Genomic DNA, 144,179 nt, shown 5'->3' with positions numbered 1-144,179 from the left:
GAAATAAAAGAACATGAGTAAATGCACTTACCCTATTTCCCTAAAATGGTCATTACCTTATTCACCTAAATGTTTTAGGTGACAATAGCAATACCAAATACAATACTGCTCAAACCACTTGTTCAACATCTAAGTACCAATCAAACAAGTTTCATATGAAAAGGCATCCATGAAATACTGAAGGTTTGAACCTAAATGGCAATGGTATTGATACCAAACACAAGTTTAACCAATTGGATTATTTATGAACATTTTAACAAATTTAATGCTTAATTATTTAGCCAATTTAGAAATGTCATTTATTATATAAATAGAAAAGTATTGCAATAATATTCGGAATTAAACATTCAAATAATTCAAATGATCTTGGGTAGTACTAGGACTACTGAATTGTTCTCTGAAAAAACACTAAAAATACTTTTAGAAAAATGTGGACGATAAATCAAATTGTTTGGCTAAATAAAGTGGATGCTTATTTTTTAGTGAAAATTATAAATATGCCAACACAATTGATACTGAGAACCCCACTTTACGTAGACATGATTGCGAAATCTATTCTTTCTTTAGGCTCAGTTTGGAAGGACCGAAGGAGTACATATACAAATATATAGAGTACTGCAAAACCTTGTATTTTATATGTATTTGTATCTGTACTCTTTTCAAACTGAGCCTTAAGGCTGTATTTCGTTGCAGTAGTACAAATGCATGGGAATGCAAATGTAAAGAATGCAAGTTCAGGTTTAATTTTGTTGTGGGTTTTACTTCATTTTGTTCCTGGTCATATCTTACTTTATTTGTATTGCAATCAAACAGAGTAAGGTAAAATTAAAACAAGAATAAATCAGAAATTGCATCCAAATTGAGCCTTAGGCTGCATTTGGAAACGGTGTAAATAAGTGTGAATACAAATATATAGAATGTAAAATGGTTCATATAAATTTCAAAATTGGGTTATTTTTGCACTGCCAAATTTACCTTCTTACCAAACAGACTTTTAGCTGTAATGGATGCAATTTCCAATAAAGCATATGCTTTTTTTTTATCAAAAGTCCAGTTGAATGCAAATTTGCTTTCTTTTTTATTGATGTATTTTTACATCTTATTATCAATGTAAATATGCATTGGTCTATCATTTGTCAATGCATAAATGTAGTATTGCCAAACACAGGCAAAAGTGAACCAGAGTACAAATTTACCCTGAACCAGGAATTACACTCCATTTGCATCGTTTCCAAGGATAGCCTTAAGTGAAAACTTATGGGGTGAATGTATGAAAGTATAATGATGTGAACCCCACTTTACATGAGAGAAAATGAAGGTAGAAGGAGAACTCGGCTTCAGTTAGTGCAAGGCCCGTTCGAACAGCCTTTATGGCCTTGCATTGAGAATATTTCCCCATGAAATAAAGTACATAGATACGGAGATATTTTCAATGCAAGGCCATAAAGGCTATTTGAACAATATTTGAATGGGTCTTGCACTGACTGAAGCCAATCTCAAAGAAGGAAGGCTGATTATTTGAGAGGAAATGAAAGTAGAAAGAAGGTAATGGAAATTTTGTATCAGTTTTGCAATGCAAGATCAACACTACCAATGAGTATAAATAAGACAAGTGAAAATTTAAAATCAATTGGAGAACAAATCAAAGTTAAAAACAAACACATGCAATACTTGGCTATGAAGTTCCCCACGGACTTCGGAGTTGGGGTAGTGTGAGGCAACTAGCTCGAGTCTCGCAAGTGCTATGTTGCGGCTCTCAAAGGGAAAGCCAAGCCGGTAGACGACCTCGAGCTAGAGCGACCTGTGGAGTACTTCGAGGAGCGAGATACGCCAACCGAAGGGACGATCCACATCCTGACCTCAACAGAAGATCCAACCAGGACCCTCCAGATCGGAGCAGCGATCGAGGAGCCTCTCCGCTCTCGGTTGGTAAGTTTTTTACTTAAAAATTTAGATGTGTTTGCATGGTTCGCGACAGAGATGCCCGGTATAGATGCTAAGATAATAACTCACAAGTTGAACACTGATCCTTTAGTCAGGGCAATTAGATAGAAAAAACGCAACCTCACCCCAGAGCGCTGAAGGATAGTCGATGAGGAGGTCGGGAAACAACTCGCAACCGATTTCATCAGGGAGGTCCATTACCCGAACTGGGTGACTAACCTCGTTCTGGTAAAAAAGGCCAATGGTAAATGGCGCATGTGCGTTGATTACACCAACCTGAATCGAGCTTGCCCGAATGATTGTTTCTCACTCCCTAAAATCGACTGTCTAGTGGACGCGACCTCAGGGCACGAGTTGCTAAGTTTTCTAGACGCATACTCGGGCTATAACTAGATCAAGTTGGACCCCACCGACGAGGAAAAAACCACATTCATAACTGAGCTAGGATTGTATTGTTACAAGGTCATGCCATTCAGGCTAAAAAATGCCGGGGCAACCTTTCAAAGACTTGTCAACAAACTTTTTGAGCCGTTGATCGGCGATAAGGTTGAGTGCTATGTAGACGACATGGTCGTCAAAACCCAGTTTTTGAACTGTTTAATAAGTGACTTGCAGTGTGTTTTTGAAATTCTACGCAAATATAGTATGAAGTTGAACCCTAACAAGTGTGTCTTTGGTGTCACCTCGGGTAAATTCCTGGGTTACATAGTTAATCGACGTGCCATCGAAGCAAACCCCGAAAAGATCAAAGCTATCCTGGATATGAAGCCACCTCGCAAGTTGAAAGAGGTTCAAAGGTTGAATGGCCGCATGGCTGCCCTAAGCCGTTTCATGTCCAAACCAGCAGATCGCTGCCTGCCTTTTTTCAAGGCAATCAAGAAAAGTAAAGACTTTGAATGGACTAAAGAGTGCCAGCTCGCCTTCGACGAGCTGAAGAAGTACCTAGTTAGTATCCCGGTTCTGACCTGACCCGAGGAGGGTGATGTTTAAAAGTTGTACCTCTTCGCGAGCGATGAGGTGGTCAGTTCAGTCCAACGACCTATCTACTATGTGAGTAAAGTTTTGCAAGACGTAGAAACCAGGTACCCAGAGATCGAGAAATTGGCGTACGCACTGGTCACAACAGCTCGGAAGCTTCGCCCGTATTTCCAAGCTCACACAATCGTAGTCCTCACGAACAAACCTCTGAGGCAAGTCTTACTCAAGCCCGAGGTATCTAGTAGACTGACAAAGTGGGCCATCGAACTTAGCGAGTACGATCTCCAGTACGAACCTCAGACAGCGATTAAGGCCCAAGCCTTAGCCGACTTCGTAGCAGAATGCACCTTCAGCACCGCAGCCTCCAAACTGATAGAGCTTGAACAAAAGAGGAGGCTTCGACCAGTGCGAAACTGGCCCCGGTTAGAGCATGGCCAACTTGGGCCAAGGAGCCTTGGATCCTCCATGTAGATGGCTCATCCAATCAACAAGGAAGCGGAGCCGACGCTATTCTGCACGGGCCAAGCAGGGTGAAACTGGAGTATGCACTTCGGTTCGAGTTTGTGGCATCCAATAACAAAGCAGAGTATGAAGCACTACTAGCCAGGCTCACACTGGCGAAAGAGGTACAAGCGAAACACATCATCATCTATAGTGATTCCCAACTCGTGGTCAACCAGGTCATCGGCGATTACGAAGCTCGCGACCCCACCATGGTTGCTTATTTAGCCAAGGTCAGGGAAGTTCTACGCAACTTCTAGTCATACTTCATCACGCAGATTCCAAGGTCTGAAAACGCTGAGGCCGATGCCCGGTCCCGGTTAGCCAGCACGAACAACAACACCATGAGGACCGTATACATAGAGAAGCTACATCGGCCCAGCATTCTTAGGGGGCAGAAGAGGTCGCTCCTGTTGAACAAACAGAGCCAAGCTGGATTGACCCACTCACGAGCTACCTACTTCACGGAACCTGACCTGCAGAATGCAACGCGACCAGAAGGGTAGAGCGACAGGCAGCCAAGTACGTCATGATAGACGGACGATTGTACCGAAGATCCTACACGCTCCCCTACTTGCGCTACTTGTGACCTTCAGAGACTGAGCTCATTCTCCACGACACTCATGAAGGCTTGTGTGGTGGACACTTGGGGGGCAGGGCTCTCGTCCAGAAAGCACTACGACAAGGATATTACTAAACCACGATGAAGGCAAATGCACTCGAGCTCATCAAGAAATGCAATAAATGCCAGAGACATGCCAACATTCATTACCAACCTGCTGCCGACTTGAAGTACCTCACCAGCCCGTGACCCTTCGCACAGTGGGGAATCGACATTTTTGGACCATTCCCGCCAACGACAGAACAGAGAAAATTCTTAGTGGTATCAGTGGATTACTTTACAAAGTGGGTAGAGGTGGAACCCCTAGCAACAATCACGACTCGAACTGTACAAAATTTCTTTTGGAATTCGGACTGTCTTGAGTGCTCATCTCTGACAACGGTAAGCAGTTCGAAGATATTAAATTCTAGAACTGGTGTGCCAAGATGGGGATACAATAGAACTTCACTTCGGTAACACACCCTCAGGTGAACGGGCAGACGGAAGTCACGAACAAAGCCATACTCCGTGGACTGAAAGCTCGCTTAGCCCGAGATAAGGGGCTATGGGTAGACGAGCTGCCCAACGTACTATGGGCTTACCGAACCATCGTCAAGACCACCACTAGTGAAACCCCCTTCAACCTCACCTGTGGCACGGAAGCAGTAATCCCAGCCGAGATCGAGGTACCTACATTATGTTTGGAAGCATACCATGAAGAAGAGAACGGCGACGAGCTCCGTACCAACCTTGACCTGGTGGAAGAAGTACGGGACCTCGCATATATCCGCACCGTAGCCTACCAGCAAAAAGTAGCTCGGTATTATAACGCCCGGGTCAGGAAGCGGCACTTCCGTGTCGAGGACCTGGTCCTTTGGAAAGTTATGGTACTTGAGCCCGATGTAGGTAAGCTCGGACCAAACTAGGAAGGTCCCTAACAAGTTAAGTGGGTACTTGGAGAAGGTACGTATGAGCTCGAAACCCTAGAAGGAAAGCCAGTACCTCGAGCATGGAACATCAACAATCTAAGGTGATACTACTTGTGATTGCCAAACTGAGGAGCAAACTGCAAAGACACCCCTAGAAGACCAAAGGCCAAGCTAACAATTGACCTCGGCACCAGCACAAGACCTAGCTGCCTCTTCGACATGGGCAAAGTTTAGGAGTGGATTATGAGTCGCTCCCAAAGCCTAAGGGCCACAGCAAGACCCAGTTGCCTCTTCAGCATGGGCAAATTTCAGGAGTGGACTATGAGTCGTTCCCAAAACCTAAGGGCCACAACAAGACCCAGTAGCCTCTTCGGCATGGGCAAAGTTTAGGAGTTGACTATGAGTCGCTCCTAAAGCCTAAGGACCAAAATGCCGAACTGGCGGGGACCTCGGCACCACATAAGACCTGGTTACCTCACTGTTATAAGCAAGTTGCTTCAAATACCTGAGGCATAGACAGCTCGGGCATAAGCCCTATGATATCTAGCCCATTACGGCACATAAAAGCAGATCGGACCCATAAGGGACAACCGGCATCCAGATAAATAGCTTGTGCACGGACAGGATGGGTATATGCCCCGCGATGTCGCTCACCTCGGCGTACGTTACGTAGAGTTACCCCTACTAAGCCTTCGCAAACAGTTCGGGGTAACAAACACTTGGAAAATTTTCTATTACGATTATCCTTACTCATTGTCTAGCTTGGTAACTCGATAATTTGGGTAATCTACACATTTGTTGCCTAGATCGGAAACTATCTATACTTGGAATATCTTTTACATGAAGGATTACTCAAAAATTGGTATTTCATTCACAAAAGATGCAGGTACATAGATTTTGCTCTAACCCGAGCTCGACGGCTTCGAGGTATACATTTGATACAAGAAAAGAAAGCTCAAAGTTCATGGTTGTCAACAGGATCGGTCTCCATATGATCTTCTGCAACCTCCTGGTTCGAAGGGCACTCCTCGACCTCGTCGTCACTCCCTTCCTCTGACGAGTTGGGCTCTGCGTTTGCTGCCTCGACATCCTCGGGAGTAAGTTTTGATGTGGAAATGGCTTTGAGGTCGAGGTCGGGGAACTTCTTCCTCATCACGTACTTACACAATTCGAAGCCAGAGCGGTAGGAGCTCGAACCATACTCAACTTGGAAATCGTGGAACTCCGAAGATTGCTTGAAGTGCTCACGACCTGGCTTCGTGCCTCTTCCACAGCAGTCTCAAAGATCCGAGTTCGCTCTTGAACCATTGCCTTGAGGTCTTCAACTTCTCGTCGAAGCCTTGTTCTCTCCTCGATCAACGCCGAGTTCTCCTCAGTCAACACGAAGATCTTCTCCCACTGTTTCCTCTTCTCCTCGGTCAGCACAGAGATCTACTCCTACTGTTTCTCCTTCTCCTCGGTTAATGACAAAATTAGCTCCTTCTAGCCTTGAGCCACCTTCTTGGCCCGGAGCACCTCACCCCGAGCTTTATCAAGCTCGCAATGCAGTTTTTGTGCCTCCTCCTTGGCTCCCTGAAACTCCCTCAAACGGATTTGCAACTGGCACATCAGCGCGTGAATGGAGTTCACCTGGCAAGGAAAGAACCGAGGTAAGAACAGTTTTTGAAAAGATCACAAAGAAACAAAAGTATAAGGTAAAAGCACCTACCACCATGCAGAGACCGGCAACCCGACCCCCAAGCCGAGCCGTAGGCATCTCGGCCCACTCCACGACCTCCTCGAAGAAGATGGCCTCCTTGCTCTTACGAATCCTGAACTTGTAAGTCAGGATACTTCTATTTGGAGGCTCGCCTCGGGATCTGGAAGTGCTTGCCGACTCGGGATACTGAGCAACTTCTGGCTCAGGTGTTGGGTGCTCCCTGGTTCGTCTTGCCGAGCACTCCCCTCTTCTTCCAAATTCACCATGGGAGGGAGAGGGCAGACCTCCTCCCGGGGGAACTCGGCGGAAATCGACGAGGCTTCTTCACCTTCCTCTTCTTCCCCTTCTGCACACTGTTGAAAAGGTTCCTAGCATCGACCTCCGGCATGATGACTGCAAAGAATAGAAGGTTAGCCACGAACTAATTAGAACCTTAATAAGTAAAATACCAAGGCGACCTACCAGGACTCAAGTCGGCCTGCACGAGCTTATCTTCAGCAAGGTAGTCATTACAGTGGAAACCAAGCTCTGCCCAAGACTGGAGCGCCTCCCTTGTCTTTAGGTCCAACCTAACACCGGAGTCCTGAATGGTAGCTCTCCATTGAGTAGGGAACAACCACCTCGCGGGATTACGAACCACGAAGTAACTCCGTTTCCAGGCCGGGATCCTATTGGGCAGTTCGTGCAAAAGCTTATAGCCCGAGCGATGAGATTGATAGTAGGTCCGCCTATGCTCGAGGAAGACACAAGAAGAGTTCTTCTTGATAGACAAGATGGAAAAAAAAATGTCGAGGTCGAGGGGTAGACAGTACTCGTAAAAAAGAGAAATAGTTCCTACTACATTTCGGATAGAATTCGGGTGTAACTGATTTATGGTGATGTTAAAAAACTTTAGGACCTCTATAATCAAGGGATGCAAAGGCAAACGAAGACCAGCCACGAGCTGTTCTTCAAAAATTACGATCTCGTTATGATTGTGTTCCCAAGGGAAGTTACCTACGGGGAGACTATAGGAGAGCTCGCCCGGGAGGTTGTACCGATGAACTAAGGCCGGAAGCCTGTCCACAGTCATGATGGAAGGGCCAAAGTGATCTGGCACCCGAACTTGATAAGAAGTGGATACCAGGTTGCCCGAAGCCTCCCGTGCATCCTGGGGTGACCGCGCCTCGGGAAGGTCCCGGACTGCCCTTGGACTCGAAATAGCCTCTTCTCGGCTATCGACCCGGGCCGAGGTACCCTCCTCGGCCTCATCTAAGACGCTATCAAAGCTAACGGAAGACATTGACAACCAAACTAAAAGGAATAGCTAAGAAACTGAACTGAACTGAAAAGAAGCTAAGGAAGACTCACCAAAGAAGTGCGATCGGACTGGAATTGGCGAACTAGAAAACCGAGCTAAAGAAGCTAAGTACGACCTCAGATCGAAGGCTAGTAAGCTTGTGGTGAAGAAAATGAGCCTCAGATTCCCCTATTTATAGCCACTGTACTGGAGAAACAACGGTCGAGATCAAAGCAATCTAACGGCTCCTAAGAAAACCAGCTGCACGACCCTCAAGGTCGAAAATAGTTTAGCCCATTTTTTGGCGTCCGCGAAGTTTATAGATCGCATGGTGTCCGCACGTGAACCACACGCGACCTATCTGACAAAGCGGCCTAACGAGTCAAATCCACTTATCACATCGTAAACTCCTCAAACCAGGTCAAGACCCCTAGCTCGAGGAGTGGGGGGAAATTGATGAAAGGGAACTTGGCCCGACCTCGTAACAGGGAGACACGTGGACGTGACTCTGCATAAGCGACAACTTAACATGATCAAATCAGCACGTGAACGTGACTTGACACAAGTGACAGCTCAGCATGGTCAGTTCGCTACAAAGCGACCTCGGGTACCCTGATACCCCGAACTAAGGATACCCGAACAAAGATCATCTTAGTACCAGATCGTGACCAGGATAACGATATCAAGCCCGCTACAGATCGAACCCGAACAAATGAACCACCTCAGTCAAGACCGCCTCAAGACAAGCATACCTCGGCGCAAGGTCACACCAGGACCACCTCGGTCCCAAGGCACTTCGGCACTCATATCAAGTCAGATCTAAAGAGCACAATCTCAAGCAGCATGCCACCAGACAGCTCGCCTCCCGTTCAGACCGATCACTGCGTGACAACCCCGAGGATCTCACCACCGTGTTCCGCGTCTTACGGGATCATACCTCGCAATGGCTATATTAGCTCACCCACTCCTCGGTTCAGACCGGAGAGGGTAATCTTACCGGTTGGTGGCATTTTACCCACCTAACACACAAGCGGATCCCATCACAACGAGGACCCAGGAACTGCTCCACCAACCCACGAGGACCCCAGTATACAAGGACTTCACCCCCCAAGGACGAAGGTATGCTTTTCGTGTGTGTAATCTTTGCTCTCTAGCTCTCTAACTCACTGTTATCATCTTCAAGCTCTCTACTACTGAGTGCTAACTTAGCCATTAGAGTGTCCCCGTAGGGTAAGCCACCCTGGGATCTCTGACTCCTCTCTTGTAGGTTACCCATTTCTCGTCGTTGTTAGCAGCCAGATCATCTTCAACAGGGAGCAGCCGGATTACACTGCATCAAATATGTTTGGTCGATAAAAATGCAAAGTTGATTTAGCTTTGCAATGATAATTTGGGACTCTTGTCAAATATTTTTTGTTGTGATGGATACAAAGATGAATGAATTCTAAGGTTGAAATCCTCTTTTTTTAATACCACTTCGTTTTCATTTTGAATGCAAATATGTCTTGAAATTTTTTATTTGTTGTCGTCTTCAATACACAAATGCATTCTTTTCAAAACATCTGCAAAACTGAACCAGAATGCATATAACCAGCATTTCAGTGCATATTTGCACTCTGGTTCAGCTCTGCTAATATTTGGTAATAGTGCATTTATATCTTGAAAACGAAAGCAAATAAAGAATTTCCTGACATGTTTGCATTCAAGATTTGTACTCGAAATTGATCAATGTTAAAAAGGTCAACCCTTCAATCTCCGGATTAATACTTATACCTATCACATCTAAAAATCGTTTGGCAAGACTATGACGCACTCTACATATTTGTAGTTACACACTTCCCAAACAGAGCCCAAAGAAACAAAAAGCAAAACATAGATCATTAGATAAAGTTGATCTCTCTTTATTTTGAAACTGGGTGTGTTCCCAATCTTCATCTCTTAATCGGTTTCCATTTGGGAAAACTTCCTTCTACACAATATTGCTAATAGAACCAACAAAAAAAAAAACTGAACAGCTCACTGAATTACAAATTTACTAGATTGTCGATTAGATCATTCAACCCATAAACTAACCAAGGCAACCCAAAAAGCTTACTGAATTACTGGTTCACCGATTCAACCATCTAACTAGTTCAAAGTTTGAAACATTGATTTAATGCTGAGTACATACATACATGTGCATTCTCTGGATCCAATAGGTGCAATAGAGTTAGAATTTCCTTATTCAGAGTTTGGATTTGCTTCTTACACCAACCTTACAGAATTTACAGCTATGTTTTACTTGTACATCGGGAACATCTCTCGTATTTATATATTATTATTCATGATGAAATATTTTCAATATATAATAGAATGTGACTGTGAGGTTGGTGTGAACAACGCTCTGTGATTTAAATGACCAAAGGCACAAGGAGAGCCTTGAATCCAAGATTTTTTTTCTTAAATTGCATCCAAACAAAATCTTCCTCATGGGGCCCAACCCAAAATGAACAGAAGAAAGCTTCACTCTCATATGTAGGGCCCAATCCAAGAATCTTCTTCATGGGGCCCAATCCAAGACAAAGTTGAAATTGTATTTTTACAAGTCCCACTCTTATCTGTAGGGCAAAGAATCCCAAGAGTTGCACAGACTGGTTCTTTGCACATGGCCATATTGCATTTCAGAGTCCTTCACTTGGTGTAAAAATCTCAGGCCGTCAAGTGTGAGAACTGACAACAAGGGTTCGAGTCTGAGAGTAGCAATTTTGAGAAAGAGGGGAAAAAAAGTTTTGGCTCAGTTTGGAAAGAACAAAGTGCAAAACCTTGTATTTTATACCATTTTAAAATATATTTGCACTATACATATTTGTATTCGTACTCCTTCCAAACTGAAGCATATGTCTCATCTGTATATTTTTTGAAGCAAATTCATCACTTCAGACTTGATTGCAAAATCTATCCTTTCATTGCAGATACAGTCCTGTTTGTTTGCAGTGCAAACTTATGGACAAATGTATGAAAGTATAATTGTGGGACCCACTTTACATGAGAGAAAATGAAAATAGAAGGAAGGTTGTTTGTTTAGGAGTAAAATGGAAAGCAAAATAATGTGATTTCTTGTTTCCTTCATCTATCCAAAAAAAAGTGCTGGTCTCCACTTTATATGAGAGAAAATGAAGGTAAAAGGCAATGTAAATTTTGTATCAGTTCAGAAGTGCAAGATTTGCACCGGCAACGAGTACAAATAGGAGAATAAGACAAGAAGTGAAAATTTGTAATTATTTAGAGTGCAAATTATAGTTAAAAAACAAACACATGCAAATCTAAATCAAACATCCAATTTAGGTTTGCACCGCAAAACAATCAGAGCTTATAATTTTGTAAATAAATGGAAACACCCGGAAACCCAACTGATGATGACTCAATTGCTAGGATCGGGTCAAATCTCTTGTTGTGTTTACGGCAAGGTTCAAAATATCGATACAGGACGATACGCCGGTAGGGCGTATCAGCCTGTATCGGTACTGTTTTCTATGCTTTTTTCTACTTTTTCAAAATTGGTTCAGAGGGGCCGGTTTAAGGCCGATCTACCCTCTGAACCACTCATTGATCCAAAACACCTCTTATAGGAGTGTATCAAGAAATCTCCGATACAATATATATCGGTCAATACGTAATAAAATTTTGATCCTTGATTACGGGGATGGGGATGGGTTACCCCATTATGGCCTTAAGCAAAGGAGAAAAAGAAAGAAACACCCCAAAAAACATTTGCACACATTTCATCTCAATGGCCCAATCTCACCAAGTTCATTCAGTAATGTTCCATTAAAAAACCATATAAATTATTTGAATACAAACTATTTGTTTAACAACTATTGTATATTTATCGACAAAAATGTAATATTCTATTCACTAATAAACTAAACGAAAATATCAAAAGATTATTTTATTATTTATCTTAATTAATATCTTACATTATTTTAAGGGTAAATTTCTTAAATTACTCTTATGATTTATTTAATTGACTAGATGTACCATTATTGTTATACCAAAAGATTATTTTGTTATTTCTCTTAAGCAATATCTTGCATTATTTTAAGGGTAAATTTTTTAAACAAACCCTTATGGTTTAGTTAATTGGCTAGGTGTACCTACTCTTTGAAAATTGAATAACACTATCCTTATTGTTTTTGACAATTGATTAATACTTCCCTTACTGTTAACACCAATTTTACCCTTTATTCTTTTTTAAATTATCAAAATAAAACTTGATGATGCACAATCCGGCCGGTTTTAGCTGTCAGCGATTTTGCCTCTGAACCGAGTAGCAGAGAACCTGAAACGGAGGAGATGATGAAGTTTCGGGGAGAACCCGGTGTAAAGGCTCCGAAGCTTAAGTTAGAATCCTTCAAAGGCAAGATAAACCACATAGCGCAAAGTTTGCATACCTCCTCTTTGGGGGTGGAGAGCCTTTTATAACCACCTCGCGCACACACTCCTAGACTTCTGTCAGGTCGGGAATGAGTGTTTCCGTGCTTCTGCCAGTTCGGGCGTCATCGCCTCTGCTGGGGCAGAACCGTCACTGCTCCTTTTGTCGGAGCTGTCTTTATAACTGGAGGCAGTGGTGACAAGTGACGGTGGCAGGTGGCCGTTTGGAATGCGGCCGTCAAGCGTCAGATCCCAAGTCAATCAGGTGCGCCACCCCTGGATACGGACTCCTTCGGTGTCAGGTACGGCGCGGTTCCTCTAGTTCAATGCTCTGGAAGCGAAGTGCCTGGAGCGGTGCGTGAAGCGAAGTCTTGAGTTCGGATAAGGGGGGCCCCGAACTGTCATAAGACGGGCCAGTTCGGGTCTCTACTTTGTGTGACTCGGGGTCGAAGAGGGAGTTCGGGCCCCTCGCAGGGAGTTCGACCAAGTAGGGAGTTTGGGCACCCTGCAGGGAGTTCGACGACCAAGTAGGGAGATCGGGCACCTTGCAGGGAGTTTGACCACTAAGTAGGGAGTTCGGGCACCTTGTAGGGAGTTCGACCACTAAGTAGGGAGTCCAGGCACCTTGCAGGGAGTTCGACCACTAAGTAGGGAGTTCGGGCCCCTTGCTAGGGAGTTCGGGCCTACTGGTCCCTTCCCTTTGGCGTTTGTACCCTCGGTACGCTGTTTTAAGTGCCGAGCTACTTGCCCTTTTTTGCCACGTGCCGTGACTTGTGAGGTCGGACCAAATCTTCCTTCATCAAAACTTAAAAAAGAGAAAAGAAACATTGATTCATCAAAACCCTAACCTTTCAAACCCAACGAAACCTCAAAATAAACAAACCTCAAAGGTGATTGAAATAGAAAAGGGAACGAGAGAGATTGAAACGCTGCTCTTCCATTTCTCTTCTCCCTCTATATCTCTTTCCATGTTATCCCCATCCGGATACCATTTCTGCCACTGCAACTTTGCAGCGGCAGACCCAGACAAAACCGACAGAGATTGAACCCTTGATGTCACTTCCCCTCCATTTCCGTTCTCATCCTCTCCCCTCACCGCATCTCTTGGGTTTCCAGATGAAATCTCCATATAAAAAGGAAAGCCCAAAACAATTTATAGAGCAACAGAGTGGCTGAAACAATGAGAGCAAAATCACAACATGCCAGACTCGATTTAAAGTTACTGCATCCTGGGTTTGGGCTCCATCCAAACCCAGCCCCAGCATCAAAGACGAAGATGTCAGCGACGGAAACTGTGTCAGACTTCCAAATCGGCTTCTGCAGAATTAATCAGAACTGTGGCAACACTCTTCATATAATGCTTGGCAACAAATCTCCTCCATTAACTGCTCCTTTTCTTGCATCTCTTAAAAATGAAATGAACTGAAAACTGTGGACATCCTACGGTCAGAAAAGAAACCTCCTTCATAAAAACCAATGCCAGACTGTCAGCTCTAGGATTTATTCGTTCTCATCTCTTTTGTCGTCTCTGCTTTTTTTCTAGTTTTTTAATCAAAAGCCCTCATAATAAATGTTTGTCTCGTGATTTCTTCCATTTTTTCCTCATTACAGAAGACATCTCACTGTAGAGAACCGCTCTACTGTTGGAAACCCATCCAAAATGTTACCGGATTCCGGCTCTCTTGGTCGCTGGATACTGACGGGTATGATTCTCTTCGTTGCAGTGCCATTAACGTGACTTGTTCTCAGTGCGGTGATCAATCCGGACGGATTTTCTACGTCTTTTCTTGTTCGATTATGCGATTGGTCTGATATCAATTCCACGATTGATACCTAATTTGTTCTCTCCTATTATTTCTGATTTCCGATCCAATGTCGTCCACATGGGCATTCTGCAATCAGAGCTGATGATCAAACTGTAACTGTACAAACTTTTGTAGTGTAAGATGTTTCATTGACAACATCCAATGGTAGTGGTTACGGGGGGGTTGAGCTTTAAGTGGCCGTTCGGCGTGCCTTGACGACTTTGTTAGAGGTTTGAGAGGAACTTCGGATAGCTTACGAAGAACACGCTGAAATCCCTCCTCCTTTCGGCATGAGTTGATTCTCATGTCCTGTTATTTGTGCCTTAACCTAACAAGAAAAAAGGAGAGAGAGAGAAAGAGGGGAGGGAGGTGAAGGGTAAAATTGGGTTTTAAAAAATATGTATTTCAAGTGACACTGAATTTTGACGGAATATTAAGGACCTTAGTGGAAATGGTAGAGTCAATCAATTGTTTGAAATAAAAGGGGTAGTATTAGTCAATTTTCAAACAGTAAGGATACATTTAGTCAATTAACTAAACAATAAGGGTAGTTTAAACCACCCAATATTTAATTAGCGGAGGAATCACATTAAGCCCCCCAAACTTTGTTTTGTAACAAAGACCCCCTAAAAATTTTTAATTCCAGAACTTTTTGCCCTTATCATTAAACTTTTTTTAATGAAAAACAAGAGTGACAACCTAATGAAGAAGGGCTCCATCCCAACTATCAATTATACAAATGAACCTAAGATCCCAAGGGATAACGGAGGAAAAGTCAAAACTACTTAGAAGACCTAACCTATCTAATATAGCCAATCTGCTGCTTGATTATCCTCTCTCCAAGTATAAGAAAACTCATGAACGATCGTCGATCACTTCCAGGGGTAGGGGGCAATGGAGTGGTTTTGGACTAGACCCTGTCTAATTTAAAATCAATTTGGATGGATTGGATGGACCAATAAGACATTGGATTGGACTAATTCAATCCAAAATATTTATTAAATTGAATTGGACCTAGTCCGTCTGTAATAAATTATATTGAATTGGGTTGGATTAAACCAATATCTGATCCATTGATAATAATAATAATATAAGAATATAGGTATCAATGGACCGGATTTGGATTAAAACCTATCTATATTAAAACGAATTTGAACAGATTGAATGGTCCATACATTGAATTGGACTGGTCCAAAATATTAACCGCGATTGGATTGGACCTAGTCCATTTATAATGAACTCATATTGGACTGAATCAGATTGGACAAAATCCATTGACATCCCTAACTAGAACACAACCTGCATGATCTCTGATTATACAACCAAACGAGCATCGCCCATTGCTATCCCTTGGCTCCATTTGTGAATTCAGGCTAAGATACTTTGTCAAAGCCCGTGCCACTTCCTCCACTAATTTTCCCGGATTGAAATTTGAAAGTTTTGTCTTGGTATACCTTATTAACCCAGAAACAGTTGTTGGTGATGGTGAGGTGAATTTTCATATCCTCCGCTCTACGCCACCAACCAAAGAGAGATTCTATTAAACATTTTTATAAAATCACAAAGTATCCTAAAGTCATATTCTGAGATCATCTTTCCTTTCAACTTAAATTTTCTAAAATTTTATTTCTCATGTGTTTCAACTTTCTTTCAACAAAGTTTGCTTCATTCATGCCTGATCATTTCAATTTGTGTTTTCAACCTAAATATTGGAAAGACATAGTATCGGTTCTATTTTTTTTGAAAAGAGAAGTGTATTACACAAATCCGCAAAACAAATAAGAAGAAGGGAAGGGAGAAGGGAGTTGATACAAAAGTTTAGGGAAGGGGTAGAAGAAGAAAGAGCTTCATGAAGAAGCCAATCTACCACCTGGTTAGCTTCTCTGAAAAAATGTTGGTACTGAAGATCTCCTACGAACAAAACTCTCCTCCTCAAGCAGTAAGAGATGACACCTTTCAAATTCCAAGGAACTTCGGCCTTATTGTTGAGGCATGAGATGACTAATACTGAATCACCCTCGATTATAATAGGATACTCCCTGTAGTTTGTCGCTTGAATATGGGCTTCCCATGCAGCCCATGCTTTCACTTGGTTGATGGTACAAGTGCCAAGTTTATATGCTTTAACCGCTAGCACCCAATCAAGATGATCACGAACCATATTAGCCACAAAACATTTTTCATCACTGTTACAAGAGGCATCAAAATCTATCTTAATAGTGCCAAATTTTGGAGCACTCCAAATAATTGGTTTCCACACTTTGTCAATTTGGGCATTGTCTTTATCTTTGCTCCCATTAAGAAACTCCAAAAACATATCAAGAGCCCATTCCAAAACAATTGGAATGGGAGTTGAAACATTATTGAAAGTTTTCGAGTTCTTTTGATAACTTTCACCCATAGGTTGTCCTCCTCATTTAAGATTCTCCACCCTAACTAGTTGAGGTAGAGGTGACCAGTCGGTTCAAAGCACGCCTCGGGTAAATTTTTATTAATACCACTTGACTGGTCACCTCTACTCTCATATTGGTTGGTTGATTGGCCATAAGTTTTTCCATTATTTAACCCTTGAATCTTAAAATGAGCAATTAAGTAATTTTACTCAAGGTTCAGAGTTTCAACACATATCATACTGTATTGGCGGATACATATCATATTAGAGGCTTCCTATGTATCATATTAGGGGCTTCCTGATACATTCCTACAATGGGTGTTTTAGGTCAAACCATGGTTCAGGGGGTAGACAGACCTTAAACTGACCCTTTTGAACTAGACTGAAAAAAAAAACTACAAAAATGGAGAAGCAAGCCTCGATACAACCTGATATGCCCCTATCGACGTATCGACCTATATCAATATTTTGAACATTGATTTTACTTTCATAATCAAACCTCGTTAAGTCAAGGGCAAATTGTTGAAATTGAGAAGTTTGGGTTGTCTGGGGGCAAATATGGGATTGTTTTTGTCACAAGAAAAAAAAAAGTTCAAGGAGCTAAGGGTTACCCTTTCTAAGTACAGGGCAACTAACTATGATTTACCCAAAACCAACCAAGCCAAGTTCACCTGAACCTGAGCTCGTGATGCTGCCACATAGGCTGTTTTATGGGAAAACAACACTAATTTTGTTGGTACCAGTGCTGTAGAACCGTTTTCAACATTGGTCATATTATCTAACATCCAAGATGATGCCACATCATTGCACCACTGGCAGCAATGAGTTATTTTCTTAGAAAACATCAAATTTGACGTTGCTTCATACAACACTTTCCTGATTTCCAAGGCATGGTCTGAAACAACGTTTTTTATGAAAAAATGGTACCAAATAAGAGGTCATTTTCTAAAGGAAAAATTTTGGCTGCCCACTAATAGGGCTGTTAATGGTCAGGTTGGGTCGGTTTACTGGCGTTTTTCCAACCGACCCGACCTGGTCGGTTTGAATTGGTTTGGGTCGGTTTTGTGAATGATTCTCTCGATGTGAACGGTAAAGGATTCAAGTCTAAGAAAGCAAAGGTTGGATGCCTGGAAATTAAAAATGATTTGATAGAATAAAACTGATATTTTATATATAATATGTATATTTTTGAAATAAAGCTGAAATATATATATATAATATCTAGGTCGGTTCGGGTCGGTTTGGTTTTGATTTTCACACATGAAAACCGAAACCGAATCGAACCATCGATTTCTGTTTTTTGTAACCCAAAACCGATCGATAATGAAGAAAAATCGGCCAATTCAGATTAGATCGAACCGGGTTGGTCGATTTGGTCGATTTGAGTCTTGCCACTAATGATAGGAATTCCTATTGCCTGTCAACCTCCTTGTGACATCTGTCCTCTTTCTTAAAACATTTAAAAGTTAAATTACATTTAGCATTGATCGTGGTCTCGGTAACGTCAACATGGAATCCGTTAACCATTAAGTCCTCCCACTCAATCTAATATCCTATATCTAAAAATATTTACTTTTTATTCCATTCCTAATAATGAAAAAAAAAGGAAAAAACCTACAAACCTAACCAAATCAGAAAACTTTACTGTCCTTTCTTCTATCCTTTCTCTCTCTCATCTTACATCCTTGTTCGGGCCCATACACCTCATGGAGAAATACAAAAATAAATCAGTAAAAGAATTCTATGGGTGATCAGTGAGTTCTTTCTCCCGTTTTCTATTCATTCATATTAGAGTTTTTTGGTATTTGCATATACAAGGATGACAATTTTTTTCATTCACGACAGAGACCCGATTTCTCCCACCCCATGGGACCAAGGATGGAACTGCTTTGGTGGAACAAAGACGGAGACGTGAATTAATAATGATCCTAATCAGAGTTGGGGTTGGGGATGGAAATTGAGGTCTCCACCCAATCTGATCCAATTATATATAATAAATATTATTTATATTATTAGTATATATCAAAATATATTTAAAACATTATTTTTATTTTAAAAAAAATTATTTAATTTAAATAAATTATTTTTAAAAAATATATTATTAACTAAAAAAATTTTAGGAATTCACGTCACAACTTTTGTCCCCCACAAGGATCGGGGACGGGAACGGAAATGGGGAATACCAAACCCACCCCGAACCCGCCCCATTACCATTCCTATTTGCAATTAGTATTCATGTAATCAGAATATTACAATACTAATTCTGTTTATGACTTTATGTTATAGTTCCGTACTCCCCCTCTCGGTTTTCTCTGTCATGGATTATCACTAAATGGTAGAACTACTTTTCTGATTTTCTCTGTCATGAGTCTCACCACTCTGTCAGTAATTACACGTGGCTTTTGTTATTACTTATTAATTAATTAATTAAACATAAACAACTGATGTTGATTGTGGATGAGTTATAGAATTAGCAATTTATGATTAATTTTAATGATATAAAGTGGTTTTGGGCCTCATGATCTTTTTTTTTTTTTTGTTATGCTTGAATTGTTAGCACATAACGTAGGGAAAAAAATGGTTAATTCTGTTGACAAAGTGCTAGTGGTTAATTGGATTTGGGATTTATTCTACCCCGTTTTTATTTATTCATTTAATTTTTTTTTTTAAATCAAAGGGCGTCAAACTTTAGGACTGAATTTGAATATCATCAAGCTTTTAGGTTTTGATTTTACTAAAAATTAAAACCTAGTAATTTTGGGTTTTAATGAGCTTTATAATTTTTTCCTTTCTTTTATTATTAAGAATGAAACAAAAAGTAAATATTTTTAGATTTGTGATATTAAGTGGAAGGAAGTTAAAGGTTAACCGAATTCACGTTAACGTTGTGAAGACCACGCTCATGGTTAAATACTATGTATCTGGGAGGCTTCAACTTTTAGAGATTTTTAGACTACACTCCCCTTTAGAATTTTGATTTGAAATGTAGATTTACAACAATTCAAATTTATAAACAGCTTCACATTTAATATCCGTACCCACTCGTGAATTGGCATCAATTTTGAGCTGACATCTATTACAGTTGAACTAGGATTTCTGAGGTGGACTGAACGATAAAAAGCCCTAACTTTTAAGAAAGATGACAGGAGTTATAAGGAGGTTGATAGATGGGAATTCCTATCACCCGTGGGCAACCAAAGTTTTTTCACTGCTTTTTCTGATGTGATGACTATATGGTGTTGTTTTCTCAGAAAACGACATCAATGCCAAGCATCCACTTAGTATGTGTTTGGTATAGCTTTCATTTATTCACTAAATGTTTGTATTTAATTCGTTTGCAAAACTAAGAAAAGAAATAATGAAATTGTTTATTGACAATTAGGCACTACTAGGTGCCATTAGCAAAACAGTGAATAAATTTATATTCATTGCAGGAAGCGTTAAAATGAAACTTCACCAAATAATAGGCATGCATATAAATCAAGGCCTGTTTTAGCAAGTTTTTATGCATACAGATCAACATGATGGGCTAATGCTGAAATGACGTCTATGTGGTAACGTTTATTGAATAAACACCCACGGTTCCACACACCCTCTTAGTATATATTTGATATCGATGCTGCAGATACAACACCGTTTTGTGAAAACGGTGCTGCTGATGTGTGGGTTGGAAGCACCGTTTTCTTAGAAAGCGGTTTCTTTTTTATGTTTGGAAAGTTGTTGCCAGGTAGGACATTTCTTGAAGCAACAACAACGTTTTTTGTTTGGTACCAATGCTCTAGAAAACATTTTCAACACTAATACCTATTATCCAATGCCATGTCATGTCGCTATCACTGCCACCTCATGTCCCTATTGGCAGCAACAAGCTACAGCTCCAGGAAATATCAAATTTGGCGTTGCTCCAAGCCATGCCTTCCTGGTTTCTAAGGCATGGCTTGGAGTACCGTTTTTTTATAGAAAAACAGTTCCAAACAAACATGCGTTTCCTAGAGCACTATTTTTTTCAATGTGGCGTTGATGTGTCACCGTTTTCTAGGGCGACGACATCGATGCCAAATAGACACTTAAGTATATGTTTGGCATCGCAGATAAGCATCGTTTTTTGCTACTGATGTGTGGATTGGAAGAACTGTTTTCTTAGAAAGCGACGTCTTTTTTTTTTTTGAAATCGTTGTTGAGAGAGGTAAAACTTTTCCTCGAACAAGAACAATTATTCCTATTTGATACCAATACTCATATCACTGCCACCTCACATCATTATCGACAACAACGAACTGCTCCAAACCATGTCTTCCCGATTTCTAAGAGGTGGCTTTAGAGAACTGTTTTTTAAACAAACCTCAATTCAAGCTGGGATGATGTCTTCAGTGTTCAGTTCAGGTAGAAGCCATTCGCTTGCTTGATCATCATTCATCAATGGTCAGAGGGTGCATTTCCCGCTTGCTTCCCTCTTCTCGTTGATCCGCCCGCTTTATACCATGATAACCATAACGACCAGGAATCTGTATGAGCTCACCAGAGCTTGCAAAACAGTTGCACAGCTCAAACAAGTTCTGGCCCAAATTATCCAAGACGGCATCGCCAACCACCCACTGTCTCTTTCTTCAATCCTCTCCTTCTCCGCAACCTCATCCCAACCCGACTTATGTTTCGCCTCTTTAATCTTCGCTTGCATAGAGAAACCTAATTCTTTCATTTACAACTCCATGATAAGAGGATTCACCAATGCCGGAGACCATGCTCGTGCTCTCCACTTTTACCTACAAATGAACCGCGTGGAACACCTGCCTGATAAATTCACTTTTCCGTTCGTTCTCAAAGCCTGCGCTGTTTTAGAGGCTGTTGAGCTTGGCAGATCCGTTCATGGGAAGGTTCTCCGTATGGGTTTTTCCTTGGACCTTTTTATTCGGAGTAGCTTGGTTAGGATGTATTCTGATTTCGACGAGATTGAAGCAGCTCGTGTGTTGTTCGATGAAATTGTTGAGCGGGATTTGGTCATGTGGAATTCCATGATTGGTGGGTACATGAAATGTGGGCTATTAGAGCGGGCCTTTGAATTGTTCGAGAGTATGCCCTGCAAGAATGTCGCTACCTATAATGCGATGATGGGAGGGTACGCCAAGTTCGGCTGCATTGAAAAGATTTCCAAGTTGTTCAATGAGATGCCAAACAAGGATCTCATCTCATGGAACACTGTAATTGGGGCTCATGCAAGATTTGGATCTGTAGATACTACACTAAAGCTTTTCAGCGATACGCCTGAACGAAACTTGACTACGTGGAGCACAATCATATCTGGGTTTGCACAGGGTGGTCGATTCGGGGATGCGCTTGAGGTTTTTAGACACATGCTGGACGATGGAGTGAAACCGAACCAAGCAGTATTGGTTAGCGTCCTCACCTGTTGTGCTCACCTTGGAGCTCTTGAACAAGGCAGGTGGATTCATGGTTATATCCAGAAAAATGGGATTGAAGTGGATGATATACTGGGTGCATCTCTCATTGATATGTACTCAAAATGTGGTTTTCTTCAAGGTTCCATGTCTGTGTTCGACAAAATGGAGAAGAAAGGTGTTTGCTCTTGGACCTCCATGATCTATGGGTATGCCATACATGGACACCCCTTTCAATCACTGGACTTATTTGGTGAAATGAAGAGCCTGGGATTCCGACCAAATGCTATTACCTTTGTGGCTACCTTAGCTGCTTGCTCTCATGCTGGGTTGGTTGATAGGGGACGAGATGTTTTCAGTGAGATGCATCGAGTTCATGGCATTATACCCACGATCGAGCACTATACTTGCATGGTCGATCTTCTCAGTCGCGCAGGTCTGTTAGATGAAGCTCAGGACCTTATCAAGTCCATGCCAATGAAGCCTGATATATTTGTCTGGGGGGCTTTTACTGGTGGGATAAGGATTCATGGAGGAGGGTCTGGGTTAGTAAGTCAAGATGTTAGTGAGGGTCTTGCAAGGTTGGTACCTCGGGATAGTGGAGCTTATGTTCTCATGTCAAATATGTATGCTCTGAACAACCAGTGGGATGATGTTACAAGAATTAGAAGGAAAATGGAGGAAGTGGGAGTGAAGAAGAACCCTGGATGTAGCACAATTGAGGTGGATCAAGTGGTCCATGAATTTTTAGCTGGTGGAAGATTACATCCTCAATCAGAGAAAATATATGGCATCTTAGATCAAATATACAGAGAAATTAAGATTCAAGCCTCCATAGACTAAATAAATTTCTCAAATACTACAGAGTTCCTGACAAAAAGGAAACAAGGAAAAATGCTCATGTGTTTCTAATTTGGAAAGTCTGTCAAAATTCTTTTGGCCATCCCTGAAGAATATCATACGACAGAAAATTCTCGTGCCATGGAAGACTAGAGCAAGAGGGGAACAGATGATTGAAACTGTTTGATTTCTTGCATATTTGAATTCGTTTGGATGGCCTGGAAAATTTTGACTCAAGCGACACAAGAACCACCAACATGCATCAATTTCAGAGGAGATTTCCAAGTAGGGTCCCACCAACAATGGATCTCATTACCAAAAATGAAGTCAGTATCACCTAAAGGAACCCATTTCTGTCAAGCACTTGCTGATTTTGTTCTCAATCAAGCCATTAAACCTTCACACAAGACCTTCTTCCCATTAAACCCTCCCAATCCTTTACCTACCTTTAAGAAATCCACACCTGTATCATAAAAACTGGTTACCATATCAAGAATCTCAATTGCTAACTACATCAGTAGCATCTTGTTCCTTATTCAATGATCCCCATTATGCATATCTTATCTTCCAGGAAGTTCCATACCCAATGTCTTCTACTGACATCAGATATTAGTTTGTTCTCTTGAAATGGATTGACAGTTAAATCCCTTTTCTTATTCAAAGCAATGTTTGAATTCAGATGCAAGCCTAACAATTTCACACTTCTGAGTGCGTGTGCAGCTATAAACGCCAAGAAGGAAAACAGTTTTATTCTCTTCTCTTTCAACATAGACGACACTAGAATATTTACATTGACACAGCTCTATATTTCTCTGTTGTAACAAGCATGCAGTGTTATTGTTCCTGCCAAATTTTATGAAAAGTTGCATATTTTCAAAGTTTGTCTGCTCAGAATTCTCTTGTTTCTAGATATACAAATTGTGACCAACTGATGGTGGCTCAGTTTGTAAGTTCTCTGGGTGTTTGTAGCAGTGACTTGAGATCAAATCCTGTAGCCACCAGGGCTCGGGGGTTATGGGTATGGGGGACAGGCTACCCCCCTTTGTGTAACCCCAAGAAGAAAAAAAAAAAGGATGTACAAATTGTGGCCTGATGGAGGACGCTGAAACATTATTTTTATCACATAACTTTCTATGATGATGGGTTAAGGAAGAACATGGTGATGTCGAGATAGCTTGTAGATCAGTTGAGGAAATTTTTGAAAGAATTGTATTAGAATTCCATGACTTTGGTTTCTTCATTGAATAGGCTTGATTGGTTTGCTCTATCTACATTCTCTGAGATGTGGATTTTGGGTGTACCTAGATGAATTAGCAACAGCTGCTGTGCCTTCTGTAAGGTAAGCAAGGCAGTTCATGGATTTCAACTTTCAAACCACTGATAGAACACATCCTCAAACTAGTCAAAATCTTGAGTATCGGATTGCTTAAATAGAGAGGTCCAAGGTTATGGAGATGACCACCATTAAATTAGCCCCGAGGCTTTTAATTTGGAGAAGGAAGGTGGACTAAGGACATAGGGTATTTATCTGCAGGGGTAAGGCTGTGTACATCTGTCCTTCCCCAGACCCTGCATTGGTAGGAGCCTTCTTTACTGGGATGCCCTTTTATTTTATTATTTATTTATCTATTTTTCTTTTTTGAGGTTCAGAAGTCATTTTCTATTGGATTTTTAATATACTAATATGTACTCTTTGTGTGTTAAAAATGGTGATGAATGTAATTCAAATTAGTTAAGCGTTAAGTACCATCCTGGATTCATGCGCAGAATTGACTCATCAGTGGAGATAAAGTAGTTGTTTGTGACTGAAGGAAAGCCAAATAAACAAGAGATCTGGTGTCCAGGAATGTTAAACTAGCACATGATTGATTTGTCTACTTCATGCATGTGATGCACATACTATTGCTTTGGGACTGTTACTGTAAACAGCCTATAAGAGTACAGAATTCACATCCACACACGCCATGCTTAATAAGAAAATGCTGTACACTTAATTTGGTAGATCTGTTTCATTCAACAACTGACTGTCACTAGCGATTAAGAAAAGGTCTGTGAATTTCTCACCCAACCAAAGCTTATGGATGCAATTCACATAGTTTGGTCAAGCTGAAAGTCTTTTTTTTTTTTTTTCTGCAGCTGGGCAATCGGTTAGGTTGTGGATGGAGACACCTTTTCAGATCTGATTCAATTGTGCCAACTTTACCAACCTGGCAATCTGGTTGGAGTTCTAAAAGCTTTACTTAAGGTATAATTCTTTATTAGCTTCTATTTAATGTTAAGTTCCAATACTGTATTATATGGAATATACTTCTCTAGGGATAAATTAAGCTTCATACAAACTCTCGTGACATAAGCCAGGAACCCTTCATATTTCAACAAACAATTCTTTAATCACTTGTGGTATACCTGTGTGCGATCTTCCTTATTCGTTGAATACCCAAATACCCAATGACATCTTGCTTGACCTACATGTATAAAAGCTATATAAAATATACTAAACCACATTAAGCAACAGTTTTAGAATGTATTGCCCAATGTTTTCAACCCATTGTTGATCTGATTGGTTGGATAGATGAGCTGGTCATAATTCTGGTTCTGGTCAACTTGTAACCCATCAGTTTACAGAAAACCATTGATTTGGCCAAAAACCCATTGATACAAATGGTTGAACCATTGACCCATTTGACCCATCCACCCGGAAGGAAAAAGGGGTTCAGCCTCTTGGGTCAGGACAGTAGACTTCTAGTGATAAAAAAAACTTAAAATTAAATTGTTAAAAATATGTTATTTTTAAATTAGGTCAATTGGAAATTCTGTTTTTAACCTTTTCATGCGTGTACGTTTGTCAGTGCGTGATTGTTAATTGGTCCCTTGTACTCTCTTATTTTTGACATTGAGTATGGGCAGGGATGGAGTAGACCCCGGTTCTACGGCCCTGCTGTTTCCATTATAATTGTTCTGGGAAGCAAAATAAGACGTTGCAGGTCGATTTCCAGGACCACATACTTCGTACAAAAGCCCTCCCCATCGGAAATCTGAACTTGGAATTCATAAGTGCCCGTTTGGGAGGGCTTTTAACTTTTATGCAGCTGCTTCTGGCTGTGGCTTTGTAAGGTGGGCCTGAAAGCACGGGAACACCTAGAAGCTATGTTTGGTACCTGGCAAGCCCAAATATGCTTTAAATCATCCGATAAATCGATATTTCAAGGACCTATTTCCTTTTTGCAGTTAAAACTAGGTTCATCGAAAAGTTGGTTTATCAACCAAATTAAGGCTGCATTTGGTATTCCTTATTTCAAGGACCTATTTCCTTTTTGCAGTTAAAAACTCGGTGTTCACATAGGCATTTTAACTGCAAAAAAGGAGGTAAGTTCTTAAAATAAGGAATGCCAAATGCAGCCTTAAAACATACTCGGACTTTCAGGGATTTTCACCAAACAGGGCTTCTAAGATTTCTACGTGGGTCCCACCTTACAAAAACAAGAAGCCATGAAAGCCCTCCCAACTCCCAAGTATTTTAGGGGGAGAGAGAGAGATATTATATGATCAAATGGCTGGATCTTAGTTTGGAATTTGGATCCGCATCAAAATTACACTACAAAAGCAAAATATCAAAGGCTAAAATGGGCATCCCAAAATAAGCATGGTTCTAATCTGCTTAACACACAAGAGGTGGCAAGTCAATGGACCCCAGACCGCACTACACGTCTAGTGGCTCATATCCAATTCAATACCTTTCAAAGTGGCACTTTCGGTTCAAGGGTCAATTTGTTTTGACGAGAATATGGTCTAGCTAGGTCACTGTAACCCCAACTTGGTTTTCAAAACTCTCTAGCCAGATTTACTTTGTCTGCCCCAAGGATACCACATAATGAGATCATGGGCACCATGTAATAGGCCAACCATCTAATCCTAGTTTTACTGAAACCTTTTTATTGAATTCTTTTACATATAACATCACCATCATCACTATCATTTAAGCCTTGTCCTAACTATATGAGATCATGATCATGGGTTTAGTGTCATATCCATTGTTCAGTAATATATTCTTACTAGTTAGATACAATTCTCTATAGCTAAATATAAATGGAGTGATTAGGGCATATCCCATATGAGCTATGTCTATTCCCTTTTCCCTAGTGAAAAATACAAAAAGCCACTGTTTGTTATCATGGTAGTAAAAAAACATAGGGATGTTTTGTCTTTTAATTAGGGGTGTACCCCTGATTCAGTTTGTTTCAAGTGAAAATTTCATTTGCATTAGAGTAAATGCCTAAGAGTGCAAAAGAGTAGAATGTAAGTTCAGGTTTATTTTTTGCTTCAGATTTAACTGTCTTATTTGTTTGTTAGGAGTAAAATAGGAAGAAAAATAAAGAGAACGGGGGTACGAAGAGCCGAAGAGGGTTATTGTTTGAGTGAGGTAGGATGCAAAATTATGTGGTCCTTGCTTTACATGAGAGAAAACCGAGTAGTAGGAATGTGGTGCAAATTTTGCATCAGTTTTTTAAATGTATAATCTGTATTGCCGATAAGTGCAAATAAAACAAAAAGTACAAATTTTACATCAGATAGAAGTACAAATCATAATAACAAAGGAACAGGGGAAAAACTGAACCAGGGGCAAATTTTGTATGATATGCCCAAATCACTCCCAATAAATAACAAAAGTATGCACTCATATATTAATTTTTATTTGTATATAAACAAATGTCTTTTGTCTTTTCACTTGGCTGTGCCCCGTTTAACAATAATGGGATATGCCCATATCCATGGTACAATTTCAGTGACAGCCTAAAGGGGGGTCCACCTATTTGACACATCAGAAACTATCTTTTGTTCATATTGTAAGTTTAGCACTTGTCACGTGGCCAAAAGACCTGAAGTTAAATCTCTTATATTTTATTGCATCTGTAATTTTGTATTAATAGATGGATGGATGGATGGGCAAACATGGATCTCTGATATTTGATTGATTCAAAACATGGCGAACATGAGAATCCTCTATTTGGTCAATGGTCTATATATTGGTTATATTATTCCTCCATATGCCTGAGACAGGAGAAGTAGTCTAAGCAAGACCAAGTGTCCACTTCCAAAACCTTTATTTTTTTCATCTTGAAAATTCCATCCAACAATTTTCTCGTAGAATCTAAGAGCACACTCTAGTATTCTTATTTAGTCTTCAGGTGTAGAATGAGAAATCTCCATTTTATCTACCAGATCTTTTATTCAACTAGTAAGTACGCATGTGCTTTGCACGCGACAATTCTATATGATGATAATGATAGTAATAATATATCCAAAATTTTTTTATAAACTTTTATGTATTTCTTGTTTTTATATTTTATATATTTTTTATTATTAATCGGACGTAGATTGCAAAATCCAAATCTGATTACATAAGCACTTCATCCAAATATGTGATAATCGGATTGAGTTGTCAAGTTTCAAATATCACTGACAAACCTACCTGCTTGATAGGGATGCAAACGGATTGGATCATATTCGAATTAGGGTATATTCGAATATGATCCAATATTATTAACAATAGATCCGATTGCATCTCATAAACATCAATTTGAATATGAATCCGATGAGAAAGTCAAATATTTGGATCTGATCCATTCCAATATAATTTAAAAATAATAAAATATTAAAATATAACAACTTAACTAAAGAAAAACAAAAAATACAAGTATCTTTTCAATTATTTTCATCACATATATACATCTTTTATAAAAATAAAGAAATAATATAAAAAATTTATAAAAATGCAATACAAATAATATATTTATAAATAAATAAATAACATATATATATATATATCAGATTGGATAGGCAGTGATCCGAATTTGACTTAGTTTATAATCGGATCCTATTATCCAACCCAAAGATCTAGATTGGGGATATCTGGATTCGACAAAAAGGATCAGATTGGTCTGATCCACTTGCACCCCTACTGCTTGGCTAGATTCTTCATTTTGTAATGTTTTTTTTTGTGTATCTTTTTTTTTTTTGTTTGTTTATCAAAAAATTATAAGATTTAATTAGAGTGAATTAAAATGGTGAAAAGTAGTAGTTTAATTTACAATTTAAATCTCACAGTTAAATAGGGACTAAATTCAAAAATGAATATTTTAGTCAAAAGAAAACTCCACAATCTTATTCATGTTTTTAATAGTAGTGTAAATATAGAATTATAGATGTATTCAACTTTTACTATAGTTTTTTCTTTCTTGGTATTTTTGTGTGCAAAACTAATTCCGATATTTTGCACTTACTTTTTGTTTAATATGATAAATATATGATATTATACATGTGTATGAATGCTTTTTTTCAAAATGTATGTATTTTTTATTTTTTTTATTTTTTTATTTTTTATTATTTATTTATGATATTAAAGTTTAATACATTTAATCCAAAATTTGAACTATTTATTATTAATTTTTATATTTCATTTTGGCCAGTTCTATATTATGTATTTCATTTTCATTATCAATAAAAATAAATCGATTACATAAATGTATTTAATTTTCTACATCTTTTGTAATTTTCTATATTTATTTCTATTTTAAAAATTTTATTACCTAACTATGACTTCGTAGATTGATCAATTTCATTTGTATAGTTGAATTGCTTAACCACCACTTGGATAAATAATGGTTTTTTTTAGTCAATTTTAAAATATATGGATTTATACTGTTAAAAATATTGACGTATATCTAATTAATAGCATTTATTAGTGAAAAATAACTTAAAAATATAGGATTTAATTAAGTGAGGTGAAAAGTAATAATTGAAGTTACATTTTCATTCCTTACAAATAAAAATGGATTAAATACACAAATATGGGCATTTTAGTAGCCATTAAAGCTGACATTAAAACTATAATAAAATAACTTTTATACCCTTTCTCAAACAAAGAAATAAAGAGTAATTTTAGTCAAAAAAACTTTCACACTACATTCATACTTTTATATATAGTATAGATTCTACACTATTTTGTATTTTTGACTAGTGCTTATGCTTAATTACCAGTTCCTATGATGTAATATGTTTAAGAAATAAATTAGGTAAAGAAATTTTATTTAAGCATAGAAAAAAAGGATTAGTTATATAAAGACCAATGGTGTTTCTTTTCTTTTCTGTTTTTTTGTGAAAATAAAGCAGCAACTTTCCAACATAATCCATTCAAAATTCAATACTATCATGTTCTATGAGATTTCCATGTAACAATATAATTTAAATAAAGCAGTCAACAGCTTTTTGATAAATAAATAAATAAATAAAGCACCAATACGAAACTGAATTCAAACCTGCTACCCACAAGACACTAGAGCCACACATTGGGAACATCTCCCTGTGAAATCAAGGGTTGTATAGTGCAATGGTAAAATCTCGGGAAGATGGGTTCAAGTTTGATAGCAGCCACTTTGTGGTAAAAGTGCTGGAGGTTAGGTGTGTATTCAGTCAACCCCTCAGCTGCCTTTAAATTAAGTTTTGAAAGTCAAGATAATAATCCTATGTCATATAAATTAAAAAATCTATATAATTTATGGGATTATGAAATGTAAGTTCCTTGCCATGAATGGTTTAATATTAGAGTCAATTCAAGCCTTCAGTCTAAAGGGGGATGCTCTAGATTGGTCACATAACCTAACATGCATTTGGACTTTTCCATGTGTATAACACCATGGATTTATTATATATGAAATTATAAATAAAATAATAAACAAGAAAAATGCTTTGGGAAGTTAAAACTGGTGAACAATTAGCATGGATCTCGATTGCATTGCTATAAGCAAGCTCCCTAGTTAATTTGTTCAAATTCCAAATGATCATATATATATATATATAATCTGATCTGAAATACCTATGGAATTCGGACATAATCCGATCGATATTTCTTTAAATGAAGAAAATTTAAATTAAAAAAAAAAGTTTGTTATTTATAATAAATTCATATAAATATGAAATGTTGAATTTATTATCATGAATTTTATATAATTAAATAGAATTATATTATACTAGTGGGAAACCTGTGCAAATGCAGAGGAAGAGATAGAAAATGGTAGAATTAACAAGTGAAATAAACTTCAATATTTAATTATAATGCTTGGAAATTTAACATAGTTCCCAAGTGAAAAGATAATTAAATAAAATAGATGTTTAAACAAAATAAAAAATAAAAGAAACTAAATAATATACTTGTATGTTGTCTGTGAGGAGACATCAAGCATGAAGCATAGAAATATACTAAGAACTCCAAATTTTACAATAAGATTCCAATATGAACCATGTGCTGTGAAGAGAAAGAAAAGTTGCATAAAGATTAGTTAAAAGAGTAACTCTAGCACTCAAGTCAGAGTGAGAAGCTGACTAAAAAGCTCTTCTCCTCACTTGTGCTGTTCATTTGTTAGGTATCACCTGGGTGGGTGATTAATTAAGCAAGTCTGCCCATGTAGTGTTCTATCAAGATCATCCATCCTCCATCCTCTGTCTCGAATATATATATATATATGGACCAACAAATCTGGAATAGATAATTGTTAACATCTATATACTTGAGTCAAATTTTTTATTACTTTGTGGTGGGTGAGCTCAATTGAATAGAATTTCTCACCCTGAATGTATGATAAAGGCAGAGTAGCTATACAACTGTGAAGGCTAGATAGATAGAAAGTACAAACCTTGCTTCTCATTGATAATCTGAAATATAAACCCGTTAATTATTTTTTTTAGATATGGATAGTTGAAATACCAAATAAACTCCCTAAGGAATATGAATTTTTCTTTTTTGATAAGCAAAAGAATATTGTGATAGGCTATGTAGTGATTATTCTATTCTTCTCTATGTGGAATGTTGAAGTAATTGGACTCATGTACAAATCAAAATCTCAACATAATTTAATCCCACAGAAAATCAGTAGCATTGGGAGCATCCTTACCCATCCTTTCATCTGCAGCCATACCTTCAACTACTGATATGCATGCACCAACTGCAGCAAACTGTCAAATGAGCAACTGCAACAGAACCAGTTGCACCCAAAGCCAATGCTCTAATAGCACCAACAACAACACCTGTGCCTACTCTAGTGTAGAAAGCTCTGCATTCTCCACAACCAAATAACTTCAAACATGCACTTGGTAAGTAAGTTAGTTTATAATGTATAAATTAATAAATTGGGAAACATAACAAAAGTCAAATTAAACATGTGAACATTGATCCATAAGCCATCCTTTTTTAACATTTGTTATAAATGCTTGGTCAGAAATACATATAATTAATTTTTATATGTATAAATATACCTTTGAGACTTGCCTACAGGGATAAATCCATGTCATCAACCGTTGTAGACTTGTAGGTCCATTTGAGAGATGGAATTCTTCATACACCAGCGGTTCATGTATTGGAAAAAAACAAAGAAAAAGAAAGTAGTAATTTCTAGTAATAGTAGGGTGGTTTGCATATCCATGGAAAGGGTGGGTATGGTAGGTAGATACGTACCTGTAAGTTTTCTTGACACTTTCCATGAGAATACTAAGGGTCCGTTTGGTTTATAGTCAGAATCAGAATCAAAATCAAAATCGTTTGGAATTGGAATTGTCAATTCCCATAGTTTGTTTGGTTCATATAAGAATGGGAATTGGAATTAGGTGCAATGAGATTTCATTCCCAAAAAAGGGGAAGAGAATGGCCATTTCACTAGAATAGAAATGGGATTCCAATTCCACCCAACCAAATAGTTGGAATAAGATTGACCCATTTTGCTTCCAATTTTAAATCTCTATTCCTATGAACCAAACAGGCCCTAAGTTTTTCTGATGTATTCGATAAGATAGAAGTTATTGAATATGAGAATCTGTTTGATAGTGAACTGGGTATAGTCCAAAAGGCAATGTAGAGCCAATTTAATAGTGGTACTCCTAAGACATTGAAGGACATCTTTACATTGAATAGGATGATGTTTAAGACCAATTTGTTTAGAGCTCTCACGATATCTTAATGTTTAGTTAAGATACCCTTTTGTTTACCTATTATCTTAAAAGTAATACCAAGTTTTTTTGACAACTGAGTATCTGTACCCTTCCGTTATCCTTACACATATGACACCATGTGAGTTATAATTTTTTTTAAACCCAATATTACCCCGTCGATGTTTCCATCATCGCTGCAACTGCCGCCGACGATGGTGCTGCCTTTCACAATCTCAAATTCAAGAGAATGGTGGAAGTGATTCCAAACTCTACTCCCAACGACATGGCAACGCTCGTCCAACTCCACTCCCAGAACGATGCGCATGGCAACCTCTGAGCCAACTAGACCACCGGCGACATGCCAACGCCTCTCGTCACAAAACTCAGGAGTCAGGACACTGAGCTGGCTCGGTCCTTAACCAACGACGGCGATAAACCCCTCCACCTCTGGCCCTCTCTCTCTCTCCCCTTCGTTTTCTCTCGTTCACATCCCTTTGTTTCATTAAAGCCGCTGCAAGCAGTGGATTTAAACTCAGTACCAAGGAAAGCGAACCAACGATAAAAAACATGCAGAGCCCAAAACGAACACCGTATTAAAATCCCATTCCTAAAAGCTCAAACCTAAACACATCACATTTGGAAAAGCCTAGTTCCTCCAGCTTTCGTCTGCCAGCACCCCTCGAGTAGCAAGATCCACCATCTCCATACCTGCGATCATGGCCATAGCCACCACCGCCACCGTTGCGGAATCCTCTGTCCCGGTGCCCCCACCACTGCTTCCTCTGGACTGCGCCTGGTTGACGGTGATGTTTTGGCTGTAGAGAATCTGTCCGTTCATCCCTTCAATAGCATCCCTCATGGACTTCTCATCACAGATGGTGATGAACCCAAACCCTCTAAATCTACCGGTCTCGTGATCACTGATGATCTTTGATTCCAAAATTTCACTGTAGGGATTGAAAGCCCTCTCGAGAGATTGATCGTCGATGGCCCATACGAGATCATTAATGAAGTATCCAATCATAATTTATATTTTCAGCTACTAATATCCCACTTGACAAGTCTACCCCACATCCCCCATGAGAGAAGCTCCTCTGGAATTGATCAAGCCCCTTCTCTAGAGGACCCAAAAACAATCCACGACCAAGTGGCACAGACATGAAGCCTCTCTTGATTGGACCAAGCTCCATCTCTTCTACAATATCTCCCTCTCTCATCTACCTCCCATTATTCACCAGCTATTCTTGGGGTTCGTCACTCAAGTGTTACTCGAACGGCTTCATCTGAAGAACTCGATTTCCTGTTTGATTTCTCAGGTTCATAACTATGACACTACTGTAGATTACGAGCGAAGGCATGTGCTGAAATGGAACTCGCTTTATCGGAGAATCTCGTTGATGGAGAACCCCGAGTTAGGTTCTTCCACTGGTTTGGACCAATGCGAGGAAGGAAGGAAGCTTTCGAATTTCTTCACGAGTCCAGATGGCACCTTCCGAGTCCAGAAGGCTCGATGCCGGAGTCGTCTTCCCGTTTTTTGATAAAACTGTTAAACTGCGTTGTGTTGGACGAATTTTGGAGAGAGAGTCCTCATCATTCTCAGTTTTTCTCTTAACACAAGGGCAAAAGGGACATTTTCATATTGCGATGGAAATTGTCAGTGAAAATGGTTTAAGAAAATATGTAAACACTAAAGATAGAGTTAATTAATTAGCTAGTTTAAGAAATTTTCTCTAAAGCATATTATTAAAAAATAAAAAAATAATAAAAAAAGGAAAAATAAAACAAGAAAAATAGAAGAAAGAAAAAAAAAATCTAATGAAGGTATAGAAACAGGAAAAAGGGACAGGCTCCCACATTCCCGAGCTCAAAGTGTTCTCCCTTGGACATGGTTTTTAAAATCGAACTAGATCGGACAGTTGGACCAGAAAAACTGGGAATTGGTCACCTGATTGGTTCTGTTTTTCTTTAAAACCGTTTTTTCCCTAAAATCGTTGATTTTGGTCAACAAACCGCTGAACCGGCTAGTTAACCATTCGAATCTTTTGAACCGTTTGAACGGTTTTGACTGTTTTCCAATTTTTTTTATTTTTTTTTTTTTGTCAGAACGGACCGGCCATTTGGATCAGTAACTGGACCCCTGACCGGTTTGGTCACCAATTCGTTTTTTAAAAACCATGCCCTTCGATTCTCTCCCTCATCCATGCCAACTTGAAATCTCTCCATCCTTCACAAAATCAGCTTCACTTCAATCTCTTTAATCTCCCCTAGCTTCGATGACATCACTTTGAACATGACTTCTACTCTTTAGGTATTGTTTAATTTCACTTAAAATAAGTATTTATTCAAATAAGTGTTTAAAATAAGTAGTGGAACCACAAAATAAGTGAAAAATAAACACTTATTTATGTTTAACAAATAAATCAGGAATAAGTGTTTATTTCAAAATTAAGTACTTAAAAATAAACAACATTTGGATTGCTTACATAAATGCTTATTGAATAAGTGCTCTTTCAAACTAAAAAATTCAAAATATCCAAATTACCCCCATAAATGGAGAAAACCCTGTCTTCTCCATTCACGTAGGTCAAGCAACGGCAGGTTCAAAGAGAGGGGGCGATTAGAGACTTCTCAAACAGCTAAAAACAACGAGTGGGTGGCTCGTTTTTGAGTTTCTTTGGTTTCTCTTGCATCCAAACTCCCTTTTTCTCTGTATTTTTGAATTTTTTTAACGCTTGACCTTGTTCTCTACATTTTTCCAGATTTGGTTTTTTTGAACAAAAAACTCATTGGAAAACCACCAGCGGCAAGAGGTACGACTTCCTAATCGCAACTCTTGGGTCATTTTAGCGTTACTACTTTTTTTGTACATTTTAGTGAAAACCAAAATTGTTTTGGATTTTCTAGGATATTAACTGAATAATGATGCATTGTTAGATGTTTTGGGGTATATAATGATCTGTATGAATAACAATTTGTTGGATTTTGTTGAATATTACACCAATTATATGTAATTATTGATATTTTTTGTTATTTTTTTGCATATTCCAATTTTTGTTTTGATTTTTTGAAATATTAATGTGAATAATTGGTGATATCTTTTGCATAATGCATTGAGTAATGTACATTTGTTAAATAGTCTTGTGGTGCTTTTCCATATTTTTTGCTTCTTGCATAATGCATATTTTTTATTTTTGAACTAATATGCAATTTCTGATTTTTATGCTATTTATCACATAAAAATAGTTAATAGTGTGTTGATGTTAACAATAATCATCATCATCATAATAGTGCCATGTGTGGGCCCATGTGGCATTCCACATGCGCTACATGTGGATCCATAGCTGTCTTGTAGTAGTGATGTGGCAAGTTCCTTTGAAATAAACAATATAATATGCAAAAACCACTATTTATATGGGTTTGGAAAATAGGAGGATAAAAATGTCATTTCCACAAAATTAAGTATTTATTGGAGAAGTATCTCGCCAAACATTTTCACCCCAATAAGTACTTAAAATAAATATAAGTGGTTTGGGAAAGGGGTCTCCAAACAACAATAAGTACTATTTCTCAAACCACTTAATCACCAAACTATTAGTTTCTTTTCAAACAATATGGCGGAGTCCGCGTGGAAGATGAATCGCTTCTATTGCAAATGTAACATGTTCCATGACGAAAAGGAAGTAAAACCTCATTGTGTCAATAAAACAAAATGGAGAGAGCATCATTGAGATCGACTATGCATCCAAAAGAAAAAAGAAAGCATTAAAGTTTTTCTCAAACAAATCTATAATGGAAACTAATGGTTCATTGATTGCCATAAAAGATGAGATGAGAAAGGATGGGGTGAGAAAGATTAGGATGGAAAGAGAATATATTTTTTTCTCAAATTTGCATTCCATGTTTGTTTCCCAAGAAAGAATAGGCTCAAGATTCATGCTTCGTATGTTTTCTAAGAAAATTTATCAGTTTTGCAATGTGACGTTTTCAATTGCTTGACATTATTCATACCAACACATGCAATAATATGATATATTTATTGATATGACGTGTGTTTTGTCACATGGCAATGTGGCATACAAGTAAAATGGTACATATTCCATCCATTGCCAGGTGGCAATAAAATTTGACAAAATGACAATTATTGGAAAATGGGACAAACAATCTTTTCTTCATTTTAGACAATCTGATATAATCATGGCTACTAGGCTGACCATGAGGAAATTGATGATCAACCATGAGGAAATTGATGATCAACCATTTCGGCCGAATTTGTCCTTCTGAAGATTCCTTGTTCACATCATTTTCTTGCGTGAAAGAATATGCCTCTTCGAGTTTAGGCTAATGTATGTTGATGAAGGGTGATTTGGTTCGACCTAGCAAGAAGGGGATACGTGGGTATGATCTAATCAAGGGATGACAGTTCAGCCTACTAAGCCTATTTTGCAACATTTAGAGCTCGGGTATTCAGCCACCTCGGCCCAAAACCCACTTCGGTGTAGAGGCACCTTGGCATCCAATCCAGTTCGAGAGTAAACAATCAAAGTACTAGCTCGGAGCTAATGACCCGAATCGCCACATAACCGACTCCAAAGGTCTCTCCAACAAATCCCAAGTTACTCGAGATCACGATGAGCTAACAAATCCAGACTTTTCCGAGATCATGATGAAAACTCATCCCGGCTCCGCTAGAGTTGGAGGTGAAATGATAAGCCTTATCTACATACTGCTCATTCAAAAGCGGAACGAACCTTATCTCCATACCCCGGAGATCCCGGAGCTCTTTCGTGAGACCCACGACTACTCCAGTATATAAAGACAGAAACCTCAAGGCAAAGGTACGCATGATTACTCTATTCTCTAGCACTCAAGCTCTTAAGCATTCAGCTCGCATTTACAACATACTTACTGACTTAAGCATCGGAGCGATCTCGTCGGATTAACTACCCCGGGCTCTCTAATAAACTGTTTTACAGATCGATCCAGCTCGTCGTCCACCTAGAGTCCAAATCACCTTCCAAATAAGAATAATCAGATCGCACAGCATCATGTGCTATGCAGTGTGGAAATTCTACTATGGTAGATGCAAAATTGATTATAGCTTCCTCGTACGTGTTGTATGAGCACGGCTTTTGAAGACAACATAGTATTTGCCCATTAAAAGCTATAGTTAGCATAACATGGACATTAAAACATGCCAAACATTTTATCAACTCATATTAAAATGGCTTGGGAAAACTTGTCCAACAATCATCCATTCACTTATTCATTCAATCATCAATGCATGTGAATCAAAATGGCCATAGATATATACATTAAAACATGCAACATTCACAAGAAATGGCCGAAGTTATCTTGTTATTTATTACATAAGTTAGCAATAAAATGGCCATAGATAGATTAATACTTATCAAAAACAATGGAGAAGTACGGACAGGCCTAATGCAGAATTCTGAATTTTGCTGCAATTCTATAAACATTCAAAAATTTAAAAACCCATACCTATGCATCCATATCCACTGTGAATTAGCATCAATTCCAAGCTAGAACCTACCCCAATTCTACTTAGGGCCTATGAATTCGGACCCTGGGCTGAACAGTCATTCTCCCCAAAAACAACCATCACCAAATATTTATAAAAAAAAAACAGCACCAAACGAGATATGATACATTGTTAGTTATCAGAAATAATCATCCTAGAAATTGGGTCGTGTATACCATGTTATTTATCAATAACAATCATTATAGATGCCTTGTTATTTATCACAAAAATTGTCTTTAAAAACACTAATATTCAGAGCAAACTATCATGACCCATAATCTATCGAAGACAATCTGTTATTCATAATAAAAAAAAAGAAGGAAAGAAATCAACCCAAAGGAAAGAAACAATGTTTAAAAGAAAAAGACCGCATATACCACGTTATTTGTCACAAAATTAGTCCTATTTATTAAAAGAATCATTGCTATTTACCCAGTTACCCATCACAAAAAATGGCTGAATAATACAAACTATTTAACAAAGCAATAACCAATGATAGGTCCCAAAAAAAAATGATATAGATAAATAGATCTTACAATTGAATAGCATGCCTCTGGAAAAAATTGAATAAAACTAAACAAATATCTTAACCTTATGGTAGATCTGTAGATTAAACATGCGTTCATTGTTTTCTATAAGAAAATAGTTGGGATCTCTTACCTTGGCCCGATTTAGCAAGAAGATTTGAACCCTACAAGTACAAAATTGTGGAAAAAAAATTGTTGAATCTACAAGATACAAGTGTATATCTATAAAAAAATCAAGTTAAACTGTCGGAAATAATGGCTTTTGGTCAACGAACAGCCATTTCTTTCCACCGACACAAGGAGACCGATGATTTCAAAAATGGTATGAAAATAGTTATCGGTTATTGGGGGTCATGGTTATTGATGAGGGCGGATTTGGCCCTCCAATGACATTGTGACACCTGGCACATCATGCCAAATAAGTGCAGCCTCTTGACAGCTAGACAACTCGAGCTTGCCATCATGCAGATCGCCACAGGCAGTTCGCCACAGGCAGCTCACCCTCTTATAGCCTGGCAACTTAGATAGCTCGCCACCATGCAGTAGGCAGCTCACCACCATGCAACACACAGGCAGCTCACCATCTTGTAGCCTGGCACCTCAGGACAAATAGGTGACACCCGGGACCACTTTGGCAACAACTTGCCTTTGCTAAGTTGATGGTGTCCCACTAGGCATAGCCTGGCACAGGCACGAGCTGGCAGCCTGGCCCTAGCGCAACCTGGCCTTGGCACGAGCTGGCAGCCTGACCCTGGCACGAGCTGGCAGCCAGGCCTTCGCGCGACCTGGCCCTGGCACGAGCTGGCAGCCTGGCCCTGGCGCGACCTGGCTCTGGCACGAGCTGGCAGCCTGGCCCTGGCACGAGCTGGCGGCCTGGCCCAGGCGCGACCTCGCGGCCTGACCCAGGCACCGACCTGGTAGCCTGACACAGGCGCTAACCTGACAACCTCGAGGAACACACCTCTGTACCCCGCATTTTATGGGATTGTGACTTCTAACGGCTATATTTGCTCACCCACTCCCCGAGTCAGGCAGAAATGGGCAACCTTACCAGTTGGTGGCTTTATCCCCACTTAACACGAAAGCAGGTCCCATCACAGCGGGAATCTAGGAACTGCTCCACCTAACCCATGAGGACTCCAGTATATATAGACCTCACCCCCCAGAGGCAAAAGGGGGGTGGAAAAAGGATGGGTAACCTCTGCTCTCTAGCTCTCTCATTCTCTAATATCATTCTCAGCTCTCCACTAAGTGCTAACTTAGCCATCTGAGAGACCTCGCCGGGTAAACACCCCCGGGTTCTCTGATTTAGTTCTCGCAGGTCCCTTAGCTCCCACCACTTACAAAGATGAGCAAATCACCTCTAGGCAGCTCATCAAGGTAGCTCACCTCCAAGCAGCTCATCAAGGTAGCTCACCTCCAAGCAGCTCATCAAGGTAGCTCACCTCCAAGCAGCTCATCAAAGTAGCTCACCTCCAAGCAGCTCATCAAGGTAGCTCACCACCAGGCAGCTCATCAAGGTAGCTCACCCCCTAGCAGCTCGCCACCAGGGAACTCCACTTCAGCCTCTGAGTCACCGACCACATGGGAGCAGACGAGATGACGAGGTACTTAGCCAAAAAATTGACACATCACGAAAAAATGATACATGACCCGGAAACGGTTACATCATTTGGCGTCGTCTGTGGGAACACACTACGGAAAGTCAAGTTCTCATCCTACAAAAGCTAAGTTCTTATCTTACAAAAAGTTAAGTCCTCTTCTCCCAAAAAGCTAAGTCCTCACCTTTTTAGGAACTGAAGCTCTCGCTTTATGGTTTCCATCTTTTATGAACTCAAAGACTATACAGGGAGCTAACAGACTAAGTAGCTCTAAGGTGCCCCCCGGCGGCCTGGCACGGCCTGCGCGCACCCTGGCACATGCACCGACCTGGCGCGACCTGGCACGGGCGCCGACATGGCGGCCTGGCCCAGGCACGAACTTACAAACTGAAAAGGCACCAGCCCAAAAACAAGTAAGCAAGCTCTAGCTCTCAGATTGTGATTTCTAGCTCGCAATCTACTATGAGAGTACTAACTTAGCCATTGGAGTGACCTCACCGGGTTAGCCACCCCGGGTTCTCTAACATTTAGTTCCTTGCAGGTCTCTAAAGAACAACAAAGCTCATCAATCCAGCTCGGCACCTAGTTAGCCCAGCGCCTCACAGGCAGCTCGGTACCCAGGCAGCTCGGCACCTCACAAGTAGAGACATCGGCGCTACACTACTGTTGAAAGACCCAGTCGCCTCTACGGCATGGGCAAAGTACAGGAGTGGACTACGAGTCAATCCTCGAAGCCTAAGGGCCACACTACTGCTTAAGACCCAGTCACCTCTACGGCATGGGCAAAGTTCAAGAGTAGACTATGAGTCGCTCCCCGAAGCCTAAGGGCCACACTACTACTTAAGACCCAGTCGCCTCTACGGCATGAGCAAAGTTCAGGAGTGGACTACGAATCGCTCCCCGAAGCCTAAGGGCCACAATACTGCTGAAAGACCCATTCGCCTCTATGGCATAGGCAAAGTTCAGGAGTGGACTACGAGTCGCTCCCCGAAGCCTAAGGGCCACACTGCTGCTTAAGACCCAGTTGCCTCTACGGCATGGGCAACACTACTGCTTAAGACCCAGTTGCCTCTACGGCATGGGCAACACTACTGCTTAAGACCCAGTCGCCTCTACGGCATAGGCAACACTACTACACAAGACCCAGCCACCTCGTCGGCATGGGCAAAGTGAAGGAGAGTGGACTACAAGTCACTCTCAAAATGTAAGGGCTAAAGTACTGAACTGGCAGAAACCTTGGCGCCTCACAGGCAGCTCGCTTCCAAGCAGCTCCCAGAGCCTAAGAAACTGAATCATTGCCTATGAGCTCGTCGAATTACGGTCCAAAAGGAGAAATCTACTCCCTTCACCGAGTTACTTTCATCTCGGGAGTGGGGGGCAAATGATGAGTGCGGATTTGGCCCTCCAATGACATTGTGACACCTGGCACATCATGCCATTTAAGTGCAGCCTCTTGACAGCTAGACAGCTCGAGCTCGCCATCATGCAACTCGCCACAGGTAGCTCACCACAGGCAGTTCGCCACAAGCAGTTTGCCACAGGCAGTTCGCCATAGGCAGCTCACCCTCTTATAGCCTGGCAACTTAGACAGCTCGCCACCATGCAGGACTTACACGCAACTCACCACCATGCAGCACTTACAGGTAGCTCGCCACCATGCAACATACAGGCAGCTCGCCATCTTGTAGCCTGGCTCCTCAGGACAACTAGGTGACACCCGAGACCACTTTGGCAACAACTTGCCTTTGCTAAGTTGATGGTGTCCCACTAGGTATAGCCTGGCATAGGCACGAGCTGGCAGCCTGGCCCTATCGCGACCTGGCCCTAGCACGAGGTGGCAGCCTGGCCCTGGCGCGACCTAGCCCTGGCACAAGCTGGCAGCTTGGCCCTGGCGCGACCTAGCCCTGGCACGAGTTGGCAGCCTGGCCCTGGCGCAACCTGGCCCAGGCGCGACTTGGCGGCCTGAGACAGGTGCCAACCTGACAATTTCGAGGAACACACCTCCGTACCACGCATTTTATGGGATTTTGACTTGTAATAGCTATATTAGCTCACCCACTCCCCGAGTCAGGCAGAAATGGGCAACCTTACCAGTTTGTGGCTTTATCCTCACTTAACACGGAAGCAGGTCCCATCACAACGGGAATCCAGGAACTGCTCCACCTAATCCACGAGGACTCCAGTATATAAAGACCTCACCCCCCAGAGGCAAAAGGGGGGCGAAAAAAGGATGGGTAACCTCTGCTCTCTAGCTCTCTCATTCTCTAATATCATTCTCAGCTCTCCACTAAGTGCTAACTTAGCCATCTGAGTGACCTCGCCGAGTAAACACCCCCGGGTTCTCTGATTTAGTTCTCGTAGGTCCCTCAGCTCTCGCCGCTTACAAAGATGAGCAGATCAACTCCAGGCAACTCATCAAGGTAGCTCACCCCTAGGCAACTCGCCACCAGGGAGCTCCACTTCAGCCTCTGAGTCACCGACCACATGGGAGCAGACGAGATGATGAGTTACTTAGCCAAAAAATTGACACATCACGAGAAAATGATACATGACCCGGAAACGGTTACATCAGTTATGATCATACCTTAGCTGGAGATCGACGGGAACGATGCTGGTGACTCAACCATTGTAGACGTAGGTAGGTAGTGAGGGTCGGGTGTACAAGGTTGAGAGGAAGAACCCAATATTTCTTTCTCATAGTTTTCTTTTCTCACTAAGTCACACCATTTCAATGCGACCCCACTTCCTTGTTTTTGGAAACCTGTGTCCCATGGTTTTCCATGCCATTCATTCAAACAAACGTTGGAAAAAGAGAATCTAATGGGAATATTCCCATTTTTCCATTCCCATCATAGGAATATTCCCACTTCCTTGTTTTTGGCATTGAAGTTGATTTCTTGAAAATTAATGCCATGTCGGAGCCCCATCAACATTAGATGAATCACTACTCAAATTGATTTTTGAAATCAGCCCTTTTTAGGGATCACCTTTTTTTATGAGTTCTTGAGAATCAATACCAAACACACTCAAAGCTTATTTCTCAAAAATAGACTTACATGGTAGAAATGATACCAAATAACAAAATTTACCAAATTTTGAAAAATTGATAAGGAATAATCAACACCAATACCAAACATCACCTAAATCCAAATAATGGAAACCCAACCCATACTAAAAATGTAATTGATTAAAATTCTATTGTAATAATGAAACTTAAAGACAAACAACTTTACATAGAGAAATACAAGAAAAGGAGTTGGCAAGGAGAAAAGAGAGGAGAGAGGGTATGCTGAATTCCTGAGGTAGCCAATTGAAGGAATTATAAACGGCATAAGGGAGAGAGAGAGAGATTTGGGTGCATTTGGTTGCAGTGCAAATAAATTTATTTGCACTGATGCAAAACTATGGTGGTTCAAATGATTTTGATGCAAATTTTGATTTATTTTTGTGTTAAAATTTACCGTATTTTGCTTGAGTTCAATACAAATGAAATAAGATAAGACATGAAACAAAATAAAGAAAAACCCAAAGCAAAATTAAACCATAATTTGTATCCTTTTCATTTACATTCCCATACATTTGTACTAAGTACAAAATAAGATTGATAAGGTTAAATCTGCATGTAAGACCGAATCTAAAATAATCAGATCCACTGAAAGTTGGATATTAGTATAATAGTATTATCTTAAAATCAAGGGATAATAGCATGTAAGGGCAATTTTTGGGCCCTAATATCAAGAAAAGTAATATTTTTAAAAAATAGGGTAACTTTTGAAAAATAATATCAATAAAGGGTAGAATCACTATTCATCTTGTTCCTCTTGCAATCTATTCATCAGTGCTGCTGCCCGCCGCCGCCTCCGACAACATTGCGAGAGGTAGAGGCGACGGCAACGACGCTGGTGGTTATTTCTCTGCCCAATGCAGGCACCTCCGCCCACCAATGTCGCCATTGCCTCTATCTCCACCCACCTCCAGCAACATTACTAGAGGTGGAGGCGGAGGCGACGGCGAGCGGCAGCGCTGGTGAATAAACTATAGGAGGAAGAAGATGAACAATGATTCTGCCCTTTATTAATATTATTTTTCAAAAATTATCCTATTTTTGAAATTTGTTTAAAAATATTACTTTTACTGATATTAGGACCCAAAAGTTGCCTATATAAGCTTCATGATTTGTTATCCTATTATCCCTAAAATCAATTCAATTTAGGTTGAGTATATATAAGCTTCATGATTTGTTCTTATAAGCCTCAGAAGCACAAATCCCCGATTTAGGCTTTGTGTTTTGCAGTTTTGGGGTTCAAAACCTTAAAAAAATGTTTTGACTTTAGATTATATTGTTTTTATAAACAATTCTCATCAAACACTCAAAGTACTCCTTGACTCAATTTTCTTATTCATAGTCCAAAGTTCAAAAGCGTTCATCCAAATAAAGCGTTAGTCCCCTGAATTTCCTTCTCTTTCAACGTTGTTCCTTGTCAGACTAGGACTACACACCCAACGGTTGAACTGAAAAACCGGTGACTCATCATCATCATCAGTGAGCATTCGGTGGGTCCCAATGTTTTAACAACGATCCGTGAAAACCGTAACTCAGTGAGATTTCCAGTTTTTCATGTAGTCCGACTCTGACAACATTACTTTATTTGATAATAAAGTAACAGTATCAGAGACGGGATCTACTCCTCACATGGGGCGCCTCACAATAATCTCACAGGCACACGGTGGGATGTGCCTGTGAGGCGCCCTGTATGAGGAGCAGATCCCAATTCTACTTGACCCACCAAACTGTATCAATTATATCGGTTGTTTTTGTCCCGATTACTAATTGGGCCACTTTCGGTTCTTACTTGTTCTGAATTGATTCAGAGAGGAGATTATTTTGTTAATAATATTGAAAAGGGTTCATCTATGATATAAGAAAGATATGATATCTAAAAAATTTCTCACCAGTCAATTGGAATCATAAACATGATAATCAATCAGGTGTTATTTATCAAAATTCATGAGTGGATTTTAATTGATCAAAACTCTTTTAATACCATATCTTTCTAGCATCATAGATTTTTAATCAAAACGGTTTTGAGTCTATGTTTCATTCCAATTAAATAAAAATAATCAGTTTGAGACTAGTACTGTACTAAATCAGACCCGGTCCATTGACAGCACTAAAATAAAAATGCCCCTAACCCTAATTTTGGTTGGGGGTGGAAGGCAAGCAGAGTAGGATGTTTTGAAGAAAGGTTAGAGAATTCTGCGGCTTTGTGGCATTACTACGGTTCCTAAATGGGAAAATAACCGTACCTAATTCAGAAATAGTGCCCACGTCGCCAAGAGTTGCGCATACTTGTTTTGTTCACGCCGGACATACATAAAACGTAGTCCTGTTGGACTGCAGAGCATCGTATACGTCCTGCGTTAGAGCTCTCTCACGTACTAGTAGTCTAGTCCTATTCAATGTGTTGTTCTTTCACGTTGATTGTTGAATTTTCCCACCCACCCCCCCTTTTATAAAGCTGCTCTCTTAAACATATTCTACTGTCTTCCTTTGCTCGCCTCGATCGGATCCAATGCGATATGGCATATCCAAGTTTGATTCGTTGATATTCGGATTCAAATCGAATTTAAATTGCAAAATATTTTTTCAATCACGTTAGTTATAAATTAATCAAATTCGGATCACCCTTAATCGAATGAATGGATATCGGTATCGCTTGCACCTCTACTACATTTCTTCCCGGTTTATAAGGAATTGGTTTATCCGTTCACTGACGTTGTTATAAAAGAGATCACCGGATTTTGCTTTTCAGTCGGCGATGGCTATTTTTTGAGCGGTAATGGACGTAATATCGTGGCGAACCACATCTTCCTTGAATCCAAATGCTCCATTGTTCGTTCCATGGGCTTATCGGACGGTGAAAGATTTTTCCTACCAATGGTGAGAGCTGGTCCAGACTTCTCCTTGGTTTCGTGATTATTGGCTCCTGGAGTGCTTCCAAGAGCCTTCCCCACACTGGTACCACCGGAGACCTCCTTGGTTTTTGCTCAGTATGCACTCTTCGTTCTCAACATGGCTTCAATGAACCAGCATCTTTCTCTGTCACTAGACTCTGGTGCGGATTTCAACAACAACACTAGGGGAGTAGACGAACTTCAGCATAATGATCTCTCTGACACCATTTTCAAATCATATATACAAATCACTGGCCAATCATCACCTGATTTCTCCAAGATCCAAACATTCCTCACCTCATCCCGATGCATATGCCTCGAGAGAATCCAAACCTATGATCCTACCTGGTCCTGCATTAACGGTAGTTTCGTTGTCTTCAACCTCCTTTGTATCCAAAGTTGGGCTCACCAAACGTTCAATCTCGTCGTTGAACAAGCTGTCACTCGCCTCTTCTAGGAACTCTTCCCTTCACCCCACCCCACTCTCTTCAACTATTCTCAATCCTCAAACTAGAACTCTCTACAACTATCCTCAATCATCAAACCGGATAGTTGCAGAGAACCCACCTTTCCGAAATTCTTGGTTCGTTCTTCTTAAATTCTTTCTCATAAGTTGCTCCTCTTTGGAGTATAAAATGTTGATAGGGGTATTTTAGTAAAAATCAGATATACATTAATTCGTAAAAGGTAAAATAGGTATTTTAAAAAAATAGTCATCAATGAAACTATAAAAGAGGTTTTTATGATTGTAAAAAACTTCTGGGATGTTTTTGTATTTTACCCTTTAAAATATTATTGTCTTATTGGATCAAATCGGTTTGCATTTAAATTCGGACCAACGTCACTCGTGGATAAAAGGGCATCATTGTAAATACGTAAAAAAACTTTAAGCAAGTTTCTGTGTCAACACGAAACATTTGACTCATCCCATCTGCCTCTCGCTTTACTGCAATTAACAGGGTCACAGGGGATTCTTACCACGTGGTAGAATCTAATTAATTGACGAGTCCTTCCACACGCGCAAATCTCGCCTCTGGTTTTCAAATGACAATATTACCCTCAGATCCCTTCTTTTCTCATCCTCCCCTCCCGAGCCCCAGGCTTCGGAATTCTACTAATTTCCAAACACCTTAAAAATAAACCGGGTCGGACCCACGAAGGTAATATTCTGATTCTAGGCCTACAGAACCCTAGACCGGTCTGGCCCAATAGCTCACCATATCTGCACAACTTAGTAAATAAACCGGATTGACCCACTATGCCGTCAGTGTTGATAGCTTCAACCACCACGTGATACGTGAAACATATTGGAGGAGAGAAGAAAAAGCTTGATCGAGTCATGAGCTATGCGGTTGAACATTGACCCGAATTGGTCCGGTTCTCTAGTTACATTGAAATAATTTGAAACTAGTGAATGACCCTGTACTTCGTACAGGGAAGTTAATTATATATATATATATGAATAAACATTAATAATTTTTATTATCATTTTTTATTATTGTTTATAAACTGCCATTTTTCAAGACACTCATACAGTCTATGGGTCCACATAAATTGACCCTTATATGTCAAACCCGTAAAATTATATAGGTTACTAAATTCAACTTGAACCATTTATTACTTTAATTTAACCATTCTTATTATTATTAGTTTATTTTAGTATTTAATTTAAATTTTTTGTTATATAGTAATAATATTAACTAAATTTGTAATTATTTGAATATTTACTTAAAATATTTTTTTCCAACCGATTATAATATATTTTTTAATTCATATTTTGCATTTAATAATAAACATTAACGATTTGGCTTAACAATTTTAATGACAGTTAATAATTATTGATTTTTATTTAAGGTTTAATTATTGTATTCGGTAATTATTATGGGGTATGCTTTGAATAAACATTAATAAGAACTGATGATTGTTATTTCGTTTTTATTATTTACTTAATTAAGTACTTGATTATTATTATTATTATTATTATTATTATTATTATTATTATTATTATTATTATCATCATCATTTTTCTATAAATAATTGATTGTTATTATTATTTACTCAATGCAGTAATTTTCAGCAAGTAATTATTTGATTTAATTTGAATGATTTCATTTTTAATTATTTATAATAGACATTTAGGATAGTCTATTTATTTGATTTAAGAGACTTACCATGTTTTATCTAGACAATGACCCCATACCAAGTAAGGGGCAACTACAGTATCATTTAATTTGAAATTTATTATTTAACAATAAAAAATAAATGTCATGTTGAGCAACCCACCCAAAAAAAAGTATCAATAACTTTGAAATCATTAATCTATTTATAAAATAGTAAAATTAGATGATGTCTACAACAATATCACCAATACTACTTAATATTTAGGGACATATGAATGGATAAAAAGAATTTAAATGATATCTATTCAAAGAGGCAAAGAAGGAAGAAAATCATTCAAAGAACTGCTAAGAAAAACAATCCATGCCAAATAACATTTGCGGATGCATTCATCCTTTGAAGTAAGAGATGAAAAATATATGACTACAATCAATCATTATGTATGGTTACAATCAACTAACAATTTAATCAGGACTCCAAAGCCTATCTAACAGAGGAAACATGAAAGAAAGGAGAATAATGGGACCATCCTTAAGTATGGAAGTCACATCCAAGTTAGGTGGCAACACTTTTTTTGGTCGGTCATGGTTACAGATTTTAAGTCTAAGCTCCCCAAAATGCATGTAGACTGGTTAGAATTTATCTTTAGGAAAAAGGCAAGGAAACATGCATATAACATAATGGTATGTTTGAATTATGGGAATTAGTAGATAGAAATAGGAAATGTAGGCTGAAATTATAATTTTGGGCATATTGATGTGTCAAATTCAAGTCAATTAGAATACTCATAGATTTCTAGTTCATTCATTTAGTTGCAATTTGAATATTTTTTTATTCTATATCTTTATTGAGTAATATAGATTAATAATATACTAATAATTATGAAATCAGTAATAATAATAAGTATATTATTATTACTATTATTTACTAATAATATATTCTTATTATGTGTATTGATTTTGAAATCAGTAATATTAAATTATTATTATTATTATGAAATAATTAATTTGTTATAATTATGATTTTAGTTAATTCCTAAAATAATAATTGATTTTCTATTTCTTTTAGTTTAACAATAATGGATAGTTGAAAGTTTATAATTTAACTTTAACCAAATGAAATATTTATTGGAGAATAACAATAGTATTAATTATAATTACTTATAACAATAATAATGTAAATAAGTAACACTAATTATATATTTATAAAACAATTAATATGAATTAATATAAATATAAAATGATTTTGGGAATAGGCAGGTGAGGACGAATACCCAATACCACGTGCTCTCCCAACAGTAATGACTCTGGAAGAGAGAGAGAGATGTGGGCATTGGAAAAAGGGGAAAAAAACCAAGTGCCATGTCACTTCCTAGCTGCAACCAGTATTAGATTCGGAGCTTTTGGGTCCACTGTCTAACCACACCAACAGCTTTGGCTTTGGTTTGGACCTACATTTTACCATCTGAATTAATTTATTCCCAACAATGCCCCTACCCTTACCGATAATTTGCAATGCATCTCTTGCTATAGGTTAACTATTTCACACAACTCCGAGTTTTCTTGTTTATTCTTCTCACCTTTTAAGGAATTGGTCTATCCGTTCACTGACGTTGTTCTAAAAGAGATCATCGGATTTTGCTTTTCAGTCGGCGACGACTATTTTTTTGAACGGTAATGGACGTAATGTCATGGCGAACCACATCTTCCTTGAATCCAAATGCTCCATTGTTCGCTCCATGGGCTTATCGGACGGTGAAAGATTTTTCCTACCATTGGTGGGAATTGGTCCAAACTTCTCCTTGGTTTCATGATTATTGGCTCCTGGAGTGCTTTCAAGAGCCTTACCCACATTGGTACCACCGAAAACCTCCTTGGTTTTCGCTCAGTATGCACTCTTTGTTTTCAACATGGCTTCAATGAACCAACATCATTCTCAGTAATTAGACTCTAGTGCGGATTTCAACAACACTGGGGGAGTAGACGAACTTCAGCATAATGATCTCTCTGACACCATCTTCAAATCATATCTACAAATCACTGGCCAATCATCATCTAATCTCTCCAAGATCCAAACGTTCCTCACCTCATCCCGATGCATATGCATCGAGAGAATCCAAACCTCTGATCCTACCGGGTCTTGCATTAATGGCAGTTTCGTTGTCTTCGACCTCCTTTGTATCCAAAGTTGGGCTCACCAAACGTTCAATCTCGTCGTTGAACAAGCTGTCGCTCGCCTCTTCTAGGAACTCTTCCCTTTACCCCACTCCACTCTCTACAACTATTCTCAATCCTCAAACTAGAACTCTCTACAACTATCCTCAATCATCAAACCAGATAGTTGCAAAGAACCCACCTAACCGAAATTCTTGGTTCGTTCTTCCTAAATTCTTTCTCGTAAGTTGCTCCTCTTCGGAGTATAAAATGTTGATAGGGGTATTTTAGTGAAAATCAGATACACATTAATTCGTAAAGGGTAAAATAGGTATTTTGAAAAAAAATAGTCATCAATTTAACGTTTTCCCTCTTAATCATTAGCAGAAGGGAAGTATCTGTCAATTTTTTCAAAACTAAAAGAGAGGTTTTTGCTAAAATTAAACTATAGAGGAGGTTTTTATGATTATAAAAAACTTCAGGGGATGTTTTTGTATTTTACCCTTTAAAATATTATTGCCTTATTGGATCAAATCGGTTTGCCTTAAATTCGGACCAACGTCACTCGTGGATAAAAGGGCATCATTGTAAATACGTAAAAAAACTTTAAGCAAGTTTCTGTGTCAACACGAAACATTTGACTCATCCCATCTGCCTCTCGCTTTACTGCAATTAACAGGGTCACAGGGGATTCTTACCACGTGGTAGAATCTAATTAATTGACGAGTCCTTCCACACGCGCAAATCTCGCCTCTGGTTTTCAAATGACAATATTACCCTCAGATCCCTTCTTTTCTCATCCTCCCCTCCCGAGCCCCAAGGCTTCGGAATTCTACTAATTTCCAAACACCTCAAAAATAAACCGGGCGGACCCACGAAGGTAATATTCTGATTCTAGGCCTACAGAACCCTAGACCGGTCTGGCCCAATAGCTCACCATATCCGCACAATTTAGTAAGTAAACCGGATTGACCCACTATGCCATCAGTGTTGATAGCTTCAACCACCACGTGATACGTGAACCATATTGGAGGAGAGAAGAAAAAGCTTGATCGAGCCATGAGCTATGCGGTTGAACATTGACCCGAATTGGTCCGGTTCTCTAGTTACATTGAAATAATTTGAAACTAGTGAATGACCCCGTACTTAGTATGGAGAAGTTAGTTATATATATATATATATTATTTATTTATTTATTTATGAATAAATATTAATGATAATATATATGAATAAACATTAATAATTTTTATTATCATTTTTTATTATTGTTTATAAACTGCCATTTTTCAAGACACTCATACAGTCTATGGGTCCAAATAAATTGACCCTTACATGTCAAACCCCTAAAATTATACAGGTTACTAAATTCAACTTGAACCATTTATTACTTTAATTTAACCATTATTATTATTATTATTATTATTATTATTATTATTATTATTATTATTATTATTATTAGTTTATTTTAGTATTTAATTTAAATTTTTTGTTATATAGTAATAATATTAACTAAATTTGTAATTATTTAAATATTTACTTAAAATATTTTTTCCAATCGATTATAATTATTATATAATAGATTTGTTAATTCATATTTTGTATTTAAGAATAAACATTAATGATTTGGCTTAACAATTTTAATGACAGTTAATAAATATTGATTTTTATTTAAGGTTTAATTATTGTATTCGGTAATTATTATGGGGTATGCTTTGAATAAACATTAATGATAATTGATGATTGTTATTTCGTTTTTATTATTTACTTAATTAAGTACTTGATTATTATTATTATTATTATTATTATTATTATTATTATTATTCTATAAATAATTGGTTGTTATTATTATTTACTTAATTCAGTAATTTTCAGCAAGTAATTATTTGATTTAATTTAAATTATTTCATTTTTTAATTATTTATAATAGGCATTTAGGATAGTCTATTTATTTGATTTAAGAGACTTACCATGTTTTATCTAGACAATGACCCCATACTAAGTAAGGGGCAACTACGGTATCATTTAATTTAAAATTTATATTTAACAATAAAAAATCAATGTCATGTTGAGCAACCCACCCCCAAAAAAGTATCAATAACTTTGAAATCATTAATCTATTTATAAAATAGTAAAATTAGATGATGTTTACAACAATATCACCAATACTGCTTAATATTTAGGGACATATGAATGGATAAAAAGCATTTAAATGATATCTATTCAAAGAGGCAAAGAAGGAAGAAAACCATTCAAAGAACTGCTAAAAAAACAATCCATGCCAAACAACATTTGCAGATGCATCCATCCTTTGAAGTAAGAGATGAAAAATATATGACTACAATCAATCATTATGTATGGTTACAATCAACTGACAATTTAATCAAGATTCCAAAGCCTGTCCAACAGAGGAAACATGAAAGAAAGGAGAATAATGGGACCATCCTTAAGTATGGAAGTCACCTCCAAGTTAGGTGGCAACGCTTTTTTTGGTCGGTCATCGTTATAGATTTTATGTCTAAGCTCCCCAAAATGCACGTAGACTATCTAGAATTTATCTTTAGGAAAAAGGCAGGGAAACATGTATATAACATAATGGTATGCTTGAATTATGGGAATTGGGAGATAGAAATAGGAAATGTAGGTTGAAATTATAATTTTGGGCATATTGATGTGTCAAATTCAAGTCAATTAGAATAATCATAGATTTTTAGTTCATTCATTTAGTTGCAATTTGAATATTTTTTTATTCCATGTCTTTATTGAGTAATATAATTATGAATTTGAATGGTTTTTTTATTAATAATATACTAATAATTATGAAATCAGTAATAATATAAGTATATTATTATTACTATTATTTACTAATAATATATTCTTATTATGTGTATTGATTTTGAAATCAGTAATATTAAATTTTTATTATTATTATTATTACTATTATTATGAAATAATTAATTTGTTATAATTATGATTTTTAGTTTAACAATAATGGATAATTGAAAGTTTATAATTTAACTTTAACCAAATGAAATATTTATTGGAGAATAATAATAGTATTAATTATAATTACTTATAATAATAATAATGTAAATAAGTAACACTAATTATATATTTCTAAAATAATTAATATGAATTAATTTAAATATAAAATGATTTTATCCCGATTAATATTTATCATTGTTATAATTAATGAATTAATTATCAGTAAACAATTATAATCAGTAATTAAATTTGATCATAATTCATTATTATTAATAATAATTAATTATAAATAATAATAATAATAATAATATATAATTATATTAATTAATATAAGTATTAATTATAATTACTGATAGTTAATTATTTAATATAAATGTATGAATTATAATTTCAGATAATAATTCTAATATAACATTAACTGTTTATTTTCAAAATAATTAATATGAGTTAATATAAATATAAAATGATTATTTTTGAATTATAAATTATCATTATGAAAATCGTTATTAATTCATTCGGAATTAATAATGAGAAATATTATCATTAATTATTTAATATCAATAATTAAGTATTAGTAGTAATTATTATAAGAAATTGTTATCAGTAATTAATTATTATCAGTGAGTTATTATTATTAGTAATTAATAGCTGGAATTAATTAATTAAAAGTCATTAATTATTATTAGTACTCCTCTCTTTCAAAAAGCTGACTCATCATCATCATCGTTATCATCAATGACAATAACTTGATAAATACATAATTTGAAAAGAATAGATACATATCATTAATTTATTTATTTTTTATCTTTTGAAGAACTAAATAAGAGAAAAATAAAATGGTTAGCATTGCAAATGAAAAATTATTTGGATTTTTGCAAAAAAAAATTATTGAACATAAAAAACCAATCATTCAAAATTAAGGTCATTAATCAAAGAACATTTAAAATTATTCAGTAAATAATATTTTTAAGAAATTAAAATTATTAATTAATTATCTATCCAAATTAAAATGGGTACTTTCAGAAAATAATTTTAAGTAATTAGATTTTTCTATTTTTTTTAATAATAATCAGTATTATTAATAGATTAAATTATATTAATAATTATGAATTCAGTAATAATAATACATATATTATTATTAACTAATAATATATTCTTATTATGTGTGTATTGATTTTGAAATCAGTAATATTAAAGTATTATTATTATTACTGCTATTATTATTATTTAATTTTTATGTTTATTAAGTAATTAATTTGTTATAAATACGATTTTTAGTTAATTCATACAATAATATTTGCTTTTATAATTCTTTAAGTTTAACAATATTGAATAATAGAAAGTTTTATAATTTAACTTTCACTAAATGAAGTATTTATTGGAGAATAATAATATAATTAATTATAACTACTTTTAATAATAGTAATGTAAATAAGTAACACTAATTATATATTTATAAAATAATTAATATGATTTAATATTAATATAAAATGATTATATCCCAATTAATAATTAACATTCTGAAGTAATAACTATCTTGATTAGTATTAGTAATAATTAATTATAATTATTGATAATAATAATATAATTATATTAATGAATATAATATTATTAATTATAATTACTTATAATAATATAGTTAATTATTTCATATAAATGTATGGATTATACTTTTTGATAATAATTATAATATAAATAATTAAAATTAAATATTTATTTTCAAAATAATTAATATGAGTTAATATAAATATAAAATGATTATTTCTGAATTATTAATTACCATTATGAAAATATTTATTACTTATCATTAATTAATCATCATTTTGAATTAATAATGAGAAATATTGTGAGTAATAAATTATCAGTAATTAAGTATTAGCTGCAATTATTATAAGAAATAATTTTTTGTAATTAATTATTACCAGTGAGTAATTATTATTAGTAATTAATACCTAGAATTAGTTAATTATAAGTAGTTAATAGTAATTAATTAGTAATTAAAAATAATAATTATTATTAATTAATAGTTGTAATTAATTAATTAGAAGTAGTTAACAGTAATTATTATTAGTAATCAATAATGGAAATTAATTAATTAGTTTAGTAATTAACATTAATTATAACACAATTTCCTTTTTTTTTAGGAAATGATTGAAAGTGGGAGCTTCCCATTTGACACATATCTAATGGGCTCTGTTCTTAAACTACCACTAATCAGAATTTAACATCGGTCTTAAATCTTTAGAATGATATATATCTAAATGTAAATGAGCCACATGTATGACTAAATTTGAAACATAAAATCATTACTTTAATATATATATATATATATATATATATATATATATATATATATGACTGAGTTTGGAAAGAGTACAAATGCAAATCTATAATGTACAACCTTATATTTTGTATTATTTTGTATGTATTTAGGCTGTACATATCTGCAATTGTAGTCTTTCCAAACTGAACAGTTTTGCAAAAATTTAGAAATTATTAATTAAAATTTGACACGTGGCAAGTAAATCGGTCGAATAGGGCAAGTGGGCAACCCTTACCTTCACCTTCAGCAAGACATGCAAAGAGAAAGACATCTGGGCAGATGCCGGGTGAACATTATGGGATGGGTCTCTATTGTGGGTCCTACTTTCTAGCATTGGTCAAATCATCCAACGGCACACACCTCAATATCAGGATCAGCGGTTTGCAAAAAATATGGAGAGATTGCTTGATCCACCTTAGACTGGAATATCCTGGGGCTAATTAATAAGGCATGCTGGTTTCTATGATTCTATCAAATTACTCTATGTAGAATTTAAGTGGGATTGGGACGACCGACCTGAAAGCCATTGTTTGTCTACCCGGATATTGATTCTATGCGGGCCCTCTCCTGCCAGAATCACTTTGGACGTACGATAGGAATCTATTTTAAGAGCATTTTTGCCCCCAAAACCGTTGCCCGTACTCACACCACCCTCATCTGATGGATCTTGATTCCCTCCCGTTCGGACTCTAGATTCCTTTCGTTACATTCGAGAAAAGATCTTGTTGACCTGGGGCTCGCATTACCTTTTTATCCTACATTGCATCATCCGACGGACATAAACTTGAGACATGGATCCGTTTTTCGACAACTTATTAAGGGTAAGTCTGTCATTCTAGAGCACTTAATGGCATTTCCAGATATTTCGGCCAACAAGAGGGGTACTCAATTAATATCTACCCTATAAATAAACCGACTCCGCTTCCATCACATTCTCTCCCACTCTCTCTCCTCTCCCGTCTCTCAAAATCACAATCTCCGGTTTCTCTCTCGCTCTCGCCCCCTCTTTCCCCACTCCTTCTAAACCCCCCAACCTTACCATCTCTTTCCTCTCTACGCTGCCCCCCCCAGCGGCGCCACTCTTAAAAACCACTGCCTGTACTGTAAATCCGGCCAGGTCGTCGGATTCTGGCGAAGGGCCTGCCGATCCGATATCACCGTCACCTCTTTTCCCCTTTGTCTGTCTCTCTCTGTCTCGTTCTCGTTTCAAACGTCTTTCTAAATTTTCCCTATTTTTCTTTATCTTGGGTTCTTTTTTTCCTGGACGTTTTTAGCCCTAATTCTTAACGGTAATTACATGTCATCATACGCAATAACGCAAAACCGAGCGGTCTTTTTTTCGTCTCATTTAAGATTCTTGATTTAATTACTTTTCTTGGGGGTTTAAAATTCTGACAGGTTTGTTGCTGACGTGGCAAGCTTTCATGCTTTCGACTGAGAGATCCTCGATTACAATGTCGAACAACAACCACCCCCGTCGCGTTTTGACGCCATGGGTGTCGAGGAAGCGTAAAGAGAGGGAAGGATTTGACGCCCTTAAAGCGTCAACAACAACGACGACAACGACATCCGCAGCGCCCAAGGGCGAGCCGGCCTCGGCTAACAAGCTCCTAGCCGGATATCTGGCTCAGGAGTTTCTCACAAAGGGGACGCTGCTCGGTCAGAAGTGGGACCCGGCTCGGTTTGAGGCAGCGCCTATAATATCGACGGTTGCTATTGAATCGAGAAAACCGAATCACCATCACAGAGCAGCAGCCACCACCACCGCCGGTGAAGCTGTGGCGGAGCCGAAGCCGACAACGGCGACGAGGAAGGCAGCGAAGCATCCAAGCTACGACGACGTTGCGAGACTACTGAAGGCGGATGGGACCCATATAGCAGGGATTGTCAACCCTAAGCAGCTATCGGAGTGGCTACACATGTGAGGCAGCGGTGGCAACGTTACGGAGACACGTGGCACGGCTCCATTGGGCATATGTTTCCCACGTACGGTCCACAGCATCCCGTACTCTTCTTTTTTTTTGCGCAGAATGAGTTTCTCGATGGAGCGACTGGTTCCCGGTAAGTGACCAGAGAATGAACCACCACAACAAAGGAGAGAGAACAGGCACACAGCCACGCGCGCGCGCGCACACACACACACTCTCTCTTTCTCTGTCTATTTCTTCTTCTGTCTCTCTCTCTCTGGTTTTAGGCTTTCCTTTGGTATCTCAGATTTTCGGTTCTCTTGTAGTTTACATCCTGTAAAATTACGAGGAAAAGTAACTTGGAGCAGAGACCCACGAAATGAAAGTATGAACTGGATAGCCATTGTTGTAGGTTTTTTTTCATTTGAATGTTTGCATTTTGCATGGCCAGAATGTCTTCTAAGTCTATACTACTGTTTGCTCTCTATCTTTCTCTCAGTACGTGTCTCTCTGTACTGTGTGTGTTGATTGAAGGAGAAGGAATGAATGAGGTGATGAGAGGAGTTGCTCTGCAGAGAGGAAGTGAAGAAGTAGAAGATAATGAGTGAACCGCTGGAGGAGAACTGGAGAGGATTGTGATAAAGATGGAAATGGAGGATGTGGGATGCGACACGTGCATGGGCGTGCATGAATTTATGTGCTGTCTGCTGTGTTCATGTGAAAGCTGAGGATTGAATCTTCCTCGTAGTCCTCCATGGATTTCTCTTCCTGTTTTCTACTTCTGTTGTTCTCGTTCATTTATCTACCGAATTCCAGAATTTGATCCCGAGTGAGATAAATGGGTGGAGCTAGATAGGAAAATGGGCGGATAAGGACGCCTTGTTTGATTATTTCTTCCTCGCTCCGACCCACTTATCCTCTCCTTGTCAAAACGCTTAGAATACCAACTCATGCCATGGCTGTCAATAAAATGGCCTTTTATATATCACCCATACCATAATCCATCCAAAATAATAATAATAATAAAATAATAATAATAATAATAATAATAATAATAATAATAATAATAATAATAATAATAATAATAATAATAGAAATAATAATAATAATAATGCTTTTTTTTTTTGAAAAAAAAAAGTTTTTTTGTTTGTTTTATCTTGTTTGGAATTAGAAGAAAATACAAGGCTGTATTTGGTTTGAAAGAAAAGATAGGAAAAGGAAGGAAAACCAATACAAGGTTCTCTTCTTTTCCATACCTTTTCTTTGAAACCAAATACAGCCTAACTGGTATAGGTGAAATAATAATGGCTTGCTGAGAAAGTGCCACCGAGCTGTGGGGTTGGAGGCATAAGGAGCAGCCATGGGTACAACCGGATAGAAGATTCTCATCAACTTAGAGAGAGAGAGAGGAAAGCACACATGATAGGCGCATGGTAATGTCAGAAGAGTTTGTTTGGAGTAATTTTCAATTGCTAATTAGTTATGATAGCTTATATTTTGCCCATATTGGTTAATGTATTAGAGAGTGTTTGGTTCCGTTGGCGTGGCATTTATGGATAGTTCATTTATTTTTATTTTTTCATTTAAATATTTATTGATATTTTTCATTTTAAATGTTTCAAGTTTTTGTTGTTTGGTTGGGTTTTACTTTAAATGTTTTTTATTATTTATCTCAGATTAATACTCATTAAAGTGTCACATTAACATTTGGTTTCAAAAAACACTAGCCTTAGGGGGAAACTAAAGAATTCAATGGTTCCTCAAATGCCCCATGCACAAAAATCAAAGCATTTTAATTTTCTACCATTTATTTGATAAACAGTGAAACCAAACAATTATTTCATTTTGCTTCATCTGCAACAAACGCCAATGTCTATACGTTGCTGATGTTGCGGCGTTTTTTCAATAAACTCTCACGAAACCAAGAAATGCTGCTTGATTGGACATTATTTTGTTCTTTGGTTGGGCATTATTTTGCAGTTTCTTACTTTCCACCTCAAATTAAACACCCCATAAAATATATCACATAAATATTTTATCTCAAGAAATGTTGGGGTGAGAAATAAGAATTTAAGGTTTCTACAAATGCCTTATGCACATAAGTCCAAATGTTTATATTTTCTAGTATTTATTTGATAAACATTGAAACCAAACAATGGTTTCATGTACAATAAAGGTCAATGCCTAACACAAAAATTGCTAATCACACGACTCAAAGGAGTCGATACTTTTAGATTTTTTTTTTTTTCAAGTTTGAAGAATTAAAATAAGACATGACATCTTTAGCAAGGGTATTAACCTTCTTTATCCAAAAAAAAAAGAGGTATTAACATTCAAAAGTGGACACATGTCCCAACTCCTAATATTTCGTGCAATGGTACACACTGATATTTTGAACCTTGCTTTAAGCCCAAATCCATTCTAAAGGGGTGCCGAAAATGTCAGCATATATCTTTGAGCTAACCAGCATGCATAGGGTGACAGAGGAGAGGAGACCATCATCATCATCATCATCTATTTCTATTTTCTAAGTTTATTAAATTTCAATTTGAAAAAGAATATATATATATATATAAATATATAAATCGATTTTTAATTTTAAAAATAATTTGGGTTCATTCAAAAACTTGTATTTTTTTTCGGAAAAGACAGAAACTTGTAGAATCGTAGTTTAAGAGGGCATTCTACAACATGAATGTTTTAGTTTTCATTTGTTTTGGAATTGAGACATTAGCAAAAAAACATTACATGTTTTTGGAATTTTGGAACCAACAAAATATTGGTTTTTAAAACAAAAACAAATGTTTTTAGCATAAAAGTCATATGATTTGTGAAACATGATGTTGAATAATCAAATGAAAACATGTTTTTTAAACCAGATTCAAGAACATATTTTTGGTTTCAATATTGAAAACAGAAAATACACGTACAATTGGGAACATATTTTTTGTATTTTTATTTTAAGAAACAATCTATTTTCAAACAAGATGGTTTTGATTTATTTTAGAATTGACAATAAGAAAAATAATTCACGTTGTAGAATGCTTTCTAAATTGCTTTGAATGTTTTTTTTAATTAAATTTCAGGTAAATTCTTGGTGATTCTAATGTTAGATAAGCCTGATTATTTTATTAATTTAAAGTAATTCCTGTGTGGATTTATGAGTTGATTACGACCCTATTCATTAAGCCTTCTGCAAAGAAACACGGGCTATTCTTCCTTTCTATCAAAGAATATATATTTCAGAACAATTCTAACCTCTTTTCATTTCCACATTTTTGGTGGACATTTCCACTCTTTTGAGTTTAAAATTTCAACAACCTTATCCAAATATTAAGTACGCGGATTGTTGCATTAATTGAAAGTAATGTTTTTAAAACCGGATTAGACCGGATGGTCGAACTTGAAAAACCGGTCAGGTGACCGGCTCCATTTCACTCCAGAACCATCTTTTGGCCAAAAATTATTGATTTGATCAATGAAGTGTTGATTCAGGTGATCGAACCGTTTAAACTGTTGGCCTAGACAATGGTTTTTGGACATTTTTATTTTTTGTCAGAATGAATCATCCGTTCAATTTGAATGATTGAACCATTTGACCCAGAAACCAGACCCTTAAAGGTTTGTTGTCCGATTGAATTTTAAAAACATTGAATGAAAGCCATTAATCTAACGACGAACACTTTAGCCTTTAGGGGGGAAATATTATTATTTTATTTTAAACAAATACACCCTACAATATTCATTGTGTGCGGTGTTAAGGCAGTTACCATAACAAGCTTACCGTGGCGTTAGCATTTCTCTTAATTTCGGTACGCTGTACAGACTTCATCTAGACCCCTCATCTCCATGAAAGTGAATGTGTGATAAATATAAAGAAAACTATTTAATCCAGGCATTCCCATTCCATTACAATTCAGAGAGAGAGACCCAGAATGTGAAGGGTCTAGGAAGCTGCTACTCATAGAATGATAGAAATCAATTTGATTTTCATTTTGAGTTTCTGTTTTATCTGATCCAACAACAAAGCAACCCAAACCCAGATTGGGGAAGTGGGCTATGTGGGTGAAGCAGATAAGTTCTGAAATTGATGGACCCGGAATCAATGTATAGTAGCTACGAGTTGTACTTGAAGAGATTACATAGATGGTAACCCACAAACGCCCCACATATACATCTCAGTGTTCATTGGGAACATCCCTGAAGTTGCCGGTGGGAGATGTTTCTAATACACGATTGGGATATGCTGTGGGGCACCATTGTGGGACGCAGATGTGGTCTCTTCAATACAATTCCTAGCTTCGGTACATTCTGGCTGGGTGTGTCAATTTCAGAACTTATCTGATTCACCCATGGTTTTTAAAACCGACCCGGTGACTGAAGTGGTCAGGGGTCTGATTACCGGTTCAAACTGGGCGATCGTTCGACGAATAGTCAGCCGTTCTAACAAAAAAAATAAAAATAATTAAAAAAAATTAAAAAATTTGAAAAACGGTCAAAACCGTTTGAACGATTAACTGGCCGATTCAACGGTTTACTAACTAAAATCAATGATTTTAGGAAAAAAATAAAATTGATCAGGTGACCAATTTCCGGTTTTTTCAGTCCGGTCTGATTTTGAAAACCATGAATTCACGTGGCCCACTTCTCCAATTTGGGTTTGGGTTGGTTGGTTGTTGGATCAGATAAAACAGAGCCTCAAAATGAAAATCAAATTGAAATCCATTTCATTCGTACGTACTGGAGATCTGCCAGGCTGCCACATTCATTTAAATTCATTTCATTTTCACTTTGAGACTGTGTTTGATCTGATGACCCAACAACCAAACAACCATCCAAAACCCAGTTCTTGAAACCCTGATTGGAGAAGTGGGCCATGTGTGGGTGAACCAGATAGGGTCTGAGATTATTGCGCCAATCTTATTTCAGTAGTTGTAAAGGGACCATGGAGATCATGTCTCCAAACATCTAAACCAGAGTTTCTATCTACTAATATTTTTCATATTATTATATTAATAAAGTATCTTCAGCAGATTCCAAAGGTTGGGACAAATGAGGTGAATGTGGTCCTACTTCCCTTCGTTTGTTTGCTTCTTTAGTCACTTCGACACAACACACAAGGAAGAATTTTTTTTGTATAACAACAAGTTGACGAAAGCACATGGCAACTGAGCAAGGTATCCTCATTTGCTACGAGCAATGACAGAGAGAAGAATTCTAGCTCCATCATTTCTTCTTATTTTATTCAGGAAATTTGCTGAGGCTGGATTTTTAGTCCACCTTTCAGAAGATGCCACGCTCAACAGGTTCCTTGAAACCATCTTTCTACGATTCTACTTTATTTTGAGATCAGAATTGCATTATTCTAAGGAAAAAGTATGGATACACATTTTGAGATCAGAATTCTGAATTTCAGCCCCCTTATAAACCACATCCTGCCCGTAAATTTGGCATCAATTCACGGTCAGGATGCATTTCTCCTGTACTTTAGGGCTATAAAATTTTGATTCTCCCTTATTCTAACACGAAAGAGAACAAATTACTTGAGTTATGTGAACTGATTGGAAAACAAATTCTGTACCACTTTGACTTGACTAGACTAGGATTCAAACACAAAACCAAAATCAAAAAGAGCCAAATCACACCACCACCATCATCAGATCCACAATCATGAGCCAAATCACCATAAAAGTGAAAGAAAGAAGTTGTGGAAAGTGAGAAACCACTTTGGCACAGGCTAACCCAATTTAAGGGTCATTTACATAGACACCCCCAATACTTTCATGTATTTACTAAAGTTTAACTACAGTTAGTGTATCACTAAGACATCGCTTCAGATTAGGAATGGCAATGGGGTAGGGATCATACTCCGATCTTGACCTTGACATTTAAGTAAGTCCCCATTCCCAACACCAGTCCCTAAACTTTTGAAGGATAAGTTATATAAATAAAGACCTCCCAATATTATGGGATCAGTGACAATTATCCCCCTAAACTTTCATTTGCAACAAATAAGATCCTCTTATTCTGGGGTTAGTGATGATAATTGACCCTTGAACTTTTACTTTGCGACAAATACCCCTTAATTGTTATTTAGATGACGAAATGCATTAAAATACCAAAATACACACCTAAAACTTTCTTATTTTATTTTCCTTGCCCTTTTTTCTTAAACCCTAATTTACCAAAAAATACGTTCATTTTCTCCAAACCAAACTAGCTAAAACAACAAGAATCATTTCACTGACATAGAAAAACAAGTTTCTTCAAATTCTTGTTTCATTTTGTTGACATGAATATCTCTCTTCATCTTAAAATATAAAAATTATCCACTCCTTTCTCTAATAAATTAAAACAAATAAACAAATAAACAAACAAACAAAACCTTAAATTTATATCTATCAAAAAGAAACCTCTACTATTTCATTTAAATATTGAATTTGGCCAAAGATCTATTAGAGCAATTAAGAGGACTTCAATATTATATTTAGGAAACTGATTAAATTATAAATCATTCAAATAAATAAGAAAAGGATAATTTAGGGGTTTAAAAATTATAAATATCTGGATGAGAATCTTTTTCAAAGTTAACTAATAGAACTGGAACTCTAATAAAGGGGTATTTGTTGCAAAGTGAAAATTCAGGGGGAAATTGTCACTAAACCCATAGTATGGGGGTCTTTGTAGTTTACCCTTTTTAATTAAAAGTTTTTTCGGAAAAATATTTACTTAAAATAAAGGAAACTTTTAAAATATAAATAATATCTTAAATATATATATATATATATATATAATATAAAAACATTTAATATATATAATTGGGTTTGGGGTGGAGACTTCACCCCCCATCCCTGAGGTATCCCTATTAATCCCCATTTCCATCAAGGTAGTCTTCATCCCCAATCCGATCAAATAGGCCAGGTACCTAGTGGAAACTAGGAAATTGCCATCCCTACTCCGGATATTCTAGTTACCTATAGTTTGTAACCCATGCTGGGTTAGATGCCTGCCCCATACCCATGTGAGAAAAATTTGTTGACTACTAAAGATCTGCAATTAATGGATCCAATTAGAGTAATGTTTCTATTTTTTTTTCCATTGCCAAATATTCAAAACTAAAAAAAGAAAATATTTCCTTTCCTTTCACAAAACCTAAACCCAAGCCCTATTCTCTTTCTCTCTCTCTCCCACCCTTTCTTTCCTTTGCAATCACTTCTCTTTCATCGGACTGGAGACCATTGTTCTCCATCTTATTACATATTCTTTCATCCCTATACAACCTCCCTAGTTTTCAAAGAAAAATTGGATTTGCTCACCACCACCTCAAACCCCTTTGAGTTTGAATTCAAGTCACTTAATTAAACCTTCTTGACAAATCTCCTAAGTTTGCCTGATTTACTTCCTTTGAACTGTACTTTTGTGCCCAAGTATTGAAATAATGGCTTCCCATTGGTTCTCCATCCTAAAATTTCCAAAAAAAAAATTCTCTTATACGAGGAAAGAATATGGAATGGGGTAGAGAATAGTGGTCTTTAGTCCAAAGAAAGAGAAGGGATTACAGAGGAAAGAAAGGGTTGGAATAAAAGAGAATAGGGATTAGAGAAAGTGATCTTCAGTCTAGGGAAGAGAAGGATTGCAAAGGAAAGAAAGAGTGGGAAGGAAAGAGAGAATAGGGCTTGGGATTTTGGTTTCATGAGAAAAGTAAATGTTCTGTTTTTTTGAATATTTACCAATAAAAATAGATTTAGAACTCTAAACAGATCCATTAATTACAAATATTTAGAAAGATCTTCCAGTAACCCGGATAGCCAAAAGGCATATTGAGCTTTTGGGGTCTTGTCTTTAAAGACAATGACTGTTTGGTAAGTGGCTTGGTCTACCCAGCTTTTAAAAATGTGTTTAGAGGCTATCTATCTCTCGGAAAGACCAAAAAGTTTCATTTGAAGCTTCTAAAAATTCAGCACTTTCGGGTCTTTTCATACACAGGTCTTCTCATCTTTCTAGCTTCTAGTTATATACCAAATGGAAAAAGATTGGTTTTCAGTCTTTCAAGCTTGCTGAAGCCCAGAAGACCGCATGGAAAGATTTGCCAAACACCGATTTATTTAATCAAGTCATTGCAAACCATAAAGGGTGTTTTATTAATACAAAAACTATAGGATAGGTTTTAGTAAATGTAGGAAACTATAGGGGGTTGACCCTTTGATTAACTTACATCAACAGAACTGATTTAACTTCATAACCAGCAAACAATTTCTCCTATAGATTACAACTAAGGATTTAACAAGCATTCCATGCCCCTAACCTCAGACCAAGGTTCACATTACTTCACAATATCTCAACGTATGGATGCGTATTGTATGATATAAATAAGAGTTTGGACTTTTCAAAAATCCTCTATCATTAATCGATGTGGTACAAAAATCCACTGTCAACTTTTCGTAACCAAAAAGTACAAGGAAAGAAGAGTTTTGATGGTTTAAAACTCTTGATTGCTTATCAAGGGTAGTGGTATTTTTGAACCTTGCCTCAAACCAAAGATGTAGAATTAGATCCACATGTAACTAGATCTTTTGGAATTAGAACTAGGAATGGATTCGAGCAAAGCTAAGCTGAATAGTATGAGGCTCGAGCTCGGCTCGCCTAAGAAGTAGAAGGCTCGAGCTCAGCTTGCCTAGGAAGTATAAGGCTCGAGCTCGATCTCGGTTCGAGCTAGAACCTTGAGTTCAAGTTCGGCTCAAGTAAAAAACTCGTAAGCTCGAGCTCGGCTCGGTTCGAGCTCTACTTGAGAATATTTTTATTTTATATTTATAAATAAAAATAAAAATTATATATATAAAATATTTTTATTTGATATTTAAAAATTAAGAATTATAATATTTTTATTATATATACTATTTTCTATAATTTTATTATATATATATATTCAAGCTCAACTTATTTATTAATTGAACCTGTAAATTGGGCTCGAGCTCAGCTCGAAGCTCGGTTGAAACCGAGCCTAGCTGAGCACGAGTGTCTCTTGAAGAGCTCGACTCGTGGCCACCCCTAATTAGAACCATGAAACATGGGTTGGGTTGGTTTGTTGACCATCCAATTTCTATTTAAATGGGTCATTAACTGGTTGACGGGTTTAAATGAATATGTTAAAGTTAAACCCAAATTCAACCAAGCCAATTACCACCATAAACCGGGTTCAAGTTGGATGTCATAAATTGAAGAGTTTGGGTTGAAGAGGAAATGCACTAATGTCAAATAAATTATAATAGAGGCTGTAGTATCTGGTGTGTAGCCTTTTATCATATCCTATCCAATGATTAAAGTATCGGTATCGGGTATCGTATTGGACAACTTGGATACAGATACAGATACGCTTTGGAAACACATGAATACACTAGGGAAATACACATGAATTTCATAAATATATCAATCACACTAAATTTAAGATCAAAATGATCACAAAATAGTATATAAATACATAAAAAATGTAAATATTAAGGATATATTTGAAGAAATATATTACGATTGATGAACCGGGATGCATAATTTTATTTATAGTGCATCAATCAAGAGTCCAAGACACTAAACATATGCACCTATTATATTTTAATTATTATATCAATTATTTTTTATTTTACTATTTTAATTTTTAACATTAAGAAAAAGTCAACTAAATATTAAATTTTCAAGTGCAAATTAAAATATCAATTAATAATTTATAAAAATATAATCATAACATAAAGTATATCAAATTTGTTAAAATTTCTAAGATGCATATTGTATACAAATTCATAGTTTTTAATTACTAAAATAATTATTTCATTATTAACATTTATATTATATAAATTTTATGAAATAAAAAATAATTTTTTGAAATAAATGTAGATTAGTGGATTTGATAGATTCAATTTAATATTATATTCTTCAATATTTTGTATATAATATTTTTGTTTTTTTTGTAAATAATAAATGTGTTGTTGTTACTTATTAATGTAAATTAAAATATTAGTTAATAACTAATAAAAGTATATAAAAATTTTAAGATTTATATCATGTGCAAATTTATAAATTTTAAGTATTAAAATAATTATTCTATTATTTATATTCTATTTGTATAAATTTCTTGATATAAAAAATAATCTTTTTTATATAAATGTGGATTTGATACATTATTTATTCTATTAGTTTATAAAATACTATTTTTAAATATTATTTTTTTAATTTTTAGTTAGCGTTAAATATAAATGTGTGTTTTGTTTAAATTGCATGTGAATAGAAAACGTTAATAAAATTTATTTTATTTTACTTTATATCACAAAATGTAGCGCGACTAACTGGTTTGGAAACGCTGCAAATTCTATTGCGTGTGTGGTGACTCGGGTTTGAATCACCTCATTCACAATCTTTTATAGAAAGTTCTGAATTATGCAGCGCGTATCAGCTCCATATCGGTGTGTATCGGCTGATACAATGCGATACAAGCCAATACACATCTGTATTCATTCGATACGAATGACTGACGGTATCATTAGTAACTGATACCGATACAATACGCCCCATATCGAACTTATCATATCAATATTTAAATCCCTGATCCTATCTATGATTTTAATTACAATGAAAGCTATCCATTTGGTTGAAACACAAAAACATCTTTTAGCCTGATATTACGTCAAAACCATGAAGGGAAAAGAACTACAACCTCGAATTTTCTCTCTCACAAATCAAGCATTTGAGAATATCAAAAGATTACAACCATCAACCACCACGTACATCACATCCTCTTGTCCTTTTTTTTATAATAGCCAATAATGAAGACGGATAATAGAAGAAGAATGAGAGAGAGAGAGAGAGAGTATTAAGAAATGTTTATTAGTTTTATGCACGTGAATATACAGTATCTGATTAGCTGAACTTATCCGAATTCAATTCAATTAATGAAACAGGTCAACATCTAGATTTCAACCCAGCTTGGTGGTTCAGGCGTGAACCCATAGTTCACAAGCCATCAATTTGACACTCTAATCCAACAGATGTCATCTCGCTGGTATATCAGGCTTAGATTTTGGGCTAAACCCATTTTAACTAGTCTAATTTTCTTCATCAGACACAAGCCTTGCTCCATCAACCACTCATCTTAATCATGTACCTGCTTGATTTTTCTTGTTTTTTTTTTTTCCTTTGTCTAGGTGCACTTGTGGGTTTAGAAGGATGTTTGAAGGTAGGGTTTGACCCTAGGCGTGGCAACACATGCCTTGGACCACATTGACCATCCCATCTCACTTACAATTGCCCCATGTTTAGTGATATTTGTTTTCACAAGAATGTAGAGCTAAATCAGCTTATTTGATGCCCATAAACATATCAGGTTTCTTTCAGGCATAGGGGATTATGAAATGGTGAGTTTAATGCACACTATGTATCCACTGATAGGGGTGTCAATTGGACTTGATTTGGCCCAACCCAATGCGAGTCCGTTACAAATGGACTAGGTCCAATCCAATGAATATTTTGGACCAGTCCAATTCAATGTCTGTTAAAAATTGTTTTAATTTAGATTAATTCTAACCCAAACCTGGTCCATTGACACCTATATTCCTATCTTCTATCAATGGACCAAATATTTGTTCAATCCAACCCAATCCGATATAAATTCATTACGGATGGACCAGGTCCAATCCTATCCAATAAATACTTTGGACCATTAAGTCTGGACTGGTCCAATTCAATATGTCTTATTGGTCCATCCAAATTGATTTTGATTTGGACAAGGTCCAAACCAAAACCGGTCCATTGGCACCCCTACCCACTGCACTGCATCATTGGTTGAATGTCCTAACAAGCACCGTCTACAGAAGATACAACACAAGCATGAACTAAGAAATTAGCTTCCATTAGCCTCATAACAAACAACCTTTGTCTCTCTGTAGTCTTTAAGCAGATTATATAAGCATTACATGATACTAATAGTTTTCCAAGAATTAAATAGAATTTCCAAAGCGAAATTGGGCATCCACCTCCTATGCCTTCTTTATAGCAACAGATCTTGCCTTTAGATTCAGAAATATTGCCCTAAAGTTGGAAGCAGCAGGAAAAAAAAGTAACATGTTAGTATCCATTAATATGACATTACACAGACGAAGGAACATAAAATACTGAATGCAAGTGATGGCATTTGGCATGGGCTTGAATCCAGATGTTGGACTTTTCTCAAAACTCCATGATATAGGTAATATGAATCTCATGCTTACTAGTTTTGAAATAATCAAAACTTTTTGCAAGTTGAAGGGGTGGTAGAAGGGCTAGGGGTAGACCAAAAAGGACATGGGTCGAAGTAGTAAGAAATGATCTAGGCGCTAATAATTTAACAATGAATATGGCATTAAACAGAACGAGGTGGAATAAAAAGGATTTATGTAACCGACCCCCTATGGTTGGGATTAGGACTTGGATGATGCTAATGATGAATCAGAACTTTTTACTGATTGGAATTCTCAAATTTGAAAAATCAACACTATAATGGCCCCAACCCCATGATGCTAGTTATGTGAACTGCTACAAGTCTCACTTTTGCACATGTATATTTGAGAACTTGTAGAAATGAAGTACAAAATTTAGTTTACGATACATAGTAAGTCAATCTATAATTACTGCCCTATTTTGATCAGGTAATGGATATACTCAATTACCTCACCTAAGTAGCTTCTACCTTGAATAGAACATGCACAGGGATCCCCAGATCATCTAATGCCTTGTATCTAGCTCACTGTGCAAAAGGGGTTGGAAAACCTGGCTGTTTTGTTTGGAACACCAGACCTAGGGATACAACAAGGGGGTAGCCCATCCCCCTACCCATACCCCTTCCCCCAACCCTGGTGACTGTGGGATTTGATCCCAAGTCACTGCTACAACCAGCCACAGATCTTATCAAGTGAGCCAGTTCGCACCATCCCTTATAAATGTTGGATCTTGATTTCCTTTTATTTAATTAGGTTTCCTTCTCTCCTTTCTTCTTTGGGTTAGTTTTGGATATGATCCACTATATGCAAACTTGTTTTTTCTTCAAATGATCTACTAGAATCCATACCCCATTTATTATATTTAATTGGTGATGACTATAGGAGCTCCCCACTGAGAATACATTGAAAAATAGGGTTCACAATGATTACCTGGACTTGACTAATATCTAAAACAAGAATCAAGTCTAACTAATAGACTGTTCAGATACATGTGAAATGGATTAGCATGGCATTTGAATCCACGGCATTTGAACCCGTTGCAATATTACTGGAAACTAGGAATGGATCCATTTTAGATGATGAATTTGTGCTTATAAGTGGAAAGGAAAACCATGATGAAGTCACTTCATTTCAGTGACCTGAAAGCAGGCTCCAAGGGATTTGCTGGATTATAATATTACTAGCAATAGATGATAATATTAACTCACTTCTTTGTCATCACTTCCATTTGAATGAGATATCAAAAAACCAATGTGTTTGTATTCTAACTGCACTAATCATGATAAGGTTTTTTTTTTCTTCCTAGTTATGACATCCACTAAATGCTTGTCTGACCTTTCCCTAATCTTCTTTTCTTCATAGGATAGAGAAATCTAAAATTTCTGAAGGGAAAAATTAGTTAATATAGTGGTTTGATGCTTACAAGTATTTGTATAGTCTCGTAATGACTAACGCCCATCACAACTCAATTTAAAAGGCTTGCTAACAACAACACGGATTTTGTACACATATGGACATGCATTTGGATACACCTTGTCCATCTTGTGAACAAAAACACCAAAAAAGAAGAGAAAAGATGCCACTGAAGAGAGGGAAATACTGTGGAGAAAAAAAGATCAAAAAATGCAACAATAAAAAAAAAAAGAGGAAGAACTGAAGAATGAGTAGAGAGAAGAATATGCCTGAATCACGTCTTACTGGGCTGAGTTGATGCAAGTCTTCTGCTCACAAGTTCAAAGTTCTCTTCGAATATTATAATTCAAAGCAAGGAAAAGAGAAAAATCCCATTTGATATTCATAGGCGTTTGCATCCAATTGCATTTTATTTTAAATTTTTTTGTATTTAAATCCCCTATTATAAATTTACTTATATCCTTATATATTTGTACATGCCCACTATACTAATTTATGTATTTATCATTGAAACAGAAGGTTATTAAATTTTGCCATTCTTTTTAATTTTAAATTGTCAATTTCCCTTAATTTAGTTACATTCATGCAATGTTAAATGTTTTGACGATTAACAATCTTAAAATAAAGAAAATATTCAAAGGAACTTATTTAGTTATTTGCTTAAAAACATACACAGATAACGGATTATTAGCCTCATTCAGCATCCATGTCCAGAAATCATAAATTATTAGCCTGATTGAATCAATGAATACAAACCAGCATTTTACAAAGTTACTGCAAATAAGGAATACAATAGTTTTTATCCTGCTTAAATCCTAATGCATTCAAATATGATAGAAAAATACATTGCATGTAAAAGATATTTACACATAATAATAAAGCAGGTTTTGAGATGGATTGTGCAAGAAATAGACGTGGAAGCAAATAATTGGAAGATGCAGGAAAACAAAAAGAAAAAGCAAGAACAAAGAGGTCAAGAAAAAGGTCAAATACCAGCATGAAGCAACAAGGCTATGGAACAAGACACGGAGTTGCAAAGGCATATACTGGTAGTTCACCCAAGCTACTATAGGCCAAAACTGCGAAGTTTAGTCAAGGAGTCTTAGTGAGTTAGTTTTGCCATGCCATTCATAAATATCTTTATCATGTCATAAAATAATGGCCAAAGTTTATACCTTCCATGCAGTCAACTGGACAGGAGGATAGTCCTTCTGGACTTTTTTCTGGACTAAGCCCCATGGTCTTCCTGCATGGCAAAAAGATGTTAACAATAAGAAGCTATAACTTCTAAATAGAAGTGTAATTAGTCCAAAAAAAATTACTCCTGAGTCAGTAAAACAGAATCGCAGTCTTCAGTATTTCTTGATCATGTGCTGTTATTCAATAATTGACAATTTATGGCTGAAAGGATACATCACCTGTGCAATTTTTATCATTTTATTTTGCTTTCCCACATTGTAGTCAGACAAGGATTATATTATGTATCAGCTGACTTTCTTGTCCACTTGAAGCATACACCAATCTCCCTTGTTATTTATACTAAGGATTTCCCTTATCAACTGTCTAAGTGTCCAGGCTCCCAAACCACCTCCCACGTTGCTAGGTGATCCTTCTTGGTGTCTCCCAGTTTCCACAGGAAATCCCCTCATAACCTTCACTAATTGGTTTTCCACTTTCACTAGTACTTTGAAGGTAGATAGGAAATAAACTGGCAAATTGGCCAAAGTTGACTTCATTAAAGTTATTCTACTCCCCCCCCCAAAGAGAAGTAATTTCTCTTCCAATTTGCAAACATCTTGCTAAATCTTTCGATCACTAGGTACCAGAAGCTATCTGCATTTGGATTTCCTCCTAGCAGTAGTCCCAAATATTGTAATAGCTAGTCCCCTACTTCACACCCCAAAAGTCTAGCTAGAAAATCCAGTTCTTCTCCCTAAATTTACTCCTACCACACAACTCTTGCCCTAGTTTACTTAAAATTGAAGAGTCTCTCAATATGGTTCACTAGCCTCTTTAAATACAAAAGTTCTTCTACTTCCCCTTCACAAAACCGTATGATATCATCTGCAACCTATAGATGCATGACCACCACGTCCTCCCAACTCTCCAACCTCTGAGCAAATTATTAGCATTTACCTTAAAATCAAATCACTTAGTACATCAGCTACTAATGTAAAAAGGAAGGGGGATAGAGGATCTCCTTATCTAAGGCCCCTTTTAGCAAGAAAAACATCCCTAGCTACTCCATTCACCAATATGGAAAAATGACACGAGGAAATGCAACCCTTCACCCATCTACAACATCTTTCTCCACAGCCCTTGCAATTGAGAACTTCTAGAAGAAAGGGGGACAGAGGATCTCCTTATCTAAGGCCCCTTTTAGCAAGAAAAAAAATCCCTAGGTACTCCATTCACCAATATGGAAAAATGACATGAGGAAATGAAACCCTTCACCCATCTAAACCATCTTTCTCCACAGCCCTTGCAATTGAGAACTTCTAGAAGAAAATCTCAATCCACCATGTCATAAGCCTTTTCCTTCTTCCTTCTCCTAAACTCTACACATTCATTGGAAATGAGTATTTAATCTATTATTTGTCTCCCAAAAACAAAGGACCCTTGATTTGTAGAGATCAGTGAAGGAAGGACATTTTTTATTCTTAGGGCCATCACCTTAGAAATGATTTTATACATGCTTCCCACTAAACTTATAGGCTTGAAATCCTTTGGTTGAATTGCATCCATCTTTAGGATCAAGGTCATAAAAATCGCATTTGTTCCCGAATTAAATGTGCTAAATCTTCATAAACCTCCAATAATCTCCCAACAATCTTTATAATTCCTCCTTAGGCCCTGGGGCTTTAGATCGATCCATTGAGAAGTTTTCCTTTATACTTATGCCCCGTTCGCTTTTCGGTAAGTCACTTACTCGGGTAAATGCACTTACCTGGGCAAGTGTTTCCCAGGAAAGACTTACCCCGGTAAGTGCATTTATCCATGTTCTTTTATTTCCCATGTAAATAAGGCAATGACAATCATAGCCATAAAAATTCTATTATTAAAAGGGGCATTTTTGTCCCATCCAAGTATTGGAAACTTTCCCCTAGATGGGAAGATTAATTTACCCACCTAGGAGATGGGTATCACTTACCCGGGTAAGTGGTACCCAGGAAAATAAACTTTCACTGGTCCCCACATAAATCTGAAAAATGAACATGAGCTTCTTGGTCAATGGGAATCAAAATCCCATTCACCAACTTTCCCCTCTCTCAAAATCCAAAAACAGAGTGCCCCCTTATAGTTATGTCTCAAGGGAAACAACCAACAAAGACCCTAACATAGAGCAACCATAGATTCTCTTTGAAAGGTTTTAACTTCAAAAATAGGGATAGTAACAGTTGATTCTCTATGGACAGAAACTGCATGCCTAGACATTTAATACCTTGCTGGACGAGGACTGGAGTTCCATAAATTGTCAAAATAAGCACAAAGCATATAAAGAGACACCTGACCTGAATAGGATAAAATTGTATACTCATGATGGCTGATATTGACAAAAAAGATTAAAATTAGAAGGGAGGCAGAAATCCACTCCTGGAAGTGGTAGCTGGCTACTTCAATTGAGAGGATTCCAACAAATAACATACAGCCTATATAACGAATTGTCCATAAACATAAAATTATATATTACAGAAGTACCCAGTGATATAGAAGAAATAGATACATGTTAAAAGAACAGAAAGAGAAATGCCTGGAAAACAAAAAATGGCCTGTTTTAGCTGTCAATATGGTATTTAATTACATGACCTTGCCATGAATAAACAAAGGTGGTAAATACTAAGTTGCAACTTGGCAATACAAAAGACATGCTTAATTCAGACCACCAGAAAGCAAAACAATGTAAACAGATTATAAAACTACACGTTCTACTTAGACCCACAAATCCAAATGAGAGCAACAAACCAAACCATTTTGAAATAAAGAGTTGAATAGAATGTAGTTTCATTTGCTAATTTCACTTCTAGGAAAGTGTCCACCTGAATCTTAGTCTTGTCATGGTGAGGTGATGACTGGTTGTTTTGGCCTCCCAACTGACTAGTTAACCACAAAAGGTGTCTTCTAAATTTAAGAATTGAAGCAATCTCATATATAAGACTATAGAAACCACAAACATGTAATAAAGGACTAATATAAAACAGTTAAGAGTGACACAGATCAGTGGTCTCTGTCCTGATTTTAAATAAACAACACAAAATTGTGATGGGAATAAGATGGAATTATCAAATCAAATCATTTCTCCATCAGATGCCAGGTAGGTCTCACTTTTCCACAAATATCTCAAAAAGGATTGTATGGGAGATGATTAACAAAGTTGAAGGCCAGAAAACAAACAGAAATTTGGAAATTATTTCTCTTCCAATGCTATAAAAGAAGAGAACAAGAAACTGCAAATACAAACATTTATCAAAGCTGAAATAATCCAATAACAATAGAATACATAGTTTATCCTATATCTAGAAAGTGAATTTGGCAACTTATATGAAATAACAGATTATTCCACCTTTACCATAATTGGTGATTAGTGATTCAATACTTTTTTTTTGAAAGCCAACCCAATACACACAAAACAGAATAGAATGGCAAAACAGAACCCATGTAGCCGCCCCCATATAGTTGGGACAAAGCTCGGATGATGATGATGATGGACTTTATTTTTAGGAAAAGACTACAGACAGACAGACAAACAACAGACTAAAGACAATGACTTGCTGATTCCCAAAAGCTCAATTCATAGAATTATATACCTTCAACTATAAGACCATAGTACATCATGAAAAACATGTTGTTCCAAGGAGATGAAGTTAATTGTTCCAAAATCACCTGAAAAGGTAAAAAATATAATAATTTGAACAAATCCCGGATCAAAATAACCCAATAAGTACTGCAGAACTTAATAACCAGACCACGTTTTGGCACCATAAGAAAGGTTTTGCATCACCATGTACCTTCTTAGCAACCGTTTTGTTGCCCTTCTTTCCCTTGAAGATGATGTCCATCAGCTTGTGCAGAAAGTGCCCAAACGGTCCCGAGTATGCAAACCCATAAAGCTGCAGAACAATTAGAAGTTAAAAAACGTATAAACATATAAAGCAGAAGTTTATTAGGTAGAGAACAAAGCAGAAATTGAGATAGAGAAAAGAAAACGAGAGGATTATCATAGCATGATTTAGGACTTCCTTGCAGACATAACAATAGACAATTTCACCAAATCATCACCCGTTGATGCAGTCGTAGAAACACATAAACTCAAATAAACAAAAAAGAAACCCAAAAAAGAATTTTAGATCCATCCAGGTCCCAAAATATCAATCAGATAATAAGTAAAACAATAGCAAGCATACCATTATAAGAAGTAATCTTCTTAGTTGAAGCTTTTTGACTCCAGAAATCTTCTGGGCAATTGCATCACTACATCCAGCTAAAACGCCAGCAGTAATTGCCTAGAAACAAGTTAACAAGAAAAAGAAAAACCCAGTTCAGCTATCAAACCCAACACCATCGAATACTCGAATAAAGTGAAGTAACACAATATTACGTTTTTCCCAGGAAAGCGAAAAAAAGAAAGAAAAAGCAGGGCAATAGACTCAAATTGAAGTCTGACCTAGAAGAAGTAGAATAGTCAAATAAGGGTATTCGGATTTTGGACATACCTTGGTTCTAAGAGGATGGAGTTGCAGTTGTAGCAGATATTTTCCCCAAGATTCTTTAATGATATCAGACATGGCGGAATCAAGATTCAAGACTACTGCCTGTCACACCTCTGTCGTTCCTGGGTGTCTGTGAAAGGTGTGAACTTGGAAGCAAACAGAGAGCGGAAAGGAAGAATGACAGGTAGGGGTAGGTGGTAGGTGGTCAGGACTTAGGAGGGTCAAGACCATGCATGGCCGATGCCAATGAAGCAGAAGACCACACCAAACCAATTAGGCTATAACATAAAAAGAAATAAAAAAAAAAAAAGACTTTTTAATAGTCTAGCCTTCCCATGAAAGAGGTGCAGTCTTCCAACTTCCAATATTCATGAAGTTGCTCAGACGGAGGTAGTTTCATAGAAGCATGTGACGACAATCTGAGAATTTCCGTTGCAAAGTCTGGGCTTTGAAGTTGGGACTTTGGTGGAGGAATTGTTTTGTATTATTGACAAAAATGGGAATAATTGGAGGGAGAAAACTCCCATATCAAAATGGCCAAATTGGACATCACCATCACTTAAGTCTCAGTGTACTGTGTACTTTCTCATGTTGGCCAAAACATCAGCGCCCCACAACACTTTCCAACCAACCGTGCATTGGAAACATCTCTTTTGATGTCTCATTATCTCCCGTGACTGTCATCGGAAGATAGGGCTGCAGTCCAATGAATGCAGAATTCTCAAATTACAGCCCCCATGGTAATACTAGTAGCCTTCTTACAAACCGCATCTTGCCCATGAATTTAACATCAATTCATATACGGTCTCTGAACTGGGTTGATCAGTCATTCTTAAATGCACGATTGGGATGTGCTGTGTGGCATTATGAATCGATTGCACTAATAGATTTTAATTTGTTTGAGTTTCATCAGGTAGACGCCCCTCGACACATCAGCCAAAGTCTTTTGCCCCTTTCAAATAAATCTCCCCAACCAAGCTGACAAGCTCCTCTTCCATTCAAATCCAAACCCAACGTTCCACTGGCCTTCCTTTTGTTCTATGCAATCCCAAAGAACAAGTTTCTTCTCCTCACTCCGTACTTCCATAGTTCCAGCCATTATCACCGCTATTGCCTAGCTTATTCGAAGCATAAGGAAGCTTCAGTTGCTTCCTCACCTATTTTCCAGTTGTTCAAAATCTTTCTAAAGCATTGCTGTGGTGAAGGTCGTTCAAGACCTATCCATATCTCACCTCACCTCGTCGTAGTGTATGACGACGACTTCTCGGTATAAGACCAGTGGATGTGATGGTGGTCTGATTCTGAAATATGAGGAGAGTTGGTTCAAGTTGTAGAAGAGAAAAGGGGAAAGAAAGGGAGGGAGGGAGAAGTGGTCAGACCCCGGAGGGGCTGCCTATATACCCTCCGACGAGGGAGAGGGATTGAGCTGTTGTAGTTCATTAATTGGAGTAGGAATTCCGACAATGACATGAAAAGTAACGGATGGCTGCATAGAAGCAGAGAGGGAGAGAGAAGTCCAAAAGTTTTGAATATGCAGGTAGTCTATGTGTAATATATTGGTATGATAGTTGTCATCCTGAGTTTTTTAAGGTTTTGTGAAATTGCTAATGCTATGAGACACAAAGGCCAAGTTATTGGTTCTTAATTTTGACAGCTTGGTGTCTTTGTAAACGGTGTTCAAAGGATTACCGTCGAGCCAGAGCCCCTTGGAGTTACTGACATTTAGAAGCTTGGTGCCTTTTGATAAACAATGCCCAAAGGATTACCGTCAAACCGCAACCCCTTGGAGTTAGTGGGTCTTTTGGTAGCTTGGTGTCTTTGTAAGATATGTAAGGTCACAGAGGGGTAATGCCCTTGGGCAGGGCTGGAGTAACAACGGAGTCCTATGTAATGCCGTGGAGGAGTAATAGAGCTACTATGCTTGATGAAAGCTTTTGAAAGTAAGTATTATTGTAGAAATGAACGTATCATGGAAATTTACTGTTGAATATGTTATTTGGTGAAACATTGAAGTTTGTTATTGAAAGAAAAATGTTTAATTTGCTGAAACAGTAAGGCGAATTGATGATACTATTTGGATGTGTTTTGTTGATTTGAGAAAATGAGTGAAAGTGTAATGAAGAATAACTCCCTGCTTGAAAATAAAATTTTACTGATTTGTGCTTGAAATGGTAGGTTAAAATGATGAATTCTAAACCCCTTGTGAAGTGAAATTGAAATTGTATATTTATGAAAATGAATCTGGGCTGAATTTTTAAATTTTAAAAGCATGGTACTATGCTATGCTAAAACTTATTAGAGAGAATTTTATTTATAAAGATAAAATTTTAAAAGTTGTTCAACAAAAGATAATATAAAAAGTGCCTTAAAACCGTTTCAAAATGGGATGTTGGCTATCTAACTGTGAAAAGATGATTTATTCAATAAATATTATAAAGCCTATTTTGGGACTATCTCCTACTATGCATGATTTTCCAACAATATTGCTCATGCATATCCTGAATTCAATAAAACAACACAAGAGAAATGACAAAAAATTCATTCAGGTTACTCTCAAAGGCCAAAAAAATTATCCCAAGGTTTAGTGAATATAATATTGACATTTGCAAATAGATCTGCTTCAAAGAGAATTTGATGATTAACAAATGATTGTAACACCAAATTATGAGGAATTACCAATCAAAATCAAATTAGGAATCACCATGAATGAGGGTTTCCAAAATTGAAACCCTCAATGATGTTCTTATCATCCCATCCCAGTTAATTGTGATTTTGATACAGGTGTGTGTTCTTCTTGGTTGTATATTTTCTTATTGGATGCATCCTAGGATTATTTTTTGGGAGAATGACCGATCAGCTCAGGGTCAGAATTTGTAGGCTCAAAGTACTGTTGGGGGGTAGGTGCAAGCTCGGAATTGATGTCAATTCATGGGCGGGTGTTGGTCCATAGAATGTGGGTTATTGACCTTTTGAAGGCTTATAACTCTGCAGTGGAAATCAGAAATCTGCATTGGGCAAATCCGTACTTGTCTGTTATTTTTTTCATGTGTTTTTACTTTTAGTGAAAAAAGAATGCATGAAGTTTACCATTTGTTGTGTTAAATGTCTTGAAAGCAAATATGGGTGTATGGACACACTCGAGGTCATATTTTCAATAAAGTTTGATGTCTCCCTATTTTGATTTTATGTTCATCGAGTAGGTAGACTATGGTTTCTGTGAATCCAATTCCTTTTTTCTGCCATGTCGATTTTCAAATAAGAATGTAATATTGTATTCGACAATTACTCTAAATGGTTTGGAATCCATATACATTTACAGTAGAAGGTAGGAGGAGGTGACGCGGCACTGATGTGGCCGAAGAGATAAGGTGGTCATGTAAGCGACACGTGGCATCCGGAGCCAGCTCAACCATAACCTGAACGATAATGGTTGCAAGATTTGTCATGGAGAGCATAGAATGGCCAAAGGAGATAACTAATTAAAAACACTTTCCACTAGTTCTAGTTTGGGCCTGCTCTTAGTGCTTTGCTTGAAAATCCTAGGAAAAAAAATCTAATTTGTTAACATACGAAGGCAAGACAACATTAAACAACATAAATAAAAGATCCAATTATTAGGGAGTGATTGGAAGCCATGAAGTAAATGGCATGGTAGGGGATGTCCAATTTGGTTGACTGGTGGTGAGTTGTGAGGTTTTTATTTTCTATTCTCATTAGATGTGTGGTAAATAGTTGCCATGTAACAGGTAGTGAAAATGTTGATTGTATATAGTGGTTTAAAAATAGCCCATATTCAATTATACATTCTTAGCTTTATTTAAGAGTGTCTATGCTAATTTCCCATACATTTTAATATCATTAATCCATGATACCCTAAAATGCCTATCCTTTGGTTGGAAAATTGTTGCATATACTTTGTTAGAATATAGACATATCCTTGTTGACATGAACAGATGAGGTAGTTGTGTTTTAATTGAATTTATTGAAATGTTGATATGTTCTTCAACTAGTATGAGTACCCAATTGGCCGGTGGAAATCCTTTCCCTGGCAGTTTGAACTACAAAACGAATTATTATTATTGTAAAACAAAAATGCATCATTTGAATATCTGAAACTCCTAACCCCCATAAGATATTTTATAATTTCCCTAGTAAACTCCAAGTATGTCTTGTTTAAAAGTTTATTAAATGTAAATACTTGTATTGAAACACATGAAGGCAAATCGGTCGAATGAAAACTAAGCCAATCATAATGGAAAATGCAAATTTTTCTACTGGACAGTGTTAGACAATGTATGCCCTGAGCTCCAATTAGATTAATGTACACAAAAATTTATAAATAATTTAAGTGCATTATTGTTTCATGATCACATTTGGTATATATATTTCTGTGAATTACTCCTTAAACTAGACACTTATAGGACTCGTGTTAGTTTAAAATGTTCTTAGCCATTGGGTAGACTTAGGGAGTTTATCTTGACAAGTCTAACACTAGTTGCTACCGAATTGGTGAAACAACTTGTCTTAATTACTAGGGTTAGATCCTAAGCACAACCAATGGATGTTTAGAAGAACTACTAAACTTGGACAAATTTCCAATTATGCCCTAAACCTTTGAGATATATGGACAAAACTAGAGAGTTACACTTGACCCCAAAATTAATTATGATATTGTACTAGGTTTGGACTGAATTGTCTTTGATATGCCAACTAGTAAGATCCATCAAGGGTCAAATATTTGGGCATGTTGGGGTAGTTTAGGAAATTACTTAAGTGGATAATCATAGTGATAAGATCGACTTATTTGTCAGACGAAGTGAATATTAGGATTTACACTCTCTGATGGAAGCATAAGTTACTAGCAATAGACTTTCAATTATATTTGAAATTTGATTTGCAAAATATATTTATATGTTATATTACTATTTATGAAAAAAGGTTTGAAAAAAGTTTTAATCATGGGATTCATCCAAGTAGAAAGTGTGACATTGCATTTTACAATCAAGGAAGGACCTCTTCCCTATGAGATTTTGATGATTATGGGTCAAAAAGTTAGGTATAAGAGACTATTATAGGGCTGAATAATCAATGGGCTTCATCTTAGATAAGTCCATTCCCATCGAATCCAACGATCATTTACATGTAAATGTTGGGCCCAACTAAGCCCAAGCTGATTAGGTCAGGGATTCACTACTCTTAAGCAATGAATTCAGCCTACCCTCTTCCAGAGGTGGGATCGAATGATAATGGACTTATTGAAACCATTGTGGGTCTCATGCCATATAGTGTTTAGACCTACATGGCCTTACAATGCATAGGAAAGTGACCCATTAAAGAAAATGGACCTAAGGCCCATTACTAATACGATTAGTTAAGTAGGCAAGTTGCCATTCAATTATAATAAGATAGTTTATCCATAAGGATAAATACTAATCTAAATCTGATTTTTATTCAGCTCCTAGTAGGACTAGGAGAGTGTTCTATATAAGGGAAGAGAGGGATGAGCAAAACATTCTATCTTAAGCTCTCTCTTTCTTAATTCCCTTGCTCCTATAAAACCCTAGTTCATTTCAACCTTAGTAGGGATTGTTTTCTTTCAGTTCCTAACTATGTTTTTGGAGTAAAACATTAGCCTTAAGAAGGCTTAACTATTTAGTAAGTTACTTAAATAAAATAAAATAAACCATAATAAAAATACATGCTCAAAAGTTAATTAACCATAATAAAAATAATTTAGTAAGTTACTTAAATAAAATAAAATAAAAATAATTATTAATTATTGTTACTGATAAAAATATTTTTATTAATATAATAAAAATAATTTAATTAATAAAAGGAATAAGATTCAAACTAATATCAATTTAAAATTAATATAAAACTAGTAAAACTAATCAAACAATTATTAGTTTTATAATTAAATTTTATTAATTTAAAACCAACTTAAGTTCCACTAAAAAATAAATTTATATAGTTAATTATATTTCATAAGGAAATTAAATTTCATAAAAAATAATATAGTTAAATAAATTTAACTTTTAATAATTTTAAAATTAATATTAAATATATTTTAATTTTTTAAAATCAATTTAAATTTCATTTAGAAATAAGGAAAATTATAAAAACCTCAATGGGTTTTCTAACAATCCTATGAAACTCCCCAATGTTTTGAACTTAACAAAAACCTTCCCTATTTTTTAAAAAAGGTGCAAATACCTTTCTTTCATCAACATTCCAAATAAAAAAAAATGTTAATGTAATGCATTAATTTTACTTCACTTCAGCCTTTTTACCTTACTTTGTCCAAGAAGAGCAAGGAGAATTATTCTTTGAAAATTGTTTGGTATGCAAAATAAATTAGTGAGGGGTAAGGTTGAAACTTTAAATTATGTATGATAATGCATTAACAATGACAACGGTATTTTGGTAACTTGAATATCTTTGTTACTGAAAATTCAACAGAAATGAGGTATTTGCACTTTTTTTCCTCAAACTATAGGAGAGGCTTTTGTTAGTGTCAAAACACAAAGGTTGTTTATAGAATTGTTATAAGAGAGTTTTTTTTTATAAATTTACCTAAAAATAATACAAGAATAATAATAAACCAATAAAAATTAATAATTTTTTTCAAAGATTAATAAAAATTAGCATCAAGATACAAAAAAAAATACAAATTTATCTAGAGAATAGGAAATTGGCCATTCTCACTAAAGCACAACTTAGATTGTGAATGGATAAACTAGACATAATCCCAAAAACTAATACTTGAATTGAAATTAGATGGACACCATTTAATTGGAAATGTTATAGAGCTCCATCTTCAATTTTGCTTATAAATAAAGCATGTGCATCATACTGGTCCTCACTAGTTTATTTGTGAAAACTAAAAATAGGTAGGGAGCTTCCCATTTTGCCACACAACATGATGATATCCCATATTTTGGCTACTCATGGTGCCCTTTGATTTTGGGTTGGATTGAGGCCTTAAAGGGTCGAGCACAAGCTTGAGTTTACCTAGATAGTCGAGCCATTCAAACCGTCAACAAACCCTATCTCTAGTTTCATGTTTCCTAAAATCTATTATTTTGTCAAAAATATTTGATTTAGTCAAATCTATTTGACTTGGATGGTTGAACCGTTAACTCACTTAGCTTAGCCGCCATTGGATCACAAGTTACAATATACAATGTATCGAAAACTTCCGAAGACTATAACTCTATAATTTGTTTAGTTTGGGTAATCTTTTTCTAATTTGGGTATTTTGTTTGCAATTTATGCATTTAAAGGTGCCAAGCTCCACTATTTTGCAAAAAAAAAATGCAAGTATGGGCCTCAATTTTCAATTTTTGGCTTTTTATTATAAAAAATAAAAACATAAATTAGACCTAAGATAATAATATATACATATATTTTTGAGTAAAATGTATAAATAAAATGTCAAATAATACATATTTTTCACTATATAAATCAAAAATAAAATACATAAATAAAATAAGTCTTGGAAATCCCATATGGAGATGGTAGGAAAAATGAAAATTAATTAGAAAAAGATAAAATTAACAAACATCTTTTATTCATTGCTTTGCTATTTGTATGTAAAAGTCTTCTTTAATTTTATATTTTGGGTTAGTAATTAATTCTTGGTTTTGGAATTTGGGAAAGCTTCACAAGTTTTTTATTGAGTAAAAGACTTAAATATACCCTAAATTTTCATAAATCAACTTAACGTACCCTAAGTTTTTTAAAAAAACTTAAATATATCTTGTGACTATTTTACCCTTCATTTTTTTTCAAAATTTCAAAATATATCCTGAATTTTTTAAACCCATGTGAGTGGTTGGCATTGAGGCATACCAGACTACCCCCAAAAAAGTTCGTAGATAGAATCATCGAAGATTGTAAACCCATACAATACAGATCTCAATTCCACATTGATGAGACAACCTGAAGCCTTTAAAAATGATATATCCAACACTCCAAAATGGAAGACATATATGCATATCAAGCTTCTCAAAGTTATATATTAAAGCAAATATCATTCTCTAGGCAGAAAATCCAGGAAGTCCATCCCTCTAAACCTAGAATCCATGATGAGAACCCAACTTCATAAAAGCCATCAGCTTCAATGTGAAAAAAAAAAGTGTTTAGAATTTGAAATGTTTAAGCCAAATAAATTCTCAAAACACCATTAAGATCAAATTATGAACTTGGAGAATGGCCAATCAAATTCTAATATCTATGGATGTGAATCCTTTGAAATAAAACCAATCCTGGTCATCGTTATTTTCTCTTCTCTCCTCCCACATTCCTCCTCCTCCTCCTCCCTTTTCTTCTTCCAAAAGGGTAAAATAGGATTCTTTTTAATTTTTGGGAAAATTCCCGATAGGTACCCTGTACTTTAGGCTGAGTGTCACTTTAGTACCTGTACTTTAAATCGTGACAATCTAATACCCAAACTTTCAATTTGGGACAATTTGGTACCTACCGTTAGATTTCCGTCAATTAGAGGATAAAATGTCTAAAATACCCCTAGTGTTATTTTGACCTATTAATCCCAAACTATTAAAATAATCCATCGGTCAATACAGAAAACAAACGTCGGTGGTGTCAAGCGCCTGTGCCACCGAGAAAGTTGATTTCGACGTCAGAAAACTATTGTGCCACCGAGAATCTGAGAAGTAGTGCCATTTTTTTCATTTACAGAGAATCATCTCCCTCACGCCAGTGGCCTCAGGCGACTGTGCCATTGGGAAAGTTGATTTCGACGTCGGAAAAGTATTACGCTGCCGAGAATCTAAGAAGAAGTGTCATTTTCGGAGGACGACTCCTGTTGCCCGTCGCTGGAACATTCTTGCGCCCACTGTTTACTCAGTTGTTGCTAGAGAAGACGACTTGTTGCTAGAGCCGAAGAGACAACCAAGGTATGTTCATTTGCTATTGTTTTTTATCATTTTTTATGTGTTTTTTAACATCGACTTCTCCTTGATTTCTCTACAAGTGGGTTACTGAGATTTTAATCCCAGATTTTTTAGGGTTTTGATTTTTTTTAGTGTTTTTCAAGGTTAGATATATTTTGATTTTAACATCAACTTCTCCTTGCATTAGTTGTGAACACCTAGTTTTGATACATACGAGAATGTTGTGCATGGGGAATGTTTCCCTTTCTTTAATCGGTCATTGTTAATGGTGGTTCCCCACCTTGTCTGCCAGACATGCATTTGTCTTCATAGATAGAACCTTGTCTATCAGACATGCATCTGTCTTCATAGACAGAAAGCAAAGCGTTGTTTGGCATGTCTTTCTACGCGGTCTTTTGGCTGTTTACAAGCCGAGAAGACCAAAAATCAGTCTATTCCCGTTTGGCACACAGAAGATCTAGCCGCCAAAAGATGTGGTGCCGAAAAGATGCCCGAAGCCCATTTTGGGCTGGTTTCGGGAAGCTCCAAATGAAGCTTCTCGTGTCTTTCACGTTTTAACCTCACTTGGAAAGACCCGAAACGATGCACGAAAAGACGTGCGTCTGCCAAATGGTCTTCGGGCTGCCCAGATCTTATGTCAAAAGCTCAATGCATCTATTGACTGTTAGAGCTACGAGAAGATCTTCTCAAAAAGACTTGCCAAACAAGCCCTAAATGTACTTACTGCACATGTAAAGTGGTTCCCCACTTTGTTTACTTGTTCTTAGCTGCTCAAACCTTGACAAGTAAGACACCCAAGCCCTAACCTGTGGTTCAAATCATGGTCCAAACCATGGTTCAAACTTATGGTGCAGATCATGGTTCAACCATATGGTTTAGAAACATTGGGCTGAAGTGTGCTTGAGACAATGGTCCAAACCTATGGTTTTATAGGTTATATTGGATTTTATAGTGTATTATATCATTTATTGTATTTTTTTTGTAGATGTATACTATTTTCATCCATCAGGAGGGTAATGAGGCCAGCTCCTCAGGTCCTAGGGCAGATGAGTATGATGACATCAACATCCCATTGGATGAAGCTGATATCGTTGGTGATGAAGAATACAACAACGATCACGATGACCATTCCACACCACTAGAGGATGATGTTCTTGGGCCAGAATTGTTGAATGATTATCATCAGCCAGAAGAATTGCTTAGTCCACATGCATCGGATGACGAGAGAGGTGCACAATATGAGTCATTTATACCTGAGAGGCAAATGGGTTCACCCAACTTATTGGTGGGGATGAGATTTTCCAATCCAACTATATTTAAGAAAGCATTGGTTAACTTTGTGATCATACATGGCATACAGTATTATTATGTGAAGAATAATAAAGATAAGGTCACGACAGCTTGCAAGTAGAAGTGTGGTTGGAGGATTGATGCATCTTGGATGCAAGACCAGGAGTCTTTCCAAATTAAATCTTTCAGTGACAAGTGTGAGTGTGCACGGGCATTGAGGAATGACAAAATGCCATCGAATGGCTAGCCAATAAATACAAGAACAAATTTATGGATAGTCCTGGTTGGAAAGCCCTTGCTTTACATAATGAGACTCTTAAGAGATTTTAGAGTTGATATTAGTAAGTGATTGGTTTATAGAGCTAAGAGAAAGTCAATTTTCCAGATTGAGGGGATACATAGTGAACAGTTCAAGATGTTCGCCAATTACTGTCATGTCTTACTGAATTCAAATCCGGGTAGCATTGTGAAGATTGGTTTCAAGGAGGGGGTCCCTGGACAATTTGAGAGGATGTTTATTTGTTTCAATGCAACGAAAGTTGGCTTTTTGGAGGGTTGTCGCCCATTCATAGGGCTTGATGAATGCCACATGAAGCCACCTAACTTTGGCCATATCCTCTCGGCTATTGCTTTAGATGGGAATAACTGCATATTCCCAATTGCATTTGTTGTAGTTGAGTCTGAGTGTAGGGGAGTCGTGGACTTGGTTTTTGACTTTGTTGTTTAACGCTATTGGAGGACCAGATGATCATGGTTGGACCTTTATTTCTAATAGGCAGAAGGTATTATACTAGTGCATTTATGTATTTTACATTTTATATGTGCATATATACATTTATATTAACATTCTTACTTGGGTTATGTTGTAGGGACTTGTTGAAACTTTTGAGAGGTTGTTGCCAAGTACAGAGCACCGCTTTTGTGTGAGGCATATGTATGCCAACTTTAAGCTTCTTTTGAAGGAGAATGATCAAAGAGATTGTTTATGGGGGGCTGCTAGTGCATACACATCTGCCGAATTTGACTGGTACATGGATAAAATGAAAGAATTGAACAAAGATGCTCATGACGGGTTGAGAAGGGTGCCCCCGGCAATGTGGTCCAGGTCAACCTTTGGACTAAGAGCCCTTAGTGATGACATTTGTAATAACTTCTTGGAGTCATTCAACAAATGGATATTAGATGCTCATGACAAGCCTATTATTACATTGGTGGAGACTATCAGGAGGTATAGTTGATGTCCTTAGTCAAAAGAAGACATCAACAACTTACAAATGACAATGGACCTGTTTGCCCCAATGTTAGGAAGAAGATATAGTGGCTTGAAGAACGTGCCCGAAACTGTTTTCCTGTATATGTTGGGATATCTACATTTGAGGTGACCTATTTCGATAAGAGAGCAGTTGTAAATCTTGAGAGAAGAACTTGTTCATGCCGGCGGTGGGCACTCACAGGGATACCATGTACAGATGCAATTTCTTGGATAAAGATATAGAAGGAGTGTGTATACAATTATGCTGATCCCATTTACACCAATCAAAGATGTATCCAGGCCTATAGCAACATAATTGTCCCGATCCCGGATAAGTCTCAGTAGCCCATTGTACATCAACCAATACCTATCACCCCACCCTCCATCGGGCCACAACCAAGAAGGCCAAGGAAATTAAGGAGGAAGGGGCCCGATGAATTGATAAGTGGGCATAGTGTAACACAGAGGGGCAGACTTATGACATGCTCTAGATGTGGGCAGACGGGACACAACATTAGAAGCTGCAGGGGCCGACATCAGGGAAATTCTGAGAATAGGATTGATGATGTAGGCCCATCACAAACATCATCATCATTGAGGGCACAAAGACAACCTTGGGGCAGAACCACTAGTACGAGGGGTAGATCATTGACATGTAGAGGCGGGTCATCAAACTAGAGGGGTGGACCATCATCTCATACTGGTACATCAAGTGTTGAAATTCCTCACCAGATTAATTATCTGCAACTACCACGACCCCAAGTGCCAAATATAGGTGTTGATTTTCATTCCCAGGTTGTATGGTCTCTACTTTACTCTCATTACCATTGTATGTCAATTCAGAGACAAGAGTCTGGACATAGATATTAACTAACCTTGGTGGATGAACATTGTTGCAAGAGAGCTTTAACATGGATGGTGGTCCTCCTACACAATAATATGCATGGCTCTAAATGGTGAGATGAAATTCTAACTCGGGTCTTAACTTCTAACTTTGATTACTTTTGCTTCACATCTGCTTGTGTTTTGTTTGTTTGTAAGGATGATGTGGCTCCAATCTATATGAAAGAGAGTAAATCCACAAATCAGAAATAGGAAGAGGGAGAGGAGAGAGGGGACGCTGATCAGATTCCAGGGAGGGGAGGAGAGAGGAGAGAGAGAGGAGAGCGGAAAGAGATTTCAGGGGGAATCTGATCAGGTGATCAGATTTTAGGGAGGGGAGGAGAGAGGAAAGAGATAGAGGGAGAGAAAGAGAGGAGAGAGCTAGAGAGAGGGGGAATCTGATCATTTGATGAGATTTCAAGGAGGGGAGGAGAGAGGAGAGAGAGAGAGAGCTAGAGGGAAGGGAAGAGAGGAGAGAGGGAGAGCTAGATGGAGGGGGAATCAGATCAGCCGATCAGATTTTAGGGAGGGGAGGAGAGAGGAAAGATAGAGACGAAAAAGAGAGAGCTAGAGGGAGGGGAGAGAGAGAGAGAGGGAGGGAGGGAGGGAGAGCTAGAGGGAGGGGGAATCTGATCAGTTGATCAGATTTCAGGGAGGGAAGGAGATAGGAGAGAGAGGAAGGGAGAGCTAGAGGGAGGGGGAATCTGATTAGCTTATCAGATTTCAGGGAGGGGAGGAGAGAGGAAAGAGAGGAGAGAGAGAGCTAGAGGGAGAGAGAGCTAGAGGGAGGGGGAGAGAGGAGAGAGAGCTAGAGGGAGGGGGAATCTGATCAGGTGATCGGATTTCTAATCATAAAATTAGAAATCTAATCAGTTGATCAGATTTCAGGGAGGGAGGAGAGAGAGCTAGAGGGTGGGGGAATCTGATTAGCTTATCAGATTTCAGGGAGGGGAGGAGAGAGAAAGATAGAGGGAGTGGGAGAGAGTAGAGAGGAGAGAGGAGAGAGGAAAGAGAGAGAAGAGAGAGAGGAAGGGAGAGCTAGAGGGAGGGGGAATTTGATCAGCTGATCAGATTTCAGGGAGGAGAGGAGAGAGGAGAGAGAGTTGAGAGTTGAGAGGAAAGAGAGAGGGAGGAGGATCTGATCAGTTCATCAGATTTCTAATCAGAAACTTGATAAGCTTTTGGGGGGAGGAGAGAGGAGAGGGAGGGGGAATCTAATTAGTTGATCAGATTTCTAATCAGAAATCTGACAGGGAGGGGAGGAGAGAGTAGAGAGGAGAGGGAGAGAGAGGGAGGGAGGGACAACTTGCAATGAATGAGGGACAACTTCCAAACATAATCCTCTATTATCAATCCAGACATCTTGAATTGTATATGTTCACACAAAGTCCTAGTATGCCTATACCACATTGCCACACACCAAGTCATAGTATTCCTTAATGGATTCATGTTCGCTTTGTAGTAAAAAGAAATACTGTATGAATCAGAATATGCCAAACATAATCCTCTATTATCAATCTAGACATCCTGAATTGTATATGTTCACAATTTCCAGGTTTGGAGGTGATATGTTAGTTAAGTTCATCTTAGATTTGCATTACACCTCTCTTATGTATTGAGTGTAGGGTCATTAACTAGTACATGTATTAATAGTTGTAACCTTTAATATTTGTTGTTTTATGCTTATTTTGCATTACACCTCTCTTAAGTCATAGTTCTCTCTCTCTCTCTTTCCTCTCTCCTCTCTCCTTCCCTCCCTGAAATCTGATCAACTTCCCCCTACCTCTAGCTCTCCCTCTCCCTCTCCTCTCCCTCTCCCTCTCCCTCTCCTCTCTCTCTCCTCTCTGAAATCTGATTAGGTAATCTGATCAGCTGATCATATTCCCCCCTCCCTCTCTTTCCTCTTTCCTCTCTCCTCTCTCTCCTCTCCCTTTCTCTCTTTCCTCTCTCCTCTCTCTCCTCTCTCTCTTTCCTCCCTGAAATCTGATCAGGTGATCAGATTTTTGACTAGAAATCTAATCAGTTGATCAGATTCCCTCTCCCTTTAGCTCTCTCTCCTCTTTCTCTTTCTCTCTCTCTCCTCTCTCCTCCCCTCCCTGAAATCTGATCAGGTGATTCCCCCCTCTAGCTCTCTCTCTTTCCTCTCTCTTCTCTCTCCTCCCTCGTCCCCTCCTTGAAATCTAATCAGATTTCTGACTAGAAATCTAATAAGCTGATTAGATTCCCCCTCCCTCTAGCTCTCTTTCTCTCCTCTCTCCAGGTCTGCCTATATGAGTTAATTGAACTTAATGCTTGTATGAGTATTGAATTTAATGCTTGTATGATTTTGTTGAAATGCATTTGCTCAAATACTGACTTATTCCGTTAATGATACAGGGGATTATTGGATGGATATTGATATGCGTGGGCTTCTAACCATAAAACTACTACATAAAGGAGAATTGAACCACATTTGCAATTGTAGTTTATGGTTTTTTTGTTCTTTTGTTTTTTGAATGGTGGATGGGAGAGTAATGTTTTATAGGTTGGTGTTAATATGATAACCACAGCATTTAGACAGATTGTGGAAGAACTGTTGCTTATTTTTTGCTTCCACATTTATTGTAAATGGTGATGGGATGACTTTAAGAATACTAATGTTGAATGGGTGTGGTCCCCTTATTTGTATTGGTGCGAGAATGCTAATGTTGATCACTTTAGAATCATCTCTTGTATTAATGAAGGATTATTTGTTAAGGTAACTTGTTCCAGGGTACCTATTATTGATAGACAATTCCTCATCACTTTAACCAACAATTGGATCTCACATGCAAAGTTGGTCATCCCACTCTAATGGAGATATGCAAAAAATTGGAATACGATTATTGTTGGACACTAACCATGGAACTTCATTGTACATATAATTTGAATGCAATGGCAAATACAGTTCATTAATTACTTCTTGTACATATAACTCTATTTCTTGTACATATACATTCCAAAAAATACAACAATTAACACAATAACTAAGACCACCATGCTCTTTAACCCTTCAATAACTACTTCTTGGGAGGACTCTATAGCCTTAATATGACAGTCAAAACCAGATACTAGTTGATGAAGCTCTGCAATGCGGCTTTCCAGATGATCTTCTGACGAATTGCCTTCATTAGAAAAGTTTGTGGGAGCTGCCCATTCAAAGAAATTGCATGGTGGAGGTACGCTTCCCTGAATAAAATCAAATGCAAAGAAATCAACATCTCATAATTAATTTGAATACAAACAAATGCCCTTATATGCACACAAGGTTAATTGTGCAACTATAAAATATCCTATTCAGATTTCTACTTGTTTCCGAAACATAGGTCAGAACTAAAACATTTCGCAAAACATTGGTCAACACTGGAACAACAGTCAGAAGTCCAATAGCTCCGATTTCACAACATTGATTTTTCTTTACACTTGTAAGTGGAGAGCATGCATGAGAGTTAAAGAAGCACACCTGAGAGGTTAATGGCAGCAAAGTTGGGATACCAGGTCAAAACAAGCCAGACAATCAGTCGAGTGTTATAGATGTTCAAGAACTTCAAAATTCCATTTGACACCACAATTCCCGCCATTGAATCACCAGGTATAATGGCAGCAAAGTTGTGGTTGTACAAGGTATTGAGACTCCTAGAATTTCTACAATGAATCTAAAAGAAGATTTCGATGTAGTACTCATGTCTCTTATGAAATAAGAGAAATCTGTGCAACTTAAGTCCTTATAAGAGTTCTTTGTGCCAACCTTACCCATGCTGACAACCAGCCCAAAACCCCAACCTAACTGTTTTCTTGTGTTCCTGGGCTACCATAGATCAAACCAAGACAAGAGGCTTCTTCATTCAACCTAGGACGAAGACAACAACTTTCGTTCTTCAACCCAGAACGAAGACAACAGGGGAGAAATAGGTTTTTTCATTCAACCTAGGACGAAGACAACATCTTTCATTCTTCAACCCAGAAGAAGACAGCAGGGGAGAAATAAGAAGGGTTTTTCATAAAGGGTATTTTCGGTATTTTGAAAATTTTAACCCGGCATGTGAGTTTCTAACTGACGGAAATCTAATGTCGGGTACCAAATTGTCACAAATTAAAAGTTTGGGTACCAAATTGTCCCAAATTGAAAGTTTGGGTATTAGATTGTCACGATTTAAAGTACGGGTACTAAATTGGCACTCAAGCTAAAGTACAGGGTACCTATTGGGAATTTTCCCTTAATTTTAAATGACTTCACACATGTTTTTTCATTGGTGGAGGGTATGTTTAAGTCGAGTGAGGTCAGTCCACAAGGTATATTTAAATCTTTTTGAAAAATTCAGGATATGTTTAAGTCAATTTATGAAACCTCAAGGTATTTTTAAGTCTTTTACCCCTTTTTAGTTTTTCTACAAAGGTAAATTACTTGGACCTCTCTTCTAATTTCAATAAAAAATAGACTTCCCTTTAAGTTTACCTATTAATTATGCCCCTTGACCACAAAAATACTGGGGGTTTGTTATAAAATACAAAATTAAGATAAAATAAACATCTTGTTAAAGTGCCCTTAATAATAAAATATCATTTTGCCTCTAAAACATATATCATGAAATTGATAAAGCGACTTCAACTATAAACATTAAACGCAAACAGTTTTTATCATCTTAAATCTTAAGGTAAATTACATTGCCACAAGTAGTGTTTTCAACCTACCATTGACTCGAATTGTCGAACTATTCAAATCATCATCCAGATAAAATTCAAGTCTAGGTAATTTCCAAATTAGGAAGTTGAAAAAAAAAAAGCATTGGTTTTGTCAAAACCCATTTGACAATGACCTAGTAGCCGAGATGGTCACCTAGCATCCCTCCAATTATGGAAGTGTTTTTGTTGCCTATGAGTTGGTCACGAGATGTGCTAACAACAATATTCTTACATGCTTAGTTACACTCCCCTAATTTGCTGCAGAAGTGTTTGCCGTCATATATTTTGAGTGAAAGAGATTATTGTAGCTTTCAATCATCATAGCCATGCATAGGGGCAATCATGGGCCAGGCCAAGCCGGCCTCTTACACCTATGCTAAGGGCTATAGCCTAGGCCCAACCCTAGCCCAGGTTTGGGGCCTCAGGCCCAGCTCAATTCCGAATCTATGGCATATAATGATAAAGTTCTAATTATTTAGAAAATTTTAAATTAAATAAAATTTATAATACATTGGGCCTATGCATAAAAAACAAGGGATGGATCTTATTTAATGCAACCCCATTCTTGAGCATTGTGAGTCTCACATTGAGTGTTGTCCCAAGTACAACATTGCTTATGAATATGATTTTTTTTGGTAAAGTCTTTGTCGCTTAGATTATGAATTAAGCAGGGGCGGAGCCAGGGGGACCCAAGGGAGCCATACCCCACCTCAATGGTATGGCTCCAAGAATTTCCACTGTAATATAATTTTCTATGTAAATTTTCCCCTCCCTCCACTCTCCACTTCAATGGTTGCCTCCCCTATGGGTTCATCCATACTTCATTTAGGTTTTGGCCCACCCTTATAAAAATTTCTTGGCTCGGCCCCTGAAATAAGGACTTGTTTGAGAGAATAGCATATGTATTGGCACATGTGTTGACATGTGTCAATTCATGAATATATGCATATATAAATATAATATTAAGTATATAATACATAATATAATATAAAAAATGTTATATATGTTATATTATATTTAATAATATATACTATATTATAATACAAGCCAGGTCTGCACATAAAAACTTGGGCTCGGAACCAAATTTGCAAGCTAGTCTAGGCCAAGCCAAGAATAATCATCTCTATCCATCTTGTTTTTCTTTTTCGTTAAGACTCAGTCTGGAAGGAGTACAAATACAAATACATACAAAATAATACAAAATACATAATTTTGCACTCTACATATTTGTATTTATACTCCTAGCTCAGTCACCTGCATTGCACGTGTGTTAGTTTGGATATCAAGTATCAAATATGGCCATATGGGTGTTACTAAAAATGAGTGGATTCTAATCCAACGTTTGAAAGGAGAAATCTTATTTGCAAAGCCTTCCTTCATTGGATGCCAGACTCTGTTCATCGGCTGATATATCATCATGGTCAAGGACGTCGAGTAGAAGTATGGGAACGTATGATGACGGTTGAGTGGGTGAACTCAATGACTTATTATTTTTTTTTTCAATTAACAAACTAAAAAATTACTTTAGGCTAAATTTAGAAATGCTTAAAAGTAAATGTTTTATTTTGGGTCAAAACCACACTAATAATCACTAATTTGTGTTTAGGAAATAAGTGTGAATAAGTGATTATTCAAGAATCCCAAATTTTGGGTTTATTTTTAAGTGCTTTTTTTTTTTTTTTACCGCCATGGCCCATTACATCATTTTGAAAATATTTATACAACCCCTATTTGAATAAGTATTTTTTCACTAAATACTCATGATCACTTATTAGAATAAGCATCTCCCAATCTAAAAAACGGAATAAGAAAACCCCAAACTCTGCCTTAAAGCTACTTTGGAGAGTCTTGAAAAATACTTAAATTACCCTGATAATTTTGAAAAATAATTAAAATGCCCCAAAAGAAGCTTTTGAACGAAAGTACTTAAAATGACATGATCAAATTTGGGGAATGGCAAAAATCCATAAGAAATAGAGGAACTCTCTCTGAGATAGCATTTCCAAAGGCTTTTTAAAGAGAGTTGGAGTTGACCAAAGAGACCAATCCACATCAAACCAAAAGGGCAAAGTAGAACCCAAACATGGTATCAATATGCACACTAATGAATGAAAAGGAACAAGAGAAATATCAATTTGAATCATAGATTTGAGGGGTCACCAAAGGCCCAAAATAGAAGAATCATTGATTTGAAAGAGATTCATTTAGATAACACATACATAGCAACCTTTCTTAGAAGGTTTTTCCATGGCATCCATCTTCTTGATCTCTTTCACCACTTTTTCCATGGCATCCATCTTCATAGATTTGGTTTAATGGATCCATGGAATCTAATTTTGTTTGGTATTTGGTGATATTCATCACTAATAATTCCCCCTTTTTGCAAAATTCATCACTAATAATTTTGTTTCATAACCAAATTCATTAATTTAATTGCTTATGATTACAATCATGAATAATAATAGAGTGTAAAAATAAAGGACACAAAGATCATGTATACATAGACATGTTTGACCAATATGGGGACACAAAGACCATGGACGCAAAGTTAATAATTGCGAGAATCGAATTTGCTGATAGAACAAATCAAGTATCAACTAACATACCAACTCAGTCACCCCTCCGTTAAATCCGTGGTATAATTCAAAATATTGGAGGTAAGAAACGTTAAGGGAATGTGGCGAAAAACTAATAAAAGGGGGGTTTCCCATTATCAGGAATCATAAGGGCACTTTAAGTAATTTATGAAATCTTATCAGAAATTCAGGACAACTGCACAATAACAACCCCTTTAATTAATGGTAATCATACTTCAGCCAGATTCAGCTTCCTATCAGTTAATCAAACGACCGTAGCAGATAAAAAAAAAAAAAAAAACAACTAATTCCGGAAGTAATCAAGTAAACACTACGGCACTCGATTAAGACTTTGAAAGCTTCGACCGATTTTTTCTGAAGCAAGAAGATTCAAAGTCTTCTATCGTGAAGACCAAAGACCTGGAGGACTTCCCTTGAATTAGTCTTTATTCCACTGTTCCCTGCAGTTTCCACGAGAGCTCCTCAGGAGTCAGGACTCGGGAGTCAGGTCGTCTAGATGGCTTTTGAGGTTTTCCGCTCTTGAGCAAATCTGATGTTTGGAATATAGATTTTGAGGCAACCCTGTTGGATATTCGACGTATCTCATGGTGGGTTTCTCTTCTTTCGTCTTTTTTACGGTGTCTTGAATTATCTGCGATCTGTGTCTTGGGCTGAGAGATTTTGAGATGTATAAGCAAAAACCAGAGTGCTTTTGGGTGTTTGTGTATTGGGGGTCCCCGGATTTGGTCGCAAGCATCAAAAGCTTGATGTAAAATGCACTGCTTGTCTTCGTTTGAAGCGTTGGATGCTCGTATCTTACTGTAAAGATGATGCAAGAGGTGTATGATTCTTACCCTTTATTTCGTTTGATCTAATATTCAATGGGTTCTGCGAGTTGTGGTGTTGACCTGTTCATTGATTCTTTCTTCGTTGGCTGTGGATGGTGTAATTAGTCTTGTAGTTGGTAGTCTTTCGGGGTTTGTTTCTCTGAGCAACAAACTAATGAGTTTGGATAGGAAAAACCGCATCAAGCATGCGGCTTTCCGTCGGATATTACATGTGGTTGTAGTTGCCTTGTTGGGGGTTCTGCTGCTGTTTTTTCTCTGGAGAACAGGTTCAGTTTATCATATTACGTGGGATTCTGATGAAGTTGATGAAGGTATTGTGCAGCATACAGCCTTAGTCTCCATAGAAAAATCCGGACTCCCTAAACAGACCAAATTGTCGGTTTCATTGGAGAAAAGAAATTGGTTGCCCCCAAGAAACTTGGATCTTTTTCCAAATCTTGCAGAGGACCATATAACACTTGTGCTGTACGTTCATAACCGGCCTCAGTATCTCAAAGTAGTTGTAGAGAGCTTGTCTAAGGTAGAGGGTATTGGTGAAACTTTGTTGATAGTCAGCCACGATGGATACTTTGAAGAAATGAATAAGATAGTTAAAAGCATTCGATTCTGCCAAGTAAAGCAGATCTTTGCCCCTTACTCACCTCACTTGTTCCCCAATAGCTTTCCTGGTGTCTCTCCTGGGGACTGCCAGCAGAAAGATGATCCATCCAAGAAGCACTGCAAAGGTAATCCTGATCAGTATGGGAACCACCGATCTCCGAAGATTGTGTCGTTGAAGCATCACTGGTGGTGGATGATGAACACAGTGTGGGATGGGTTGAAAGAGACCCGGCAACATTCAGGTCATATCCTCTTTATAGAGGAAGACCACTTTATTTTTCCTAATGCATACCGGAATATTCAGCTACTTACCAAGCTGAAGGCTCAGAAGTGTTCCGATTGCTATGCTGCTAACTTGGCACCATCTGATGTGAACTCGAGGGGTGAAGGTTGGGCAAGTTTGATTGCTGAGAAGATTGGGAACATTGGTTATGCTTTTAACAGGACAGTTTGGAGGAAGATCCACTCTAGGGCAAGGGAATTTTGCTTCTTTGATGATTATAACTGGGATATAACAATGTGGGCTACTGTTTATCCCTCCTTCGGTGGTCCTGTTTATACACTAAGGGGACCTAGGGCAAGTGCAGCTCACTTTGGTAAGTGTGGCTTGCATCAAGGACAAGGGGAGCAAGGTGCTTGCATTGACAATGGCTCTGTGAACATAGCAATAGAAGAGGTTGACAGGATTACAAACGTCAATTCAGACTGGGAAGTGCATATTTACAAGCGTCAATCAGGGTATCAAGCTGGATTTAAAGGTTGGGGCGGCTGGGGAGATATGAGGGATCACCAGCTCTGTTTGGATTTTGCAAAAATGTATTACTTGGGCAGCACTCCACTACCAGGTTGAGAGTTTAACTGTCGGTGTTTTGAGTAACCAACTTCTTGTAACTGGCAGGGCATGGGCTATCCCAGAGATATTTCTATCTTGTTCCTAATACTGAATGAATGTAATGACATTCTTCTGTACTGGTTTAATGGCTTGTTTTTGTTTGTGATAAGGTCCTCTTTTGCTTTTATTACTTGGTCTTATTTATCTGAATCCTGGGGCAATTAACCTGGGGAATGTTCACCAGAGGGTGAAGGTGAGTGAAAGTGGGGAAAGGAGGGAAACAAATCTTCTACAATGCAAGGAAGTTTTTCACCATTTGGATATTTCTTGTGAACTAGAAAGAATACTTTCTGCTTTGATTGATGGCAAAATATTCCTGTACTTGCATGTTTCAATAGTTTTTATTTTTATTTTTTCTTGGTCTTATTTCTTAAGAAAACAAATACTAAATACTGAGGTTTTATTTGGTACAATAGGTTAAATGCTTGATTTGGCAGCAAGTGTTATGAGAAAAATGCAATATTTCCTTTTCTTAACCTGTTTGCTAGTACTTATGGCAGGTGGCAAGATATCTCTTAGTATGATATAAAGGCTCCATTTGTTTGTGGTGCAAATCCAAATTGCATGCAAATTTTGCATCCAGTTCAGTTGTGCATGTTTTTATCTAACACTACGATTTTCATTACTTCTGAGGATGAAACAATCTGCAACATTTAAAGGAAGCTTGCCATAGAAGGCAAATGTATTGGTTTAATCAATGTAGGTTGTGCATTTTAATGATGAGGACCTTTTATACAAGAATTGCTAGTACAGAAGACACTATAAACTAAGGCCACAGATTTAAGTTTTAGATGTTAACTTGTAGTATCTCCGTTGCTCTCGTAGTATAGGTGGATTGTTGCTTCAGTAACATGTCTGGCTATAATGATCCAAATGAGGAGTGCTTACCATTTCCAATTGAAATCTTTTAGGTGAATAGCGCAATAGTACATATTGCTTGAGATACTTGAATTTTGGATTGGTAGGGTTGGATATTTTAGAGGTTGGAGGGTAGGTAAAGAGGGCACTGTTGTAACACACTTGAAATTTGTGGATGATACTATTATCTTTTGTGAGACTGAGGACCCACAGAAGGCAAGGAACTTGAAATGAGTGGTAAAGTTGTTTGAACTTGTCTCTAAGTTGAAGATCAATTTTGAAAAGAATTGTAGTCGGGTTGAATTTGGGGGAGTTGGGTGGGGTGGCGAAGTCCTTTGTTTGTCCTACCTCTAGCTGGCCTTTGAAATACCTAGTAATGCCATTAGGAGCCAACCCAAGGGAGGGAAGGTGGAATCTTATTGTAAAAAACTATGCAAAGAAGTTGGTGGCTTGGATGTTTCTCTTGGGGGTTGCATTACTTAGAAAAATCTTCCAATTTACGTTCTACCTGTCTTTAGGATGCCACAGTGGGAGGTGTTGAAAAGTAGAGAAGATTATGAGGGATTTCTTGTGGGAGCCTGGTGAAGAAAAAAATGATCACTTGGTTAGGTGGGAATTAGTGTGCAAGAGGAAGGAGCAGGGGGTTTAGGCTTCGGTATTAGGGAAGAAAAATATAGCTTTGCTGGGTAAATGGATGTAGAGATGGCCTTTGGGAACGGAAAGGCTTTGGAAAAAAGTTGTAGAAAGTATTCATGGAGGTGCAGGTAATGGTTGGGATGCTGGTATATCTCAATAGGCTACTTTGAACACTCCATGGAAGGCTATACATAGCATTCTTCCCCAATTCTTAATCCTGATCAGGTATGATGTGTGTACTGAAAATGGGGTTTTGTTTTGGGAGGATGTTTGGATTGGTAACTTAACCCTCAAGGACCTCCTTCCTTCCTTGTATTTCATCTCTCTTTTTGAAATGAACCAATTCAGAGGTTTGTGTTTTTCTCACAATCTGCTGGTTTTTTCTAGAACTTGGGATTTATGAGATATTTGAAAAACTTTGAGCTTGACCAGGCTGCCTTGCTTCTTCAAACTCTTGATCCTGTTTGCTTGGACCCTTCTAAACTTGATGCTCGCATTTGGATCCCTAATCTATTGGGATTTTTTACTTGTGCTTCTTTTTTTCTCTGCTTTGTGCTTGATCCCTAACCTTCGACCCTTTAATAGTAAGGATATTTGGTCCAAACCCATTCCTCCTAAAGTAGGAGCTCTTTGCTGGGAAGTGTCTCTTGGAAAAATAAACACTTTGGACAACTTACAGAAAAGAAGACCTGGTCTCAGTATCTCCCCTAACTGGTGTATCCTTTGCAAAGCCAATGGAGAAAGTTGCTACCACTTACTAATCTGTTGCCCCTTGTTATAGGTCTTTGGGAGAAGCTTTTTGGCTTTTTTGGGTGTAGGTGGCCATAGAGAAGAGGTAGAGTCTTGTGGAGGTATGTGCTGGAGCTGCTTTGGTTTGGACTGTTTGGGAGGGAAAAAATCAAAATCTTCAATGATAAGAAGAGGGATGAGACTAGTGTATGGGGTTGTAATATTTTTGAGATGTTTGAAGGCTGCATCTCGCACCTCTTTGTAGGAAGCGTTCACTGTGTATCATTTTATTGATCTCTAATAAAATTCCTATTACTTATCAAAAAAAGAAAATTTCTAACCTAAATGGTTGGAAAATGAGTGTAAGTAGACTAATATGTTTTGATTATATTTTTTTCCCATGTGAAGATGCTGGCCTTGTTGGATTTAGGGGCTTGCAGTGAGCAGAGTATTGGGCATCAAGGCATCAATAAGCAAAAGGGCAGGTCAGTTTATAAGGAACCTACCAAGGCATTAATAAGAAAGCTGTTCATAAACCGAAGGTACCATAGATGAAGACTTCGATGCAGTTGAGTGGTAAGAGTAGAAAGATTAGAATTAAAAAAAGGAATTCTAGCCTCAATGGGTTAAAAATGAATGAAAGTAGATTAATATGGTTTGATCATGTGTCTATATGAACTAGTAAAAAAGACTTATCTGATTCAAGATTAAGGTTCCAAAGGATTTATGCGGTGGCCAGAGGGTATGTGGGCTCAAGTATTCAAATAGATCTAAAACTTCTAATTTAACAAAGGATACGACCTTTGATGGAAAACGGAGTTCTAGCCTCAATGGGTAAACAATGGATGGAAGTAGACTAATATGGTTTGATCATGTGTCTATATGAACTAGTAAAAAAGACTGAATTGGTTCAAGATGAAGGTTCTAAAAGATGTATGTGGTGGCCAGAGAGTATGTGGGTTCAAGTATTCAAATAGATCTAGAAATTTGTAATTTAACAAAGGATAACACCTTTGATGGAATGGACTGTTGAAGTGAGATTTGTCTGGCCAACTCCAAATAGAGGGGCGAGGTGTTGAGAGGTGTTACTTCATTGGTTCTAGTTGTTGGTTTTATTATTAATGTTACTCCATCTGCATCTCTTTTCAGTTCTTCCTAACAGCAGCTAAATCCATTGACTAGAAAAGATGGTTAGATGGGCACAGACTAATACTTTAATGCTAGATGTGTTCTGCTGATTTCCTTCTAATGGTTGGTGATATACATGATGCCATATTAATTAATAAAAAGTTTCTGTTATTGATAAAAAAAAAATGATGCCATATTGAAGTTTATCTTTTTGTCCCATTTCTTTGTCCTGATAGGTCCATTCTTTCTAGGAGTCTCAGTTTTATTTTCCTGCATTATCTTTTGTTGGCCTTTTGAGTTCTGAAACAGACTGCTTGTGTTAGTGGTTTACTTCCGTCTTTTTAGATCATTCTGGTTTCTAGTTTTGATAAAGCTCCCCTTATACCAATTTTACCAGAAGATCACTGGAAAAATTTATAAGCCCATCTGGCTACATGGACAGTTCAAAATGAGCGCCTTACCAATGTCATACATAACCTTGAATATGTAATATCATCTATTTAGTATTGTTTGCATTTATTTATACTATTGAATTTCATCTGGCTTCTTTAACAATAGCTATTCCATTATTAATATAACACAAAAAACTTAAAATTGGTGAATATCTGCCAAATCACTGAATCCTACTTTTTGGGGCTTCCTGAGTATGGAACTTTGAAACTTGTCTCAGATTCTTATACTCGTACCTGCATCCCATGCAAAATAGCCATATGGATATTGGGACTTCAGAAATCCACAGAATACAAACCAGAGCATCTGGTCATGCTTCTTGTTTGCTGAGTTGGAATTTTACTTTATTTTTATTATTTTCTTATTTTATTAGCATTCAATCAATATGTATGCTGTCTTGAACCCTCGAAGACTTCAAAACCTGAACTGAAAGCAAGGAAGAACTCGCAATTTTGTTCAATCAACACATATTGGTTATCATCTTTCATCCTTTCTTTTCTTCTCTTCCTAGGACAAAAACTGTCCTGAAATTTCTTTTATTTCTTCCATCTTTTCATGAATATGTTGATTTTCTATGTTTAAATGAATTTTATACATTTTTTTATGAAGATTATAGGCAACTACTAGTGAAAGATGGTTGCTGCTTTCTATGGAACATAGGGAATTACCCTAGGATTCATGATTTTTATTCAAAAGAAAAAAAAATCCATCGCCTAGGCAACTAGGCAACAAGGCGCCCTCCTGTTGCCTAGCCTCGCTTTGGTGTAACTATAGCTAGAATGCTAGATGTACTATACTGTGCTTTTATTTAGCCTGAGGGCACAATCATGGTCTCCACTGGCAAGGAATTCGCCCCTTCCCAGCTCTCTACACTCTGCAGATGAACCCCCCCTGTTCAGCTGGATCTGAAGCATCTTTCTTTCTTTCCTTCTTGCTCTTGCTTGCTGTCTCCTTTCCTTCCCACCCTCTCTGTCCAATTTTATTGTGAACTTGGCCTCAACTCTTCAACCCAAGCCTCAAATGGTTATATACAAGAAGCAAGTGAGTTGCAGTTCATAAATAGTGACCCTTAAACCCAATTCTTCAGACTCTATGGCGACTTTTCTTCTGATTAGAATTTATAAAGTGGCAAAGAAACTATTCTTATGGTTCAGAAAACTTGTTTGTTTTTTCCATACTGCAATGAAATTTTTAGACATGGTAATGAAAATAGGCAGAAGATGGAAATAAATACCCATTACTGGTAAAATATCAGCATTGTATTCTATGAGGGGAGTTCTATGGGATCAAGGACACCGATCAGCTTTCAGTTTTTGTCCAACTCTAACCCAGAGCAGTTAGGATATTGAGAGCCCTAATGTTGTCCTTCCTAATCTCTATTTAGCGGAATTGTTGTTAGAAGCTATGAGCTTTTTTTTTGCTAAATGAAAGAATAGATATGGCATGATATCATTGTTGATCATCCTCCCCATTGGGTTGAAGTAGAAAGCTTGGGTTATCAAATGATCTTCATAGACTGAAAATGCTCATCTTCCTCTGCATCTGATTTTCCAGGTTTCACTGGGAATTGCATCTATTTCTCACATGATTATTCCATTTTCAGGCCTGATCTTTGTTCAAGTTAAATGTGGCAATATGGGCATATTAAGTCGTATTTTCCTATGGATTCTAATTGGAAAAGTCCCCTGCTATTTGGGTTACACCAATCTTCTATGGTAGATACAGTTTTTTTATCATGTGGAGTAATACGTATGCATTTGAACAAGTTAAATCAGTTTAAGTTAAATAGGATTACATTTATTGTTTTATCTTTGTTTGTAGATACTGACCTTATCATTTTACCTTTTGTTGCACCTTCTTTTATCCATAAAGATGTTAACCTTCAAAACTTTCCTGTCTGTGGAGTGATTTTGGTGGTTTGTTATTGTTGAGTTGGTCCGGTTTGTTTTTATTTAGTTAGGAAGTTGTTGGGCTTTAGGCCCATTAGGTTATGTTTTTTTAAGTTGTGACTGTTCAGCTTTTAGTAGCCGCCCTACTAAGGGCATCCTTGTAATATCTCATCTTTTTAAGTTAAGTATAAATATAATGAGAGGGGGGCGGCTAGGGTTGATTTCGGAATCCTGGTTGACTTCCTACTCTCTTCTTCTTCTCCTTTCTTCTCTACTGCTGAAATCTTCATCTTCCCCCTCTTTCCTTCACAAGAAACTCGTCTAAATCTGCAATTAGTAATCTCTACTTGGTATCAAAGCAGGCCAAAGGTTCCTTGAAGTTGTTCTCTCATGCAGCCCTAGATCGGCTGACTGCATGGTGATTTAAGAGGTTGATCGAAGCTCTCAGGTAAGCCTAGTTTTTGGATTTTTTTGGTGGATCTATGTGCCCTGTAGCTGGTTTAGGGTTTCTCATCAAAATTAGGAAAAACTGGAGAAAGGGGAAGAGTCTTGTTTCTGTTGGACTCTTCAATTTTGACCTAGGAAGTGGCGCCCTAATTTTTTAGGGTTTCTTGGAGTTTTTTGTAAGGGGCGATTCAAGTCCTGCCTGATTTGGAGGCTTCTAGAGAGGGCGGCTGCCTCTTCTCTCTCTTCTCCCGTTCCACAAAAAAGGAATCTTTTGTGGGAAGAAAGCCTAGGACACCAGAAAGGTGTTGTTGGTTCCAAAAAGGTGTTTTGTTTGATCTTGCTGCAAATTTCAGTTATTTTCTTTACATTTTTTGAGAAGCATGGAGGGCCACAGAGTTGAAAATAAGCCCGGGAGTGAAATAGGACTAGTAGGAGGAGGTGCTAGAGACCCTTTCGGGGTTGGGACCATTACTACAGTTAGGTTGGATGGTGCAAATTACTTAGAATGGTCACAATCTGCAAAGATGGCCATTGGTGCTCGTGGGAAATTAGGGCATATCACTAGTGAAGAGGTGAAACCCGAAGCTAGCAACTCCCGGTAGGTATAGGAGAATTATATGGTGATGACTTGGTTGTGTAATTCCATGTTGCCACATATAAGTAAAAATTTTTTATGGGCAAATACAGATAAGGAAATATGGGATGGGGTTGCAGAAACCTATTCACAGAGGGAGAATGTTGCTAAGGCTTATCAATTGAGAAATCAGATTATTGCTACAAGGCAGGGAGATAGATCTGTTGCAGCCTATTTTTCAGTCCTTAAAACCCTGTGGCAGAAGATTGACCATTTAGAGACATTTGCTTGGGAAACCACTAAGGATGCAACTACCTATCAGAAACATCTAGAGAAGTATAGGGTGTTTGAATTCCTTGCTGGCCTTAATCCTGAGTATGATATTGCACGACAATACCTTCTTTCCAGGGACAATGTTACTCTCTCCCAAGCATATGCCTTTGTGTCAGGGGAGGAGTGCAGGAGAGATGTGATGATGAAAAACCTTATTTCTAATCAGTCTGCCATGGTAAGTGCTGTGAAACCTAAACAAAGTGGCAGTGACATCAAGAAGGAAGATAAAAGAGATCTGATCTGTGACTACTATAAGAAGCCTAAACATACAAGAGATACTTGCTGGAAGCTTTACCCACATCTTGTGCCGACTAGATTGAAAAATAAGAAGGGCAATGCGCACATGGCAGTTACTTGTGACATTCCGACCCCTCCTACTACATCGGCTCTGGAGTCTGTTGCAGTTGCTGCAGTAAGGACTGAACTTGAGAGGTATGGGCTACTTCTGAACCAGTAGGATACAACCAGTTCCAGTTTAGTCGCAAGCGGACAGCAAGGTACAAGTGGCACTAGTGGAGTCCACTCTACTTCCTTTGCTCACACAGGTAGTTCACACGTCACTGCAAATTATGTTTCCACTTCAGGTAAGGAGGGACTTCATTGGATTATAGATTCTGGAGCCTCAGAGCACATGACCCAGAGCTCTACTATTTTTTCAACTTATCAGCTCTGTTCTGGCAGAGATAGGGTCTCCACAGCTAATGGATCCCATGTTCCTATTGCTGGGAAGGGATCTGTCAAGATTAGTGATTCTATTTCTCTACCCTCTGTCCTTCATGTTCCCAGATTGAGCACTAATTTGTTATCTATTAGTAATTTGACTAAGAACCTGAACTGCTCAGTAATTTTTTCTCCTGGTCATTGTATTTTGCAGGATCTGGATTCAAAGAGGACGATTGGGAGTGGTCGTGAAGTGAATGGAATCTACCTCTTAGATGTACTTCCTTCTCATCAAAGTCATCATGTCAGCAGGGATAGTGAGTTAGGGTCTGTGAGTCAAATTATGCTTTGGCATAATCGTTTGGGTCATTTACCGTTTTCTTCTTTAAGTTTTTTGTTTCCAAAACTTTTTGTCGGTTAGTTTGTCAAGTCTGGAGTGTGAAGGTTGTCAACTTGGAAAGCATTGTAGACATTCATTTAAACATAGTAATAAAAGATGTTCTTCTTTTAATGTTATTCATTCGGATGTGTGGGGCCCTTACCATGTTTCTTCTATGAGAGGTTATCGCTATTTTCTCTTATTTGTGGATGATTTCTCATGATACTCTTAGATTTACCTGATGAGATCCCGTGATGAGGTACCATCCTTGGTGAGGCAATTTCATCAGATGATACTAACATAGTTTGGAACAAGAATAAAGGTGTTCAAATCTGACAATGCCAGGGAGTATTTTGAAAGACATCTTGCCTCATATCTGTTGAATATGGTGTTGTCCATTAGAGCAGTTGCCCCTACAATCCACAGCAGAATGGTATTGCAAAAAGGAAGAACAGACACATTGTTGAGACTGCAAGAAGCATGATGATCACATCTACAGTTCCAGTTCGGTTTTGGGGTGATGCAGTTCTCACAGCAGTATATCTGATTAACAGGGTGCCCTCTCGTATACTTGGATTCAGCACCCCATTCAGTCTTCTTTTTCCTCAGGGGGAGATGTTTCATATTCCTCAGGGTGTTTGGGTGTGTCTGCTTTGCATATATCCTTGGTCATCACCGCTCGAAGCTTGATCCCAAGGCAAAGAAGTGTGTCTTCCTTGGATATGTAGAGAATCAGAAATGGTACTGTTACTATGATCCAGTCTCTGGGAGCCGGTATGTTACCATGGATGTCACATTTTTTGAATCCACGTACTTCTTCTCAAAGAATCCTTCTCAGGGGGAGTGTTTTGGGGAAGTGAGTCAGTAATCTATTCCTCTCCCAGTTCCAGTCCCTGTGTCTACTCCTGTGCTTGACCACCACCCTGTGGCACCTACCTTGCCACCTCCTTTGCGTACTGCTTCTCAGCATTACTTACGACAGAAACTTCACAAGGAGGTTGATTCCACTACAGCAGAACTCGCATCACTTCTTGTCGATTCCTTGGAGACTCCAGATTCGACTGCCATGGATTCAGGTATTCCTCTTGGTTCCGCTACTGTTTCAGTTCCCATTAATCCTACTAATTTTGTTACAGATAACCTTGATTTCCCTATTGCTCTAAAAAAAGGGAAGATAAAGTGTACTGCTCACTATATTTCACAGTACTTATCCTACAGTGGACTTTCTCCTTCCTACCGTGCTTTTTTCTCCTCTCTTGATTCAGTGTCTATACCCAAGGGTGTTAGTGAGGCTCTCTCCAAACCTGAGTGGAAGACAACTATGCTGGAAGATATGACAGCTTTGATTAAAAATCAGACATGGGACATTGTGGATCTATCAGAAGGTAAGGAGACAATTGGATGCAGATGGGTTTACACAGTAAAATATAAGGCAGATGGAAGTATAGAAAGGTACAAGGCAAGACTTGTTGCAAAATGGTACACACAAACTTATGGCATTGATTACTTAGAGACCTTTGTGCCAGTTGCAAAGATGACCTTCGTTTGGATACTTCTTTCTCTTGCTGCCTTATACTCTTGGCCCTTGTTTCAACTTGATGTGAAGAATGCTTTCCTAAATGGGGATCTGCAAGAAGAAGTGTATATGGATCTTCCTGCTGGTTTTTACAATGATACTGAAAAGGGAAAGGTATGCAGGCTTAAGAAGTCACTTTATGGCTTGAAACAATCTCCCAGAGCATGGTTTGACAGATTCAGACAAGCCTTGATTGCTTTTGGCTACACTCAGACTCAATCCGATCACACCTTGTTTGTGAAGCGAAGGAGATCTTTGGTGTCAGTCCTAATTGTTTATGTGGATGATATTGTTGTCATCGGGAATGATCTGAGTGAGATTGATGGTCTAAAAAAGAGCCTACATAAAGAATTTGAAATTAAGGATCTTGGAGAACTGAGATACTTCTTAGGCATTGAAGTTGCAAAATCAAAACATGGAATTTTTATCTCACAAAGGAAGTATGTCTTGGATCTTCTTCAAGAGACAGAGAAGCTTGGAACAAAGGCAATCAGCACCCCTATTGATCAGAACCATAAAATCAATGCATCAGAAGGTGAACCAGTAAAGGACATTGGGAGATATCAGAGACTTGTGGGTCGGCTACTATACTTGTGTATGACAAGACCAGGCATCTCCTATGCAGTAAGTGTAGTAAGTCAATACATGCATGCTTCATGAGTCCAGCATTGGGAGGCAATGAGAGAGGGTAACAAATTGTGATGTTGGGCAATGAGAAAGGGAAGAAAACACACTTGGAGTTCCGGTCATGTGATTGGAGGTTCCAGAGTCAATAATCCAGGGATGGGGTGTGCATGCCAGACAAGCCATACCTAAGTGTGCAAGAGTGATTGTGTTCTGTTGAGATGTGTCTTGGACAAACCTCTCATACTCATCATGGGGAACACTTATCATCTCCTTCACGGGAACATCTATGGATGTAGGGAGCATCTAATCAGCTGAACGACTCTCTTGTCTGAAGCTACTGTCATTGGTCATGGCATGATTGGCCCAAGTTGAAGGTGGACCATGCAAATCATAGCAATAATTAATGGTATGTCCATCCATACCACAGTGTGTATATCTCCTCGGACCCGAATTACATCCTCTACCACGGACTCCCCCTGAATCTCGACCTCCAGTGCGACCACCACCATGGTTATATGTAGGTCCATTACCACCACTATGGCCACCATATACCGGTCCACTGCTATCACTACAATCAGACTGAGCTCCCCGAGCTCCACCTCTAACACCACGGCCCCTTGATACTACAAAAGCTGATCTGTCGGAAACACTAGAGTTCTTGGTAGATCCAATAGAAATCCTCCTAAGTCGAGCAAACACCTCTTCTAAGGAAGGGGGAGCTGATCCTCCTAGTATCTGAGCCCTCACTGGTTCATATTCAGACTTCATCCCCACCAAAAATCGAGTCACATCTAGTTGCTCTCTTTGTTGTTGCGAATTTTGACATCAGAGGTGAGGGGGTGATAAACATTCAACTCATTACAAATGTTTCTCATACTAGCATAGTACTCCTCAAGACTCTGATTACCCTGTTGCAAATTAAAGTATTCCTGATACAACCGATATACTCTAGTTGTTCTGTCTTGACCCGAATACAACTTCTTAGCATGGTCCCACACTTCCTTGGCAATATCAAGAAACATGAAATTCACACTAATCTTTGGTTCCATACTGTTCCATAACCATGTGATAATTTGTGCATCTTCTTGTTCCCAGTCATCATACTCATGAGAATCAGTGGAGAGTTTTTCCTCCCTTATGTGTTTCACCTTCTTCATTGCCTTAAGAAAGACTTCTATAGATTTAGCCTAAGGTATATAATTTTCTCCATTCAGTTTAATAGAGGTCATCTAAACATTTAGGTAGTCAGTAGGGACCACCACACTAGTTTTACTGTCACTGTTGTCTCCCATTGCTGAATTCTGTTATTGCTGAATTCGGCACACTGCATACTGAACCACATTGTTTTCAGCACTTATTATTGCTGAAAACTGCACTTTCCACAACAAAACCCTACCACATGACTACCTAAAAACTCACCACACTGTTTTAGGATCACTCCCCCTTCGAATCACACTGAAATTTGCATAAACCCTAACACACTACAACCTGTATTCCCACCATACAATCTAAAACAAACTTATCATCTGATTCACAACAAAAAAACTGCATAGAAACCTCTTACCTAATCACAAGAAAATCAGACCACACTAGGCACCCACTGCATCACACGAATCAGCCCTCTTCTCTTCATCGATTAGGGGAGGGCTTCTTACAAACCACAGCAACCAACCACGAACTGCATGACTGGAGGCATAGAAACCTCCAAGGGAAGAGGGTGATCACTCATTTTCATCCCTTTCCCTTATCTCCAACTGATGGCGAAGAAAACAAGAGAAAACCCTAGACTGGGTGTGCAAAGAACAAAATTCTGGGCAGTTTCGATTTGCTCAGTTTGGCTCTGATACCATATTAGAATTCGGTTTGCCCTTGAATTCTGTTAGAGTGATGACAGCAGAAATAAAAGAAAGAGGAAAAGAGAGAGAGGAGAATAGGAGAGAAAGTTCTGGTTCGAACAAGAGAGGAAAATCAGTCTCTCCCATTCGGCCAGATTTGTTTTTATATTTCTATTAATCTGGACATGACACCTTTGCCCCTACTTAAGTGAGGGACATAAGATCTAATATAACTTTACACATCAGCAACTTAAACATAAGCATAAAGACAAAAATACCCCTACATAGTCGACATTAACAGGTATGATTAAGATAGAAACAGTGAGAAATAAACCCTCTTATCTCTCCCCACAATAGCTTTCCATTATCTTATAGCTGTGCCCAAAAGAGTTGATCTCTCCCCACCCCCTGTTTGGCTAAGTTGTTGGCCATGGAGTTTGCACTTCTTTTTACCCTATGTAGTCTCACTTCCATGTCTTTTGTAAGGCACCTAAATTTCTTCTTTTCATTGTTATAGTTTGGTTCCACCAAATTCCTCTTCTCTCTATGGCCATCCCAAAACCAGCTTTGAATCTCCTTCAGTAATTAGTCTTCTAATGTTCAAGCACCTTGCCTTTTGCACTCCCTCGATCAATCCCATGATTTCAGCCCTTGTGAAACATCTAGATCAATTGGACCTGAATACAAAGCTATTATTTTTCCCTTATCATTTCTCAATGCACCAATCAGACCTGAATACAAAGCTATTATTTTCCGTGGTGCATTCGGGAACCAAAAGAAAGGGTATCTACCAGAATACTAAACACCACCTTACAGTGGAAAAAAAGGGGGGATTAATCAACACAGTGCCCTCGTTTGAAAAGACACCTTGCCTTTTGCACTCCCTCGATCAATCTCATGATTTCAGCCCTTGTGAAACATCTAGATCAATTGGACCTGAATACAAAGCTATTATTTTTCCCTTATCATTTCTCAATGCACCAATCAGACCTGAATACAAAGCTATTATTTTCCGTGGTGCATTCGGGAACCAAAAGAAAGGGTATCTACCAGAATACTAAACACCACCTTACAGTGGAAAAAAAGGGGGGATTAATCAACACAGTGCCCTCGTTTGAAAAGACCGGAACCAAGAAACTGAACAAGTTCCAAAAGAGCATACTGTTGAAGTCCATCACTAAAGCTTCCCAAATTCCAGTAAAAGTTCATCTTCACATGCACACAGAAAGCAAACTAGTTATTCCCTTGAGTCATTGTGCAAGGAAGATCCCAACTTCCAAGCATGAATCATAAACTGAGAAAGGGTGGAATCTGGCCTGGAAGCTCAAGATGAAGATATTCTTGCTTGAACTCATCAGATTGAATATCTGAGAAGATATCCTCCACTGATTTAGATTTGTGAGCAAATCTTCTTGAATTTTGTTCTATGCAGATATGGTAGATCAGACTTCAGAAGGCTAACCTGGGAATCAAAGACAGGATTTGTTTTCCCCTTGAATTTGTTAAATCCATCTTGCCTCCTCTCTATATTTTTATTCGGTATCCAGTCAAAGTGCACTTCTGGAAACCTTTCTCATATATCAGATGAAAGAAGCTATGTTGACAAAAAAGGTGGTTGAAATTTTCATTCTGGCTTTGAAAACACACAACAAGACAATAGAATACAAAGTTTGAGAACTAGTCTTATGTAGGGAGTTTTTTGAGTAAACAACCACTAAGAAATAAATCTCTGTTCCAGGAATATTGTGTTTGAAGCATACCAGATCCACCTAGTTCACCCTATTGCCATGCATTCTGCTTAACTCCCAAGCATCGTGAGATTTAAATTGTCTATTGGAGTAAATCCTCTTCACTAGACACCCTTGGAGAGGTAAGATCTTCCCAAGCTTCTATTAGGTGAGGAGATGAAGTTGGACCTGGATTTCAAACCCCATTTCTTTATGATCCAGAATATCTTTCTAGCCCATCTGACCCTGCATCAGACCTTCTAACCCAAACCTATTGATTAAGACCTTTCACAGGTTACAGTAATTAAGCCATAGCAATATAGAGTCTCCACTCCCAAAGCTACTGTTCTGCTTCTGTATTCAAAATTTTCCTCTAGGACTGGGTCTACAATTGCATTAGATTAGTATCTGGCCCCGAGACACCCTGGAATTTCAATGAAAGAACTCCGGTTATAAAAGCTGGAAGTTACCAACCAAAGTGTATGCTAAAGACAAAACACCTAGGGTGAAGAACAAAGGGCTGTTTTAAGGCTTTACTTCCCATTGAAGTTATCACATAGTTCTGTAATAGGGCCTATCTCTATCCAAAACAAAAGCCAACTATGCATTTAAAACCTACGAAGGAACAAAGGAATGTTTTAAGGCTTTGTCCTAATAGTTATTTTCATGCTCAATCATCTCATTATTTTTCACTGGCAAGCAATGCTCACAAATTTGAAACACCTAACAGATAGAATAAAAATGCTCAGAATATTACAACCACCTTAAATTATCTTTAATGACTGGACAGACTTCCAAAGAGAATTGACCAGCAAAGTTTTTCCTAATGAACCTTTGAAACAGGCATTGGTGAAAGCAATGTCAGAGAAGCAGTAGAAGCTGATTTTGTTAAGACTCAGGAAGCAGACAACAGCCCACACAGACCCAGGCCCATGATCCATCAGCTAGGACCAGTCCAGCTCGAGCAGCAGCTGAGAAATCTCCCTCTAATGGCAAGCCTGGACCACCTGTCAGATTTGTTTATGTTAGAAAGCCACGCCATTAGTTTGTTATAACAGTCCATGTGAGACATGGGCTAATGATTATAAATATTGGAACCGCCAAATAAAATATCAGTGCAGCTTGTGAGGAGGCAGAGCTGCCCTCGAAGCAGTTCCTGAGGAGATGTGAGCTAATGATTTCTCAGAACTATTCTCTCTCTCTCCCTCTCTTTTTCTTAGGAGGCAGAGCTGCTCTCAAAGTAGCTCCTGAGGAGGGCAGTAACTCATCAGATTCCTTATGGAGACTATGGTTTTGGTGTTCTGACTTCTGACTTCTTATCAGACATTTGCTCCAATTCAACTTAAGGCCTCCTGACCACCCACATTTGTCTCATTTTCTGTTGCAAAATATTCAAGTTAAAACTCATAGTTGTAAATCTAGAACTTGACTGAGACAAGTGGATTCAATTAAGTTTCCAATACAATAGTCCAATCAACTTTATAACTTCACAGGTTGTCCCCAATTGAATCTATCTAGATCCCCTTGAAACTCTGAATTCAATCCAAATTGCAGTTCAAGTTCTTTTATCTATTGATTTGTTACACTTGCTGCTGCATGATAAAGATGTTGAATATCCTGTGTCAAGTTCAAAAATGACTTGCAACTATTCTTAACTATTCCTGATGAAAATGGCTAATGCACTTTTTTTTCCAATTTTTTATTAGTTTTATGGATAAATTATAGAATCCTCACAGTTCAGTCTTCCTCATAAAAACTTAGATGGAAGCAATTGGAGAGTAGTTTTCCAAAAAGAAAAGAAATAGAAAAGGAAAAGAAAGAAAAAAGGAAAAAAATAGTTTCCCCTTTCATCCCCTAAAGGTCTCTTTCCCTGCATTTCCTTATTCAAAGGTGGTTGCTACTTCTACTGTTTGGAATTTTATCCCCTTAAAGAAATAGATCATGCATTCTAAGCCATATGAGGCCATGTTTTCAATGTCAGCACTATTTAGTGGACTTTGCTTGCAGAATAGGCCAATAGACCTACTGGGGTTTGTATATTGAATATGAATTCTTCACATTTAGGAGCCGTTACTTGGTGCTATTATAAAACCTTGGGCTGATAAGAATGAGAGTGTGAGCTTGAATCTGAATGTGGCTACTCAGATGCTAAAAATGCTTGTGGTTGGGTTTGTATACAGTCCACCCCTCTTAAGATCCATGGATTTATGACCAGCATTTGGGTAATGGTGTATCTAAGCTCATCATATTTGGTTGGAATTTATCTGTATTTTGCCTTTCTCATTTTTACTATTTATTTGCTTTTTTTATTATCTTTTTTATACTTGTGGTATTAATTTATCCAATCTTGTGTCTCAAAATAAACATGGCCACTTAGATGAGCATGGCCATATTGCCAAAGTGTGGGTTTGTATTTGAACGTAGCCACTTAGATGTTAAAAATGCCAGAGGTTAGGTCTGTATACAGTCCACCCCTCTTAAGATCCATGGGTTGATGACCAGCATTTGGGTAATGGTCTATCTAAGTTCACATATTTGGTAGGAACTTATTTGCTTATTTTTTTTATCTTGCTTATATTTCAATTGTGATTAATAATTTATTTAATCTTGTGTCTCAAAATGAACTCAATTTGATGATATTGAAAGTTGAATTTTGGTGCTTTAAAGCACTGATTCAAATTGTGTGTATGATAAATGCCAAAAAAAAAATGTATATATGACATGAATGATTACAGGAAATGGTAGCTGTCCTTTTATGTGGATTCAAAAGGTAGAGCCATTTCCCAAAACAATTTTACTTTACCATATGTTATCATTTTGAAGTTCAATCTCTTTTAAAGCACACAAGAGTGGCATTATACCAATAGATAACTTTTAGTCTACATGCTATTGAAATCCTTGATCTGATAGATAACAATTTTATATTACAATCATGAGGTTGATTTCCTAGGCCACTTTATTGTGAGAGTAAACATGAATTATACAATGGTGGTTGAATTTGAATGGTAAGTGCGTCCAGATGACTACTTTTGGAAATGCTTCTGGACCCTGTTGCCCTGTTGGAATTTTTCCATGGAGGTTTATTCTCATGGTTATTTCATTCTTTTTTTTAGATTAATTGCAATCACAGAAGCCCCACTTCATTGTATTATTAGTAACACATGACACTAGATGTTGAAAACATGGCAACAGCCTCTTTTGATGGAAGTCATGATACAAAATATAAGCACATAACAAATTCTTCGTTGGTTTGATGACCATTAAGGTTGACTTAATGTTCAGATTGATGATCCATCAATGGCCCATTTTAATGATCTTTCATTGGTTAGATTGTCGACATTCGTTTTTTATGTACCACATTGGAAAGGGCATCATCTTGGAGAAACTGCTATACTTGCATTATATGTATATCCTTTTTTATACTGTGATGCATCATTACATCCCATTCTTTGTTGGTGCTTCAGCTTGTCTTGTAAATTGACAATCATAATTGAAGTACCCTATGTTTCAACTTGTAGGGGTTACAGTTATTTTGAAACCATTTCTCTGTTCCAGCATGTAAATTATGGAGCTTTTTGATCTTCTCACATGTGATATTTGTTCCCACTATCTGTTGTTTGAAGATTGAAAAAGTTATTTAGCATTTTGTGAGGTCATTGTTATAGTGCTGACATCGTAAGCATCTTTATGGGATTCATTAACGTACACACAAAATGTGAGGATGATAGAAAGGATAACAAGTTAAGATGATTTCAATATAACCAGCAGTATGACATAAATATATAGGTCAAACACCAGGGTATGTGAACCCAATGACAATGTTGCATGTATTTTATATTTCAGAACATTAAACCTGGTGCAAATACTATTTTCACTGTTGTTCCTCTTGTTAAGCCTGAGGCTTAGTTGTTAAGGGTTGATGTGTTGTTAGACCCAACAAAAAGGTTTCGAATAGCAGTATGATACCCACAATTTTTCTTTCTTCTTTCTCTGAGTCAGTGGAATGTCTCCATCTATGCTTAATAATGCTGCCGCTAAAGAGTACTAGACAGTAATATCCTTTTCCTTGTGATCTGTAAAAAGTTGTCACATTTCAAACTTGTTGCCCACTCAAAGACGTGGTTTCTAACGAGAAGTTTCCTTTCTCACAGAGAAGAATTAATCCAGCTTGGGGAGAGAAGTTTCTAAAGACTTCACTAGTACCAGTAAACAACATATGGCCCTCCATCAGAACCGAGAGGCATAGTTCTCATTTGCCAAGGTTATTCACTAGTACCTCTATGTCATATTCTGGAAATCTTTCTGAATTTGATGAACCAAGGTGGTATTGGATGCCTGGATGTTGATATTTGCTCCCCAAGGCTTGGTGCCTGTAGCTATTATCTTAAAAAGGTTTATCTGTGATTTAAGCCAATAATGTTGGATGAACAGGGTGGTGTTGTGCAGGATGTTGACACTCAGTCACTGGAGTCAATCCCTGTTATCAGACTTTTGGCACGTCAAAACATTCTAAAGTATGTATTCCTGCATCTAACTAATGGTTTTAAATAAAAGAAAATTAATTCTTGCAAGAAAGATGAAGATCTGTCACTGCATTGGTGTTTGGATTCCAGACAAGGATTAGGCTGTGAGCCAAAATGGTCACCAAGATGCTCAGAATTTGACTGGATGGTGGAGTTATCTACTTGGTATTAAAGATCCATGCTCACGAAATGGATCAGTTCCCAAGGGGGAGAATTTTAAGGTGGAGGGGATAAGACTTGGATTTTTTCAATGGGCGTCAGGCTTAGCTCATCCTTTTTCTTTCTTTCTTTCTCTTCTTTTTTGTTTTCTGAGTAATGCGGGCTTAGCTCATCTTATCATGACTTTTATTTACATAGACAGTATTGGATGTAACATTCACACTGTAGCCCCTGAAGAAGCATTAACCTTTGTACAATGCATATATCAAGTAATTATCAAAGGGAAGAAAATATCAACATAATTTGGCAGTATTGGATGTAACATTCACACTGTAGCCCCTGAAGAAGCATTAACCTTTGTACAATGCATATATCAAGTAATTATCAAAGGGAAGAAAATATCAAGATAATTTGGCATAATGCAACAGTGTAGGTTCAGGGATTCTTCATGAAGACATGCACTGATGCACTTAACCCATTACAAATGTAAATTATTTGCCTACAAAAATTAACAATTGAAAACATTGTTGGGTTTGTTAAAGATGTTCATTAATGTCTAGTTACTCAACATATTGCAAACACAAAAAGAAAAAAAAAAAAAAGGAAACAAAACTGAAGGTAGTTGCAGAGGTATCCAAAGGCCAAAGCACCTGTTTGGGATTCAAAGGACCTATTTGAATCGAATCCGGATCTCCTATAGCTGTACATCTCCTCATAAATGGTAATATGTAAATATGGAAGATGTTTCCAATGTACAGCTATATGTCCTGTGGGTAGGTGATCCGAGCTCATTTGAATCACTTTTGTAGTGTCCTGTGGGTAGGAGATCCGAGCTCATTTGAATCACTTTTGGAAATTTGCAACAATCCTAGTATTAATTACATTCTTAAGTGTTTCATACTCAAGAGTCATAAGATCCAGAGAAGCCCAGCACTGCAATTTTTAATGTTGAGGGATGACTTTCCTGGTGGCATTTTATAATTTTGTAAATGGTGGTGGAATTTTATAATTTTTGGTGTTAAGTGAGCATGGCTTGCAAGAAATTTTAGAATAAAATTGCAAATTGTCTCAGGGGAAAAAAAGAAAGGAAAGAAAAAGAAAAATCACTTCATTTCTAGCCAGCTTTACTTGCAAACAAACATGAAAGGGGTATTTCCTTGCATGATTTGTCAGTAAACAATTTACCACTCTCTTAACAGAACGAACAATTTACAATGCATTCTATAATGTGAGTTGTTTTTGTTGTTGCTGGTTCCAAAAACAAATCAAAATCATCTAATTCGAAAACAGATTGTTTCTCAAAACAAAAACACAAGAAAACATATTTTTTGTTGTGTATATGTATTTACTATTTTCAAAACTGAAACAAAAACATGTTCTTGAATTTCTGATTTTAAAAATATGTTTTCATCTGGTTATTTAATAGCATGTGTTCCATAAATCATATAATTCTTATACTAAATTTGTTTTTGTTTAAAAAAACCATAATTTTGATGGTTCAAAAAACTTGTATTGTTTTTTGAAATACGAGAGAAACAGAAAGTTGAGGGAAAGTTCTTGAGTATTTCGCAAAATATATTAAGAACTTTCCCTCAAATTTCTGTTTCTCTCTTGTTTTCTATCAAACCAAACATAGCCTAAGGGAGTATTTTCCTATGTCTATGGTTATTGCTAAAGGTGCAACTTGGGTGGATCCAATCCGAGTCTGACCCAACCCAACTCAAGTTTTTGCAGGGGTTGGACCTAAGTTTTTGGTCTGTAGGTTGGGCTTGGGTTGAGGCCTCAGGTAGCCCGAGCCTAACCTGAATCCGTCCAATATATATATATATATATATATATATATATATATATATATATATATATATGTGTGTGTGTGTGTGTGTGTATGTATGTATATATATTTTGTATACATGTTAATATGTTAAAGTATGCACATGCACAACCCAAGTTGTGTTGGGTGAAGCTTAGGGTGGGCTTAACCTCGGGTTGGGCCAGGCTTGAATGCAAGGTTTGCAGCTTTGGGGTTGGGCTTGGGTCGACCTTCACCCTGACCCAACCTGCACAAGTAGCACCCCCTAGTTACTGCTACATAAATAAATATGTATTATTTTTTTCTGATGTGGCAGCTTTTTATTTAAAAAAAAACAATATTAAATATTATTTTTTCTCAATATGCATGAATTTGTTTTTGTTATTTATTTTTTAGAAACAAAAACAAAATCATTTATATTGGCGAACAAAACCTAATAAAGGAGACGGGAAACATTTAAAATGCATATCAAGGGAGAGCTCATCAACATGTAAGATTTTGTTTTTCCTAAATGTGTAAAGATATCATCTTGGATTACTATCACATGAAAGGACAATTTACAAAAAGGAGTTCTGTTGGCTATAATTTGAGATACAATTCTCATGTTTTGTCTACTTGTCTAGATGCCAAAATTTTTAACCAAATTAATGGAGAAGGGACACTTGTGGAAATTAAGGTGGGTCATTCTTGTGGAAGGCTTCGAACCCCTCCTACTTATATTTATCTATACCATTTATAAAAATGAGGGTGGTAACAATTTTTAGTCAAAAAGCCTGATTTTACTTTCCCTTTTTACCCTTTATGATTTTTGTTTTTTCAGTAATTTATTTAACTATCATGATTCCTGAGGCCCTATGCTAATTTTTAGTAAAAGAGCCTGATTTTATTTTCCCCTTTTACCCTTTATAATTTTTGTTTTCCAGTAATTTATTTAACTATCATGATTCATGAGGCCATACGTTGTCCATCAAACTTTTTCCAACGATAAAAAATGAGAGTGCAAATTGGTAACATGGTTGTATCTTGATTTTACTTTCCATCTTTACCCTCAATAATTTTTGTTTTCCAATGTTCTCTTTTGATCATTCAAGTATTTGATCTTATCATAAATGGCCATGAGCACTCTCTGGTGCTGACCTTGTTGCTACATACTATTTTCATGTAACTCATTTTAACCATCCATAAATTCTCATCAATTACACACATGAAATATAAGGACTGCTAAATGGTGATTGGAGATCCCATAACCAATAATCTATCGTTATTTATGTTTTTGCTGAAATCATATATCTGTCAATTATTCTATAAATTCACCAAGATATTTAGAATAAAAATTAAAAATTCATGAACCTTACTTAGGATTAACATAGTGCATGTGAAATCATCTAAACACTAAAACTTGAAAAGAATACAAAAGACACCTCTTATTGAATTAATATTAATATTAATTTAGTACTAAAAAAATGAGAATGTTGCAATTGGTTTGGTCAATTGCAAACCAATTGATCGGTTTGAACCGTTCAATGGTTTGGTCGGTTTTTATTTTTTTAAATTTTTTTATTTTTTGTCAGAATGGGTCGTCCATTCGGTTTGAACAATCGGACCGTTCGACCCAGGAACCAGACCCCTGATCGGTTCATTGTCTGATTCGGTTTTAAAAACCTTGGTAAAAAAAACCTTGATTTTATTTTTGAACTTTACCTTCAACTTTCTATTTTTTTCCATTGTATATATTGCCATTGCAAAAGAATTGTGAAAAACATAAAATGAAGAAAATAATATAAATTACAAAAAAACAAAGAAATGCATAGAAAATTTACTAAAAAAATATAGAAATTCATAGAAATTTCTATACCATACTAAAAAAAAGAGAATGTTGCAATTGGTTTGGTCAAAACATCATGATTTTACTTTCCAACTTTATCCTTAACTTTCTATTTTTTTTCCCATTATATATATGTCATTGCAAAATAATTATGAAAAATCACATAAAATGAAGAAATAATATAAATTACAAAAAACAAGAAATACATAGAAAATCATAAAAATTTAAGAAAAATAACATAAATTACAAATCTATACCATACCAAAAAATGAGAATGTTGCAATTGGTTTGATCAAAAAACCCTAATTTTACTTTCAAACTTTACCCTCAACTTTCTATTTTTTTCCGTTGTATATATTGTCATTGCACAATAATTGTGAAAAAACACAAAAAAATGAAGAAAATAATATACATTACATAAAAACAAAGAAACATAAAGAAATTTACAAAAAAAAATAAAAAAACATAAAATTGAAGAAAAAAGCATAAATTACAAAAAGAAAAAGAAAAACCGTAAATTACAGAAAAATGAAAAAAAATAAGAATTTATATCTACTACCATATATAAAAAATGAGAATGATTCAATTAGTGTGGTCGAAAGACCTTGATTTTTCATACCAATTCTACCCCTTAGCTTTTTGGTTTTTCCAACATATCCCAATTTTATATGAGGGCACCAAACCCATCAACTCGTTAATGACCCATTTTGGGTTCAACCCAACCCAACCTGCCCAACCCATTAAATTTTCACATAATACATAAATTCTAGACAAGTATAACTATAAAAAATACATAATATACAAATAAAGATAGAAATTGTAGAAAATAACATAAATTAAAGAAAAAATAAAAAATGAAAATAATTATAAAAAACATAGAAAATGAGAAAAATAATATAAATTACAAAAAACAAAGAAATACACAAAAAATTAGAAAAACATAAAAATTGATGAAAAATAACAAAAAATACAAAAAAATACAAAAAAAAAATCATTCCATGGGCCCTAAACATGTTTGTCAGTTGGGCTCACGTCTTATATGGGCATTTGGCCATTGGTAATGTACGTTATCATGTGTGTGGTTGTTAAGTAGGGCCTGCAACTCATTTCCTCAGTCGTATGTAACATTGTGACACATTATAAATCGTCCAATTGTTTTATTCTTGGACAAATGTGCGGAGGTGATCAACGTGCCTAGAAGGTGTTTGCATACATGTTACTCTAGTGGTTGGTTGATAAATTTTGCTTCCGATTAATTTTTTTATTTCCTTTTTAGATAAAAAGTAAGAAGAAAATGTTTTTAGGCTTAAATGTAAGTTATTTAATAGTCATCTTAGATAATGACTTCTGCTATTCAATAGTTAATTGAATAAATTAACATAATAGCCTAGTTTACTTCTAATCATTAATAGTAATTATTTTCTTAGATTTTAAGTTATTACAAAATAGGAGATCGGTTAAGAGTGGCATCTCCTATTCTCCATAAATTATGTGTTTCATTGGGATGAACTTTATCTATATATAATGTTGTTGAATGTAATTTTATAATTGATTTGGTGCATTAATGTTTCAATTTGATGCATTTGCAACCAACATTTTATAATTATAAAATTCAGATCTTGGCATTTTGTGAGGATAGTCTTTTTTATGTATTATATAATTGTCTTAGGACTTGAATGGTATGTGAACTTTCATCTATGCCCGAGATATAAAAGCATAACCAAACATCACCATCAATATCAAATGCCATGTGCGACACAGGCCATTCCATTGGTATTGATAAAAAGTGAGGGAAGTAAGGAGGGGACAAAGGAAACTTTGCCGTTGTGGAAAGGTGGTTAAATTCATTAGGTATTAAACAAGTAAGCGATTTGGGGTTTTGCCATGTGTCCATAAGAATTTCTTGGGATTGGGAACTCTCATCTTTAGAGTTTACATGTAAGCATGTTTGTAGTTACAGCCATTCTAAAAGCTCGCCCTCTACCACATGGCGTAATGTCTCGTAAGAGCACTTAAGTGTTTGAGGATGGCGCTGCAAGTGGTGCAATGCCTGGGCGTCACGGGGGGTCCAGATGTAGTAGGCATGTTAGGTAAGCACAATGAGTGAGCACGTAATAGCTGTGTGACACATGTCTCAGTTAATGTGCCTTTCATCTAAACGTTTTTGCTCTGTTAGATATAAATTATCCATTATTTTATTATCTTTGTCAAAATAATTAAAAATAAAAACAATGAAAAAGGAAAACCTAAACATATTGGGAATTGGAAATCATTTACGTTTTCCTTTTTATTGTTTTTTATTTTTAATTATTTTGACAAAAATAATTAAATAATGGATAATTTCTATCTAACATAACAAAAACATTTGGATGAAAGACACATTAACTGGGACATATATCACACAGCTATTACGTGCTCACTCATTGTGCTTACCTAACGTGCCTACTACATCGGGACTCGTCACGGGGGTGTTCACAACTTTGACACTTTGTGACACGGCACTCCTGGTACGTTACCGTCATTGCAGCATTACCTTTTGCGAAAATGTGTTTAGAATGATGTTATTACCACCGAAAAGAAGGTATGACATTGCAAGTGATGCCATAGACTTTGCGATGGTAAACCCCATCATGTACTTACACATACGCACCACGAAACTGATGCCTTTTAGATTCATAATAATCATGGATTTCTCTCTGCATGGGTTGTCATTGAGAGATGGAATACATTAAAAGAGCTAGCATTGGCAACGTTTTGGCCTTTTTGTGGTTTTAGAAGCTGCTTTAAGAATTTTTAGTAGAAGTTGGAATGGCTCGGGCAGGTCAAGAAAGTGCCCAATCTTAGCCCAAATAGATAGTCGGGTTTATATTCGATCTGAAATGAAGGTGAAGGCTTTGTGGGTCTGGTTCCAAAATGCCTGAATCAAGTTTATATTAGTCCTGTTAAACCTGTAAAAAAGGATTCTCAAAGAGAAACTAATGAAACTCAAAAGTAATTACTTCATTCAATTCAATGCCAAAGATCTTGTACAAGGGCCTATTTATAGGTAAAATCCAACTTTCCCGAAATAATAAAATTACTAAAAAAAGAAGACTCAAATTTCCTAAAACATCTTATTTTAATGAGTTGGGACTCCTCAACTAAGCTAAAACAGATAAGATGCATGACTTACTAAAAAGACAAGTTTTTGAGAAAAAATGCTTGTTTTGGAGCAATGCGGTGTAACTTGGGTGTTTGAAGCCTCCTAGTTTGTTTTGGCCCCTTTTCTTCTTTTCCTTCCATTCATGGGTTTCTATCAACTGTTCAGCCACTTGTTCTTCCTCACAATGTCCCAATGACCAATTGAAGTGTTCAATCCAAATCTAAATTAGGGTTACAACTTGGGCCTGGTAAACAGTACAACATTACATCAATAGCTCTTTTCCTACAAAGATAATAATAGCGGGATTTGAAACTGCATCACCACTGAGACAATTCATTGAACCGTCAACTGGACTATCCCTCAGTTGGTTTGAGCCAAACTTAATTAGCTTGATATCTGTATGCATAAATATTATATAAATGTTTATTTATATATATATAAGGTTATCTATCTATCTATCTATTATCTATAGTTGGTTTCACATGTTTCCTTATGCAACTGTTGGTGCATGTCTACAAGACGATCATTAAGTTATGTTTGAAACTTTCCCTTAACCTCTTATTTCTTTCTTATTTTCTATCAAATCAAATATAGTCTTAAGAGTCTAGATCATCAAATTAATGATACAAAGCAGTAGAAATAATCCATTAACGCATACAATTATAGGCATTTAGACCTAAGAAAATAACTATAAAGTATAAAGCCACACCGCAGTTGAGAATATTTTACTTTGGCAAGATGAGAATAGCTTTGGTCGCCCATTGGCGTAGTTCATGTTAAGTACTAATTAATGTGCAAAATGGGTACTCCTGGGGTTGTAGCAACACATCCAGAACTGACCCAATTATGGAGAATTTGGGACCATTATGGGTCTAACCCGATGAGACCCGATTATAATTGATAGCTCTACTTTAATCTGTGATTTCACAATAAACTTATAAATGCATTTGAACATCACATATAATACTATATGTATATCATGAAAAGAAAAAAAAAAAAAAAACAGATCTTAGGGATATTATTGTAATATGCTATATATGAATACAATTAATTTTATATTTAATTGGTTTCAGGTCTTAATCGAGACCGAATTCAGTCAGTGCAAAGCCCATTTGAACAGCCATCATAGCCTTGCATTGGGGATATCTCTCCATGAAATAAAGCACAGAAGTATAGAGATATTCCCGATACAAGGCTATAAAGGCTGTTCAAACAACGGGCCTTGCTCTGACTGAAGCCAATCTCGTCTTAATCAGTTCAGTTCAGAACAACCACACCAATCCGAGTCCAGATCTTCTGGTCACTCATACCTAACTGTACATTGAGAACATCGATGACAGCAGATCCAACAATATGTCATGGTCAGCAGATCCAAACTCTACCAATCCAGGTCCAATTATAACCAGAACAATATAGACGAAGACAGTATATAATTGGGATAGTTTGGTTCACTTCTCCCCATTCTATTCAACCCATTAACAGAATGACTCGATGTCTGTTGTGTGGGTGTGTGAGAGAGAGATCCGCTGGCCAATGTTCAATGCTTTTGCTTTACAAGATTCAACCCAATAAATTACAATGCCACTAAATCTCTTTTTTAATAAAAGAATTCAACATTAAGAATTAAAATAAACCCTAAAAAAGATAGATAGAGAGAGAGATCCACTTTGCTATACAAAGATTCAACACAATAGATTACAGTGCCATTAAGTCTTTTTTTTTTTTTTACTTTCTCTTAGGATATGTTTGGTTTGGAGGAAAATGTAGGGAAAGGTAGGCTATGTATAGGTTTCTCTACCTTTTCCTTCCTTTCACTACCTTTTCCTTCAAACCAAACACAGCCTAAAAGAATCAACAGTAAGAATTAAAGTAAACCCTAGAAAAAGATAAATGGAGAAAAGGAAAAAAATAACTAGCTCCCTTAACAAATAGCTTTAGTGGAACATGCATTCAACCTTGTATTTATTTATTAGTAGACAATTGGATGGAAGGTGAAACAAGGAAGGGCTTCCCATTCTTAGTTTTGATACATGGCTCTTTAGGTGCAATGGACATCCATATACAGAGCAAATTAATACGGAACTATCAGAATAATTTTATTACTTAATTCAATCTAGGAGACCAAATTCATTAACTAATTACCAATAGAGTCTGGTGGGGGCTGGGGCCACTAATTTACCAAGTTGAGATCTAGTTTCAAGGGACACCCTTCATGCCCTATCCTAGCCCCCCCCCCCCCCCCCCCTAAACTAAACACAGTCCCATTAACCTAATAAATTTTTGTTCTGTGGGCTTCTTCTAGACTTCTAGTGGGAGGACACATAGTAGGTTTGAGGCCAACATTAAACAATCACTCAATAAAAATGGATTGCTTCCACAACCAGCATCATCAAATTCCAGTCAGACCAAATAGTTTATCCTTTTCACTTAACAATTGTAGGTTCTGCCATCCCCATTTCCTAGTTGCCAACTATGGAAGTTCTGCAAAAGGAATCCATACACTTGCTTGTACACCATTCCTCACTAATAGCAATTAGGCTTTAAATGTATAAAAGTCACAGTCAGGTCCAGATTAGCTGAATGCGATGGCTGTGTTATTGACTGTTTAGTTAATAATAACGTCCCACATCAGTCAAAAAGTGCATATGCCCCACAGTCACTCAATCTCTCCCTTCATGAGTATGGCTGTAATGGTGTTATTATTAGTTATACAGCCCCATAACACAACCATTGCATTCAGCTAATCCAGTCTCATCACATTCATTCAAGATGAAGTGGGTCGCTAATCACAAATCTAAATAGCCTACGTTTTTTAAATCAAATGAAAAAAAAAAACCGATTTAATACAGGGAGTCCCAAACAAAGCCCCATCTTTATTACAGGGTAATCATTAACTAGTAAGATTGAAGGTTGGAAAGTGGGAAGTAGGGCCAGGTTATGTTTAGGGGTGCAACTCGTGTTTGCTCAATTTAACATTTAACACTATTTTAGGCTTGGGCTTCAGGTTGGGTCCATTCAAATTTTGATAAAATCTCAACCCTAACCTGTCCAAATTACACCTCTATTTATGCTAATCATAACCCAACTTGAATTGTAGAACCCCCATCATAACCTTAACCCAACCTGACTTTCATTAGGTTGGGTTTGGGTTTGGTCAATTTCTTCACTCCTTTTCGCTTTAGGAAAAAAGTGTCCTTACTTCTTTGACTTAGATTGGCCATTCAGACTTAATTAAGTTTAGCATCAATATTTAGGTTGCATTTGGCATTCCTTATTTTAAGGACTTATTTCTTTTTGGCAATTAAAAACTGTGTATAGGGGCATTTAAGCAACAAAAGGAGATAAGTCCTTAAAATAAGGAACGCAACCTTATATGGGAATTAATATCACACTTATGTTACACTAAGGGGGCATTCTGTTTTTGGATTTTGAGAGGGGGAAAGTTGGTCAATGGGATTTTGATTCCCATTGACCAAGAAACATGTTTTTTTAGCAGTTCCTAGGTGGATAAATAACTTTCTCACCTGGGGAGAAATTGCCAACACTTGAATGAGACAAAAATACCCCTTTTGATAATGGACTTTTATGGATAAAATGGTCATTGCCTTATTTACATGAAAAATGAAAGAATATAGACAAATACACTTGCTCGAGTAAATAACTTACCGAAGATCGAATAGGGCGTAAAAATAATCTTTCAAATTTTAAGTCCTTGATAGATATCTATATCTATACCTATAGTATTTATAAAAGTATGAATGAGGTGTAATTTTCTAAAATTTTCGTTGAACAAAATCTGTCCATTCAACTTGAGTTATCATATGATGAATAAATTTGTAGTTTATAAAACTTTAAATAAGATGGTTGAGATTGCTGTAATTATTATAACAAAGGTCACATAAATACGCCACCTCATCTTCTTATCAAAGTCCATTCAACAAGACAGGAAAAAAAAGTGTCGCTTCAACTCTGCATATGTTTCTTCTTCCGGTTTCAGTTCTTAATTATGACTCATGCGTAGATAACTATTTGAAACCTGGCACATAAAAATGTAAATGGAAATTTGGGCCAGTTATGTTTAGGGGTGCAACTTGTGTTGATCCAACTTAACATTTTACACTGTTTCGGGCCTGGGCTTCAGGTCCAATTGGAACAAATTCTTCACAATTGAAAAGTTCAGTTCAACATGTCCCTTCGTTATTAATTGTGTTAACTGCAGAGTCCTGTTGCAAACATATCCTCCCATGGCTCAATTCAATATGTCCCGAGATCAGGGAACCTTGTTGCACGTTTGATTGCCCAATTTGCTGTTGAAGGTCTAGAATTATCTCTTGGCCATTGTTTCTAGAGTTCCCGAATTATATAATCTGTAAAGCTATGTACCTTGAGCATTCTTAATATATTGAGGTTTCTTCTAAAAAAAGTTCTTTTGGTTTTCATGTGCAAATAACATGCATAATTACTAATATATGAAAAGGTATAAATCTATGAGGCCGGAAGGAAATGATATTCTTTTTGCTTTAGGAAAAAGTATTCTCATTTCTTAAGACCTGAGATTGGCCATTTATATATATTAATAAGTACGTACATGCTTTGCATGTGGCAATTTTTTATGATGATGATGATATTAAATAATATGTTTCAATTTTTTAATAATTTTTTTGTATTTTTATGTCTACAAAAATTATTTTTATTTGTCACATTATGATAAATATACGATATTAGAGATGCACCTAAATGTTTTCTACATTTTTTTTTTTTGCATTTTTTATACTTTTGTGTGCTTTCATCTTTTTTAATTTTTATTATTATTTAACTATGACATCAAAGGTTGACACAGTTTGGCCCAAAAAGGTTGAATTATATTGTTGACTCCGCTAAATAGTAAAGCATCTCCATTTTTGGGTTGGTATTTAATTTGTATTTTATTTCTATCACAAAAAAGATAATTATTCTTTATCACACTTATTTTTTTAATATAGTTAATTAATATAGGATTCAATGAAATAATGGGAGTTAATACCTTAAATATAAATCTTAATGAAAGAAAATTGAATGAAGAGAAATATAGTAGTTAAAAATTGCACTTTGTGACCTCACAACTATAGAGGTACAAATTCAAAAATAGGGGTATTCTAGTCAAGAAAAGGATTAACAAATGTTAATAGGAGTTAATACCTTACATATAAAACTTAATGAGAGGGATTTGAATAAGAAGAAAAGTGATTGTTAAAATTACATTTCTATCCTTACAATTAGAGAGGGATCAAATTAAAAGATGAGGTATTTTAATCAAACAAAAATTCCACCCTATCATTCACACTTTTAATAGTAGTAGTAGAAATCGGCTGCAGCACTCACAAAACCATGCTCACACTGTCGGCACAGCCTTTTTTACGGGAAAATATTTCCAATGCATGGTGTAAAAGGTTATACAAACAGTGTGAGCACGGTCTTGTGAGCACTGAAACCGATTTCGTAATAGTAATAGCAGCAGTAGATAGATAAATATAAAATATATGGGTATGATACCGAAAAAAAAAAAAAAACATGATACTAGAAGAGCTTTGACCAACTAACCCCCAACCTGATTGGCTACTACCTTTCATTCGTTATAAATTTATCCTATATCATATTATGTCTATTTGGTATCATTGTCGAACCCAACATGTATGTCATTCAACCTGAACTTAACTTTTGCTGTTTTAAACGATCCAAAGTTAAATTGGGGTCATAATTTTAACCTTAAGCCAAAACTGATCCTACAGCTCTACCTATAAAAAGACCCTAATCTAACCTTCAACCCAAATACCCAATACCAACCCAACTTTTTTATATTCAGCTTGGGTTCGGTTCAGCATACCTGGCCCATGCAAGTGTTGCAGTCCTAAACATACAAATTCAATGATTTTAAATCCACCCAAAAATTAAAATTCCAAAAATCTCCTGTTTCACAGTCTACAAATTAAAGATACCCAAATTAGTGGTTGGGTCAAAGATTATTGCCATTCTAGTGAGAACATAATGGGCAAAGAATGGGGGCCATACCTACAGACCATAGGTTTCTTTCTAGAGACGCAGGTGAAGAAAGAGTGATGTGTCTTACCCTAATAAACTATGTGACCATCAAAAGTAACTATAAATAAACTAGCATAAACAAAGTATCAGCAAAAAGAATACTCTCTTCCTAGGGAAAAATACAAAATGAAAAGAATATTCCCCATAAAGAATAATGCAGTAATTGATATAACATTTGGAGTGGGATTTGTAAGCACATACATTATGATAATTTAAGATCATAACGTCATGCCTTCAGTATTGCTCCACTTCACTGCTCACAAGGATTGAATCTGAGCTTTGAGAGAAAAAAAAATATTAAAAAAGAAAATGAAGGAATATAACTTGACCTAATGAGGCAACCATGCAATGTGACATGTGGTGTTCTTTTATATACGACAGTAGTCGTCCCACCCTTGTTATCAGTTAGTACAATCAATGACCATATGTAACTGGTTTTCCTATTTCAAAGTTCATAATTTCTTGTTAAATGGTCTCAGCAGAAATATATAGAAGCTCATCATCACCTTCTAATAAAGAATCCAGACTTGAAACAATTTCTCTGTTTGATTTTGAACTTTGAACATTGACTTTTAAGTTCTCACAGTCAAATATTTTCATGTTGAGAATGCATTCATGTGGAACCCCAGAAGTCCTCTCTCTGGTCTTACAAGCTGCTAAACATTTACTGAACCTCATTGAAATTATAAGCAAAGGCAGGAGATGCACAGCACTGCAATATATGCAGAGGAGAAAACATCTCTTGAAGCAATTTGTCATTGCATAGTCAGAGAAAAGAAGTGTCAAAAAGTAAATGCTAAGGCTGAACTTGCCATTGATATCAAGCCAAGAGGAAAAATTCAAAATGAGTGGAACAGAAAAGTATATTTCAAGATCCTTGAAGTTAAGCTGATGAAACTAAGAAATAGATTATAAAAAGTATTTCCTCCAAAATTTGCAGAAATCCATCTGAAGGAGCCTTCATTGTTACAGATCCAACTGAATTGCTACAAGCACTCAGCAAAACCAAACTTTTATATTTCAAACAACTAAAGACCCTTCTAGTTAAAAAAGAACCCATTAGATCATAGAGGTTCCTTACATCCAAGCTTAAAAAGCACTAACTTCATAATTGCTTCAGCAGTGTCACCTTCCCAAACAAAAGCTAGGTGTGTTGATTAGCCAAAAAGAAAAAACAGATGTGAAATTGGAAGGGAAGACTTCCCTCAACACTCAGCCCAAAATACCTGAATTAAACCCCAAGTTTCTCGGAATTTATTGTCAAATGCAATGAAGCTATAGAAGGTTCCCAATTGAATGCCTGACTTTTTCCAAATGCAAGAAATGCAGGAACCCTTGGTATACACAGACAGTTTAAAGAGGAAAAGAAACAATTCAGTCTCCTAACTGATTAAAAAACAGTATCAACAACTGATCAATTGAAGATTAGCGGTTAACACTTCTAACATCAAGATGTAAAGATTATTACTGAACATAGTAACATCCAAAACATAGATGTAGCCATGGAACTCTTCAAAATATCCATGAAAAAGTGGGATTCAGAAAAGTAACCATGAAAAAGTTGTTCAAATTTTAGAGTGCTGATGTCAACATTCCACCACATCTATGATGGGTGCAGTGGTGGCTGGTGCATTGTAACCATAATAAGGTCACGATTTTTTCTGACCTAAAATACAACAAACATATGGATTTTAAGAAAATAGGTACAGGTTGAATTTTTTATGAAGATGTCAGCAGAAATTTTATCAATACTGAAAATTAATTTGGAATCATTAATGGGAGCCAATAACTTCATGCATGAACAAAGTGAAAACCGATTTTGGCATATGGTTGGTGCAAGTTAAAAGAGAAACCACTATAATGGGTTATTGTTTAGCATTATGTGCATATGGTCAATGCAATAGCAGTACAATCTACAATGGGTTAGTTTTTAGCATTAAACATGATTAGGTTCATCCTGCTATTAGCAAATGCATACATTGCAGGTAGAGATCACATGGTTGAAACAACAATAAGTTAAACATGTTCAAATTATTTAATATGTAAATAGGGTTCGACTATGATATCGAAAAGACATGGTATCCGAAAAAACTTGTGACCAATCCAGTCAGTATCACAAATGTGATAGCTAATCAGGTGGTATTAATCAAAATTCATGGGTGGGTTTCGATTGGTAAAAAATTCCTCTGGTACCATGTCTTTGAGGCATCCTAGATTTTCCCATATAAATAATACAGATTTCAAAAATATAGGTGAAAAGTTTTAGCGCCAAATGCCAATCAAACACAAACCCTCTTACTTTATACAAACTTAAGATTGGCGGTGTAAGACAAGCTCACATTAGCAAAATTAAGAAATGATATAAGCTCCTATAGTTTAAGTTTAATAATGGATATGACATTAAATAGGAAGAAATGACAAAATAGGGTTTATGTAATTGGGACAAGGCTTGGATGATGATGATGATTTTATTTGACTTGCATTTTCATTTATGCTAGGTTGTTCTTATAAATCCAACTATAAGGTTGCATTTGAATTAGGGTGACCTTGTGGCATTTGCAGACATAGAACTTAAATACAATTCCACTCCCACAATACCAATGCAGCCTGAGTAATTAAGGTTTCTCATAGCATATGATTGCTATAAGAATTGCAAATAATTAATGAACCATGAAACAAGAATATATATATATATATATATTGAGGGTTTCAATCCCAACTAGAATAAAGGAAGTTGATAAAGTTGTAGAAAAGTTTTCACTCCATGAGTGGGATATGAGTGGGATAAGTGTCCTTCCAAGCATTCCACTGACAGACATGGTATCATCAGGTTGAAAATCAAGCCCTAGTACATTGCTGTCCTTTCACTTGGGTGCTTGGAAGGACCTTGCATCCTTCATTCAAGGAGTCAAAATAAACTCAAAAACCTTGATGCATTCAAGGATAATGCATGAAGTGGCACACTATTTGTTAAATAGGTGACAATATGTAATAATAGGCTGTGTCAGAATGACTCCTATATATATGGATCGCCACCATCACCAAAGTGTGAAACTAGTGAAGAACTTTTTTTGGGTGGGTGTGGAGGAGAGGGACAAGCCTTGGTGGAATGAATGCTTTGGTCACTGAAAAAAAGATTCAAAGGCATGCTTCGTTTGAGTTATCATAATGCCGGAAGTACCTCTTTGAATCACAACTTCAAAGGTGGAAGCTGAAACCTATTTGATAGATGTGTGACATATGACATATGTAGTCCTTTATGTTCTTTTTTCTTTTTCTTCTCTTCTTTACAACCAAACTTAAAAAAGGAGGTGAGAGGAAAAGGTAGTAATAGATTTTCTTTTAAAAACTCGGGAGAAAAGCACAAAAAGGAGTTAGGTTCCCTCCTATAGTTGATGGGAGATAATTTAACAAAAAGTTATAAATTCAATTGTTTTAATAATTTGCAAGATTAACTATTATCACAAGTTTATTGAGAAATGTCTTTGATCTCCTAATTAAAGCTCTAAAATATGGGAAACAAAAAGAGTGTTTGTCAATATATATGATTTTGTTTTTCAAAACAAAAACAACAATCACATAAACAAAATTATAGGGTTTTTGGCTCTGACAACCTCTGTACTTCGCGAAAAGACCACTTTTGCCCTTTTACAATCTGATAGGTCAATTTAGACCTTATACTTAAAAAAAAAAAAAAAAAAACCACCGTTAACCCCAAAACGCACGATGTTACTAACATGGTGCACAATCTGTTAAATAATGAATAAAATAATAAGAAATGCTGATATAGCACTGTTAAACTCAAAAAACTAAAATATTGCAAGTGGATCCCATTAAATAAAATAAAAAACTATTTAATGTATAATTAATAAATGTTGAAAATAATATATAAGTGGATCCCACTTGAACTTTCCTCTTTTCAAAGAAAATAATAAGTGGATCCCACCTCTCTCTCTCTCTCTCCCCATCCCCCCATCGTCTTCTCCTTCCTTTTAACCTGCCACCATGGCTACAACTCTCAACAGTGGCAATTAACATTCCCCCCCCTAATCCTCTCCTCATCTGGTCCATCTTAGTTCTCTTTACTTTTTGATGGTTGCTCTTTTTTTTTCGTGACATGAAACAAAAATAATTCAAAACTTGACCAACTATAAAACAACAATTAGGCGTGGTTGGAATTCTAATACCTACCAAGGAACAGAAATTTAACAACCATAATTCCTTAATCGAACAAATTGAAGCCCATGTCCACATTAGAATCTTCCTTATCTTCAACTTTCTCTTCCTTCTTCGAGCTTGTTCGTTTCCTCTTAACTCTTATCTCTTAAAAGAAATCTTTTAACTTTACGAGAAAAATGGTTGTTTGTTTCCTCTTATCTCTTATCTCTTAAAGTGTAATCATACAACTTTTTGTTTTCCAATGATACCCCCAAAAAGACAAACAAAAACTCTCATATATGGGATCAAAATAAATATATGACAATTTTCATAATTTAGAATTCAGAATTCAGAACAACATTCTCTGCATTTAGAGTTCAGAGGAAAGAAAAATTCACCAATACCAATATACCTCTTAATGTAATTATTGCACTTTCAGATGTCAGATTTCAGAGCAAACGAACATGCCCTTTGACTCAGCCGCAGCAAGTGCAGCAGCAACATTTCCAATACCAGTGCTTGCAGAAACAACGACAACGTAACAGAAATACCACTGCCAAAAAGAATCAAAGACAATTTTGCCCTAGCAAAGGCAATTAGCTCTATGATGTCCTTCCTCTTTATTTCACTAAAGAGCTCTAATCTATCATCCTCTACTTCAGCCCCAACTTATTCGAGGATGCTATTAGGGTCACCGGTGGAGGGTTAGAGGTTTCTGCCAAGGACAACAAGCAGATACAGGGAAATGACCTTCATCTCATCTTGTTTGCTAGGGGAACTAGCTTTTTTATGATTGCTCTAAGAAAGTTGATGTACATATAAGAGCCGCCCACAAAGAAGATTTATCGCTCATTGACAATTTCAAATATTTAGATTTGTCCTTGAGTCAAGAAAGCAAAATGGTTGTGTCATATGTGATTCCCAAAAAGTTCGTGCCATGTTTGCTCTGCTAGTTGTCCCTTTGTGTCTCTTTCCCTAATGTTAAGGATTGAAAATAAGTTGAATGAATTGAGAGGTCTAGGGAATAGGGGTTTCCTCCTTACCATCACCTCCTGGAAGTAGGGGTGGATCGAGTGGAGTCGCATACTTGGCTATTCGAGCTCGGCTCGTAGGAATAGTATCAAGCTCGAACTCGATTCGAGCTAGAGACTTAAGCTCGAGCTCGGCTCCGCTTGAGTTCGACTATAAGCCAAGTTTTTTTCTTGAAAAATAAAAATTATATGTATAAAATTATTTTTTTATTTTTTAGACAAAAAATTAAGAATTTTAAAAATCATTTACTATTATACATACATACATACATAATTAGTCCCTACCGTATATGTTAAATGTTGATATATTTTATTTGTGTTCTGTTTGAACTTTGAAAAAAATGGTTATTTATGATAAAAACTAAAAAACATAAAGCCAACACAAGTATAATACAGTTCTATATTAAATTTAAAGATATATTGACAAAAAATCAATTTTGCTTAAAAAACTAATCATTTAAATATATATTTTGGTTTTGCATAAAAACTAAAAAGAAATAAACTTAAATATAAATAGATATTTTAGTTTAAAATATATATAAAAACCAACTAAACCGATAAATCAACCCAAACTGACCCTTCATGTTTAGGTCGATTTTGCTTCAGGGTCAGTCGGTTTCGGTTTAGTCAATAAGTAAACAAACTAGGTTGGGTCGGTTGAAAAAAATGACTCAAACCAATCCAACCCAACTTATGAACACCCTTAGTATCTATATATATAATAAAAATGATTTATCTAATACAAGCCTTGCAATCCTCACGAGTCGAACTTCATTAGGCTCAAGCTCGACTCGATTAGAAAATGAGCCTATATATTGTGCTCGAATTCGGCTCGAAATTCAGTTTAAACTGAGTCAAGCGGAGCTCAAATAGCTCGTGAAAGGCTCGACTCATGGCCACCCCTTCTCAAGGGCACCATAGAATCATTGTGTGATGGACTTAGAGGTCTCAAAGATTTGTTAGAAATCGTAGAGGAATTGCTATAATCTCCAATCACCCGCCAAGCCCTAGTCCATGGTCAATAGGATAAATGGGTGGATGAGGTGTTGGATGGATCCCTCACCCTATTAGATGTGAGTGGTACCACGCAAGATGTTTTACTCTAGATGAAAGAATAAGTACAAATAGGGATGACAATTTTCCCCATCCCTGACAGGGACCCGACTTCCCCGACTCCATCGGGTCGGGGATGGGTATTGTTTTGGTGCGGCGGGGAAGGGGACGGGGATTAATAGGTATCCCCAATCGGGGTTAGGGTCGAGGATGGGGACGGGGATTAATAGGAATCCCTAATCGGGGTTAGGGTCGGGGATGGGGATTGAGGTCCCTGCCCCACCCCAACCCCAACCCCGATTATATATATCAAAACATTATTTATAATTTAAAATTTTTATTTATTTTAAGTAAATTTATTTTTCAAAAAAAAAATACTAGGGGGTGTTAACTGCCGTTGTTGAGAGATGTAGCGGCAGTGGCAAGTGGAAAGGAGGGGGAAGACAAGAGAGAGATAGAGGGAGAGAGAGGTGGGTCCCACCTTTTATTTTTCTCTGAAAAGAAGAGAGTTCAAGTGGGACCCACCTATAATTTCAAGTGGGACCCACTTATATATTATTTTTAACATCTATTAATTATACATTAAATAGTTTTTATTTTATTCAATAGGACCCACTTGCAATTTTTCAGTTTTTTGAGTTTAACAATGTTGCATCAGCATTTCCTATTATTTTATTCACTATTTAAAGGATTATGCAAAAAGTAACCTTTTTGCAAAGGACAGAGGTTGTTAGAGCCAAAAATCCCAAAATTATATTGATTTTGCTAATGTGGCTGTTGCTTTTTGTTTCATGATAAAATTCATACATATTGATACACCCCATAAGGGGGTTTTGTCAAATAACAAAACAAAATGAAAACATTCTTGTTTTTTATACCATCAAAAAAAAAGTTTTCAAATTAAGACAAACATGGTTTTATACTTTTATTTCTGTATAAAGGCTAATGTGGGCTACTATTTGATGCATGGTACACACACCAAAAAAATCTTCTAAATGCTAATATAGGCCATATTTGAATTGATTTCGACCCAGTAAATTAACAAAAATTAATTGAAAAAAAAAAGTGTGAGCAAACACCTATTCAATCAGATCTCTATCTGAACATTGTATATTTTATGAAACGCAATACCATACCATTATAAGAAAATGCATTTTTGAACTATAAAGTATAAACTCAAGAACATGCTTTAATTTGTGTTCCAATTTTGAAAAACAAGATCACAACCAAGAATATATGATTTCCCTGTTTTTGTTTCAATAATATATAAATTTATTTTTAACCGGGTGTTGTTTCAAAGTTTTCGAAAATCACAAGAGAAAAAGAAAATATTCACAATGGAGAAAACCCCCTAGATTATTGAAAAAAAAAACACTTATATGGTTAATTATATGCCAAAATATTAAAAGAAAGAAATATCTGGTAAAATTCCAGCGGGCAATTTCCGGCTGAATGATTATGATGTCGTTGGAAATATTTCAGCCAAACTGGATCCCCTTAGGCTATATATTTGGTTCGACAGCAACTAAGAGAGAAACAAATTGTCTTAATAACTTTTCCACGAACTTTATGTTTCTCTCTTATGAATTTCTTTCAAACCAAATATAGCTGAAGCATGGAACATCTTCTATAGAGCCAAATAAATACCATGGATTGGTTCTTAGGAGTAGTATAGGTAATGATTAACAATGATTTAAATGCCCAAACATGTAGTCAATTGAATGTGTTAATTTAAGATATTTGTATGTAAGGGTAAAATCTTGAGAATATAGGTTCAAGTTTGAGCCAGATATTTTAGGAAAAAAAAAAACAAAAGGAGAATGATTGATTAGCCCAGCTCAGAATTCTTTAGCTCCACCATACAGGGGATGAGGGGCTGTAATTCAGAATTCTGCAGTGAGCTGCAGAGGACTTTTCCCAAAAAATTGCCAAAGGTTAGGACCGTAGTTAACCTAACTACACATCCCAAGAGTCCCAGATAGTGGGAACCAACATTGGGTAATGGTCCTTTTTTCAGTACATCATCAGTGAATTTTATTTTGGATGGTGAAACCAGTGAGTCTGAACCTGCTCTTTAGGGAGCGCTCTCCACACCAATCTCATAGCATGTTCCAACCATACATCGGGAACATCTCCCATACACATTTGATATTATTCATGGGAAATGTATGTTCCCAATACACAGTGGGGTGTGGCTGTGAGATTGGTGTAAAGAGCGTTCTGTGAGAAACAGATCCCAATACATGAATCCTATTTTATCATTCCGTTTTTTGAGGACGCTAACAATGTAGTTTGAAATTATTCTTAAATACAAAATGCATTACTGGTTGCGTCTAAAATCTTAATGTGGGATTCCTTTCTTGGCTAAGTTGTTGGGTAGGTTGGAATCGGTATAAATTATATCGAATTGGTAAGTTACAAGTCAGCACCAATTCCTCTTTTGATCAAGTTTGCATTTACATCAATGTATACATTTTTCTGCACTCTCACCAAACATAGCCATAATCCACAAATTAATAAAAGTTGAAACTTGAAAGGAAAAGGTTACAAGAGAGTGTCACGTGCAAGCAAAGGGCACACGTGACATGAACAATGTATGTGCATGATCATGAACTGTTTTGAGTTGTAATCTCGTAGGCGGTTGAGTTAAAATAGGATGACGGTTAGTATTGAATGAATCCCACTTAAGTTGTAGGAGATAAAAAAAAATGGAAAAATTGATAATACCCAAGCCAAGAAAAAATATGGTATCGAAAGAGTTTTGACCAATCAAAATCTAATCATGAATTTTAATAAATAACACCTGATTCATCATATTTATGATTTAATTTATTGGTCCGTCATTTTTTTAATATCATATCTTTTTCATATCATAGCCAAACCCTTTATAAATATTCCCTTTTAAAATCAACCAAAAGTGGAATTGCTTTTCCATCCGGGTCTGTCAGCAATTCAATCATTAAGGTCAAATTGGTCAACATATAATATGATACAGAATATTTGTAGAAAATTGGGCATATCATTGTTATTATATATTTATCTTATTGAGCAAAATAAGAATTATTTTTTTATCAATGATGAAACAATGATTTCTACCCGCCATTGATCCAAACAATCGAACCGTCTGAACCATCACCTAGCCCCTTTTCTAGGTTTTATTTTCCTAAAACCCACAAATTGGTCAAAAAATGTTGACTTGATTAGAGACTCACCAACCAAGGTGGTTGAACCATTGATCCATTCAACCTAGTCACCAAGTCAGGGGTTACAAATTACAACATATTGAAACTTTCTAAGGCCACAACTTTGTACTTGATTGTCCAATTAGAGTTATCTTTTTTCATTTTGGATAATTTTTCGAAAGTTGTGCATTCCAGGACCTTGAAGCCTAGAAACTTTTGCAAAAGAAATGCTATTTTCCCTCAAATCTCAATTTTTATTTTTTTTATTTATAAAAATTAAAAACTAAAATATAAATATAAATCAAACTTAATATAAACAATATATATGTAAAACATATTATACATTATTTAATTGATATAATACATATTTATACCTATACATATACATACTTACATATAGCTATGTGCTTGTACCGAACCCAAGACAAATATGTGTCACAGTCTGACCATCCGTTGACCCATGGCTAAGAAGTAAAAACGGTTCAATTTCTGAGTCATTTATTTTAAAAAAGAAATATGGAGGAAAATAGCTAAAAATACAAAATAAGAAAAATAATTTATATCTACCTTGTGACGCAGTGATAAGATCAAATGGTTTACAGTTGGCTATCACCATGTCATCGGTGAAGCCAAGGTTTTTGTAGACAAGCGGTTCAATGATCAAATAAACCAGAAATTTTGGCCATGGACGAGAATAGCTAAAAATACAAAATAAGAAAAATAATTAATATCTACCTTGTGACACAGTGATAAGGTCAAATGGTTTACAGTTGGCTATCACCATGTCGTCGGTGAAGCCAAGGGTTTTTGTAGACAAGCGGTTCAATGATCAAATGAACCAGAAATTTTGGCCATGTGAGAGTTAACCGGTTCAACCAGTCAATTCAACCAATATTGGCATTCCACAGTTTTCTCTTTTACAAACAAATAATAGAGTGAATATTTGCACTTCGATTCCATGCCATCCATCCTTCCCTGTTCAACCAAAATCTTCTTACAACCCAAAGGGAGTGTAAGAAGAGGTGAGCAAAAAAAAACGGAAAAACTAAATCGACTGAAACTAAACCAAAAAACTGGTTAACTGAATTGGTCGATTTGATTTCGATTCGATGTTTTTAAAAAACTGAAGGTACCGGTTTGGTTTCGATTAATTAATATAAAAAATTGACGATTAACCGAACCGACCGATATATATATATATATTTCTATATATTTATGTATATTATATATATCTTATATTTTATATATTATAAATTAATAAATATATATTATATATAATTATATATATTTATAATATATTATATATTATTTATTTTTATTTTTATTATATATTTATATATATTTTTATAACATACATTGTTAAAACTAAAAAATCGAAAAACCAGCAAACTGAACCGATGGCTAATCGACTAATTTCGGTTCAGTTCTGATTACCGGTTTTCAAAAGACCGGTCCTACCAGTTCGGTCCAAAAAATACCCACGATTCAGTTAACCGAACCGTGAGCACCCCTTGGGTAAGACGGTCTTTTTTTAATTATCAATACCGTTAATGGAAAATATTTTTCCCTATGAGTCTCTCTCTTTCCCTCTCTAAAAGTCTCTCCGTAATCCTCTTAAACTATCTTGGGAGAAATCTGCATTAGACCTGTCAGTGCTTTTCCGAACTATCTTTCAGCCAGGTCGGAATCGATGCCAATTCTTTTTGACATTTTGAATGTTTATTGTAATTCAGAAATCTGCATTAGTCAGTACTTTTCCAAACTATTATCTTTCAGTCAGTGGTGGGTCCAGAAAAGAGAGAAATCTGCATTGTCTCCCTTTATATTGTCTATAGCTATCTCTATGTACAAACCAGAAAAGAGAGAAATCTGCTTCGCCCTCTATTCATCTTCTTCTTTCTTTTCGTTTTTCTTCAAAATTAAAAACAGAATGGTGAAATTTTCGAAGGATCTTGAGGCTCAATTGATTCCCGAGTGGAAAGATGCGTTCGTGAATTACCGGCAACTAAAGAAAAACGTGAAGGAGATTAAGCTTAAGATTTCCAGAAACCCAGAAGAAACCCAATACAAACATGAATTTGGGTCCTCGCTCTTGAACCCCATTCGCAGCATTGCAAATAAAATCACCACCAGGTTTCGCAGTGGTGGTGTCCAAACCGAGATAATTCAGGTAGAAACCACGTAGCCAGGGTAATAGAGTGATGGATTATTCAAAATATATTCTTTTTTTCTTTATGTTTCAGTTTTCAATTTTTCATCTTTCGTTCCTGCTTTTTTTGTAATTCACAGATTTTTTTATTTGAAATTTTTTAGTTCTTTGTTGGGTTTCTGGTGACGTGCTCTAAGTTACTGGTGAAGTTCACTCCTTGAGACCCAGGCATATGGGTCGATAGCTTTTATCAGATTTCCGGTAATGGAGTCAGTTTTCCGGCAAGTTTTTCTTTTTGGAAGTTGCAAACAGAAAAATAACAGAAGTTTATTTCGAGCTTGTTTTCGTTCTTCTGTTTCCTCTTCCTTTTTCCAGTTTTCTGTGAGACATCACGATGACATGGATTTTCCATGTCTGATTTACGTTTCCCATCTTCTTTCTCAGCTGTTTTTAATTTTCTGTCAGGTTCTCTCGATTTCGTTTACGTGTCGACTTAGTGAGTCCAGAAACTCCGTCGCATTCCCCGTTACATATATTTAAGTATATATCTTACAATTCCTTTTTTTTAACATATATATCTTACGATTCAATCCCATCTTTTCGCCGAAAAGGAGAATCTCCGGTGATCATTTTCGGGGAGATTCATTAACTGGTTCAGAATCTAGTCCCCTAGTTTTCAACCTTAAAGTTCCCGGAAAGTAAGAAATGTCGTCGGGTCCCAGCAAAGTTTTCGAAGTAAAGTTTTTCAGTTTTATGATCTCGCTGCTATCTTGCGATATGAAGATTGGAGATAGAGATGTAAGCCGTTGGTATCACGAAATCATTGTAACTGAAAGAACAGAATATGACAATCATCAGTTGGGAATTAAATTCAATTAATTAAAAATATAATATACTATTTTTTTAACTGCATGTAGGTGAGAAGCAGAAACAGCGGAGGTGACGAGGAAGATCTCTACGAAACCGAGCTTGTTCAGTTGTTTTCAGAGGAAGATGAGGTAACTTTTATTTTCTTTTTTTTTTCTGTAATTTCTTTAATTTCTACTCTAATGGATTTCTTGATTTTAGTATGAAAGGAAATAATTAGTTCAAAAGAATCTCCAGAGAGAACAACAAGTATTGATTCTAGAGCCCATCTCAGACTGTTTATTGCTGTTGTTTTCTATTCTGGGGCGTGGAGAACAGGTGAAGGAGTTCTTTAGCAGGTTGGATGAAGAACTTAACAAAGTGAACCAGTTCTACAGAAGCAAAGAGAGTGAATTTGTAGAGAGAGGAGAAATCCTCAACAAACAGCTCCAAATACTTCTTGAGCTGAAACAAATAATTCATGAACGTCGCCGGAAGAATCTTCAGTCGAGGTTGGATGCCGGAGCACTTCCTCGTTCCAACTCTTCGTCCGTCCGAAGCTCCCATCATTCAGGTTTGCTTTCTTGCTCTTGACCATCTTGTTAATCTAATATATCTGGAGAAGGAATTGATGACTAACTAAGCTAATATTTGATATTGCACAGAAATTTATACCGAAACCGACGAGACTCTGCCCGATGAGACGCCTGCAGCAACCAACGACATGCTTGCAGCGTTGGAGAGGAATGGCGTGAATCTTATGGCGGGCTCGCCTGCTCCAACAAAGACAAAGAAAGGGAAGACAAAGATGGCAATAAGGGTCGATATTCCGGCGACAACTCCGACGAGAACAATAACGGCGGTCACGTCGATGCTTTGGGAGGATCTTGTAAATAACCCTAAAAAGGAAAGCGCGGGAGACTCCATTAACAGGAAGAAGATCCAGTGTGCAGAAAAGATTATCAGAGGAGCTTTCGTGGAGCTCTACAAAGGACTGACTCTACTGAAAACTTACAGGTGACGATGGGAGATCCTTAACCGTATAGATGATAATAACTGAAAGCTATATTGTCTTAATTTGGTAATGCAAGCACCATGAGAGGTGGTAGGATTAAGTTGCACGTTAAGGGTAGAATTGTCATTTAAAGTCTGATAGAGTTTCAGGTTCTCTGGTAAACGACTTTTCTGTCCTTTAACTGTAG

The 144,179-nt window shown here is 36.8% G+C and overlaps 3 protein-coding genes, 1 long non-coding RNA gene and 2 pseudogenes across 9 annotated transcripts in view; 5 read left to right on the top strand and 1 right to left on the bottom strand.

Annotated features, from left to right (window-relative positions):
- Positions 1–21,019: 21,019 nt before the first annotated feature.
- LOC104601021 (pentatricopeptide repeat-containing protein At2g29760, chloroplastic pseudogene) lies at positions 21,020–22,777 on the top strand (annotated as a pseudogene).
- Positions 22,778–56,892: 34,115 nt separating this feature from the next.
- Positions 56,893–58,260, top strand: LOC104600932 (uncharacterized; annotated as a pseudogene). The gene is made up of 2 exons (XR_016083631.1): positions 56,893–57,720; positions 57,782–58,260. The product of XR_016083631.1 is annotated as an uncharacterized LOC104600932 (transcript).
- An 11,469-nt stretch (positions 58,261–69,729) lies between these two features.
- On the bottom strand, positions 69,730–77,700 carry LOC104600931 (Peroxisomal membrane 22 kDa (Mpv17/PMP22) family protein). Its single transcript, XM_010264100.3, has 7 exons — positions 77,221–77,700; positions 76,912–77,010; positions 76,516–76,617; positions 76,315–76,390; positions 72,685–72,755; positions 72,503–72,588; positions 69,730–69,929 (listed from the first exon to the last, which is right to left on the bottom strand). The coding sequence occupies exons 1-7, from the start codon at positions 77,290–77,292 to the stop codon at positions 69,878–69,880; spliced, it is 558 nt and encodes a 185-aa protein (XP_010262402.1). The 5' UTR covers positions 77,293–77,700; the 3' UTR covers positions 69,730–69,877.
- A 19,366-nt stretch (positions 77,701–97,066) lies between these two features.
- On the top strand, positions 97,067–117,960 carry LOC148801221 (uncharacterized). 2 transcript variants are annotated; one of them, XR_016084177.1, is made up of 3 exons: positions 97,073–97,441; positions 117,173–117,282; positions 117,453–117,960. It is a non-coding gene; the product is annotated as an uncharacterized LOC148801221 (long non-coding RNA). The 2 variants fall into 2 exon arrangements; XR_016084176.1 differs by having other exon boundaries at positions 97,067–97,441; positions 117,173–117,960.
- On the top strand, positions 97,436–99,308 carry LOC104600930 (alpha-1,6-mannosyl-glycoprotein 2-beta-N-acetylglucosaminyltransferase-like). The gene has a single exon (XM_010264099.3). It carries the CDS (start codon positions 97,836–97,838, stop codon positions 99,129–99,131), a length of 1,296 nt encoding a protein of 431 aa, XP_010262401.1. The 5' UTR covers positions 97,436–97,835; the 3' UTR covers positions 99,132–99,308.
- Positions 117,961–141,823: 23,863 nt separating the features above from the next.
- Positions 141,824–144,179, top strand: part of LOC104600927 (phosphate transporter PHO1-like) — an 11,542-nt gene continuing 9,186 nt past the window's right edge. For 2 of the 4 annotated variants that reach the window (XM_088901310.1, XM_088901309.1), the window contains exons 1-4: positions 141,824–142,152; positions 143,049–143,129; positions 143,317–143,551; positions 143,643–143,994. In XM_088901310.1, the coding sequence (XP_088757436.1) occupies positions 141,826–142,152; positions 143,049–143,129; positions 143,317–143,551; positions 143,643–143,994 (995 nt within the window). In that variant the 5' untranslated portion in view covers positions 141,824–141,825. The remainder of the gene's footprint in view (positions 142,153–143,048; positions 143,130–143,316; positions 143,552–143,642; positions 143,995–144,179) is intronic. The other 2 variants (XM_010264098.3, XM_010264097.3) reach the window with 1 other exon arrangement.

Source organism: Nelumbo nucifera, chromosome 3 (genome assembly GCF_055504915.1).
Source record: "Nelumbo nucifera cultivar China Antique chromosome 3, China Antique-T2T, whole genome shotgun sequence".
NCBI classification, from domain to species: domain Eukaryota; kingdom Viridiplantae; phylum Streptophyta; class Magnoliopsida; order Proteales; family Nelumbonaceae; genus Nelumbo; species Nelumbo nucifera.
The sequence above is the reverse complement of the archived record's forward strand: the minus strand, read 5'-3'. Positions and strand labels throughout refer to the sequence as shown.

Bases quoted from the DNA above. Each gene is read 5' to 3' on its own strand.
- LOC104600931 (XM_010264100.3), bottom strand. From the start codon at position 77,292: ATGTCTGATATCATTAAAGAATCTTGGGGAAAATATCTGCTACAACTG. The intron at 76,391-76,515 runs GTACATGGTGAT...TTACCTTTTCAG, and splicing joins ACAAAACGGTTGCTAAGAAG to GTGATTTTGGAACAATTAAC. The intron at 72,589-72,684 runs GTATAAACTTTG...TAAACTTCGCAG, and splicing joins TCCAGTTGACTGCATGGAAG to TTTTGGCCTATAGTAGCTTG.
- LOC104600930 (XM_010264099.3), top strand. From the start codon at position 97,836: ATGAGTTTGGATAGGAAAAACCGCATCAAGCATGCGGCTTTCCGTCGG.